Raw genomic sequence first — 144,179 nt, 5'->3', positions numbered from 1 at the left:
GGTTTCCGGGCTTCTGTGTCCCCATTTGCAGCAGGACAAAGCTTGCTGTCCTCTCCTTCTCTGGGAGGGTGGCCATGGCCAGGCCTTCTGCCAGGAAAGCAGGATGCTCTTACCATACAAATTAGATGAGGCAGCATGGCCAAGTGCTGCTCTAAGTCTTCACGACCCCCCCCAAGTGTGATTCCAGCCAGGAAAAGCAGAGTGCTCTGTGAAGTGCCAGAGGTGTGGGAGGAAAGCTGGGGTCGGGTGATGGCAGGTGTCCGTGGTCTCAAAGATTCCTGGTCTGTGCTGGGGCATGGCTCTGTGCACTCTCATTTTTTCTAGTTAATTCATTTTTTAAAATCAGGTAATACGTTTATATGGTTCAAAAATCAAAATGAGAAAAAGCTTGCTTCTAAAAGCTTGCTCTTCCATCCCGGTCTACCCTGCTTTTCTGTGCCCCCTGCAGGCATTTGACGAGTCTCTGTGTATCTAGTTCATGGGTATGTGAAATGCAAGAAAATAGAACATATAGTCTATTCCACACCTTTTCCATTGTTCTTAAAAATAATAATAATAGGACGCCTGGGTGGCTCAGCGGTTGAGCATCTGCCTTTAGCCCCGGGCGTGATCCCAGGATCCAGGATCAAGTTCCACGTCAGGCTTCTGGCAGGGAGCCTGCTTCTCCCTCAGCCTGTGTCTCTGCCTCTCTCTCTCTCTCTCTCTCTCTCTCTCTCTCATGAATAAATAAAATCTTTAAAAAATAATAATAATAACAGCATGTACTAGAGCTCTCTCTCTATGCATGCATAGAGAGCTTCTTTTTTCTTTTTGAGAACTGTGCTGTGCTCTATTGTCTTTTTAACAAGAACTCAGTTGATAGGAAATTGGTGTGCATGTGTGCCATTTTCCATCCATGCAGGCATGTCTATAGGAGTCTTTCTGGTTTCTGCCATCCAGACCTAAGACCCTACTGACCCCTGAGGCCCATGTGGTTGTGTACCAGTCCCAGGTACCCAAGACTGTGAGTCATCTGATCTTGATTCCTAAGCTCCTCTATTGTCTTTGCCTCTACTTTTATAAGACTCCAGTTGAGGGAAGATTTGACATGGCCTGATCCACCTCTATGGACATTCCCTTGCTTGGGATCCAACGTGAGCCCCTGGTTCCCAAGGACCAAGCCAGAGGAGGCTTAGAGCAACTGCTCCAGTCCTATTGATGCCCAGGCACTGTGAGAGCTTTCTGAAAGCCTTGGCAGTGAGCACAATGATGTGATAAGCCCCTTGGCCTGGTGCATTGTCCCTGAGGCCCCACATACTGGGCTCTGATGTGGGAGCTTAGCTATGATCTAGAGGCCCAGGCCAGAATGGAGAGACGGGGGCAAAAGGGGCTCAGAAGGTGGACCTGCCCACAGCACCACAGGCCTTCAGCCTTTTTGGACACAGAGGAGGAGTGAGGCAGGGTACTAGTGAGCTTGGGCAAGGACATGGAGGGGAAACAAAATGACTTCTGGCTGCCAGGCCAGATCTGAGAAAGGAGGTGGGCTTTCTGGGTAGACCCCAGAGCAGGCTCCCAGGGGCAGTCAGGATGGGTGCTTGGCCTTTCCCACTGGCTTCTGGAAGGTCTATGGCTCAAGGAAGAACAGCAGAGAAGCCAAGAGCTTACTCAGGGGTCTTTGTCATGGGACAAGTGATGAGGCTAGAGGGACTGAGCCAACAAGAAGGCTGTAACAGGTGCCAGGAGGACTCATGATTTTAAGTTAATGATGACCATGGAAGAGAGGATGACCACTTCCTACACTGTGCTTTGCCTTAAAGCTGAGACTGAGAATTTTGTCTCAGGCTCATGTCAAGGCCAGGACCCCAGGCCTATGTGAGAAGTTAATATCCTAAGCCGGTAGGTAAGCTCTATGCCTCAAATATGTACCTGCAACCCGTGTGAAGTCCGTTTTCTTAGTTGCATGTGAAATCCAGGTCCTAGATTCATTATGTCCACATTCAATAAATATTTATCAAGTCCTGTGGACTAAAAAAATAAATAAATAAATAAATAAAAATAAATAAAAAGAAAAAAGAAAAAATAAATAAAAAAAAGGACTATGCTTCCCAGCCCTGTTGACTAGTCTTAACCAATGTGTTGTGAGCAATAGCAGAAGCTTTAATGTCATGATGTAGTTTCATTATTGCTTTCTCCTCTGCTATCAGATTGATACGGCCTGGTAGGGGCTGCTGCTTCAAACTTGATGTTGGAATGAAGGTTACATAGAGTCCCAGCTAAGTTGAGAAAGTCATAAATATGCATAAGAAATAAACCCTTGTTGTCCCAAGTCACTAGGATTTGGAGTCATTTGTTACTGTATATAGCATGACAGCTTCAGCTGACCAATACAAGTGTCTACTCTGTGCCAGGCCATGCATTGTGTGTTTTGGGGGGTACAGCTATGAACAGGACCTTGGAAACATGAGAGTCTGAGGATAACTCTGCCCTGACAGCCAAGGTTGGGGAAAAGCAGGTTTATGGCAGAGATCAAGAGTTCTGTTTTCAGTATACATTGAATATCTATAAGATATCCAAGTGTAATTACCAAGCATGTAGCTGGATGTAGGAATCTGCACCTCAGAAAAAAAGTTTGGGATGTAGATTTGGGCCTCATTTGAACCTAGATTACCAGTTAGGAGCCAAGCGCTATCAAGAAAGCAGGTAGTCACACAGGCTTGGGAAATTGAAGCATTTTGGAGAGCAATTAAAGTATTGGTAGGGTAATGGTGAGAGCACAGGAGGAGTTTTGCCTTAATGCATGGAATGGGGATTCAGGCTGGATTTTCTCTCTTTCTCTTTTTCAATTAACAAAAGAGAGACCCTTAATAATTAGAAGACTTCAATCGGAGAAGGACAAACATTATATGTTCTCATTCATTTGGGGAATATAAATAATAGTGAAAGGGAATATAAGGGAAGGGAGAAGAAATGTGTGGGAAATATCAGAAAGGGAGACAGAACATGAAGACTCCTAACTCTGGGAAACGAACTAGGGGTGGTGGAAGGGGAGGAGGGTCGGGGGTGGGGGTGAATGGGTGACGAGCACTGAGGGGGGCACTTGACGGGATGAGCACTGGGTGTTATTCTGTATGTTGGTAAATTGAACACCAATAAAAAATAAATTTATTAAAAAAAATAATTAGAAGACTTGGGCACATCCACACTGGAGACATTTAAGGTCATATCTCACATACCTTAGAGCAGTGTTTCCAAACCCAGGCCTGCATATCACTGGTTCTACACAAGCTGGTGTTAGAGAAGATTACATTATATATTGTATTATATTTGTTATTTTATAGGTACGGGGTTTTTTTCAGGTATGTTCTATTTATAGCATCTAATGCTGGTTTTCCATTTTCAGTGATGGCATACATATATTTTTTGAAAACGGATTTAAACAAAGATATAATTTCATTCAAAGAAAACTTTTAATCATTGTACACATATAGTATACAAATATGTTACAAACACCGAGTAAGTCTGGGTTAGAGGAACACATGACAGATGACAAAGGGAGGTCAGAAAGTAACTCAGTGGATCTCCCAGCTAGGCAGTGGTGCACCTGGGTCTCACGCAAACTCTGGCATGGTGGGCCGCCCCTCTGAGGAGGCCAGGAGGGGAGGGACAGAGGGCCCAGATCCCAGGGCTCCCCCCACTGGCTGGTACTGCTCAACCCTCATGTCTCTGTCAGCCCCACATCTGCTGAGGGGGACATCCTCTAGTCCTGTGCCCTCCTCCTGGTCAGGATAGCCCTTAGAGTCCTCTAGCAGCTCATTTTCCAACATAGCCAACAAGCTCTTTGGCCTCCCTTGGAAATGTCTCTTGCCTACCTGACTTTAATTATCAGCAAAGAGCTGTGTTTGAGTCCTCTAGTTGGGAGGGCGGGGGTGGGAGTAGTGGCTTAAAAGTCAGACTTCCAAGTAGGAAACCATGCCACGGGAATCTGCTTAGGAAAGATAACAATCAGAAAGGAGAGATGTATGAAAATGAAACCATGGCCAAATTGCTTTTTGTCAAAATGCTGAATGATAAAATTATTTCAAGAATAAGACCTGGCCAAGATTTTATGAAAACCAGATGCCCAAGGGCCTTCCAAGCTCTTTCTACAACACAGACCTTGCACCAGTGTGGGGGCAGGGTGGGGCTTGGCAGAGGATGGAGAAAGCCTGAACCAGCAGAGAAAGTCCAGTTGGTGAACAAGCATCTGCCTTCTTCTGGTGGCCTGGAGACCTGGTGATTTGGTGGTTTATGAGCACATGAGGCAGGATCTAGAGAACCTTGACTCAGACCTAGATTACAACTTTCTGTCACTTGCTGTGACATCGATTAATCAGTTTCTTCTCTGAGACTCAGTTTTCTCATCTGCAAAATACGGGCAACAATCCCTGCTTCATAGGGTTGTTGTGTAAAGACAGTGGGATATATCTAGTCTATGGGCCACAGGCCTGGCATATGTTGTTCCCCATCTTTCCAGGACCCTTACCTCTCTGCTAACATTGACAGTTTTTTTGCAAGCAACCAAAACAGTGTTTGGTTGACCAGAACAAGAGTTAAATAGGGACTTGGGTAACTCACAAAATCAAAGAAAAAGTGAAAAATCAATTATTCAGGACCAGAGTGAGGGTTGTTCCCACAGAAGAACTTAAGAATACTTATCTCAGGGAGCAGCAACAGTGACACTGTGGGTCAGTAGTTTTCCATCTTTGCATTACTCTGCTCAAGATTCAGATTCCCAGGTGACTCAGAGTCTTGTTCACTTGTGCTATGGATCTTTGGCCAGGAAATGTCTTGGTTGATTTCTCACCATATGGCATGCAATATGGACTTGTGTTTTCCCAAAGCAAAATCAATAAATGCTATGAGAAGTGAGACTGGGTATCAAGAATGCAGGAGAAAAGGTGTGGAATGGGGAAGGGACACAACCATAATTTCCTTCCACTGAGTGTCATACCTCTCAGCCCCATCTTCTCTTCTGACTGAATCCCTCTCTCCATCCTGTGTCTTTCCATCCCAGGCATTCTTTAAGGCCTGTTAATGATAAGGCACCTACTTGATAGTGTTCACAGTGTCAAAGGCACATTAACTCTCCACCTTTACATTCCCCATATCCTCTCTCTCCCTGGATGTTCACAGCACATTTTTGACAAGGCAGGGGATCCCCCATTTTCAGAAGGCTCTGCAGAGATTCAGAAGGGAGAAGTGAGAGTGGCTGTTCCTAGGCATAAAGCTTATGTCACTTAATAATAGTTTTTCTGTTTATTCTCTTGGTTGTTCTGTGGATCAAAATCACTATATCTGAAAATAGTAATAATTGCTCTCTTCTAATACATACATACTCTATTTTGTTATTTCTTTATACTATGCCAAATTTTACAATAAAAATAACAACTGATACTCCTATTTATTTCCTAAACTTAATGAACATGCTGTTTATCTCCATTAAGCATGATGTTGGTTGACATGTAAAGTGCTTAAAATAGTGTTTGGCATGCAGTAAGTGCTACATAAGTATTATAGAGTAACTATCATTACTCTTTAATAAGATCACTACAAATTCTGTCTCCATCTGCCTCACATGCATAGGCAATATTCCCCTTACCCCATCATGCCTTAGATTTGGGTGTAGCTGAAGAGTGCCTTGGGTTGTGAGGCCATGCTCACATACATAGTGTGGATTCCTTGAATATTTATTGGCTTAAAATGCATATCTAGTGAATCAGTTGTAGGAGTTCTAGTAACTTTTATCTGGGACATGCTGGCCTCATGAGAGAAGGGAGAGAGCATAGTGGAACCACATGATGATCCTTAAAGTTTGAAGTACAAATGGTCACCATCAAATCCTTCCCCCCTGCAGGCATCCAATGCTTCTTACACCATGAGTGGATTATTACCTTATTCCTGGAATCTGGACTAGCCTTAGTGAATGGCTTGACCAATAGATTGTGGTAGAAGTAACCTTCAGAGGACTTCTGAGGCTAGGCCTATCATTGGTTTAGCAGCTTCCACCTGGATCTCTTAATGCACTCACTCTTGGAATATGCATCCTTGGAATGGTCCTTTGTGGAATTGAACTTCTCTTGGTGGCCTGGAGACCTGGTGATCTAGTGACAGTGCCCTGCACTGTCATTCTGTGAGAAGCCCAGGCCTCATGGAGATGCCATATGTGAATGTCCAGTCAAGAGCCCTAGCTGGGGTTCCAGGTGACAGCATTAACTGCCATCTCAGGTGTCCTGCCCACATGATCCCAGACAACAGCTGACCTTGGCCACATAAGAAACACCAAGAAAGAACTGCTGAACACAGGCAATGAACAGGGCATACCCTGATGAAATGGAGCACACACTGCTTCCCTCTCAGTATCCAGCAATGAACCAATTCATTGACCAAGAACTGATGTTCACAGGGTAGAGAAGTATAGTCCTTCCTCAAAAAGGGTAGCAAGTATTCAGGAGCAATAGTAAAAAAACAAAGGAAAGTGGCTGGATATAAGATAAACACAATTATAGGTTGCATTTGTATATACTAGCAAATAACCCTTTACAGTGTAAGCAAGGGCCCCATTCATAGCCACAGTAACAAAAACAAAATATATAGAAACAACAATAATGCCTTGGATACATCTGGTTTCTGGTATAAATCCCCAGGAACACTGTGAGAGGTTTTGTAATGAGCTCATTAGCAGAGATTGCATATTGGAAAATTTCCAGAGAATGTGCAAATAGGCATAATGCCTCTGCCAAATGACTAAAAATGTTCTTCTGAACTGTTAAAATTTTACTGTGTATGTGCTGAGGTTGGGATAAAATGGTAAAGTAGGATAGCTGGTCTGATTGGACTATAATTGAGAAATTCTTTCAAGTATGAGCCAACATAGAAAAGCATGATGTCAGCTGCAAGTGTGGGACTCATTAGGCCTGCATATCAGCTCCCATGAGCACAGTTGACCTGGCTGAGTGAGCCCTCTCCCTCTCTGGGTGCCCAGTTGAGATCTGGGTAGATAACCCTCCAGGAAGTTGCAGGCAGCCCTCAGGGCAGAGTTCCTGACAGACATAAGGTTTGGCAAGTGCTTCTGACCACCCCTTCCTCTAGAAAGGGATATTGTTTAACAAACCATTAGATATTCTTAGATATTCTTTGATAGACCATTGCATACATAAGTAACATGGAGTAAACACCCCAAGATTCTTAACCTTTCAGGGTGAGACTGTAACTAAAACTTCAAATGCTCTCTCTAGAAGAAAATCCCACTGTGCACAGTACACATAAAGTCCTGCATAGTACTCTAATGGTTGCCGCCTATATGAATCTTACCCCACAGCCTCAAGATGAGAAGAGCTTGGACTCTAGTAGTTTGTGTGATAAAGGGAAGAAAGTGATAAGTAAGACAAAGGTAAAAGAGGAATTTTTGTCATAGAGGAAATCTAAACACCTACATGGTGTTGGACAATAATCACTGGAGGATGGTGAAGTGGAAAAAGAGTAAACAATGAAGGAAGGAGGCCCCTGAGGCTTCCAAGAGAATGGGATCCAGAGCCCTGGGAACTGGGGAGCCCCTGAGAGGTGAAGGACACCTCTCCTCCAGAACAAAAGGAGAGAAGGAGGGAGAGAATCAGGGCTTCCTTGGTCTAGCCACAGTCAATCTTGTGTCTACACTAACCCTTACACATATAGGTTCTTAGGAATGAGTATCGGAGTATAAGACATCATTCCTTCCACATGTATTTACTGAACATTTACTGTGTGCCAAGTACTATTCCAGGACATAGTCCTTGATCTCATAGAGCTTGAATGGGACAAATAAGTGAGTAAAATTATGTTAATAAACAGTACAATTTCAGGCACTGCTCAGGGCTGGAAGGAACTGTTTCAGGAATGGGAAAGAAGATGACCGGAAAGCATTTCCAATCAGTACTTGGATGAAGGCGTTGCTGAGGATAAGAGCACCACATGGGGGAGGGGGCAGTGAGTACAAAGGCCCTGCAAGGGGTTGTGCTTCAGGTATCCAGAGACAGGAGCTCTGTGCCTGCCTATGGCTGGACATTAGAGAATAAATGAATGAAAAAGGATAGTGTTCGCTCCGTGGCCCTCCATGAACTGGGCCCTGGGGGCACCATGATTCTCATTTACCCCATGTGCCCCCTTGCTCACTCAGAAGCTAGACAGATGCAAATCCTCCCCAGATCCTATGTTCAGTGTGCCCTTACCATTGGTATACTCTTCCACGAGGTGTGTCTTTCCCCCGGGGTGGGAGGGGGGGGGTGCGAAGGGTGTGCGCAGAACTGCCCATGGCTCCCTCATGGACTTTGGGCCTCTGCTCAGTCATCACTCTATCATGAAGCTCCCCTCAACCCTGACCCTGCTTAAAAGGCAACCTCTCCAACTCTCTTCTTCCTTTACTTAATTTTTCTCCAACTCACATACCCTACAATTCCCATGTTTATTTTGTTTATTGTCTATTCCCAATCACCAGATCTAAGCACCATGATGTCTGGTGTATTTTTAAGAACCGTTCTTTGCTGTATCCCCAGTCTGACTGTCTGATGCATAAATGGTGTTCAGTGTATACGTATCAAGAAAAAGAATGGATTTTAACATATCCATCTCCCTTCCCTGACTTTGAATTCCAGTAGTGAAGGGAGCTTACTTTTTTTTTTCTTTTTTTTAAATCAGGGCCAACAGGGATCCCTGGATGGCTCAGCCTTTTAGCGCCTACCCTTGGCCCAAGGCATGATCCTGGAGTCCCGGGATCGATTCCCGCATCAGGCTCCCTGCCTTGAGCCTGCTTCTCCTCCCTCTGCTTGTGCCTCTGCCTCTCTCTATATCTCTCATGAATAAATAAATAAAATATTTAAAAAATAATAAAAAATCAGGGCCAACACACAGTGAGCACTTGTTTAAATATTGGTTGAAGTCAGTGGCCCATCTGCCACAGTGTGGAGACACCAATAATTTCGTGAAACTTCAGAAAAACTCTTATAGGAAAGCTTCTTGTGCTGATTGTGAAGCCTTATGGCCCACGAGTAAGCATTTCATTAGAAGGTGACCTCACTGGGGCTTACTCAGTCTAATCAAAGAAATTTCATAAGCACACAATGTCACTACCATGGGGAACCTAAGAATACAGAAAATCAGGATCAGCCCTTCTTGTACAAACTCCAGCAACAAGGAACTAACTGCTTTAATCTAACTCACCAGTAACTCTACAAAAGCAGTGATGGCTGTCTGTGAGCTTAATTGGATCTGGTCTGACAAGGCAGCTTCCCAGAGGACTTGGGAGACCAGGGAAACAGTACCCAAGTGCTTATTTGCAGTGGGACTTTGTATGTGCAATAGTAGTTGCTTCAGAAAGGTCACTGGGGCCCCCACCTGGGATTGAAACCAGAGCCTGCATTCCCTGGGTCTCCTTCCTTCCCTTTCCTGAGCCCATGTCCTTGATACCTGAGCTAGCAATGCCTTCTAAGAGTGGCTGGCCTGGCCCTGCCTGACATGGCCCTTCTGTGGTCTGAATGCCCCATTCACCTTCTGGTGTGCATGGCTGTCTTCAGGGCCTGGCAGGGTGGTCCAGCTTGGGTGCAGATGAAGACTGCAGCCAAACCACCTGGGGGTAGGATCTGAGTATACAGATTCCTGTGCGCCTAGGGTCCCAGAGGGATAGCTCAGGGTCTATTAATTAGTTTACTCTAGAACTTATTTGAGTACTTCCTAAGGCAGGCATGTGTTAGGTGCTAGAGATACAACAGTGAGCCAGCTGACATCCATTTCTAGACCTCACATTGGGGAGGGAGACTTGTTAACCAATATGCCTGCAAGTGCATGCTATTGTGCAAGTGGGTCCCTGCTACTGCCTGCATCTCACTTCTAGTTCCTTCTGATCTTCCATGGTCCTCTGTTGCCCTCAAGAAGAGTAGAACTCGGGTTCCCTGGGTGGCGCAGCGGTTTGGCGCCTGCCTTTGGCCCAGGGCGTGATCCTGGAGACCCGGGATCGAATCCCACGTCAGGATCCCAGTGCATGGAGCCTGCTTCTCCCTCTGCCTGTGTCTCTGCCTCTCTCTCTCTGTGTGACTATCATAAATAATTAAAAAAAAAAAAAAAGAAGAAGAGTAGAACTCAGCAAAGCTGTTGGTTTCTTGGCTTTTTAATTCAAAAACCTTATTTCAGATTTTGTCAGTTGGGAAGGGCTAGATTATGCAACACTGACATATTAACCCTCAAATTTCAGTGACTTAGTGCAGCAAAGGTTTATTTCCTCTTATTCTAAACATGCCAATAGCCTATGGCTCTCAGGACAGCCCTCTTGCAAGCAATAGCTCAGGGACCCTATTGCTATGACCTGTGACTCCATCATTGCTCTCCTGGGGGACAAGGAGCTACAGAGTTGTGTATTTAAGAATAAATTCTTCAGTCTCCAAGTGATGTTTCTGTTCACAGTCATAGGCCAGAAGAGTGGGGCATACATGGGAGGTGGGAAGTGCAAATGGGGTGGGGGGGACACACATGGATATTTGGAGAATAGCACATGTCTCAGCCGCCACTTCCTCCTACAAAATAAATATTCCACAGCATGAGGGTGGGTGAGGAAGATGGGTAGAATTACACCGACCAGAGAAGTTCTCAAAGGTGACAATGAGCTGCCCCCAAACAGCACCTGAATCATTAGCCCCAGGATGCCTCTGAGGAAGAGCCCAAGGAGAGAGACTGTTGTTAGCCTCTGCGCTGTCCAGGAGCCATCCCCTGGCATGGCCAGCATGCTGTCCATAGATCTCCTAGCCAAGTAACTTCTTTGTGTGGGATCAGGCCCCCCACCTGACCCCATACAACTGGCCAGTTCCTTTCAGTCTCCCAAGACTCCATGGATGGAAGTGTTGGCGGGTGGTAGGGAGCGCTCAGCACCTGAGTAAGGTGAGTCTGTGCTGAACCAACCTGAGGTGAGTTACTCTGCCTGGAGCAGACAGTGGTGGCAAACAGTTGCTGAGTGGGAATTGGGTGCATCGAGCCCAGCTCTGCAAAGGTAGGGGACATGGTGCTGTGAGAGGGAGAGTTCAAAGAGGGCCGTTGTAACCTGAAGGATGAGTAGGAGTTTAACAGAAAAAGTGGGCGAGGTGGTGGGAGAGTACACTCAAAGTTTGTGAGTGACATTCAAGGGACCAAGAGGAATATAAATTGAGGTTGACCATGCAACCAGAGCAAGTGCATTGTTGCCACACCCTGGACACAGACTCATGCATGAGTCCTTGACTTAGGAATGTGCCACTTGGAGTGGGACTGAAAAACAAGGAGGGAACAAGAAGGAGAGAAAGCATCAGAGCCTGCCCCGCAGAACTGGCTTCTGGCTGCTTGATCCCAGGGAACTTTTGACAATGCATCTCAGATCTGTCTTTCAGAGGAGGAGAAGTCAAGAGTTGTCTCATGGGGCATGGAGATCTTTCACTTTTGGACTCCCCACCAACCCTAAGCCAGGTGTCTGGGAGCCCCCAAGAACGAGGCAGGAGGTGTTGACAGCCTTCCCTGGCTGTACCCCTGCCAGCACTCCACAGAGACAAGTGGAGGCCAAGTTCACACAGGCAAATATTTCCACACTAGCTAAACAAAGCATTTTCTATTTCCTACCCTGACAAATATATTTCCAGAATAACCTGGAGGGCCAGGTTTGAGTGCAAGATCTGAGGCACTTGCTGGGCTAGCTTTGGCTTCCACAGGGACAGGGAGCTCCTGGGAGAAGTGTGGAGGTGATCTGCGTGGAGCTGGGGCATTTCTGTGTGGACCTTTATTTTTACTTTCAAAAGAAGTTGCAGAATACTTTGGTTGAAAGACATCCTTCCAATCCTCCATCCTTACTGGAGACCCTCTTTCACTGTTCTGGACACAGTGTTCTGTGCCAGGCACCCATCTGGTTAAAGCATTCTCTGTTACTGTTACTATTTGGACATAATTTGGCTGTTTACATTTGTCAGTTATGTAAATTTATTCTGACGCATTAATTATTTTTAATCTCTTTCTCTTTATCCAACTTTAATTACTGAACAATACCTTAATTCTCCAATAGTTTCAGAATCCTCCTTGATTACACATTGAATTGGAATGTTCTTGCCACCACGGTCTCCCCCATTGCTCTGCATGGGATTGAATAAATCTGCCAGGATCCCAGCCCACCCTCATGGCACCTGCAGTGCTCCAGTGGGTGATGTGGGGTTCACAGGGTCTGATGGAAGCTTGCTCCCACTAGCCCAGGTAGGGTCTCCTGTGACCAGAAAACACCATCTTTTCCCAACATGTGTCCACTCTGTTCTGCAAATACAAAAACTCATCTTCATGAGTGTGTTACTACAAAGGAAATTTAGTGTAGGGAATGATGCACGTCATATATAGTGTTTGGGGCAAAACTGGAGACCTTAGGGTAGGGAAGGAGAGTGTCTTGGGGATACCTTCTGCTCAAAGGGCTACTTCTACAAGAGCTTCCACCCCTGTGTGGGGGGTAAGGAAACACCAAAAATAGCTCAAATCTGCTTTTGGAGATTTTCCAGGTCCTCAGTAGGGAGCAGATTCAGAACCGTCCCGCCTGCCTCTCTCAGCATTCCTGCTGAGGAACTGGCAACTGGCAAGGCTACGAATAATGCCCTTGGTTGCTGCAGCAACAGAGATTGGCCAGAAACAGAATCCTCAAGAGTCAGCATGGGTTTGCTTTGCTGCCCAAAACGGGTGACCGAACATCCCGCTTCCGCTGTACACCAGGTCACATATAGCTGATGGCTTCATTTCAGCTCCTGCCTGGACCCTGTCCTAGCCTTCCTTGCATCTTCACCTGCATGAGGCTGCAGATAACTTGAAAACATTGCAACTGCTGCTAAACTAAGGGATTTCTCTACCCCAGTCAGGACAAGGCCGGCCAGACAGCCCAGAGCTCACCATCATGGTCAGGAATCCTGCTCTGGCACCCCAAGCAGGCTCTCTGTCCTTCCTGGTGGACAGACAGCAATGGTATCTGCAGGTGTAAGCCAGGGTCTGGGGCAGAATATAGAGGAGCAGCCCTCTCCAAGGACATCTGTCACATCCCACCTGAATGGGCCACCTGAATGGCAAGATAGATGGGAAATCCTGTATTTTACTTTGGTCCCTGTAGAAGAGAAAAGGAAGAAAGAAGTAAGATTGAATGTTAGGTGAGCCGCTTAGAGTTTCTGCCACAATTATTAATGTTAGCTTTTACAAAAACAGTACATGCACAGAATTAAACATTCAAATAGCACTAAAAGCATAAGACAAAAAAGACCAGCTCCTCACACCGCACCTGTCCACTTGCTGACTCTGTGGTCCATAGGCAATCACATCTATTTCTTCAGGTGCCAGTTTTGCTCATCTGCATGTCCCCATTGCCTAGAACAATGCCTGCCATGGTAGGCATTTCACAACTATGAGCTGAATACCAAGTTGATCAATATTTCTAAATAATATGCTTATACTGTTATTGTTCAAGGAGCTATCAAGAGTCTGTTATGACAGATAAGGATTTAATCCTCATCAGTGACCCCCTTTCTCTGTAATGTTTCCTCTCCCGCAACAACCTCCCCTATCTCCCCTTATGGGTATAGAAAAATGTGAGTAAATCAAATAGTCTGTTATAAAATTCATAACCCACTACGGTTATGTAATGCTGTGCACTGCAGAGGCAATGGCAGTATACTATGATGTTTTCCTGGTCCAACTTTTGTTCATCTTAGAGTTGGTTTAAAAATTTTCCCTAATTTTCAGTGTATGGTAGTCCCCGCCTATCTTCGATGATGCTTACCAGGATTTCAGTCACCCATGGTCAATGGAGGTCCAGGAAGTCCCAGTAACCTAGTGTTCCATCACAATGCATTCCCCTCACTTCATCTTATCACATGGATATTTTATCATCTAACATCAACACATAAATATATTTTTTTTGTTTTTAAAGATTTATTTATTTATTTATTCATCCAGAGAGAGCGAGAGAGAGACAGAGACACAGGCAGAGGGAGAAGCAGGCTCCATGCAGGAAGACCCATGTGGGACTCGATCCCGAGTCTCCAGGATCACACCCCGGGCTGCAGACGGCGCTAAACCGCTGCACCACTGGGGCTGCCCGAGCATAGTATATTTTGAGAGAGAAAACATACTCACTTAACTTTTATGATGGTACATTGTTCTATTTGTTCTATTTTATTATTAGTTACTGTTGTCAGTCTGTTAAGGTTTATCAGAGGTATGCATGCATCGGAAAAACAAAGTATATGCAGGGCCCTATAGGGTCCGGTAGTGTCTGCGGTTTCAGGCATCCACTGGGAGACTTGGAACATATCTCGCCCTAGAGGGGAGTATTCTATACCTTATTTTTTGGCTTTTTAAAAATGCCTCATTGGACCTGTCATGTGCATACAGACGTTCTTTCTAAGGTGTGTCATCCCCTTGGAGAGCCCGTCAGTTCCTATCCTGGCGTCCCTAGCTCCCACTCTACGTGTACTCCATGTTGTCCAAGTTGGCCTGCCATCTGAGACCACCTTTAAGGTTAAGGGTGTACTGGGCCTCTGTTTCTGTGATCCAAATCTTACTGTTTCTCGCTTTATTTTGTTTGTTTTCCTGGCTTATGAACATCAATGACTTCTAGGAAAGAACGTGGTATGTTTGTGTGTAAATTTACTGCTTGTTTGTGTTCAAAGTGCTCCTTTCACTCTCTGTGTACTTCACTTGATTTAGGAATAAAATATGTGATTGAAATAAATTTCCCCTCCTAATTTTGAGCACGTTATTCTTGTTTGGGGGAAGATTACTCTATTTGCACCCCCATTTCTTTGTATCTGACCTGTTTGGACTTGGTTTTTAGTATCTCCTCTTTTTCCTGTGCTCAGAGGCTGCATGGACATGTGCTTTCCATCTGGATGTCATCGTCTTTCCATTCCTACATGAAAGCAGGCTGAACTTAACTTCTGAGGGCAAGAGGAGGGGTCATGGTTAAGAAGGCACACAGTTATCTGAGATGGTTTTAAGTTATTTTTCATAGGAATCTTGTTTCAGAACATAAAAGCCTTTCTTATTTCTTGGCTGGTATTAATTTATGAATTGGAACTTTTTTGTCCTCTACCATGTCTCTAACTTCCTTGAGGTGTGTGTGCATGCATTCACCTGTCTCCAAGTAAAAGACACAAAGCAGGGATGCCTGGGTGGCTCAGTGGTTAAGTGCCTGCTTTTGGCCCAGGGCATGATCCTGGAGGCCCTGGGATCAAGTCCCATATCAGGCTCCCTGCATGGAGTTTGCTTCTCTCTCTGCCTCTCTCTGTGTCTCTCATGAATAAATAAATAAAATCCTAAAAAAGTAAAAGACACAAAGCAAGCATAAGGTTCAACTTTTTAAAAAGTATTTATTTATTTATTTGAGAGAGAGAGAAAGAGAGTGTGAGGAGAGGCAGAAGGAAAAGGAGAGACAGAATTTCAAGCAGACTCTCCAACGCAGGGTTCTATCCCAGGACCCTGAGATCATGACCTGAGCAGAAGGCAGATGCTTAACTGACTGAGCCACCCAGGTGCCCAAATGTTATATTTTTAAAAAGCTAATTTGTTAATCTCTATGAAGATCAAAACTATCCATATCTTTTAACTCAGTAATTCAACTTTTGGAAAACTATCCTGCAGAAACATTTTTAGCATATCAGGATATTTACTGCAATGTTATTGGTTGTTAGGAGGGTGGAATACTGCACCAGGGTGATGTGCATTACATTGGCTGACTACATCATTGCATGCCCATATGCATTCCTTGCCAAATGAGCTCAGGTCTCTCAGCTGTGAACTTGTATGTAAGTGATGGTGCACATGCTCAGTGGAGTCTATGCAGATACACAGAATAGTAAAAGAAAGCATTTTAAAGATTTTCAGTCATCAGATCATCAGATGTAGAGTCAGTGCAGTTATTTGTACAGTGTTTTATGGTGTTGTGGGATATAGAAAGTGGTTATGATGATTGGTATCCTCGGGATCAGGGATTTTCAGCACAGGAGGAAAGTGATACAGATATGAGATCAAAAGGGCTAAATAAAATGCTGCAAGCCTAAATTTGAATGGAAAGTTTCAGTATAAAAAAAAAAGAAAGTTTCAGTATGAACTTTTGATAAATTTTATCTTATTGAAAGTATTTCCTGTGAGTGCACAGAGTACATACTAATTTTGTAATTTCAGGGTGCAAGTCTTTGAGAAATAACTAATTCCTGGCCTGTGGTAGGAAATGCACAAAATGAACCTGCCACATCCTCTCAGATCAGAAAGCAAGGAACTTTCACACACCACGGGAGGCATGGCAACAGTACTCAGGAGCCTCTCTGAATTGGTTCCACTGGCTGAAGATAGGACATTTGAACAATAGGAAATAATGAAAAGTAATTGCAAGAATAGGAGTACAGGAAATATACCAAATTCCATGAAGCTGTAATAGTGCCTAAGAAAAATTGTTGGTCATCATTAGAGATACTGCTGAACCTCATAAAATGAAATAGTGGATCCTGGCTATCAACACTGATGACAACTAACATAAAAAAAGAGACACAATTAGCTATCACATGCCTCTTGATGAAAGTAACAATACTACTTAAGAAGTGTTCTCACCAACCAACACAGAAACAAATCAAACCTGAGTTTGACAATGCCTTTACCTCCAGCGGTAGATATACAGCAAAAGGATGCAACTTCAAGATCCAGTAAAAAACTCTACAGGACAATCCACTCTGTTTTTTCAACAATTAAATTGCAAAGAATTGACAGGATGGGGTTGGGGGAGAAACAGAGAGAAGAGGGAGAAAGAGGGAGAGGGGAAGGGAAGAGAGGGGAAGAGGAAAGGAAAAGAGGAAGGAGGGGCACTTGACGGGATGAGCACCAGGTGTTGTTCTGTGTGTTGGCAAATTGAACACCAATAAAAAATTTATTATTAAAAAAAAAAAAAGAGGAAGGAGGAGGGGGAGGGGAACAGGAGGGAGAGTTGAAAGGGACTTAAGAAACATACAAATGACAGTGTGTGTGGACCTGACCCAGACCTACTAAATGTACTGTATTTGATAAGTGGGGGGATTTTTTCACATATTAAATGTTTGATGATATTGAAAAAAATTATTAAATTTTAGATATAATATGATGTGGCTGTTTCTTCAAAATAATTTTATCTTTCAGAGATGCATGTTGAATATGACAAACGGGACGACATGATATTTGGGTTTTGCTTTGAAATAAGCTAATGTTGGGGAAGATAAAATGGGTACAAATACACAAGACTGGCCATGAACTTCTTGTTCCCTCCATGCTGGCTCTGTCCTGCACTCTACGCAATGCTCACTAAGGTCACCAATGACTTTTATGCTGTCAAACTTTATGCGCATGCTTTCTTCCCCACTCTGACCTCTCCATAGCAGTCAATATCCTTGCCCCCCATGTGTCAGCATGTGCCTGGTTGCTCTCAGGTCTGCTGCTTTTCTCTTCCTCCCTGCTCCACAGTGCAAGTGCCCAGCCCCCACAAAAACACATTTCTCAGGCCCTTACCAAGTGAGAGGCTTCCAGGTCATTCAGGCACTGAGAAGCTCTAGTGTGAGATAGGAAGAGAATGAGCTGAAGCCAAGGTATTTCCCCCCTTCTCTCTGCTTCAGGCAGCATCTCCAGGAGTAGTTGTGTCTCCTCCTCGATCCCAGTCCCCTAGGGCAGCCCTACCAGTACCAGTTTCTGAGTGGTCCTCTTTTATGTTTTTTTCTTCTGCTGAGTGACTCCAACCTCAGAAGTCTACCATACAGAGCAGAACAGGTCAAGGATTTGAGTGACCGAGGCCAGGACAGACATGGGCCAGCACTGTTGACTATAGTGAAGGGGTCAAGATGGGGACAAAGTGTGTGCATTAGGTTTGTCAACATAAAAGGCATTGGTGGCCACATCTGCCCTCTGTGGGTCCATCTGGCTTTGGGGTGGTGTCAGCTTCTTGTCTGCTGCTAATCTCTGGATTGCCTCACTATTTCTTGTTGGAACTCTCAGCTCTTCCAATGCTTTTGGTAACCATATATTAAGTTCCTGCCATTGAACTTGAGTAGGCTGTCTCCCAGCTGGACGGTACCAGCTCTTTCTAGGTCTACTCTCTGCCCTTCCTGACTGTTTGCTGCCCAGTGGAATGCATCCACTGGGTTCTTTGTCTTTGACTAAAAATGGATTTAACCATTAGAGGGTCCTGGAAGGAGATGGAGAAGAGAGGGAAGAGATTGAAACAGGTGCTTATTCCCTGGGCTCTGTTGGTGGTTGGCTGTGTCCTTGCCCAAGGTCACTGCTCTCAACAGTCCTCTCTCCACAGCACCCTCCTCTGGATACAGCAAATGCTCCCTGGCCCTCTCTCTTAACCCCTTAGGGCCTAGAGATGGTAACACCTCTGCTGTCACTGGCCCTGGGCACCACCCATGCTCATGCTCCCTGGAACCAGAGTCATGTTATTCTCATTGATATCCTACCTTCTAGTCTCTCTTTCTCATGTTTCTTGAACATGGACACTGCTGCTCCTATAGTCAGAGGCTGCTTCCCAAATGCCAGGCCCAGGACCAGCATGAGCTGGGCAGTTTCCAACAAGGCCCATTATTCCTTTAAGCTTTTTGATCCTGAATGGGCTTTTTAATGAAATTAAGATGAAGGCCCATGGAAATTGACTTTTAAAAAATTAAAAGTTTACCATTTCAAGCATTTTTAAGTGTCATATTCAGTGGCATTAAGTACATTAATGTTGTTGTGCAACCATCCCCACCATCCATCTCCGGAACTCTTCATTTTCCCAAACTGAAATACTATCCGCGTTAAACACTAATTCCCTGCTCTCCTCCCCCAGCCCCTGCAATCACTACCCTATTTTCTTTATCTAGGAATCTGTTGACTCTAGGGACTTCAGATAAGTGGAATCACACAGTATTTGTCCTTTTGGATCTGGCTTAACCAGCTGCATGGTGAGTAATGCTTTCTCATTGTTTCTTAGAAACTACTTACACTCAAACTTCCACTTCCACGATTGCTGCATTCACTCTTACTCTTCTCTCTAGCTGGAATCTTTCTCATTTTTTCCTAATTAAATTCATCCTAGTCTGCCAGTCCATATTGTCACATCATTTCCTCACCTTTGATTTCTGCTGTGTCTGCACATTCATGTCTCTCACTAGGCTACAAGCACCTGCCTGTCCTCCATTCTCATTGTGCCATGAGCTCCTGGGGCTATCTTCAGGGTAGGGACTGTCCTGGGCACTGGGACACAACCACAAACCAACCCCAAGGTTTGATTTAACACAGGGATCCATAGGCTTTGCTGGAGGCTGGCAAGGTCCTCATAGGAGATAGCTATGAACCTCCTGACCATCAGCTTAGCTCTTCAGAAACATTTTTGTTTGTAATTCCGGGTTCTTAGTTTGGTCTGTATTAAAGGCTAAGAAATGTAGTAAAGCTAACTCATATTTTTGCCTCTATATAGTCTATGGTTTGTGTCCCTCCTGCAGATTCATATGTTGAAATTAAACACAAAGATGATAGGACTAGAAGGTAGGGCTTTGGGGGCCATTAGGTAATGAAGGTGGAGCACTCACCAAGGGGATTAGTGCCTTAATGAAAGAGATTCCACAGAACTCTCTGGCCCCTTCCACTATGTGAGGACACAGTGAGAAGTCCCTCAGAGGAAGGCCCTCACCTGATCATGCTGTCATGATCTCGGACTTCCAGCCTCCAGAACTGTGAGAAATATATTTTTTGTTGTTTATAAGCCATCTGGTTTGGCATTGTGTTATAGCAGTTGAAACAGACTAAGACAATATGTAAAATCACAGGTTGGCCATTTTAAGGGGGAATATCGAGGAAAATCCTCTTAAATTCTCAGTTCCCACTGGGGAGAGATTCTAAGAGACAGGATACCACGTGACACCATGAGCTATTCATAAGATGGAGTAGAAGTGTGGGATGGTCTCAGTTTGCATCTAAACAGTATACCTCAGGAGTTCAGCAAAGGGGAGCACTAGCCCCAGATTTGAAAAGACAGTTCAGGCCATGAACCCTGCCAGCTTCAATTTCCAAAAGGCTGCAGACCTTGGCAAGTTAATGTTTCCTTTGCAGTGTACACACAGCACTGAGTTACTGAGTTCCCAGAGGATAAGCTGAATCATCCTTACACAACAGAAAGAGAATCCATCTCATTATCCATCTGGTCACCTGTCCATGTGGCCCAGACTTATCTTCTAAATTGCCCCTGGATTAGAGCAGTAGCTCCCATCCCTTTACCCTCAGTGTAAGGCGTGCAAGCATCTTCTGTGTTCCCTGTCCCTGAGGGAACAACAGAAAGCTCAGGGAGAGAGTGTCTCTGTTGGGACACCCTCCATCCACACTCACACACTGGTGCCTTTTCTGAGTGAGGTCCTGTGCAAGGCTCTGGGGTACACAGATGAAGTACACCCTGCCCCTGCTCTCAGAGGTCTTAAAGTTGAGAGACAGAGACAGAGACAGACAGACAGACAAACATAAGGGAAATTATATTAGAGTGTGACCTGGGCTACGAATGAGGGAATTCCCAAAGGGAAGAGGGCTGGGGAAGCCTTCCCAAAAGAGATAATGCACAGACCAATCCCCACCGGCTAAGAGAGATGAAGTGAAGGGGCATTCCTGGCACAGCAAACAGAACTGGCAGTGGTGGGCTCAGTATGACTCCTTCGGAGAATACCATCATTCTAGGACATAGAAGATCTGGCTCTGCCACTCTGAACTCAGGCCTCACTTCACTCTCTGGGAAAGGATAGATTTACAAGTCACATGCTATCACTTCCACTGTGCATTTTGCTTGTTAGAAGCAAGTCATTGAGTCCAGCCCACATTCCAGGGTTCAAGGAATTGCAGTCCTGTTGAATGCAGGGAGTGTCAAAGAGCTTTTAAACTATCACAGTCCCCCCAGTGGCCACAGATTATTTACAGACCTCCCACATGCAAAACATATGCGCCCTTTGAAACATCCCCCACCAAAAGTCCCATCCTCCTACAGAATCAGCTCAGAGCCCAGACTCTGATGTAAATCAGATCCTGATGTGGAAGAGGCTCCTTGGGTGTATTTCCTTCCATGGAGCTCCTTGAATACAGGACAATCAAAGCACAAGCTGTCTGCACCCTTTCCCCCCTGCCCACACCCAACATATGATGGTGGGACAGGCACAGCATGACCACCATGGACATCCTTGTTCAAAGGGGTTGGGGACAGGAGGCACACAGTTCTGAACCCCTGCTGAGCAGATGCTGGAAGCTCCTTGATTAGCACTCAAGCTGATTTGGCCTGGATGTGATTCTCTGTGCTCTTGCTTCTACCCTGTGGACTCTTCATTCTTCTCTCCGAGTTTCCTTTTGTTTCCATGAAATATATCCTGTGTTTGCATCTGAGTGCTTTCTTCTTGCCAGTAGAATTTGAGAGGAGGGGGATCTAGAAGTTTTTTTTCATGTAGTACTATCTCTGATCCTTTTAGTCCGAGCTGGCACTGTTTTATCAATGTGATTCTTTTGAAAACTTTGTGTCCTCTGTGAATCTTTTTTTTTAATATATTTTTTTAAATTTTTACTTATTTATGATAGTCACAGAGAGAGAGAGAGGCAGAGACACAGGCAGAGGGAGAAGCAGGCTCCATGCACCGGGAGCCCGACGTGGGACTCCATCCCGGGTCTCCAGGATCGCGCCCTGGGCCAAAGGCAGGCGCTAAACCGCTGCGCCACCCAGGGATCCTGTCCTCTGTGAATCTTGTCGAGGTTTATTACTTTCATCGACTGACAGACCCACGCATGTCTTGGAGATAAACCCTGGTCTACCTTGGGCTTCTGCTGAATGGCAACTTCAAATTTCTTGGAAGTCCTACTGTTTCACCAAATACTCTGAAGTACCACTTTTGATCTTTTTAAGGATTTAGCAAAGGATTTTATAGCCCCTGCCTTGCCTTATCTTTTCCTGGCATGGCCTTGCATTACATCTTTGCCTGGAAACTATTTGTTAATTTTAACATTTGACACCTGAAGAGATAGGGAATTTTCAAAATCAGCAAGTTCTGGTTCCTTTTTTAAAAAAACATTTTATTTATTTATTCATGAGAGACACACAGAGAGGCAGAGACACAGGCAGAGGGAGAAGCAGGTTCCATGAGGGGAAGGACTCAATCCCAGGACCCTGGGGTCACGCCCTGAGCCAAAGGGAGATGCTCCACCCCTGAGCCGCCTGGGTACCCCTGGTTCCTTTTTATTTAATATTCTATCTTTTGGCTTATTTCTCTTCTCTCACATTTTAATATGAGCAGCGATAAAAAGCCAGGAAGCACCTTCAACATTCTGCCTGGAAATCCTAGCCAGACCATCCAGTTCATCTGGTACATTTTCTATTTTCCATGTGACTGTGTAAAATTTCTGTGTAAACTTCCCTCCTCTCCAGCTCCATACACTGCTAATGCTATGGGTTCTTCTCTGACTTCCTCACACTCTTGGGGGTGTCCCATCTCCAAGCCATTTTTTTTTCCAGGAGTTCCTGTCACCTATCCTTCTGCATTCTCTATTCTAGCCTCAAAGTTCCGCTCTTGCTAGTTTCCCATCCCAGGCCTCTGACAACAGTGAATACATCATACAAGTTTCCTGCCCTCAGAGAGTTGGAGTAGCAGGATTAATAACAGATTAATAACCAAATAATGAACTAAAAAGATATCAGATATGCAGTAAGAGCTATGAAGGAAATAAAACAGTGAAGTGATGGAACTCCTGCGGCCCGGCACACTTGGGGTGCTGAGGCACTGGGCAGAGGTCCGGTGGCTGGCGCGCAGGTAGAGAGAACCTCAGAGGAAGGGAGTCCAGCAGCAGGGATGGCAGGCGGGCATTTTGGGTGGCTTGTCCAGAAGCCCCCGGACACAGGCTCACAGTCGGGACACAATGTGCAGATTTGTTTTCCTCTGTATTCTCTTTTCTGGACGTTGTCCCAGAGTGGGACAGATACCCCAGCCTGAGACAGAGGAGGCATCCGTGGCACCCAGACTGAGCGGAAAGAAGCAGGGAGAAGAGGACTTGTCTGGAGGGAAGCCTGCGGCTGTGCAAGGTGGGAAGGGCACTGGGCAGGCGGAAACCCCGATATTCACGCGTACACCCAGGTACTGTCTCTGCCAGGTGACTGCAAGTTTACAGGGGGCAGGTCTCGTTTGGCTGTGCCCGGTCCACGGCATAGGGTAGGAACTTGGCACATTTTTCTTGAATGAGTGAGGGAGGGAGGGAGGGAATGGGTGAAGTTACCAGGGATGAGTCTCCTCCCACCAGCAGCCTTGCAGGCACCCCAATCACCCAACACTCGGGCCTCTGCAAAGCCCTGTGAATTACCAAGGGTCCTTGGCAGTCTTCCGGCGTCAGTTGCAGGCCAGCCCTGACAGGGTGAGTGGCGCGCCGGGCCTGCCCGCACAGCCGCAGGGCGCCCCCCCCCGCCCCCCCCCGGCACTCCCCGCCCCCCCGCACCCCGACACTCCCCGCCCCCCCCCCCCCGCCCCCCGCGCCTCGGCTGGCGCCCCTCCCCTCCGCGGCTCCGGCCGCAAACAGGCTGCCCCGCCCCAGGCTCCCGCGGCCTCGCCTGGCCCGCGACTCCTCGCCTCCTCCCGCGCGTGGTGAGTGCCCCGGGCCGCGACCCTCGACGGAGGGAGGCTGTCCCAGCTCTCGCCTCCAGGGTCCAGGGGTTCTGGGCTCGGGTCCCCGACGCGGGCTCCTGGTGGACGCGCGAGTCTCCCCGCGGGGACGCCGGGCCTCGGGTCCGGGGCGGGGATCCTCCGGGGCGGGGGGTCCTCCGTGGGGCGGCCGGCCCTCCAGCCTAGCGGGGGGTCCTCAGGCTCCGCGGGGATCCAGCCGGACCGGCAGGGCGCCTTGCGGAGCCTTGGCAGCCCGTCAGCCGGGCGTTATCGGCCCGGCTTGCAGAAGAGAAAAGCGAGGCGCGGAGACACTGGGACAAAGCGAAGGTGACACCGCGGTCCTCCGCGGCGCCCCCCGCGCCCCCGGCGCCCCCCGCACTAAGCCCCTCACCCCATTTCAGGGAGTGGACGAGGTTCCCCGGGATTGGCCACCTTGGGGCCAGGGCGCGGGCGCCTCTCGTGGTTGGACAGCTGTTCAGGGGCGCGCGCACCCCGGGGCCCCGTGGACCCCAACACGTGGTTCTTGGGGTCGCGCGACCTAGAACCCAGTGTCCCCTCCCCTCCCTGCACCTGCTGTCCCTCCTACGACTGTTAACCTTCAGGACAAAGTTGGGAACAAACCCTGCGACGTGTCTCTTGGAGACCAGCGAACTGAGCCTTAGAAATGAGAGCGATTTACCCAGGTTGAAGACGGGTCTACAGGGCCAGGTGGTCTAGGGGGCCTGCCCCATGTCCTGCGCCCGCGCAGCACAGTGGGACAGACAGCGGGTGACACATGACCCCCCAGGGACCCGGGCGGTGGGAGGGACGCGGTATCCTCCCTGCCAGGTGCCAGACGGAGCAGACCGCTTGCAGGAGACGAGTCTGCTCGGCTTCCCGCCCCCTCGGGCCGGGCCGGGCAGCAGGCGGAACGGGAAGCCTCGTGGCTGTGCCCCCCCCCCCCACAGCTGCATCCTTCCGGGGGTCCCAAGACCTCAGCTTGAGAACGGACGGTCCAGAGCTGCTGCTCCTGCACATTGCAGCCCCCAGCGTGGGCGGGGTCGGAAAACTGAGTCCGGGTGACGCGGGAGTGTGAGGTTCTTGTCTCAGAGCCGACGAAGGAGTCTGGCAGACAAAGGAGAGTGAGTAAAGCAAGAGAGTTTTATTAAGCAGGATACATAAAAAGCTCTCGGAGTTAGAGTGGCTCCCACAGGGTTGCCACTGAAGGCTTTTAGGGTTGGGTTTTTTATTGAAGGCTAACCAGGGAACTTGAATCCTTTTAACATCCCTACTGATAGCACTATTGAGTAAGGACTAGTACCTTTAGTGATAGCACCTTTAGTGGCTTACTGCCTTCTTAGAGACTGGTAATTCTTCTTAGAGACTGGTAATTCTCCTCATTTTGGGGATTTCTGTGAGCTAATGCTGCAGCCCGCTACCTATCTCTCCCTACCTAGCCCCGCCTGGCCCCTATTCAATGAGATCCTTCAGATGTATATTGCTGGGTATACTTGGGGGATGATTGTCAACATGTATCTTGGTGGGGGGTGGTAGAGATAAAGGAAGTTTCCAAAGGAATTTTTATACGTTAAAGTAGACTTTACAGCATCCTGGGGGCCAGGCTAAGATTGCCTTTTGCCCTCAGCAAAGTGTCAGCATCCAGGCAGTTAAGTCCCTAGGGGAAGGTCACTCTGCCTGTCTCAAGGACCTGTCAATGGGCTACAAGTAGTAAGGAGATTTTATCATTTTTCTTTTGCCTTCGTTTCACGTCACTAGGGAGCCAGGTCTGAGCTGGGTGCTTGGGGTAGGAGGCCTGGGAAGCCCTGACAGTCCTGCTGCTGCCAGGGCAGCCCTAGAGTGGACTTATGCACTGCTGGGGGCAAGGACACTGAGCCGATTCAGAAAGGAGGTAGAGGCTTGCCGGCTGCCCAGGCAGCCCGCCCAGCTGCACACACTCTGGCTCTCCTCCCTTCCCTGGCTCCGCCCCCTTGCAGCTCCTGATCTTTTCTTAAGCCAAAGGTCAAGATTGGCTGAGGCCCCTCCCAGTGCACCTGTCCCTGCCACACTCAGTTTCTCTGAACTGTGACCACAGACCTACAGGTGGTTATGCTGACTCTGCTTCCCTGCTTCCAGAAGGATCTTGTTTTGTGCTGCTTTACTTTTCCACAAGTAATATATGCTTAGTATAGAAAAAGCCAGAACATTCTGGTAAAGAAAAGATAATTACTGTCATCAAAAATCCCTCACACCCAAAACACTCTACCCAGTGACTTAATGTCTCTGAATCCTCCCAAGTTTTTATGCTGCAAGTACACAAACATCCACACACATAGCAGCTTTAAAAATAGAGTGATTTATTGTATGTTGGGGGGTTCTGGCCTACATATTCCAGGTGGTGAGACCAACTCTGTAGCCATTTCTGACTGGCTGCATGGTTTACACAGTGGGAATAATAATTTTACAGTACTCATGCTTTTATTTGCTCACCCAAACATAATTTAGAAGAGAAAATGCTGAGTCAGAAGAAAAGAAGCATTTCTAGGATTTTGATCTTCATTGCCAAATTTTCCTCCAGAGAATTTGCACCAGCATTATCCTTTAGTGCCACAGGAGAGTGTCCATTTTTCCATGACCTAGACAGCATCAGATATTTATATCATCTTAAGTGCCTTCCAATTTTATAGGAGAAAAACAGTCTCTTGTTTTAGCAGGCATTTATTCAATTAATTGTAATATGAACATGTTTTTATTCCTCTATTGGCAATAAGCTTTTATTCTTCTGGCAAATTGCTTCAGATACCTTATAAAATCTTCCTGCATGAAAATTTATCATATGCTTTCTTTTACATATCTCCTTTAGTGTTAAATTTCTAAAGCCCAATACTGTTTTTTTTCTCATATTTTGATGTTTTCTTCCTATATTTGATTTTTAAGTATTTATTTTAATCCAATTGAACTGCATTTTGAAGTAAGATGTGAATAGACGTGGATTTATTTGTTGTTTGTTTAACTTAGTTTTTAGAACTTGAGTTTACAGAACAATTGAGCAGAATACCAAGAGTTCCCATTTACTCCCTCAGCCTCCATTCCCCTCTACTGTCCTGAATGTATTAGTAACTCCTTGCATTAGCACCAGTGTGGCACATTTGTTACTCCTGATGAGTGGATATTGATACAATATTCTTAATTAAAGTCCATACTTTAGGTTACTGTTTGTGTTACATATTCAGTGGGTTTTGACAAGTGACCGGCATCTGCCATTACAGTGGATAACTGAAAACAAATCTGTTACACCTATTCGTCCCTCTTTCCTTCTCCAAGCCCCTCTCAAATACTGATTTTGTTCTCTGTCTTTCTAGTTTTGAGATTGTCATTATAGTTAGAATAAAATACTATAGCTTAGCAATATGCATTAAAATTCCTCTGTATCTTTTCATGGCTCGATAGCTCATTTCTTCTTAGCATGGAATAAAATCCTGTTGTCCAGATTGACCGTTTATTTACCTAGTCACCTACTGAAAGATATCTTAGTGACTTCCAAGTTTAGGTAATTATGAATAAAGCTGCTATAAACTTCTGTGTGCAGGTTTTTGCGTGGACCCAAACTGTCAGCTCACTTAGGTAAATACCATGGAGGTGATTACTGAATCGTATGGTAAGAGTGTGGTTAGTTTTATAAGAAACTACTAACCTATTTTCCAAAGTGACTGTACCATTTTGCATTCCCACCAGCAATGAATGAGAGTCCTGATTGCTTCACCTCTTCACCAGCGTTTTGTGTTGTTAGTGTTTTGGACTTTAGTCATTCTAATAGATTTGCAGTGGTATCTCACTGTTGTTTTAATCTGCAATCCCTAGTGACTTGAGATGTTGAGCATCTTTTCATATATTCATTTCCCATTGGTATATCTTCTTTGCTAAGGTGTCTGTTCAGGTCTTTTCCCCCATTTTTAAGTTGAGTTGTTTTCTTACTGTTGAGTTGTAAGAATCCTTTGTATGTTTGGATATTGGTCCTTTATCAGATGTGTGTTTTGCAGATTTCCCCCCTGTTTGTGACTTGTCTTTTGCAGAGCAGAAGTTTTTAATTCTAATAAAATTAAGTTTATCACTTTTTTTTCTTCCATGGTTTTGTTGTTGTATATAGAATGTCAGACCCAAGGTTATCTGGATTTTCTCCTGTGTTCTAGGAGTTTTATAGTTTTATCTAAATGTAGATTATACATAGGTCTGTGATTGATTTTTTGAAGTTTTTTGTTTTGTTTTGTTTTGTTTCAATGTGGATATCCAATTATTCAAGAATCATTTGTTGAAAAGTCTGTCTTTATTGCGTTGCCTTTACTACTTTGTCAAAGATCAGGTCACTGTTCTATGGTGGTCTGAGAGCATATTGTGTATGATATGTATTCTTTCAAGTTTATTATGGTCTATCTTGGTGAATATTCCATGTGAGCTTGAGGTGAATGTATATTTTGTTGCTGTTAGATGAAGTAATTTATGACTGCCAATTAGTTCCAGCTAATTGATGGTGCTATTCAGTTAACTCATGACCTTAGTGATTCCTTGCCTGTTGGATCTCTTGGTCATTAGGAATTGATAAAGGAGTGTCAAAGTTTCCAAGTAAACTAGTAGATTTATCTATTTCTACTTGCAATTCTATCAGTTTTTACTTTGCATGTTTTGATGCTCTGTTATTAGGTAAATACATGTTGAGAATTGTTATATATTCTTGGGGAATTGAGCCCTTTGTCATTATGTTGTGCCCCCCTTTTTTAAATAAATTTATTTCCCCCCTTTTTATTCCTAATAATTTTCCTTTCTCTGAAGTCCGCTTTGTCCCAAGTTAACAGAACTACTTCATATTTATTTTGATTAGTGTTAGGAGGTTATATCTTTCTCTATCCCTTTACTTTTGATCTCCTTGTGTTTTTATATTTAAAGTGGGTGTGTTATAGACATTGTAATTGGGTCATGACTTTTTATCCACTCTGAGAGTCTCTGTGTCTTAATTGGTGTATTTAGAACATGGATGTTTAAAGTGATTATTAATATGTTTTCCTTTGTTTCTTTACTTTTGCTTTATAGTCTTCCACTATTCTGACTTGTTTGAGCTTTTTATATGACTCCATTTCTCTTCTCTCTTAGCATATTAACTGTAGCTTTTTGGGGGGCTTGTTTTTAGTGGTTGCTCTGGAGTTTGCAGTATATGTTTACAACTATAAATATACTGTTTTATGGGTGGTGCAAGTACCTTATAACAAAGTATTCTTGATTCCTCTCTCCCATACCTTATTATTATCACTGCTGTCATTCATTTCACTTATCCACAGGTTATAATCACTGAATACATTGCATATATATATAATATATATATATAGCAATAAACATGGGGGTGCATATATCTTTTTGAGTTGGTGTTTTTGTTTTCTTCAGATAAATACCCCAAAGTGGAATTGTTGGATGATATGCTTATTCTATTTTTAATTTTTTGAGGCACCACTGTTTTCTATAGTGGCTGCACCAATTTTCATTCCTACCAACAGCACAAAATAATTCTCTTTATTTCTACATCCTTGCCAACACTTACTATTTCTTGTTTTTTTTTTTTTTTTTTGATAATAGATGTGAGGTGATATCTCATTGTGGTTTTGATTTATATTTTCTGGATGATTAGTGATGTTGAGCATTTTTTCGTACACCTGTTGACCATCAGTACACCTTCTCTGGAAAGATGTCTATTGAGATCTGCCCATTTTTAAATCAGGTTGTTTGTGACTGAGTTATATAGATTCTTTATATATATTTGATATTAACTTTTTAATAGGTATATGATTTGCAAATATTTTCTCCCATTGAGTAGGTTTCCTTTTCATTTTGTTGATGTTTTCCTTTGCTTGGAGAAGCTTTTTAGTTTAATGTAGTTCCATTTGTTTATTTTTGCCTTTGTTGCCTTTTCTTTTGGTGTCAGATCTGAAATATCATCACCAAGGCCTATGTCAAGGAACTTACGACCTATATGTTCTTCTGGAAGTCTTATGGCTTCAGGTTTTACATTCAAATCTTTAATCCATTTTTAGTTTATTTTTGAGTATGGTGTCAGACAATGGTCTAGCTTCATTCTTTTGCCTGTGGCTGTCCAGTTTTACTGACATTGTTTATTGAAGAAACTGTCCTTTTCCCACTGTATGTTCTTGGCTCTTTTGTTGTAAATTAATTGATCTTATATATGTGGGTTTACTTCTGAGCTGTCCTGTTCTTTTGAACTGTCTACTTTGTGCCAATACCAAACTGCTTTGACTATGATAGCCGTGTAATATAGTTTCATATCAGGGAATGTGATGCCTCTAGTTTTATTCTTCTTTTTCAAGATTGTTTTAACTCTTTATGGTTTCTTATGGTTCCATATAAATTATAAGATTGTTTTATTTCTGTGAAAAAGTGCCGTTGGAATTTTGCTAGGGATTTCATTGAATCTGATAAATTTTGGGGATAGTACGAACATTTTAACAATATTAATTCTTCCAATTCATGAGCATGGAATAGTTCCATTTATTTGTGTCTTCATCAATTTCTTTTATTAATGTCTTATAGTTTTTAGTATACAAGTCTTTCACCTCTGTGGTTAAATTTGTTCCTATTACTTTATTCTTTTTGACATAATCATAAATAGGATTATTTTCTTAGCTTCTCGTTCTGGAAGGTTATTATTAGAAACACAACAGATTTTTAAATTAATTTTGTACCCCGGAGCTTTACTGAATTTATTAGTTCTAATTTTTGCTTTTGGTGAAGTCTTTATATTATATATATATATATATATATATAATACATATCCATACATATATTATACATATACATATATATATAATATGTCATCTGCAAATAGTGACAGTTTTACTCCTTTCTTTTCAATCTGGATGGCCTTTATTTCTTTTTCTTGCCTAACTGCTATGGCTAGGAATTCCAATACTATGTTGAATAAAAGTCACAAAAGTGGACATCCTGTCTTGCTCCTGATTTTAGAGGAAAATCTTTTCAGTTTTTCATTATTGAGTATGGTGTTAGCTTGGGCTTGTCATATATGACCTTCATTATGTTGAAGTATGCTCCCTTTACCCATTTTATTGAGGGTTTTTTATCATAAATGGATGTTGATTTTTTCAAATTATTTTTCTGTATCTGTTGAGATGATCGTATACTTATCCTTCATTTTGTTAACATAGTGTATCATGTTGATTGACTTGAAGATTTTGAACCATTTTTATATCCCTGGAATAAATCCCACTTGATCATGGTATATGACCCTTTTAATATATTGTAGAATTCAGTTTGCTAATATTTTGTTGAGGATTTCTGCATCTATGTTCATCCAGGTTATTTGCTTATTGTTTTATTTTCTTGTATTGTTCTTGTCTGATTTGGTACCAGGGTAATGCTAGCTTGCAAAATGCATTTGGGACTATTCTCACCTCTTCTATTTTTGGAAGATTTTGAGACAGATTGTTCTTAATTTTTCTTTGAATGTTGGGTAGAACTCACCAGTGAAGTCATCTGTTTCTGGACTTTAGCTGTTGGGAGGCTTTTATTACTGATTTAGTCTTCTTACTAGTAATTGGTGTGTTCAGATATTCTATTTCTTCATGATCCAGTATTAGTAGGTTGTATGCTCCTAGGAATTTACCATTTCTTCTAGGTTGTCAAATTCATTGGTGTATAATTGTTCATAGTAGTCTTTTATAATATTTTGTAATTTTGTAGTATCAGTTGTAATGTCTCCTTTCATTTCTGATTTTGTCTACTTGAGCCTTCTTTCCTGTTTTCTTGGTGAGCCTAGCTAAAGGTTTGTCAATTTTTATTTATCTTTTCAAAGAACCAATTCTTAGGTTCATTGATCTTTTCTATTGTCTTTTAAATTTCTATTTAATTTATTTCTGCTCTGATTTGTTATTTCCTTTCCTTCTTTCTACTAATTTTGGTTTGCTCTTTTTCTAGTTGTTTGCTCTTTTTTCTAGTTCCTTGAGGTGTAATGTTACAATGTTTATTTATTTATTTTTAATAATAAATTTATTTTTTATTGGTGTTCAATTTGCCAACATACAGAATAACACCCAGTGCTCATCCCGTCAAGTGCCCCCCTCAGTACCCGTCACCCATTCACCCCCACACCCGGCCCTCCTCCCCTTCCACCACCCCTAGTTCATTTCCCAGAGTTAGGAGTCTTCATGTTCTGTCTCCCTTTCTGATATTTCCTACCCATTTCTTCTCCCTCCCCTTCTATTCCCTTTCACTATTATTTATATTCCCCAAATGAATGAGACCATATAATGTTTGTCCTTCTCCGATTGACTTATTTCACTCAGCATAATACCCTCCAGTTCCATCCACGTTGAAGCAAATGGTGGGTATTTGTCATTTCTAATGGCTGAGTGTTACAATGTTTATTTCAGATTTCTTCTTCTTTTTTTTCCATGTAGGTCTTTATCACCGAATTTCCTTTTTAGAATTGCTTTTGCTGTATCCCATACATTTGTTGTATGTTTTGTTTCCATTTTAATTTATCTCAAGGGTTTTTAACATTTCTGTTTTGATTTCTTCTTTGAGTCATTGGTTATTCAGTAGTATGTGGTTCAATTTCCACATATTTGTGAATTTTCCAGTTTTCTTTTTGCAATTGACTTCTGGTTTTGTACCATTGTGGCCAGAAATAATGAATATGATTTCAGCCTTACCATTATTAAGACTTGTTTTGTGGCCTAACATGTGACCTATCCTGGAGAATGTTCTATGTGCATTCTTCTTCTATGAGAAGAATCTGTATGCTGTTCCTTGGATGGAATGTTCTGTATACGTCTGTTAAGTCTACCTGGTCTAGTGCATTGTTTAATACTAATGTTTCCTTATTGATTTTCTGTCTGGATGATCTGTCCATTGATGAAAATGGGGTATTAAAGTCCTCTACTATTATCTTTTTACTCTCTATTTCTCCCTTTTAGTATGTTAATATTTGCTCTATATATTTTAGGTACTCCTATGTTGAGGGCATAAATATTTCCAAATATTATATCTTCTTGTTGGATTGACCCCTTTATCGTTATGTAATGCTCTTCTTTGTCTCTTGCTACAGTCTTTGTTTTAAAATCTATTTGGTCTGATATAAGTATAGCTCCTCAGTTTTATTTTGGTTTCCATTTGCATTAAATATATTTTCTATCCCTTTACTTATTGAATGTGTCCTTAGACCTGAAGTGACCAAGCTCTATCTTATAACCCTGAGATCATGGCCTGAGCTGAAATCAAGATTCAGATGCTCAACCAACTGAGCCATCAAGGCACTCTTCACATTTTACATTTTTTGTCATGTATCCTTTAACTATGTAGTTATAGTTATTTTTACTGATTTTGTCTTTTAACCTTTATGCTGTCTTTAGAAGTGATTAATCCACTACCTTTACTGTATATTCACCTGTACAAGATTTATACTTTTATATATTTGTTCTTACTTTAGTTTTAGGTTGATGGGATTTTTCTTTTAATAAATATTTCATTTCACTCATTTTGCTTGCATGGTTTCTAAGCAGAAGTTTGTTGTAATTCTTATCCTTGTCTTTCTATAGGTAAGGTTTTTATTCCCTCTGACTTCTTTCAAGATTTTTCTCTTTTATTTTCTGCAGCTTGAAATTGATATGCTAAGTGTAGACTTTTTGCAGGTTTATTATTTATCCTGCTTGGTTTTCTCTTTGTTTCCCAGATGTGTGTTTTGATATTTGTCTTTAATTTTAAGGAATTTTCAGTTATCATTACTTAATATATTTGTTCTATTCATTTCTCTCTTTCTTCTCCTTCTAGTATTTCCAATACAAGTTTGTTAAGTTGTTGTAAAAGTCCTACAGTTCTTTCATATTCTGTTCTTTTTCATTTTTTTTCTCTTTGGATTTTTGTTTGGAAAATTTCTGTTGACCTATCTTCCAGCTCATTGATTGATCAGCCATGTCTAGTCTATTGAACATATTGAAGGTATTGTTCATATTTGTTACAGAGTTTTTTGTTTCTAGAATTTGCTTTTGATTTTTTTCTTAGCGTTTCCATCTCTCTGTTTACATAATCCATTTGTTTTTGTATGTTGTCCACTGTTTTCATTAGCCCTTAGCAATTTGATCACAACTGTTTTAAATTCCTTGTCTGATAGTTCCAATGTTTTTGCCATATCTGGGTCTGGTTGGGATACTTAATTTGTCTCTTCAAACTGTGTTTTTTGCCTTTGAGTATGGCTTGTATTATTTTTGTTGAAAGTTAGACATGATGTGCTGGGTAAAAGAAACTGAAGTAGGTATGTTTTTAGTGTGTAGTTTTATATTTATATGACTAGGGGTTAGGATAAAGGAGTCAGAGTTCACTTGGATTCCCAGTTTTCATTCTTCTGTTGTCTTAGGGTTTTCCCAGAGACTACATAAGTAGTCATAAATAGACTACATAATAGACTACGTAAATAATCTAACTCCTTGTAGTTCTTTTATGTAATCCTCTATTGTTATAAAGGAGTCCCATTGATGTGGTGCTAAGGTATATGGGGAAAGAAAGTCTACTAAAGTACTATGGTTAGGTCTCAGTCTTTTAATAATCTTATATCCCCCAGACTGTGAGCTTTGCATGTGCTCCTCAATTCCTCACTCTCCGCTAGGCATAACAAACATTGACCATTCTATCAAACGATAGCAGAATATACCTTCTCAAGTGCTCATGGGACATTCTCCAGGACATACCAATGGTAAGTAGGCTTCAGGACCTAGTTTTAATAGATCTTTAAAAACTGAAATCATACCGCATAATTTTTCTGACTACAGTGGAATCTAACTAGAAATCAATAATAGAGGAAAACTGGAAAATTCACAAATATGTGGAAATTAAACAACACATCTTAAACAATGACTCAAAGACGAAATTACAAGGGAAATTGGCAACTTAGAGATGAATGAAAATGAAAAGACAACATACCAAAATTCATGGGATGCAGCAAAGGTAGTGCTCAGAGGGAAATTTATAGCCATAACTACCTACGTTAAAAATAGAATTACCACAAATCAATAAACTAAATTTGCACCCTGAGGAACTAGACAAAAAAGAGCAAACTGAGCTAAAAACTATCAAAAGTAAGAAAATAATAAATATTGGAGTGGGTGTACATAAAATAAAGAATAGAAAAGCAGTAGAGAAAATGAAACAACACATTGGTTCTCTGAAAACATCAACGATATTGACAAACCTTTAGCTAGACTGGCAAAGAAAAATAGAAGATGCAAATCACTAAAATGAGAAATTAAAATGGGGATATTAGTACCAGTCTTATAGAAATAAGAATATAAGAGTATACTATAAAAAATTGTATCCGAGATTAAATGAACAGATTCCTACGAACATATAAATTATATAAACTGACTCAAGATGTAGAAAATCCAAACATAACTATAACAAGAAAAGAGATTGAATCAGTAATCAAAAATCTCCCAAGAGAGGTTCTGGACCAGATGGCTTCACTGTTGAATTCTACCAAATATTTAAAAAATTAACAATTATCTTCAAACTTCCAAAAAACAGAAATGGAGGGAAGTCATTCTATGATTCTGTCATTTATCTGATACCAAAGACAGATAAAGACATCATGAGAAAAAAGTTATAGACAAATATCCCCTATGAGTATAGTTGTAAAAGTTCTCAACAAACTCTAGCATACTGAATCTAATAACATAATATAACACTATAATTGAGTGAGATTTTTCTCAGAAATTCAAGAGTGGTTCAACATAAAAAAAATCAATCAGTGTAACATATTGCATTAATAGAATAAAGGAAAAAACCCACATGAATAACTCAATTGATGCAGAAAAGCATGTGACAAAATCCAATACCCATCCTTGATTTTTTAAAAAATGTGAAAACTATAAGAAAAAAACTAAGAAAAATGTAAGAACTTTTTCAATACAATAAAGAAAATTTATGAAATTTTATGAAAATTTATGAAGAACATAGCTAACCCCATACTCAATGTTGAGAGGCTGAACATTCCTTCTAAGATCAGGAATAAGACAATGATGTCCACTTTTATTAATGCTATTCAACATTGTACTGGAAGTCCTAGCCAGACCCAGGAAAAGAAATAAATGGCATCTAAATTGGAAAGGCCATGTAAAACTATTTCTATTCATAGATGACATGACCCTATATATAGATAATCCCAAATAATCCACTAAAAATTTTACTGGAGCTAATAAGTGAATCATCAAAGTTTCTGGGTATGAGATCAACATGAAAAAAAATCAGTTGTATTTCTATATATCAGCAATGAACACTCCAAAAGGGAAATTTAGAAAGCAGTTCTTTTTCCAGTAGTATCTAAAAGTAGAAATATCAATCTACTGAAAATGGCAGAGGAGTAGAAGGACCCTAGGCTTGTTTCATTCCACTAACACAACTAGGTAACTATCAAATCATCCTAAATGCCCCAGAAATTGATCTGAGAACAGATTTGGGGAAGTCAGTGACTCCATGAAATGTAATAACATTTGTACTATAGGAGCTCCAGAAGAAGATAGAGAAAAGGGAACAAATTTACTTGAGAAAATTATAGCTGAAAACTTCCCTAATCTGGGGAAGGAAAAAGACATCCAGATCCAGAAGGCACAGAGAACCCCCATCAAAATCAACAAAAGCAGACCAACACCAAAACATATTATAATTAAATTTGCAAAGTACAGTGATACAGAAAAAAATAACAGCAGTAAGACAAAAAGAAGTCCTTAACTTGTAAGGAAAGACCCATAGGCTAGCTGCAGATTTCTCAGCAGAAACTCAGAAGCCAAAAGAGAATAGTATGATATAGTCAATGTGCTGATTGGGAAAAATCTGCAGCCAAGGATACTCTAACCAGCAAGGCTATCATTCAGAAAGGACAAAGAGTTTCCTAGACAAATAAAAACTAAAGGAGTTCGTGACCACTAAACCAGCCCTACAAGGAATAACAAAGAGGACTTTTTGAGTGTTGAAGAGGCATTCTTTTCCCATTGGATATTCTCTCCTCCTTTGTTGAAGACTAATTGATCATATAGTTATGGGATCATTTCTGCATTTCCTAATCTGTTCCATGGATTTAGGTGTCTAGTTTTGTGTCTCTACCATACTGTCTTGATCAGTACAGCTTTGTAATATAAGTCAAAGCTCAGAAGTGTGATGCCTCCAGGTTTCCTCTCTTCTTCAAGGCTGCTTTGGCTATTCAGGGTCTTTTGTGGTCCATACAAAGTTTAAGATTGTTTGTTCCAGCCCTGTGAAAGATGGTGATATTTTGATAGGATAGATTGCTTTGGGTAGCATGGATATTTTAATAATACTTTTTCTTCCAATCCATGAGCATGGAATATTTTTCCATTTCTTTGTGTCATCTTCAAATTCTTTCATAAGTATTCTATAGTTTTTGGAGTACAAATATTTTACTCATTTGGTTAGAGTTATTCCTAAGTATCTTATTATTTTTGGTGCAATTGTCAATGGGATTCCTGAATTTCTCTTTTTGCTGCTTCATTATTGGTGTAAGAAATGCAATAGATTCCTGTACATTGGTTTTACATCCTGCGACTTTATTGAATTAGTGTATTAGTTCTAGCAATTTTTTGGTGGAATCTTTTGGGTTTTCTACATAGAATATCATGTTGTCTGTAAGTAGTGAAAGTTTGACTTCTTCCTTGCCAATTTGGAGCCTTTTGTCTCTTTTTATTGTTTGATTGCGGAGGCTAGAACTTCCAGTACAATGTTAAATGCCCACCCATGGGCATTAGTGATTAGAGTGGGTATCCTTGTCTTGTTCCTGACTATAGAGGAAAAGCTCTCAGTTATTCCCTGTTGGGGATGATACTAGCTATGGGCCTCTCCTATGTGGCCTTGATGATGTTGAGGTATATTCCCTCTATCCCTGATTGTTCAGAGTTTTTATCAAGAATGGATGTTGAACTTTGTCACATGCTTTTTCTGCCTTTATTGAAATGATTATATGGTTCTTTTTCTTTCTTTCATTAATTTAAAGGGATACATATATCCTGGTGTTTATAGTAGCATTTATCTACAATAGCCAAAATTATGGAAGCAGCCCAAGTATCCATTGATTGATGAATGGATAAAGAAGATGTGGCATATATATTCAATGGAATATTATTCAGCCATAAAAGAGAATGAAATCTTGCCATTTGCAATGGTGTGGATGGAGCTAGAGTGTTATCCTAAGCAAAATAAGTCATTCAGAGAAAGACACATACCATATAAGTTCACTCGTATGTGGAATTTAAGAAACAAAACAAATGACCATGGTAGAGGGAAGGAGAGGAAAACCATGAAACAGAGTCTTAACTATAGAGAACATAGTGAGGATTGCTGGAGAGGAGGTTGGTGGGGGGGATGGGTTAAAAAGGTGATGGGGATTAAGGAAAGCATTTGTTGTAATCAGTACTGGGTGTAGTATATATATAAGCAATGAATCACTAAATTCTACACCTGAAAGTATACACTGTAGGCTAACTAACTAGAATTTAAATAAAAACTTATAAAAATGTAGGAAATATCTAGGAATTAGAGAGACAAGACTTAAATGAATAAAGACATGCTCTGTTCATGGGTAGGAAGCTTTGATACATTGACAATACTACTCAAAGTGATCTACTGATACAACACAATCCTTATCAAAATTTCAAGAGCCTTTTATGCAGAAATAGGAAAGCCAATCCTAAAACTCCTATGTAATTGCAAGAGGCCCTAAGTAGTCAAAACAATCTTGAAAAAGAATACATTTGGAGAACTCTCTTTCTAATTTCAAAACTTATTACAAAGCTATGGTAATCAAAAGGACATGATCCTGATCAATGGGTAGAATTGGGAGTCCAGAAATAAATCTATACTTATCTGGCCAATTGATTCTTAACAAAGTCACTAAATGGGGAAAGATTAGTGTCTTCAATAAATGTTGCTAGGGTAATTGTATTTCCACATGTAAAAGAATGAAGTGGGACCCCTAGAACACAGCATGTAGAAAAAGTAACTTAAAATTGGTCAGTCACTTAAATGTAAGAGCTAAAATCACAAAACCCCTAGAAGAAAGGATAGGGGTAAATTTTCATGATGTTGTATTTGACATTGGAATTCTAGATATATACAAAAAGTGACAAAAGAGAAATAGGTAAATTTGACTTCACCAAAATTAAAAACTTTTGTGCAGCAAAGGACATTATCCAGAAAATGAAAAGACCACTTTCAGAATGGGAGAAAATATTTGCAAATTATATATGTGATAAGGTATTAATATTCAAAATTTATAAAGGGATATAATTCCTACAACTCAAAAGACCATCCAATTATATCATGTACCTAGGAGTGGAATTGCTGAGGATTATGGTAATTTTATGTTTAGATTTTTGAAGATCTCCAAACTGTTTTCCACAATGACCGCACCATTTTACATTCTTACCAGTAATATAATAGTTCTATATTTCATATCTTTGCCATCACTTATTTTCCTTTATTAAAACATTGTAGATGATATTATTCACACCAATAGTAGGTGTGAAGTGTTATTTTTTTTTTCTTTTTTAAAGATTTTTAATTTATTCATTCATGAGAGACACACAGAGAGAGGCAGAGACACAGGCAGAGGGAGAAGCAGGCTCCCTGTGGGAGCCTGATGTGGGACTCAATCCCAGGACCCCAAGATCATGGCCTGAGCCAAAGGCAGGCACTCAACCACTGTGCCACCCAGGCATCCCTGAAGGGATATTTCATTATAGTTTTGGTTTTTGTTTTTTGTAAAGACTTTATTTATCTATTCATGAGAGTCACAGAGAGAGAGGCAGAGACACAGGCAGAGGGAGAAGCAGGCTACATGCAGGGAGCCCAATGTGGGACTCCAGGATCACACCCTGGGCTGAAGGCAGGTGCTAAACTGCTGAGCCACCCAGGGATCCCCTTTTAAAAATTTTTTTATTATTTTTAAATTTTTATTTAAATTCAATTTAATTAATATATACTGTAGTATTAGATTCAGAGGTAGGATTCATTGATTCATCAGTTGCTCACAACACCCAGTGCTCAGTACTTCAAGTGCCCTCCTTAATGCCCATCACCCATTTACCCTATCCCTTCACCCACTTCCCCTTCAGCAACCCTCAGTTTGTTCCCTATAGTTAAGAGTCTTATGGTTTGCCTCCTTCTGTTTTCATCTTATTTTTCCTTCATTTTCCCTATGTTCATCTGTTTTGTTTCTTAAATTCCACATATGAGTGAAATCAATGGTATTTGTCTTTCTTTGACTAACCTATTTCACTTAGCACAATACCCTCTAGTTCTGTCCGCATCCTTGCAGATGGCAAGATTTCATTGTTTTTGATGGCTATATATTCCACTATATATATCCCATGTCTTCTTTATCCATTCATCTGTTGATGGACATCCAGACTCTCCATATTTTGGCAATTGTGAACATTGCTGCTATAAACACTGGAGTGCATGTACCCTTTTGGATCACTATGTTTGCATCTTTCAGATAAATACCCAGAAGTGCAATTGCTGGGCTGTAGAGTAGTTCTATTTTTTTGAGGAACTTTTTGAGGAACATCTGTACTGTTTTCCAGAAAGGCTGCCCCAGTTTGCATTCCTACCAACAGTGTAAGTAAGAGGGTTCCCCTTTCTCCACATCCTTGCCAACATCTGTTGTTTCCTGAGTTCAAACAGAGATTTGTATACCCGTGTTCATTCCAGCATTATTCACAATAGCCAAAAGGTAGATACAGCTCAGTGTGCATCAACAGATGAATGGACACACACACACACACACACACACACACACACACAAAATTCCTTCATAAGAAGGAGTAAAGTTTGGATACATGCTACAACATGTTTAAACCTTGAGGACATTGCACTGAGTGGAATAAGCCAGATACAAAAAGACAAATATTTTTTATTTTTTATTGGTGTTCAATTTGCCAACATATAGAATAACACCCAGTGCTCATCCCATCAAGTGCCCCCCTCAGTGCCCGTCACCCAGTCACCCCCACCCCCTGCCCACCTGCCTTTCCACCACTCTTTCCACCACTCCTTGTTCATTTCCCAGAGTTAGGAGTCTCTCATGTTCTGTCTCCCTTTCTGATATTTCTCACTCATTTTTTCTCCTTTCCACTTTATTTCCTTTCACTATTTTTTACATTCCCCGAATGAATGAGACCATATAATGTTTGTCCTTCTCCGATTGACTTATTTCACTCAGCATAATACCCTCCAGTTCCACAAAAGGACAAATATTGTATGATTCCACTTATATGTGATACCAAGAATAGGCAAATTTATAGAGACAGAAGATAGATTAGAAGTTAACAGGGGCTACTTTGGCTACTTGTAGTGGTTGGGAATGGGAAGTTATTGCTTAATGAACATAGAGTTTGGGGTGATGAGATAGTTGAGATGCTTACACAATACTGTGAATGTAAAAAAATGTTTTTGAACTGCACACTTAGAAATGATTAAAATGGCAAGTTCTATATTACATATCTTTTACCATTATAACAATTTTTTAAAACTATAATAAACACAAAGACAAACTAACAATGAAACAGAACACAGGTCCAGAGACAGATTTACCCATATATGGTACTGGAAAAAATATTTCTGGACTTCTATGTCATAGACAAGTGTCAATTCCAGAAAGATTGCATGCAATGAAATATAAAAAGCAAAACAATAAAGTTTTTTCTAATATCTCTCTTTTTAAAATTAAGACTTTATTTTTTAGAGCAGTTTTAAGTGCATAGTAAAATTAAGGGGCAGGTACAGAGATTTCTTACATACCCAGTGCCTCCTGCCACACACAACATCCCTTTTACCAACTACTCCCACCACAGTGATATATTTGTTACGACTGATGAATGTGCGCCAATACTTTGGTGAATGTATCACTCAGAGTCTATAGTTTACATTAGGGTTTACTCTTGGTGTTGTACCTTATATGGGTTTGGACAAAGCATAATATGTATCCATCATTCTGGTATCACAGAGTGTTTTCATTGCCTAAAAATCCTGTGTTCCATTTATCTGTCTATTTCTCTTCTCCAACGCTTGAGGCCACTGATCTTTTTACTGTCTCCATAGTTTTGCCTTTTCCAGAACATCATATAGTTAGAATTATACATCATATAGCCTTTCAAGATTGGCTTCTTTCACTTAATATGCATTTAAGCATAAGCCATTTTAATGACTTGATAGCTCATTTCTTTTTAGGGCTAGTCTCTGAATGTACCACAGTTTAACAATCCATTCACCTACTGGAAGACGCCCTAGTTGCTTCCAAGTTTTGGTAATTATGAATAAAGGTGCTATAAACAGCCATGTGCAAATTTTTGTGTGCATGTAAGTTTTCAACCCCTTTGAGCAAATACCAAGGAGTATGATTGTTAGATCATATGGTAACCTTATGTTTAGTTTTGTAAGAAGCTGCCAAAATGTCTTCCAAAGTGACTGTCATTTTGCATTCCAATCAGCAATGTTTGAGAGTTCTCTCATTGCTCCACATTCTTAACAGCACTTGATATTGTCAGTGCTCTAGACTTTAGTCATTCTAATAGGTGTGTAGTAGTGATATTCCTCTGTTGTTTTAAGTAGAATTACTTAGTTACCATGATGTGGAGCATCTTTTCATATGCTTATTTGTCATCCGCATATCTTATTTGCTGAGTTGTCCATTCAGAAATTCAGCCTCCTTTTTATTCAGGTTCTTTGTTTTCTAATTGTTGAGTCTGCAGACTTCTTTGCGTGTTTTGGGTAATAGTCCTTTATCAGATGCAAATGTTTTCTCCCAATCTGCAGTTTGTCTCCTCATTCTCTTGACAGTGTCTTTTGCTGAATGGAAGTTTTAAATCTTAATGAAGTCCAGATTATCAATTTTCTTCTTTCATGAATTGTACTTTGATGTTGTATCAAAAGGTCACTGCATACCCACAGTCATTAAATTTTCTCCTGTGTTATCTTCTAGGAGTTATAATTTTGCATTTTACATTTAAATCTGTAAAGTATTCTGAGTAAACTTTTTGTAACGGGTATAAAGTCTGTGACTAGATTCACATTTTTGCATGTGGATGTTCAGTTGTCTCAGCACCATTTGTTGAAAACCTGTCTTTGCTCCATTGTACATTTTGTTCCTCTGTCAAACAATAAAGATTTTAGAAGACAAGGGCATCTTCATGAATTGGCATAGTTAACAATTTCTTAAATAGCTTATGAAAACCACTAACCATAAAGGCAAATTTTGATAAGTATACTATGTTAAGTTTAAGAACTTGCGTTTATTAAAAAAACACCATAAGATAGTGAAAAAGTCAAGCCATGGAGTTTCATAAGCATGTGTGACAAATGATTCATAGTCTAGATCATTAAAAAACAAAACAAAATAAACCAAAACAAACGAACTCCTGCAAATCAGTAAGGAAAAGACCGCCCAATGAAAAAAAATAGACAAAAGGCTTAAAGAGGCAGTTCCCACAAACAGATGGTCAAGTGGCCAAGAAACCTAGGAAAAGATTCTCAATTTCAATAGTCATCAAGGAATTGCAAATTAAACCCCAGTGACGTGGCTAACATTTCATGTTAGCAAAATAGCTGAAAGGAAAAAGTCACAAGGCCTCGTGCTGAATTCATGGGAGTGGAAATTGGTATACCCACGTTGGAAAACTGACAATCTGTTAAAGCTGAACGTTTTCATGCCTCTGACCCTAAAATTCCACTCCTAGATACATGCCCAACAAAAATGTGTACCCATATGCAGTAAGAACCGTGTGCTCAAATCTTGATAGCATCCCTATCACAAAACTGGAAACTACCCAAATGCCCATCGACAGAATGGATGAATAAACGTATTTATTTATATTCATGAAGTGTAATACCATGCAGCAATGAGAATGAGCATAGTACAACTACACGCGACAACGTGGATAATGTTGGTAGAAAAAGTCCACAGAACCTTATGCCATATGATTCTATTTGTATGAATACGAACATACATATACGGGGGCTGCTGGAATATTTCTTTCTCTGAGTCCTGATTACAGGGATGTGCTCAGTTTGTGGAATTCACAGAGCTACATACCTATAATTTTGCACTTATCCATAGGTATGAAGCATGTTAATACTTCAATAGTTTTCCAAAAGACATGTATATTTTTATAAATCGATAATTTAAAGAAATAAATCAAGTGAACAATATATGTTAGAGATGTAAGCATGGTGAATCAATAACCAAACTTTGTAGACATTTGCATGGTGTAACTACTCATTATTTCACATATCTTCCCTCTACTAAGTCAGCCCAATGGCACCATTTCATTCCGCCTGGGTCCCGCCTTCAGTCCTCAGGGCCTGTATACCCAGGCATTTTTTTCTGTGGGGCTGAGATAAGCAGGCCCTCGGGCCCAGACACCCTTGCTGCTTCCTGGCTCAGGGAAATAAGCCTGACGCGCAGGCTGAAAGCTGTTTGAGGAACATAGCATCTGAGGAAACTGAGGCTTGATGTGGGTTGACTGAGGTAACAACTGGTTAGTTACAGAAATATGCTCAGATATATCTCAGAGGACTTGGCTCTCATTGTTCTGTGCCAATCTGGAGGGTTTCAAGGAGGAATCCCTAATTCCATAATCTCCATATGAATCACCCACTGTGGCATCTAAAATCCTCTCTTGCAGAACCTTCTCTAGCCCGTTCATGTTAGTGGCTCTGGGCAGAGGTGTGATGCTCAGGGAACCCCAGGGGTGAACACAAGTGATTGAGGGGGCAGGGTAGGCAAGGTGCTATGCAGCTGGGGGCCGGTGAGCCCTGCCTAACGCTATGGTCTTATTCCATCCCCAGATCCTTCTGACCCATCCCTTCTGCCATGAAGATTGCAGTGATTGGGCAAAGCCTGTTCGGCCAGGAAGTTTACTGCCACCTGAGGAAAGAGGGCCATGAGGTCGTGGGTGTGTTCACTGTTCCAGACAAGGATGGAAAGGCAGATCCCCTGGGTGAGTGGGTGCCTCGGAACAGGAAAGGGGCCCAGGCAGGCAGGTAGCAGTGGGCAGGGGGTGGTCACGGGCATCCCTGGCACCTTGAATCCTCAGGTGCCAATCAACTGCCAGGAGCAAAATAGAGACCCCTTGCCCACGTGATCATGGGATGGGGTTGTGTCCTGGAGAAATGCAGCCTGCCCCCAGGGCCCTGCTATGTGACCATTTCAGGCTTCACTGACCCCAGCATCAGGCTCTGAAAGGGCTGCCAGGTGAGGAACACCACAGGTCAGTGTTCTCAGATGTGGAACGTGCAAGCTATCCCCATCAATGGGAGTGCCTGTAGCACAAGGTGTTGAGCCCTGCCTTAGGAGTTTGTGTTCAAAGGATGGGGTGCTTGACCTATGTCACTTAGCATAATACCCTCCAGGTCCATTCATATGTGGAATTTAAGAAACAAAACAGAGTTCCATAGAGGAAGGGAGGGAAAAATAAAATCAGATGGAATCAGAGAGGGAGACAAACCATAAGAGACTCTTAGCTCTGGGAAACCAGCTGAGTGTTGCTGGAGGGGAGGTGGGGGGGAGATGGGGTAAAGGGGTGATGGGCATTAAGGAGGACATGTGACGTGATGAGTGCTTGATGTTTTAAGCAACTATGGATAACTGAACTCTACACTAATGATATATGTTAATTGAATTTAAATAAAATAAGATGAAAAAAGAATGAAGGGATGGGGTGGAGTCTGAGAGTTTGCATTTCTGATGAGCTCCCAGGTGATGCTGATACTCTGGCTCTAGGAGGAGCACTAGCTCCTCTAGGCTCTAGGAGTTTAAGAATCACTAGCCCCTGGGCAGGGGCCCTCTGCTCAAGTGAACAGACCCTCCAGGGATGTGCAGGTCCTCCTCAGGCCAGATGGAGGCAGAAAATAGAGCAGGGCTTAGAAATGGAAGGCCAGAGTGAGAAAGGAGCCTTGTGGGGCTAGCCAGGTGCCGGGCATAGGTCACAGGAGTAACAATCTCTCTAGACTGGGAAGCACAGCTGACCCCTGGATCCAGTTTCAGCACTGCTGAGATGCTAACCAGGCCTCAGTCTAGACTTGGTCCAGGTGTGACCCGTGACACAGCCTGACCTTTCCACAGCCTGAGCCCTGCCCTCAGCCACTGAGTGACCACTGATGTTAGTCTCTGGGACTAGACCCCAGATGGAGCTTCTGGGCCTTGACCCTGACCTTGGATGTATTGCAGAGACATAATCCTTTGATCACAGTGTGGACAGCATTTGCAGGCACAGTGCAATCTGCTCAGTTTGATCCCATCCTCCCTCAACACCCCCAAACTCAGAGCAGAGGCAGAGGGGGTGAGAGAGCGGGTCGAGGCCACTCAGGGGCCAGCCATCATGCTGACTGTGCTACCAGAATCCCATACAGGCATGTACTTGTTAGGTGCTGAAGATGGCAGGCAGAAGGAACTCCCAACCACGGGGTAGTGGCTGTAGGTGGCAGCTGGGGAAACAGAAGCAGCTGTGACTCCCAACACATGGAATCTTGGGGCTGTGATCCAGACCTGTAGGGACTGAGCATGCTGCTCATCGGGGCTGGAACTGGGCGGAGTAGGGGGTGCCTGCAAGCCGGGCCCCAATCCTGGAGGGCAGACCTGGCAGGGGGAAGGTGAACCCTGGGTCTCCTTCTGCAGATACTGAGAAAACGCTACTCTGGGAAGAGGGAAGACTCTACTGCCACTAGGGGGAGGAAACTGGGGGTGGGAGGGGGTGAGGGGGTGGTTTCAGTGGCTCAGGCCAGGAACCCTACAGAAAGGAGCACATCCCCGCTTTCCCCTTACACTCAGTCTGTCGGTCTCCTCAGGCAGCCCTTACCAGCAGCCCTTGACAGTAACCTGGGGACAGCACCACAAGGCTGCGGAAGGGGGTGGGTGAGGAGCAAAGTCTGGGTGAGGGGTGAGCTCGGACGTTTTGGTGGTCAGCTGTAGCCAGTGCACACAGAGCGGTCCCCTGGGTGCTGTCCCTGGGTGCCGTCCCCTGCCTGCCATCCCCTGGGTGCTCTCCCCTGGGTCCTCTCCCCAGTGTACCGTCCCCTGGGTGCCGTCCCCTGCATGCCGTCCCCTGGGTGCTGTCCCCTGCGTGCCGTCTGCTCTGTGCGGCCGGGGAGAGTCCCGCTGTGCTTGGGGCAGGCCGGGAGGGACAGGCTGTGGGCATGATGCTGGAGCCACTTTCCTGGGAAGGCCGCGGTGGCTGTGGGTGAGTGCCTGCAGGGAAGGCCCGTTTCTCACCTGCTGTCCCACAGGCCTGGAAGCCGAGAAGGATGGAGTGCCGGTGTTCAAGTTCCCCCGCTGGCGGGTGAAAGGACAGGCTCTGCCTGAGGTGGTGGCGAAATACCAGGCTTTGGGTGCAGAGCTCAACGTCCTGCCCTTCTGCAGCCAGTTCATCCCCATGGAGGTCATCAGAGCCCCCAGCCACGGCTCCATCATCTACCACCCAAGTCTGCTCCCCCGGCACCGAGGGGCCTCGGCCATCAACTGGTGAGACAGGGAGAGACACCCCGTCTGCCAGGAAGTCATCCTGCCCTAGCCCAGAGCTTGGGCCTGGGGCGCAGAGTAGGTGTCAGGCAAGGGTCTGTCCGGGGCTCCAGCTGGCATCCACACAGCAGACTGGTGAGGCGTGATCGTAGTCAAGTGTGCCAGAGAGGACTGGGGACAGGCCTTGGCAAGCACTCTGCCTTCCCACCGTAAACTGTGAAGTGGGCAGCAGTCTCACTGGGACACAGAGGGCTAAGATGCTCACCCCAGGGTACGAAGCCAGGCAGAATGGCCAGAGGCCACACCCACTGCCAGGACACAGTGGCATCCCACTCAGAAAGGAGAGACATGAAGTAAAGGGTTACCTGAATGAGATGGTTTGACATGATAAGTGCTCAGACGAAAGGGAAGCTATGACGGATGCGTGGTGCAGTTTGGTTGGGTGGTAGCAAGGAGAAACATCTGAGCTGGGCAGAGTGGGGTTCAGGCTCCCTGACTTCTGGGTACACCTCTTCCCTTCTCTGGGTCTCCGTTTCCTCATCTGTAAAGGGACACCTATTGGGTGTCACATCACATCAGGGTGTCTACCATGACACCTAGCACGTGGTTGGTGTCAGTAAATACCTTCCCCTTCCAGGTCTCACCAGAGCAGGGTGGGGCATGAAGGGGGTTGTCAGAGGCTGACTGGGGGCACAGGAGCTGCCCTCAGTTTGCCCTTGTCCCTGGTCCTTCCTCCTGGACTCAGGCTTTCCCACTTGTGCTTCCCAGGACACTCATTCACGGAGACAAGAAAGGGGGCTTTACCATCTTCTGGGCAGATGATGGTCTGGACACGGGAGACCTCCTGCTCCAGAAGGAGTGTGAGATCCTCCCGGACGACACTGTGAGCACCCTGTACAACCGCTTCCTCTTCCCTGAAGGCATCAAAGGGATGGTAAGGGCTGGGAGCCGGCCATGCCCACGTGGGCCTCCTCGTTCTGGTACCCTCTCTAGGCCTAACTGTTTTCCCCAGGTCCTGGGTTCTGCAGGGAGAGAGAGCTCTAATTTCAGAGTTCCAGAGAGGGAGGACTAGGACATGCAAGGTATTGTGTTAGGCAAGACTCATGTTTACAACGTACAGAACCCAATTCAAAAAGCTTAATTCCAAAAGGGGACATTTTTGGCTCAGAGGAGATAAAAGGCCAGGCTGGTGGCAAGCATGGCTGCGTCTAGAGGCATAAGCTCTATCATAGGACTCTGTCCCCCTGTTGTCCTACTGGTTCTACTCATCTGTTTGATTAGCTTTATCTTCAGGTGGGCTGCCCTTAAATGGGAGGAAAGGCAGTCCCTGGTGGCTCGAGACTTGTACCTCTGGATTATAAGGGAAGAAAAACTCTTCTCACAGAATTCATGAACGAGAAATTAGAGAAGCCCACCTGTGGTCCCACGCACACTAAGTTGTCTGCAGGAGAGTGTTCTGTTATCTGAACAGGCCCGACAGGAGGGAGGTCAGACACCACTGTGCTTGGCACAGCAGGCAGGCTCTGAGGGCATGACCCCCAAGGAGGCCAGCCAGGGTTGGCCAGAAGCAGACACATGTTCCAGACATGTAGACTTCTGTTCCATCCGTGCAGACATGGATTCCAGCAGCAGGAGGAGTCAGAGAGAAGGAAGAGGAGAGCGTTCCCTGTTTGGACTAAGCAACGAGCACAGCAGTGACAGGAGTGTTCACTGCTGCCCTGTCGTCAGCCATCCCCTTCCCTCCTCTCCTGCTTCTTGCCAGCCACCTTTTATTCTTCACATTGTGTCAAACAAGACGCCTCTTATATGCTCTCCCATGGAGTCCCCCTTATCATAAGAGTGCCGAACAGAGTAGGCTTGCTGGAGATGTGATATGAGACAGAGAAAGGGATTATCTGGCACATTCACTAAAAACATCCTTTTAGGGCTGCGCTGTTCAGTATGGCAGCCGTTAGTCACATGCAGCTATTACATTAATTACATTGAATTTTAATTAAAAATGGAGTTCTTCAGTCCCACTAGCTACCTTTCAAGTCCCTAGGACTGGAACTACACATGGTCGATGGCCATCGTATTGGACGTTCTGATGATAGAACATGGCCATCACCACAGAACATTCTGCTGGCCAGTTCTGTTTTAGACATTTCTGACACTCATCACTTCTTGGTTTAGGAGGCTTGGGGCTCTCCCGCAGGACCCCTTCAGGATGGGCCCAGGCTCCTGGGCTCTCCTCCCCACGTTCTTGATTCCTTCTACCACAACCTTCCTCTTTTCCTTAACAGAAACTGCTTCCTGCTTAATCTCAGACCTCCAAACACATCATGGGGCTCAGGAGGCATTGTCCTCAAGAGAAGGAAGGTTTAGATGAAACCATGGGAATCTGTGTTTGTTACATCTATACAGGGCTTTGTAGTTTATATAATCTTCTAAGATCTCAGAAGGTACAAGTTTTTTATTTTCTCATGTGTTTTATTGAGGTTCAATATGCCAACATATAATATAACCCCCCAGTGTTCATCCAATAAAGTGCCCCCCCTCAGGGCCCAACAGCCAGTCACCCCATCCCCCCTGGCCACCTCCCCTTCTGTAACCCTTTGTTCATTTCCCGGAGTTAAGAGGCTTTCATGGTTTGTCACCCTTTCTAATTTTTCCCACTCAGTTTCCCCTCCTTTCCCTTAAAATCCCTTTCACTATTGCTTATATTCCCTGTATGAGTGAAACCATATGATGATTGTCCTTCTCCAATTGACTTACTTCCCTCAGCATAATACCCTCCAGTTCATCCACGTTGAAGCAAATGGTGGGTATTTGTCGTTTCTAATGGCTGAGGAATATTCCATTGTATACCTAGACCACATCTTCTTTATCCATTCATCTTTCGATGGACACCGAGGCTCCTTCCACAGTTTGGCTATTGTGGAATTGCTGTTATAAACATCGGGGTGCAGGTGTCCTGGCGTTTCATTGCATCTGAATCTTTGGGGTAAATCCCTAACAGTGCAATTGCTGGGTCGTAGAGCAGGTCTATTTTTAACTCTTTGAGGAACCTCCACACAATTTTCCGGAGTGGCTGCACCAGTTCACATTCCCACCAACAGTGTAAGAGGGTTCCCTTTTCTCCACATCCTCTCCAACATTTGTGGTTTCCTGCCTTGTTAATTTTCCCCATTCTCACTGCTGTGAGGTGGTATCTCATTGTGGTTTTGATTTGTATTTCCCTGATGGCAAGTGATGCAGAGCATTTTCTCATGTGCATGTTGGCCATGTCTATGTCTTCCTCTGTGAGATTTCTCTTCATGTCTTTTGCCCATTTCATGATTGGATTGTTTGTTTCTTTGCTGTTGAGTTTAATAAGTTCTTTATAGATCTTGGATACTAGCCCTTTATCTGATACGTCATTTGCAAATATCTTCTCCCATTCTGTAGGTTGTCTTTTAGTTTTGTTGACTGTATCCTTTGCTGTGCAAAAGCTTCTTATCTTGATGAAGTCCCAATAGTTAATTTTTGCTTTTGTTTCTTTTGCCTTCGTGGATGTATCTTGCAAGAAATTACTGTGGCCAAGTTCAAAAAGGGTGTTGCCTGTGTTCTCCTCTAGGATTTTGATGGAATCTTGTCTCACATTTAGATCTTTCATCCATTTTGAGTTTATCTTTGTGTATGGTGAAAGAGAGTGGTCTAGTTTCATTCTTCTGCATATGGATGTCCAATTTTCCCAGCACCATTTATTGAAGAGACTTTCTTCCAGGGGAGAGTCTTTCCTGCTTTGTTGAATATTAGTTGACCATAAAGTTCAGGGTCTCCTCTGGGTTCTCTATTCTGTTCCATTGATCTATGTGTCTGTTTTTGTGCCAGTACCACACTGTCTTGATGGCCACAGCTTTGTAGTACAACTTAAAACCCGGCATTGTGATGCCCCCAGCTATGGTTTTCTTTTTTAAAATTCTCCTGGCTATTCGGGGTCTTTTCTGATTCCACACAAATCTTAAAATAATTTGTTCTAACTATCTGAAGAAAGTCCATGGTATTTTGATAGGGATTGCATTGAACGTGTAAATTGCCCTGGGTCACATTGACATTTTCACAATATTAATTCTGCCAATCCATGAGCATGGAATATTTTTCCATCTCTTTGTGTCTTCCTCAATTTCTTCAGAAGTGTTCTATAGTTTTTAGGGTATAGTTCCTTTACCTCTTTGGTTAGGTTTATTCCTAGGTACCTTATGCTTTTGGGTGTAATTGTAAATGGGATTGACTCCTTAATTTCTCTTTCTTCAGTCTCATTGTTAGTGTATAGAAATGCCACTGACTTCTGGGCATTGATTTGTATCCTGCCACACTGCTGAATTGCTGTATGAGTTCTAGCAATCTTGGGGTGGAGTTTTTGGGTTTTCTAGGTAGAGTATCATGTCATCGGCAAAGAGGGAGAGTTTGACTTCTTCTTTGCCAATTTGAATGCCTTTAATGTCTTTTTGTAGTCTGATTGCTGAAGCTAGGACTTCCAGTACTATGTTGAATAGCAGTGGTGAGAGTGGACATCCCTGTCTTGTTCCTGATCTTAGGGGAAAGGCTCCCAGTGCTTCCCCATTGAGAATGATATTTTCTGTGGGCTTTTCGTACATGGCTTTTAAGATGTTGAGGAATGTTCCCTCTATCCCTACGCTCTGAAGAGTTTTGATCAGGAATGGATGCTGTATTTTGTCAAATGCTTTCTCTGCATCTAAAGAGAGGATCATATGGTTCTTGTTTTTTCTCTTGCTCATATGATGAATCACATTGATTGTTTTATGAGTGTTGAACCAGCCTTGTGTCCCGGGGATAAATCCTACTTGGTCATGGTGAATAATTTTCTTAATGTGTTGTTGGATCCTATTGGCTAGTATCTTGTTGAGAATTTTTGCATCCATGTTCATCAGGGATATTGGTCTGTAATTGTCCTTTTTGGTGGGGTCTTTGTCTGGTTTTGTAATTAAGGTGATGCTGGCCTCATAGAACGAATTTGGAAGTACTCCATCTCTTTCTATCTTTCCGAACAGCTTTAGTAGAATAGGTATGGTTTCTTTTTTAAACGTTTGATAGAATTCCCCTGGGAAGCCATCTGGCCCTGGACTCTTGTGTCTTGGGAGGTTTTTGATGACTGCTTCAATTTCCTTCCTGGTTATTGGCCTGTTCAGGTTTTCTATTTCTTCCTGTTCCAGTCTTGGTAGTTTGTGGCTTTCCAGGAATGTGTCCATTTCTTCTAGATTGCCTAATTTATTGGTGTATAGCTTTTCATAATATGTTTTTAAAATCGTTTGTATTTCCTTGGTGTTGGTAGTGATCTCTCCTTTCCTATTCATGATTTTATTAATTTGAGTCTTCTCCCTCTTCTTTTTAATAAGACTGGCTAATGGTTTATCTATCTTATTAATTCTTTTAAAGAACCAACTCCTGGTTTTGTTGATCTGTTCCACAGTTCTTCTGGTCTCGATTTCATTGAGTTCTGCTCGATTCTTAATTAACTCTCTTCTTTTGCTGGGTGTAGGATCCATTTGTTGTTTTTTCTCTAGCTCCTTTATGTGTAAGGTTAGCTTTTGTATTTGAGTTGTTTCCAGTTTTTGAATGGATGCTTGTATTGCGATGTATTTCCCCCTTAGGACTGCTTTTGCTGTATCCCAAAGATTTTGAACGGTTGTATCTTCATTTTCATTAGTTTCCATGAATCCTTTTAATTCTTCCTTAATTTCCTGGTTGACCCTTTCATCTTTTAGCAGGATGGTCCTTAACCTCCACGTGTTTGAATTCCTTCCAAACTTCTTGTTGTGATTGAGTTCTAATTTCAAGGCATTATGGTCTGAGAATATGCAGGGGATGATCCCAATCTTTTGGAATCAGTTCAGACCCGATTTGTGACCCAGTATGTGGTCTATTCTGGAGAAAGTTCCATGTGCACTTGAGAAGAATGTGTATTCAGTTGAGTTTGGATGTAAAGTTCTGTAGATATCTGTGAAATCCATCTGGTCCAGTGTATCATTTAAAGTTCTCGTTTCTTTGTAGATGTTCTGCTTAGAAGACCTATCGAGGGAGAAAGAGGTAGATTGAAGTCACCAAGTATAAGTGTATTATTATCTAAGTATTTCTTCACTTTGGTTATTAATTGACTTAAATATTTGGCAGCTCCCACATTCAGGGCATATATATTGAGGATTGTTAAGTACTCTTGTTGGATAGATCCTTTAAGTATGATATAGTGTCCCTCTTCATCTCTCACTACAGTCTTTGAGGTAAATTTTAGTTTATCTGATAAAAGGATCTACCCCTGCTCTCTTTTGAGGACCATTTGAATGGTAAATGGTTCTCCAACCTTTTATTTTCAGGCTGTAGGTGTCCTTCTGTCTAAAATGAGTCTCTGTAGACAGCAAATAGATGGGTCCTGCCTTTTTATCCAGTCTGAAACCCTGCGCCTTTTGATGGGGTCATTAAGCCCGTTCACGTTCAGAGTTACTATTGAAAGAAATGAGTTTAGTGTCATCATGATATCTATTCAGTCCTTCTTTTTGTGGATTGTTCCACTGAACTTCTTCTTAAAGGGGAATTTTAAGAGCCCCCCTTAAAATATCTTGCAGAGCTGGTTTGCAGGTCACATATTCATTCTTTCAGTTCCTGCCTTCTTGGAAGCTCTTTATCTCTCCTTCCATTTTGAATGAGAGCCTTGCTGGATATAGTATTCTTGGTTGCATGTTCTTCTCATTTAGGACCCTGAATATATTGACCCTGAATATATTCTGCCAGCCCTTTCTGGCCTGCCAGGTCTCTGTGGAAAGGTCTGCTGTTACCCTAATATTCCTCCCCATAAAAGTCAGGGATTTCTTGTCTCTGGCTGCTTTAAGGATCTTCTATTTATCTTTGGAATTTGCAAGCTTCACTATTAAATGTCGATGTATTGAACAGTTTTTATTGATTTTAGGGGGGGATCTCTCTATTTCCTGGATCTGAATGCCTGTTTCCCTTCCCAGATTAGGAAAGTTTTCAGCTATGATTTATTCAAATAATATTCTGGCCCTCTGTCCCTTTCGGCGCCCTCGGGAACCCCAATTAAACGTAGGTTTTTCTTCCTCAGACTGTCGTTTATTTCCCTTAATCTATCTTCATGGTCTTTTAATTGTTTGTCTCTTTTTCCCTCAGTTTCTGTCTTTGCCATCAGCTTGTCTTCTATGTCTTTGCCATCAACTTGTCTTCTATGTCACTTGCTTGTTCTTCCACCTCGTTAACCCTCGTCGTTAGGACTTCTAGTTTGGATTGCATCTCATTCAATTGATTTTTAATTGCTGCCTGACTGGATCTAAATTTTGCAGTCATGAAGTCTCTTGAGTCCTTTATGCTTTTTTCTAGAGCCACCAGTAGCTGTATAATAGTGCTTCTGAATTGGCTTTCTGACATTGAATTGTAATCCGGATTTTGTAACTCTGTGGGAGAGAGGACTGTTTCTGATTCTTTCTTTTGAGGTGAGGTTTTCCTTCTAGTCATTTTGCTCAGTGCAGAGTGGCCAAAAACAAGTTGTATTGGGAAAAGGAGAAAAAGAGAGGAGAGAAAGAAGGAAAGAAAAGAGAAAAAGAAAAAAGGAAGAAAAAGAGAAAGAAAAAGAAAGAAAGGAAAAAAAAGCGTGGGGAAAGCAAAGAGAAATCAAAAAGAAAAAAGAAAAGAAAAGAAAAACCACGGGGGAGTATCTTCTGATTTCTGTATACTTTAAGTCCCTTGACTTCCCCTGGAACTTGCCCGTGTAGCTGGTCTTCTGGGGGAGGGGACTGTTGTGCCGATTTTCAGGTGTTAGCACTTGACAGAGCTGCTCTGCCCCCTGCCTGGTGCAGGGCTCATTGGGGGTTGTTTACCCCGTGAGGCCCCAGGAGGAACAACCCCAGTGGCGGGGCCAGCTCTGAGCCCTGGAGTCAGCTCCCGCAGTAACTACGGGGCTCTCCGTCTGCAGGACCTGGAGGCTCCGGGGCGGGGCCGCTGATCTGCTCAGCTCGGGGCAGGAGCGTCCTTGCTGTCCTGGGCCCTCCCGGCCTCTGCCTGTCCCGGGGGGAGGCCGGATCCTGGGCTGTGTCCCGGCGCCCTGTGCTCCGGGGCCTGCGCTGTTGGATTCGCGCTCCCGCCCCGCAGCCCCCTCCGCGGAGCCGCCGCCCGAGCCCCTCCGAGCTGCTCCGGGTCCCGTGCGCGCTGCAGCCCTTAGGGAGCTCGGCGCACTCTCCCGGGGCGCAGGTGTCTGTTAGTGTCCCCGGGAGCCCGAGGGCATCCCCGCTCTCCTGGGTCCTGCTCCAACTCCCTGCGAGCCCATTTCCACCCGGGAAGGTTGGTGCAGCTCCTGCTTCTCCGGGACGGCGCTCTCCTGTCTTGGGGACACTCGCCCGGGCCTCAGCCCGGCTCCTCGCGGGGCCCCTCCCCCTTGGAGGCCTTTTGTTTCTTTATTTCTTTTTCCCCGTCTTCCTACCTTGATAGAAGCGCGAACTCTTCTCACTGTAGCATTCCAGCTGGTCTCTCTTTAAATCTCAGGCCGAAAACGTAGATTTTCAGGATGATTTGAAGGTTATCTAGGTAATTTGGTGGGGACAAGTGATTTGGGGACCCTACTCTTCCGCCATCTTGCCCCTCCCCCCTGGGTGCAATTGTAGATGGGATTGACTCCTTAATTTCTCTTTCTTCAGTCTCATTGTTAGTGTATAGAAATGTCACTGATTTCTGGGTATTGGTTTTGTATCCTGCCACACTGCCAAATTGCTGTATGAGTTCTAGCAATCTTGGGGTGGAGGTTTTTGGGTTTTCTAGGTAGCGTATCATGTCATCGGCAAAGAGGGAGAGTTTGACTTCTTCTTTGCCAATTTGAATGCCTTTTATGTCTTTTTGTTGCCTTATTGCTGAGGCTAGGACTATGTTGAATAGCAGTGGTGAGAGTGGACATCCCTGTCTTGTTCCTGATCTTAGGGGAAAGGCTCTCAGTGTTTCCCCATTGAGAATGATATTTGCCATGAGCTTTCCGTAGATGGCTTTTAAGATGCTGAGAATGTTCCCTCTATCCCTACACTCTGAAGAGTTTTGATCAGGAATAGATGCTGTATTTTGTCAAATGCTTTGTCTGCATCTACTGAGAGGATCATATGGTTCTTGTTTTTTCTCTTGCTGATATGATGAATCACATTGATTGCTTTACGAGTGTTGAACCAGCCTTGCATCCCGCGGATAAATCCCTCTTGGTCAAGGTGAGTAATCTTCTTAATGTATTGTTGGATCTATTGGCTAGTATCTTGTTGAGAATTTTTGCATCTGTATTCATCAGGGATATTGGTCTATAATTCTCGTTTTTGGAGAATTTTTGCATCTGTATTCATCAGGGATATTGATCTATAATTCTCCTCTTTGTCTGGTTTTGGAATTAAGGTGATGCTGGCCTCATAGAACGAGTTTGGAAGTATTCAATCCCTTTCTATCTGTTGGAACAGCTTTAGTAGAATAGATATTGTTTCTTCTTTAAACGTTTGATAGAATTCCCCTGGGAAACCATCTGGCCCTGGACTTTTGTGTCTTGGGAGGTTTTTGATGACTGCTTCAATTTCCTCTCTGGTTATTGGCCTGTTCAGGTTTTCTATTTCTTCCTGTTCCAGTTTGGTAGTTTGTGGTTTTCCAGAAATGCATCCATTTCTTCTAGCTGCCTAATTTATTGGCGTAGAGCTGCTCATAATATGTTTTTAAAATCGTTTGTATTTCCTTGGTATTGGTTGTGATCTCTCCTTTTTCATTCATGATTTTATTAATTTGAGTCTCTTTTCTTTTTTTTTTTAAATAAGACTTGCTAGGGGTTTATCTATCTTATAATTCTTTCAAAGAAACAACTCCTGGTTTTGTTGACATGTTCTACAGTTCTTCTGGTCTCTATGTCATTGAGTTCTGCTCAAATCTTTATTATCTCCATTCTTCTGCTTGATGTAGGTTTTATTTGCCCTTCTTTCTCCAGTTCCTTTAGGTGCAAGCTTAGCTTGTGCATTTGAGTTTTTTCCAATTTTTTGAGGGGTGCTTGTTTTGGGATGTATTTCCCTCTTAGGACTGCTTTTGCTGTATCCCAAAGATTTTGAACGATTGTATCTTCATTTTCATTAGTTTCCAGGAATCTTTTTAATTTTTCTCTAATTTCCTGGTTGATCCTTTCATCTTTATTTTTATTTATTTTTTTATTTTATTTTTATTTTTTTAAAGATGTTATTTATTTATTCATGAGAGACCAGAGAGAAAGTTCCATGTGCCTTTGAGAAGAATGTGTATTCAGTTGTGTTTGGATACAAAGTTCTGTAGATATCTGTGAAATTCATCTGGTCCAATCTATCATTTAAAGCTCTTGTTTCTTTGCTGATGTTCTGCTTAGAAAATCTGTCATTTGCAAAAAGTGCTGTGTTGAAGTCTCCTACTATTAGTGTGTCATTATCTAAGTATCTCTTTGCTTTGGTTATTAATTGATTGATATACTTGACAGCTCTCTCATTAGGAGTATAAATATTCATGATTGTTAGGTCTTCTTGTTGGATAGATCCTTTATGTATAATATAGTGTCCCTCTTCATCTCTGACTACAGTCTTTGGGATAAACTCTAATTTATCTGATATGAGTTTTGCTATCCCAGCTTTCTTTTGAGGATCATTTGAGTGAAAAATTGTTCTCCACCCTTTCATTTTCAGGCTGGAGGTGTCCTTACATCTCAAACGAGTTTCTTGTAGACAGCAAATAGATGCGTCTTGCTTTTTTATCCAGTCCAATACCCTGTGTCTTTTGATGGGATCATTTAGCCCATTCACGTTCATAGAGTAACTATTAAAATATATGAATTTAGTGTCATCCTATTACTTATTCAGTCCCTGTTTTTATGGATTGTTTCTTTGCACTTCCTTTTTCTTTTACAGGGCCCCCTTTAATATTTACAAGATCTTCTATATAATCATCTAAAGCCATGTTGTGATAGAGGGGCTGGGGTTTTGTACTCATTGTTTAGATCGGAATTAGATTCAGGCCAACTGCACCCATTCCTCTAATGGATATTCCTTGGGAGCCCATTGTGTACAAGGTGTGGGGCCAGGCAAGTCTGGTCAGCATGGGGCTGGCCCCAGGCTCATGGTGAACCCAGGGCCTGGGAGGAGAGGGAGGGTTGTAATGCTGGGGACACCAACTGACCTGGTCTCCTTAGGTGCAGGCCGTGAGACTGATCGCTGAGGGCAAAGCCCCCAGACTCCCTCAGCCTGAGGAAGGAGCCACGTACGAGGGCATTCAGAAGAAAGAAACAGCCAAGGTCAGTGCAGGGCCCTGCCCACCCAAAGCCTGCCTGTGCATGGGCTGTGGTGCAGAGGGTATCCCAGGGAAGCTGGGATTCAGGCTGGATGGCCATGTTGTAATTATTTAAGGCCTGAAGAAAGAGCAGCCCAAGCAGGAGAAGCATGAGCAAAGCTCCTGTGGCACCTGGACAGGCAGCGAGCAAGAGTGTGTTCTGGGTTCTCTGGTCTTCTTGGGGAAGAGTGGGCAGGCAGGGTCCCCATGGAGAAGAGCTGGGGTGGAGCAGTGTGTGAGAAACCAGCCATAAGCTGGAAATCTCTAAGATGGGGTGTGAGAGGTAATTCAGTTTCTTGGAGCTATCACAGCCTTGCGGAGTGGGGGTAGGGGGCTATATGGGCTGTGCCTCTGCTTAAGGCTTATGGGGTACATAGGGATCTGTATGAGCCCTGCAGATGAAGAGAAGCTGAATGGCCCTGCACTCTTCTGGGGAGGCTGTGTGAAGCTTTGGCCGTCTTAACAGAGTGTTCTCTTCTCCAATCATCCTGAAGTTTACACAACCAGTGAAAGACTGGGGTCAGAGAGCATCCAGAACCAGGGTCCCGGGGAGAGCACTATCCCAGCTCAGGGACTCAGACCAGTGTCCAATAGGAAGCCAGAGTTCCCCAGCTCCCTCCTCCACCCAGTCAGGGGTCATCAGGGCACTGGTGGTATGGGGGGGTAATTGGTTGTTGGGGGTTAGGGGAGGCAGGGGAGGGCAGAGGATGTCCAAAGAGTAGGGAAGAGACTGAGTATACACATGTTGCCCCACAGATCAACTGGGATCAGTCAGCAGAGGCCATTCATAACTGGATCCGAGGGAACGACAAGGTGCCAGGTGCCTGGACAGAGGCCTGTGGGCAGGTGTGTTCGTGCATGGCTGAGATTGGGCTAGAAGCACTGGTGTGCCCTGCTGGCTGCCAAACTAGCAAAATATGTTTGATATTTTTGGCTAGCAAATAGCCATTGCCCTGACTCCTAACCCAACCCCACCCAAGTGCCCCCCTTGGCTCCTCCCCCACGACCATGAGACCTGTCCACCATCTGGTGGCTGAAGGATAAAGGTCCAGCACAGCTCAAGGCTTCCAAGCCCCTGCAGCAACTGTGGGTTCAAAGCTGTATTGCTTGTAAAGTATTTTGACTCTCCTCTCTGGGCTCACAGACATCCCGAGTCCAGCTCCAACGTTGACTTGATCTGAGTGGGGACAGGGATTGGGCAGTGGGCATTCTTCACATGCTGAAGATGGTGAGTCCTTGGCTCACAGGCTCTCCAGAGGCACTGGGAGTTGGCAGGGCTGGGAGTGGGAACCTTCATCTGCTCCCCACAGGGGGGAGTCCTGTCCCACCAAGCCTCAGACTGTCCAAACACCTGACTCTGTCCAGGAGTCTCTCTCCTACCCTTATCACCATAAGATCCTTTGCAAAGTGAACAGTGTTTGGTGGCATCCCTAGGGCAGTCTGTGATGCCTTGCGGAGGTTATCTCCCAGTGTCTGTCCCCCTGAGGTCTGAGGCCCAGGGCCCATACATAGGGTCTAAGGGTGTGCAGGGCTTGAGGGTACCATGAGGCCTCCCAGGCTCTTCAGGGAGGCAGAGTTCTTGGGCTGCAGCTGCCCTGGCCCCCTCCTTCCTTTCCCTGGCCCTGCCCAGCCCCCCTTCACCCCCTTTGCCCTGCTCAGTCCTGCCTGGGCTGCCAGCAGTAGAGGCCTCTTTCATCCACCATCTTCTGGTTTTCCTGTCCTCAACAGAAGCTGACTTTCTTCAACTCAACGCTAAACACTGCAGGCTTGCTGCCTGAGGGAGAAGATTTGCCCATCCCAGGAGCCCATCGGCCGGGGGTCGTCACCAAAGTGGGACTCATCCTTTTCGGGAATGATGACAGAATGGTAATGGTCCCTGTCGTTGTGGGCACACACACATCCAGACGCTCAGGCCTGGCATTTAGACCCCGTGCTGCTCTGGAGAAAATGGGGGAAAATTAGACTGCAAAAGTCTGGAAAACCTTATGCTTGTAATTCCCTGTTCTGGGAAGGCTGACTCCTTGCTTTTCATGACCAGGCTTCTCAGCCAGAGCTGGGTGCCCTGTGAGGGTATTGGAATCAGGGAGGGGCTCTGTCCCAGGAGGCCTGAACTGGGAGCTCATTCTACTCCAGCAGAGTGTCCAGGTGCCACTGGGTGTGTTCACTGAATCTCTGTGCCTCAGTTTCCTTCTTTCTGAATAGCGACATCACAGTGAAGGGTCCCTGGAGCCATGCTGGACACCCAACACACCCTGACTCATGTTAGCAGACTCTGCAACTCTGAGTAACAGCTAATATTTATGGAGTGCCTGCTGTGTGCCTGACCACTATTTTAAAACAGTTTATATCTATTAAGTTTGATTTTCCGAACAACTGTAAGAGATACATATTAATATTATACCCATTTTATAGAAGAGAAGACTGAAACAAAGAGGTTTAAGTAACCCTCCCAACATCACTGAGTTAGTTTGTGGCAGAGCTGGGATTGTGGCTCCAAGGCCCACCCCTTGGCCATCAGTACTCACTCCATGCAGTGGCTGGGAGATTGGGGACTTAAGATACTGAGGGCAGAGAAGGAGTACAGGGAGGGATCTCCAAGCACTTTGGGGGTTTCATCAAACCCCGTGGATGTTGAATCATTGGCTGCATCGGTGTGTATAGGCCAGGTGGAGGGTGGAGCAGCTTTTATGGGGATTGGTGTGAGCTCACTCTGGGTGCCCATCCTGCTGTGCCCTGCCACTGGCAGGTCCGAGGCTGGCCTTAGTGTCTGCTACTTACAGTGCTTGCGTGTTTTAGGTATTCGTGATTGATACGTGCAGTTGAAAGATGATACTTCTCTTTGTCAAGTTCCCTGGAAGCAGTATCTGAGATAAGAGTCCTTGTGCATGTGATTTATCGAGGTAGTGCTCTTAGAGAATCCCACACAACACAAGGCTGGGCTGGAGCACAGGACAAGGCTAGGCCTTCTGGAGTCTTCCAGCCTTTATCTGATCCCAGGCTCTGCAGTGTGAATTGCATCTGCTGATTATGTCCCTGCACGCTCCCATCACTAAGCCCTTGGTTTCTGCTGCCCAGGAGGAAGGGGATTGGCAATGAGGCATAGCCCCTGGGCTCTGTGCATGGCTGCGCTTGTACAGCAACAGCTGTGGAGGGGAAGGTGCAGATGTAGGCTGCTAAGGGCCCATGCAGCAGGCGGAGGATGGGGACTGCAGCCACTGCGCCTTTCGTGATGTCCATAGAGCGAAGGAAGCAGCTTCAGCAGAGACCCTTGGTTACAGCATCTTTCAGGAGCTTCTGGCTGGGTTGAGCTAGGCATTAGCTCACAGAAAGCACCAGCGTATCTCCAAAAGGCAAAAGGGTGGAGGTCAGGCAGGGGACCTGGCTCCAGGTGTGACAGGGTGTCTGTAGAGTGTGCCATTCTTATCAACCACTCTCATCAAACCCAGATGTCTTTGTTTGCTCCTCTTCCCACCTCTAGGCCCCACGGGGCATCTGATGACCTTCACCAGATGTTTCCATGGGGTTCCTGGCAGCTGGGCAATCAGTTGTTTTCTTGATTAATTTTCAAAGTCATGCTTGAATCATTTTTTTTGTCTAACATGTAGGCATTTTTATAGAGACAATAAAATCCTTACACTTAAAAAGAAGCGAGAGCGTGGTGGGGTGCGTCTGATGGGGGACTGCTGTGCCATCTCCTCCTTGTCCCTGAAGGAGCTGGCACCCGGCTCTGCTCGTGTTTCCTCCTCATTAATCCTGTGCCCTTCTTGTGGTGAGGGCTGGAGATGGAGTGTGTGGGGTGCCCAGCATGGTGCTCCGTGTGGAGCTGCTCTCCCTGCCATGAGGACAACCTCAGGTGCTGTGAAGCCCTCTTCTTGCAGCTGCTGGTGAAGAACATCCAGCTGGAGGATGGCAAGATGATCCCAGCCTCTCACTTCTTCACGGGAGCAGAGAGCAGTGCCCTTGAGCTGTCAGAGGAAGAACTGGTCATGGCAGAGGCTGTGAGGGTAAGAGACCCTTTCAGGGATTCTGGCCACTTATGCAGGTTGTGTACTGCACATGTGTCTTATGGCTCAGACTCCCTGGAGCTGGGTGTGCACACCCTCTGTGGATGTGGGTACTGACCCCAGGCATAGTATTGGTTCTGTCCTGTCTTCCTGTCCTAACTACTATACCATAGTGTTGGTCTATCTCTTCTGTTGCCCCCTTGCTCTCTCCCTCCATCACTGGGGCACTGGAGTTTGGCTGGCTAGGTCTGACTTTCCTAAGGATTCACTGTCAACAGTGGACACATGAAGCAGAAGCCCCTGGAATACACGGCAAAGGCAGATGCCAAGTCCATGGCCCTTTGAGGAGAATGTGTGCACTGTAACCTTCCAGAAAAACTCCCTGAGAGGGAGTATTGCACTGCGACCAGCATGGGCATCGCAGTCAGGCAGACCTGGACTCCAGTCCAGCTGCCCGGCATGATGCCGGAGAGCACTCCCTTCTTTGAGGGTCAGTTCCTTCCACCACCAGTCCAATCAGTGGTCACCTCCTGGAGTTGTTCCAAGTCCTTCCTTCTCCTCCCACTCAGCTCCCTCTCCTTTGGAGGCATGGCTTTGATGACAGCATTATTGAATGGAAGGCATTGGATGAATTTCCACCCATTCACTCATCCAATCATGTACTCAGTGAGTTATTTAAGAAGGACATATGAGCTCCTATTAAATGCCAGGTGCTAAGCCAGACACTGGAATGTGACAATAAGCAATGTTCCCTGCTGTCATGAAGTGTCCCTTTCCAGGGGGAAGAGAATCAATGAACAGCCCAACATGAATAAGAGAATTTCAGGCAAAGAGAAGTGCCATGAGTGAAATAACAAGGTGATGGGAACAAGGAGGCTAGACAACTTTAGAAGGAATAATCAGGGCAGGCTACTCTGGGCAGGACGGGAGGTTTGCCCTGAGAGCTGAGTGGAGAGAGTTCTGGGATAAGGAGGGCTGTGGTGAGTGAAGGTGGGCCAGTTGGCAGTCACAGTGGTGTTTGTGGGTGTTGATGACAAGGGCAGGGGACAGGATTCAGCAAGGGAAGGACATGAGGAGCTGGTGCTGCTCCAGAAGGCGCAGAGCTCTTCCTTAGTAGAAAGCTGAACATTTTGAATGTCTGTAAAAAAGGAGAGGAAAAAAGCAGCCTATTCATTTAAAAATATTCTTGGAGCCCTAGCTTTGGCCTCAGCCCTGTGCCTGCTGGGGTTAACAGGGACAATTGGACAAACTGGTCTTCTGGAGCTTCCAGCTGAGGTTAACTGGGGGCGGGCTAAGGTTGTATGTTTGTGGAGCTAAGCCGGAGTCAACAGCTGCTACAGCTGTGTCCTTCATCTGTGCACTGGGAAGAGTAAACCCGAAGCCTGTGGGTGCTGTGAGTGGTAGAGGAGAGATCACAGATGGAGAGGGTCAGTTCAGCAGCACCTATGAGCATCTCAGTAAATGCTGGCAGGGAGCCTAACGGTCATGAAAAGAAGCACATACTTGCAGAGTGGATATCTGTGCAGTGTTCTAAACACTTCGGGAATAGTGGTGTGGTTAAATACTCTAACGACTCCAAGAAGTAGATGCTATTATTACCTTCATTTTCCAGCCAAAGAGCCCGAAGCCTGAGGTTGGGTCACAGCAGATGAGCACAGGCCTGGGCTTGGAGCCCCGCTGGTGGAGCTGGAGCCCTGGCCTCCACCGCTGTGATGCTCCGTTGAATGGCCTCTCATCCTTTGCACTGTTATCATGACACCCGTTGGTCACAGCCAGGCTGGCCCTTTCAGAATGCCTCGTCTGGAGGCGACTGGAGTGGAGGGGAGGCAGCTGGGCAGGAGAGGCCAGTGGGGAGCATTGTTGGTGGAGAGAGCCCATACTGGTGGCCAGACCAGGAGTCAGTCGTGTTCTCCGCTCAGCAGAACTCACCAAGTGCACACTGTGGACTGGGGAGGCCATGGGCAACAAGCCTAGTCTCACACCCTCCTGAGCCAAGGCTATGCCACATTTTCTGAGCTCCTTTCTATACAGAACACCCAGTGCTCTGCCTGCCTCACGTGGGAAACCCTCCACAGCCATGTTCAGCCTCTTGCACAGATGAGGACACAGGTGTTGAGGGGCTGTCTGCATCCCCATGGCTTGTCAGGAGCCAAGCTGGGGTCTGAATGAGGCAGTGTGGCTTTGCGGTACACTGCCTCTCAGAGGTTCCACACACATCTGATAAGGGCTGGTGCATCTCTTAGGCACCATGTGGTGGTATGCCCATACCCAGCAGGTGACCCGTGGCCCCAAGCCACTTGAGTCTGAAGACAGTAGCCCTGGCCAGCAGAGCAGTCAGTGAAGACTTCAGGGAAGAAGTAACATAGCAGTTGGCCCTGGAGGATGCCCAGGAGGATGCTCATTTAAACATGAGCTGGAATTCAGCGAAGAACATCATCGGTGGGCAAAGGCCCGAGCAGAGACCTGAGGATAGGCTATAGTCAAGTGGGTATAGGGAATGGCTTGCCATAGCTGCTGATGGTCACGTTGAGGATGGAAAGGGCAAATCCACAACACCTTTCCAAGAATGAAAGAGGGAGCCAGGAAGAGGTTGGGTTAAGGGTGCTGGGGAGCTGGTCCTAGTTGAGCCTATTCCCCTCCATCTGTGGCAGTGACCAGCTGTGGCCTGAGGCCCAGACAGATGTGAGGCATCTTGGGACTCCTGTCCTGAGCAGCCCAAGTGAATGCCGACCCAGAGAACAGCCATCTCGCTGGATAGCCTGCTTAGAATTCTGGATGGCGCTGTGCCTCGCACTGTACCATCCATGCTCATCCATGGGGCTGGCTGGTGGACACTGCTGCCCTCTGCAGGCCCTGAACGGAGGGGCACAGAACCAGCTAGCCTATCAGTGAGGACAAGACCCAGGCCTCCTGAGCCCCATCAGAATGCTTCATTTTTACCTTCCATGATGCAACCTACTCAAACTCCAGTGTCACTCTTGGGACCTCACTTGGATGGGAGCACTCACGTGAGGCTGGGCGTGAAGTGGGCTTGGGAGCAGCTGGTCCCCAGCCACACCTTGAGCTCTGCACGTTGTCTTCCTGCTGCTTCTGCACTGGCGTGGGGATCCCAAAGAAGTTTGGGTCAGGGTGAGGTGGGCAGGAGGACAGTAGCTGAGCTCCTTGGGCTCCTACTTCCCGGGAGCATCAGGCTCTTGGGAGCAGCAGCACCTTGGACAGAGAGCGCAGCCTGGTAGTGGGTGGTCCCAGTGCACATCAGGGGCTGCTCTCGCCAGGGAAGGTGCCCGGAAGGTGGCTGTTCCTAGCCCCCAGGAAGCCCTGTTCTCATTACACCTGTTTTTTAGAGTGCCTGGAAACGGATTCTTCCTAGTGTTCTGGAGGTGGAGGAGTCCACTGATTTCTTCAAGTCAGGGGCTGCATCAGTGGATGTTGTGAGGTAAGGGCCAGGAGTGCATGGGGTCTGGTCCCAGCTGTCTGTAGCTGTGTCACAAACCACACCAACACCTTGTGGCAGGAAACAACCACCATTTGTTATGTTTGTGGATCATTCAGATCAGATCAGAAAGGACTCATGTGTGGCCCTTGGGGGATCACCTTGGATGGTGGTGGGTCTGTAGACCGGCAAGACCTAGAAGAGCCAGGCAGGGGTATCCTCCTCCAAGGTGGCATCTCACTGCTGTGCCTGGCCGTTGAGCCTGGAGGGCTGGCATCTGCTGAGGTGGCACTGCCAACCAGGCACCTATGTGTGCAGCCCCAGAGTGGCTGCTCTGGGATCTGGTGGCATTGTAGGTGGTGGCTAATGGCTCTGAGCATGCTGGTACCAGCAAAGAAGGCAGATGCAGACCCAGCTGGAAGGCCATTGACCTGATTGTTCTCAGTGGTCACAAGCCTGCCCAGATTCAAGGGCAAGGGCTGGGTCACTGAGAGCCAGGCCTCAAATGGGAGCAGGATCAAACCATGTGCAGCTGTTTTAAAACTGCCACCAGCCCTGACATCCCCAGGGAAACCCAAGGTGTGTGGGGAAAGGGAATGGGCAGGTAGGGATCACCATAGACTAGGTTACCTCTTCTTCTACTTCATATGAATGGTCCTGCTTTCCATTTAACTGTGGTAAGTTCTAGTTTGAATAAACGGAAGGAAGTGGGATATAGTAGAACATCTTTGGTTGCAAACAACCATAACTTAGTTCATTCTGGTTTAAACAAAAAAGAACAAAAAAGTCAAAAGGATCATGATCGCCTTCTTCAGGCTAATTACTTCAAAGACTCAAATTATGTCATTAACATAATCACTGTCTATCCATTTTGGGGCAGGATTTCTCTTCATAGTGACGAGGTGGCTGCACAGTAGTTTTGTTCTAATTTCCTATGTTATCAGCATTTCCAGTGGAAAGGTGGTTGGTCTCTGGTGGTCTTCATATAAGTCCTAGACTTGAATCTGACTGCTTCTGGTGAAGTCATGTGCCCCAGTAAGAATCCGTTGCTGACCAGGTGGAGGCATGCTCTGACTGGTCAATACTGGGTCATGTGCCCACCTCTGGAGCCAAGGATTGAGAGGACTGCATTCAACCCACATCTCTGGAAAGAGAGGGAGAAAATTTTTCCCTCAAAAAGTGTCAATTCTGTTCCCAGAAGCAGATGAGGCAGGTGTTGTAAAGGCAGAAGCAAAGATGTGTACCACATGTGGGAAGAGGTTTCCTGTACTTCAGGAAGATGCAAAGGAAAATCTGTGGAGCTCACTTACATAGAGAAAAATTCATGTGTGAAATTAAGGAAGTGTATTATCAATACAGTGTATAGAAGAGTGAGAAACACCTAGCTAGGCTCTGCATTTGGGTTCCTTCAGCAGAGCTGTAGAATGGGCAGTGCCAATCAGAGGCACTGATGAGGGAAAGGGATCCAGGGTGAGCTAGGGTGTGTGAAATCTAGTCCCCCATGATTGAAAGGACAGACTCACATATGTCCAAGATCTTTGGGGGAAAAAACAAGGATGAGCCTAACATTTGTATTCTGGGGTGAGCCAAGAATGCAGCTGCTATCTGACCAAATCGAAAATCCACCTGAGTCTGAATTGAGTAAACACTCAATGACTTGAGTAAACCAAGTCATCCTGATGACAGGTCTCTCTCCTTGAATTTAATGATATTACAATAAAAAAACTTCATATAAATAGTAGTTTGAGGAGGAGTTCCACGCTGTGCACCTGGAGGAGGTTCTGGGGAGGATCTTAATTCAGAGGATCTTGATTCAGAGGAACAATTATGATTATGAGAATTGGGGATATGTAACCAACAGTTAGTTTTTACTGTGTAACAAAACACCCCAGACATAGTGGCTTAAAAAAACCACCATTTTTTAAGCTCATGGTTCTGTGGGTCAACAGTTTGGGCTGAACTCAGTGATCTGGGCCAGATTGATGTCAGCTGGACTCACTTAAGTGTTTGCAGTCAGCTATCAGGCCAGCTGGGGGCTTGTTAGTCTAGGATGACCCCTTCAGAGAGCCAGTGCAGGCTTGTTCATATGCTGGTGAGAGGGTCCTAGGAGCCAGGGGGTCCAAGGGAGCACATCATATCTGCTGAATTTATTGACCAAAGCAAGTCATGGTGTTGGCCCAGCTTCAGAATGAATAAGGAAATGGACACCACTTCCTGATGGCAGGTGCTCTACAGGCTGGGACTACAGAAAAGGTGGAGCACTGTGGCCAGTTTTGCAACCTAATGCACTTATAAAAGGAGGGCTGAATTGGGCTTATGTGCTTGGAAACCTTGGACACTACAGTTCTCTTATATCTCAGTCTGACTTATGTATATGGTCAGTGTGAAGTATAAAATTAAGGTTTTTTTGTTTTTGTTTTTTTTTTTAAATAATGCCCAGAAGAATTTTGGACACTTGAGAAGATGATGTCCTGAGGATGAGCCAGAGCTGCCTACAGCTTCTGAGCTGAGGTTGATGGAGGATGCAGATAAAACTGATTCCTTTTTTTGTTTTTTGAATACTTAAGAGCATGTATCTTTTTGTTTCTATTATGGTAAAAAAATATAGGAGATCTACCTTCTTTAACAGATTTTTAAGTGCACATTCCAGTATTGTTAACTACAAGCACAATAGTGTACGACAGATATCCAGATATCCATGACTAAAATTTTATACCCATTCATTAGCAACTCCCTATTTCTCCCTCCCACCCAGTCCCTGGCAACCACCACTCTACTTTCTGCTTCAATGAGTTTGACTACTTGAGATACCTTATATGAGTGAAATCATTTAGTATTTGTCCTTCTTTGACTGGCTTATTTCATTGGATAATCAGATTTAGTCATGTTGTAGTATGTGGCAGGACTTCCTTCTCTTTTAAGACTGAATAATATTCCAGTGTATGTACACACCACGTTGTATCTACTCATCCGTTGGTGAACATTTAGGTTGTTTCTACCTTTTCACTCTTGTGAATAATGATATGGGAGTGCAGCTATCTCCTTGATCCTGATTTCAAAGTTACTGATTCACAATTCTTCTTTTTTATAAATTTATTTTTTATTGGTGTTTTTTGCAAAAACATATAGAATAACACCCAGTGCTCATCCCATCAAGCGCCCCCCTCAGTGCCTGTCACCCAGTCACCCCCACCCCCTGCCCACCTCCCTTTCTACCACCCCTAGTTCGTTTCCCAGAGTTAGGAGTAGGAGTGTCTCATGTTCTGTCTCCCTTTCTGACATTTCCCACTCATTTTTTCTCCTTTCCCCTTTATTCCCTTTCACTATTTTTTATATTCCCCAAATGAATGAGACCATATAATGTTTGTCCTTCTCCAATTGACTTATTTGACTCAGCATAATACCCTCCAGTTCCATCCACGTTGAAGCAAATGGTGGGTATTTGTCGCCTCTAATGGCTGAGGAATATTCCATTGTATACATAGACCACATCTTCTTTATCCATTCATCTTTTGATGGACACCGAGGCTCCTTCCACAGTTTGGCTATTGTGGACATTGCTGCTAGAAACATCCAGGTGCAGGTGTCCTGACGTTTCACTGCATCTGTATCTTTGGGGTAAATCCCCAGCAGTGCAATTGCTGGGTCATAGGGCAGGTCTATTTTTAACTCTTTGAGGAACCTCCACACAGTTTTCCAGAGTGGCTGCACCAGTTCACATTCCCACCAACAGTGCAAGAGGGTACCCCTTTTCTCCTCATCCTCTCCAACATTTGTTGTTTCCTGCCTTGTTAATTTTCCCCATTCTCACTGGTGTGAGGTGGTATCTCATTGTGGTTTTGATTTGTATTTCCCTGATGGCCAGTGATGCGGAGCATTTTCTCATGTGTTTGTTGGCCACGTGCATGTCTCCTTTGGAGAAATGTCTGTTCATGTCTTCTATCCATTTCTTGACTAGATTGTTTTTTGGGGTTGAGTTTGATAGGTCTTTATATAGATCTTGGATACTAGCCCTTTATCTGGTATGTCATTTGCAAATATCTTCTCTCATTTGGTAGGTGCCTTTTGGTTTTGTTGACTGCTTCCTTTGCTGTGCAGAAGCTTTTATTTTCATGAAGTCCCAATAGTTCATTTTTGCTTTTGTTTCCCTTGCCTTTAGAGATGTGTCTTACAAGAAGTTGCTGCGGCCAAGGTCAAAAAAGTTGCTGCCTGTGTTCTCCTCTAGGATTTTTAAAAAAAGATTTTATTTATTTATTTATGAATGATGCAGAGAGAGATACATGCAGAGGGAGAAGCAGCCTCCCCTTAGGGAGCCTAATGAGGGACTTGATCTCGGACCCTGGGATCACATCCTGAGCTGAAGGCAGATGCTCAAATGCTGAGCCACCCAGGCGTCCTGTCCTCTAGGATTTTGATGAATTCTTGTCTCACATATAGATTTTTCATCCATTTTGAGTTTATCTTTGGATATGGTATAAGAAAATGGTCCAGTTTCATTCTTCTGCATGTGGCTGTCCAATTTTCCTAGCACCATTTATTGAAGAGACTGTCCTTCTCCATTGGATATTCTTTCCTGCTTTGTTGAAAGTTTGTGCCGGTACCATACTGTCTTGATGGTTACAGCTTTGTAATATAGCTTGAAGTCAGGTATTGTGATACCCCTAGCTTCTTTTTCAACATTCCTCTGGGTTTTCTGGGGTCTTTTCTAGTTCCCTAAAAATCTTAGGATTATTTGTTCCAACTCTGTGAAAAAAAGCCCATGGTATTTTGATAGGGATTGCATTGAGTGTGTAAATTGCTCTGGGTAGCATAGACATTTTTCACAATATTAATTCTTCCAATCCATGAGCATGGCATGTTTTTCCATCTCTTTGTGTCTTCCTCAATTTCTTTCAGAAGTGTTCTGTAGTTTTCACAGTACAGATCTTTTACCTCTTTGGTTAGGTTTATTCCTAGGTATCTCATGCTTTTGGGTGCAATTGTAAATGGGATCAATTCCTTGATTTCTCTTTCTTCAGTCTCATTGTTAGTGTATTGACATGCAACTGACTTCTGCACATTGATTTTTATATCCTGCCACTTTGCTGAATTCCTGTATCAGTTCTAGAAATTTTGGAGTAAAGTCTTTTGGATTCTCCATATATAGTGTCATGTCATCTGTGAAGAGTAAGAGTTTGAGTTCTTTGCCAATTTGAATGCCTTTTATTTCTTTTTTTGCCTGATTGCTGAGGCTAGGACATCAAGTACTATGTTGAATAGCAGTGGTGAGAGTGGATATCCCTGTCTTGTTCCTGATCTTAGGGGAAAGGCTCCTAGTGTTTCCCCATTGAGAATGATATTTGCTGTGGGCTTTTCATATATGGTTTTTATAATAATGAGGTATATTCCCTCTATCTCTACCCGGTAGAGAGTTTTCTTTAAATATTTTATTTATTTATTCATTAGAGAGAGACACACACACAGAGGCAGAAACAGGCAGAGGGAGAAGCAGACTCCATGCAGGAAGCCCAATGTGGGACTCGATCCCAGGATCCCAGGATCACATCCTGAGCCAAAGGCAGATACTCAACTGCTGAAGCACCCAGGCATCCCAGGGAAGAGAGTTTTAGTCAAGAAAGGATGCTTTATTTTCTCAAATGCTTTTTCTGCATCTATCAAGAGGATCATATGGTTTTTGTCTTTTCTTTTATTAGTGTGATCTATCACATTGATTGATTTGCAAATGTTGAACCATCCTTGCATCCCAGGAAAAAATCCCATTTGGTCGTGGTGAATAATCTTTTTAATGTACTGTTTGATCCTATTGGCTAGTATCTTGGTGGGTATTTTGACATCCAAGTTCATTAGGGATATCAGTCTGTAATTCTCCTTTTTGGTGGGGTCTTAGGTTTAGAAATCAAAGTAATTCTGGCCTCATTGAATGAGTTTGGAAGTTTTCCTTCCACTCCTATCTTTTGAAACAGCTTCAGTAGAATAGGTATGATTTCTTCTTTAAACGTTTGATAGAATTCCCTTGGGAAGCCATCTGGCCCTGGACTCGTGTCTTGGGAGGTTTTTGATGACTGCTTCAATCTCCTTGCTGGTTATTGATCTGTTCATGTCTTGTGTTTCTTCCTGTTTCAGTTTTGGAACTTTATAAGTTTCCAGGAATGCATCCATTTCTTCCTGATTGCCTAATTTGTTGTCATGGAGTTGCTCTTAATAAATTTCTAAAAATCATTTGTATTTCCTTGGTGTTGGTCATGATTTCTCCTCTTTCATTCATGATTTTAGTAATTTGAGCCTTTTTCTCTTTCTAATAAGTCTGGCTGGGGGTTTACCTATCTTATTAATTCTTTCAAAGAACCAGCTCCTGGTTTTGTTGATCTGTTCTCCTGTTCTTCTGGTTTCTATATCATTGAGTTATGCTCTAATCTTTATTATTTCTCTTCTCCTGTTTGGTTTAGGCTCATTTGCTGTGCTTTCTCCAGTTCCTTTTGGTGTGAGTTTAGCTTGTGTATTTGAGGTTTTTTCCAATTTTTTTTCAGAGAGGCTTCTATTGAAATGTACTTCCCTCTTAGTACTGCCTCTGCTGTAACCCAAAGGTTTTGAATGGCTGTGCTTTCATTTTTGTTCGTTTGCATGAGTCTTTAATTCTTCTCTAATTTCTTGGTTGATGCATTCATTCATTCTATGACCCATTCATAGGCTGCTCTTTAAGCATTGTTTGAGTTTCTTCCAAATTTCTTCTTGTGCTTGAGTTCTAGTTTCAAAGCATTGTGGTCTGAGAATATGCAGGGAATAATCTCAGAATTTTGGTATTGGTTGAGACCTGATTTGTGATCCAGTATGTGGTCTGTTCTGGAGAAAGTTCCACGTGTACTTGAGAGAATGTGTATTCAGTTGCGTTAGGATGTAATGTTCTGTATATATCTGTGAAGTCCATATGGTCCAGTATGTCATTCAAAGCTCTTGTTTCTTTGTTCTGCTTAGATGATCTGTCCTTTGCTGAGAGTGGAGTGTATTATTATCTGTGTGTTTCTTTACTTTGGATATTAATTGGTTAATATAGTTGGCTGCTCCTACATTAGAGGCACAAATATTTAGAATTGTTGCGTCTTCTTGTTGGATAGATCCTTTAAGTATGATATAGTGTCCCCCTTCATCTCTTACTACAGTCTTTGGTTTAAAATCTAATTTATCTGATATGAGAATTGCTACCCAAGCTTTCTTTTGAGGTCCATTTGCATGGTAAATTGTTCTCCATCCCCTCATTTTCAGTCTGAAGGTGTCTTTAGGTCTAAAATGATCCCTTGTAGATAGCATTTGGATGAGTCTTGCTTTTTTATCCAGTCTGATCCCTGTATCTTTACTGGGACATTAACCTACTCACATTCAGAGTGATTATTGAAAGATATGAATTTGGTGTCATTGTATTTCCTGTACAGTCCCTGTTTCTGCAGATTGTCTCAATTTCTTTGGGGCCCCTCTTTGCTTTACAGGGTCCTCCTTAATCTTTCTTGCAGGGCTGCCTTGGTGGTCACATATTTTTTCAGTTTCTGTCTATCCTGGTAGCTCTTTATCTCTCCTTCTATTCTGAATGAGAGCCTTGCGGGATAACATATTCTTGCTGTATGTTTCTCTCATTTAGTACCCTGAATAGATCATGCCAGCCCTTTCTGGCCTGCCAGGTCTCTGTGGAGTGGTCTGCTATTAATCTTTCTCCCACTGTGTGTTAGGAATCTGTTGTCTCGAGTTGCTTTCAGGATTTTCTCTTTATCTCTGAGATTTGCAAGCTTCAGTATTATATGTCAAGGTGTTGATCTGCTTTTGTTGATTTGGAGAGAGGTCCTCTCTAACCCTTGGATATGAATGCCTGTTTCCTTCTCCAGATTAGGGATGTTCTCAGCTATGACTTGCTCAAATATACCTTCTGGTCCTCTCTCTGTCTCTCTCTCTGTGTGTCCTCAGGAATTCCAATAATATGGATGTTATTTTTTTTCAAAGTATCACTTAATTTTTTGAAGTCTCTCCTCATGGGCTATTAGTTGTTTTCCTTTCTTTTCCTCAGTTTCCTTCCTTTCCATCAACTTGTCATCTATGTCACTTATTCTCTCTTCTGCCTCTTTTACCCTAGCTGTTAGAGCATCCAGTTTAGACTGCATCTTAGAGTATTTTTAGTTTTTCCTAATCTCATTTCTGCACTAAGAGATTCTCTAGAGTCTTTTATGCTTTTTTCAAAACCTACTGGTAACCTTATAATTGTAGTCCTGAACTCCATCCCCAACATCTTACATAAATCCATATCGATTAGATCTGTGGCAGAAGGTATTATCTCTGGTTCTTTTGTGGTGAATTCATCCTTCTATTCATTTTGTCTAATGCAGAATGGCTGTCTGAGTGAGCTAAGCCAAAAATATCAACCATGACCCAAGCAAAATACACACTAGACAATTACGAAGAGGTCAGGAACTAGAAAATAGAAGAAAAAAGATAAAGAAAAAGAAAAATAATAAAAAAGAGAAACAAAAAAAGAGGGAGGAAAAGGGTGAGGAGAGAGAATATAATCTCAGAGTGAATAAAACAGGGTTATCCACTTGGTTCTAAGTGTATTTTGGTTAGAAAATAGTAAATTCCAAAGTTATAAAAAAATGCAAAACATATATATATAAATATATATATATATAATTGAGTACAATAGAAAGAAGCCCTAAATGAAGAAAATATCTATAACATGTAGTTGTAAAATATGAAAGTTAAAAAAATAGTTAAAAAGGAAGAGTTGATAAAATAAGAAACTATTTGAGATGGAAAAAAAAAAGGAAAAGTATTGGAAGATTTTAACCTGAAAGATAAGGAGAAAAACCTTGAGTTCTATACACTATTTTGCCCCAGTTCTAGAGCTTTCCAGTCCTGTCTGGTCAGTAAACTTGCTGTTCATCTGTTCTTCCAGCTAGCCTTCTAAGGGAGGGGACTGCTGTGCTGATTTTCAGGTGTCTGCCTGGATGGATTTGCACTGCCCCTTGCCAGGGGGCTGGGCTCAGTGTGTTTGCTGTGTGAGATATTTTTTAACGAAGGCATCCTGAACCTCTTTTGAGGGTGAAAGAAAAAAAATGACTGTACCCCAATCTCCAGCCTTGGAGCTGAGTGATATGTATGAAACTCTGTAGACCGCCAGTTGCCTGCCCACTCAAGTCTTCCCTGGAGGCATGTGGGGGACACTGATTTGTGCAATTTGTAGAATTCTGACAGGGAGAGCTTTTGCCTGCTTGTGTGTGTACCTGCTCTAGCCCTCCCAGAAAAAGCGGAGAGTCACCCTGTTTCTGTCCTTTGCTGGGCCCTGGCATGGAGAGCATTCACCTGGTAGAGTCAGTCTAGAGGAAGGGACCCAACACAGAGAGGGGTCAACACAGAGAGAGGTCCCTGATCTGGCCATGGTTCCTCGTTAATGGCACAAGAATCTGAGCCTTTTCCCAGGCTTATTGACCTAAGCCTGTCTCCCCACTCCAAGACTTGGCTCTACTGGCTCAGGCGCCCCTGTTCTTTCTGTGCCTCTGGCATATTGAGACCCCTATGTCCCACCTGTCATCCTTCCCCTACTTCACCTTGAGTACCTTTCAGGCAGGGATGTCTCTCATAGGAGCAGATTTCTATAGGTACTGATCTCAAGCTCCAGGACTGTATCAATTTTCTGCAGCCAGCTTACAAAGGCTTCCTCCCTCAGTCATTTATCTTCTAACATATTCCCTCCATTTCCCTTTTCCACACTCCTACCTTGAAAAAAGTGGTTACTTTTCTATTTGTACAGTTCCAGCCATTCTTTCTGTACATCTCAGGTTGAATTCATAGGTGTTGAGGTTGGTTTGATAGTTTTCTGGTTAAATTTAGGGGACCAGATGAAATGAGGACCCCTACTCTTCTGCCATCTTACCTCTCTCCCCTAATTTTTTATTTAAATTCAATTAGCCATCATATAGTAAGTACATCATTAGTTTCAGATGCAGTGTTCAATAATTTGTCAGTTGATAACACACCCAGTGCTTATCACACCATGTGCCCTATATTGGCCATTATTTCTTTAAATAAGCTTTCTGGTCCTTTCTCTCCTTTTTCTGAAACTCCCAATAATGTATATATTGGTCCATTGATGATCTCCCATAAATCCCTTAGTCTTTCTTCTTTCTTTTTAGTAATTTTCCTTTTTGCTTCACAGACTTGATCGTTTCAAATGAGCTGTCTACAAGTTAACTGAATCTCTAATTTCCAAGCTAAGAACTTGGAATTTCCTCCCAATCATGTAGTGCTGTGCCAGGGAGCAGACACCATGGCAAGAAGGTGCCACAGATTTTCCTACTGGCTTCAAAGCAACTGGTTTTACACTTGTCAGAGGTGCAAGAGTCTTTTAGCTGGTTTCCGGATTTCTCATAAAGGGAATTGGTCCATGTATGATTGAGTTGGTGTTTCTTTGGGAAGAAGGGGGTCTGAGGCATTGTCTTTTGCCATCTTATTGATGTTACTCTAAGAGCATTAAGAAAACTGATTTCTCCACCTTCTATTCTGCCTCCATCTTTTCCACCACATAAGCATCCAGTTGATGGGGACAGAGACCCAGCTTATGAGCCAGAAGCTCATTCTCCTGAACTAGCAAGTTTGGCCTGTGATTTGGGGCTGGAATATTGGCAGATATCCCAATTCAAAAATAATGAGAAGAAACAGGAGGAGAGAGAGTAGGAGAAAGAAGATAAGGAGGAAAAGAAAAAGAATGAGAAGGAGAAATTAATGTAGATCATTCAGTTTGTAGACCAAGGAGCTTGTGGAGCCCTTTGGCATGCTTCCTAAATACTTTGTTAAGAACATAAGCAACAAAGTTAAGATATGCCTTGTTTCTTCTTTGAGCAGTCTCTAGGCAGGCAGCTTAGGGGATGTCAGAGACCCATTGTGTTAGCCAGGGTCCCCACAGAATAGATGGCACACTCTAGCTGGACAACTGAAGAGAGTTTAATTAGGGGTCTATACATGAAAGGAGGGGCAAGGAAGACCAACAAAGAATGTCAAGGTACCTTGGGACTCACAAGAGCTGGTAGCCTGGCTGTGAAGAGGCAAGAAGAAGGAACTGGAACCTGGGGGCTTGGAGCTGTTAGAGAGGATAGGAGCTGTGACGATTGGAATGCAAACACAACCTTTCCAACCTATGGATCAACAGTGAGGGAACAAGAGGATAAATACCCCAACCTCTTTTCTCTTATCCTCCAGTTTCCTACCATTATCTCCTATTGGCCAAATAAAGCCAGAAGTCCAAAGACTAGTGACTTTATAGTTATGCAACTTTAATATAGCCCACAAAATCCAGCCTCCCAGGATACAAGATAGAGGAGAATGAGAAAGGGACTATGGAGAGATAAAGAGAAAACACACATATCATGAGAGAACTGGACAGCCTATGAAAAAAAAATATACCTTGGCTGTCTTGTACCCAGGATGGAGAATTAAGAATTAAAGATCCACCACTGGTTGAGTAATACTACCAAAGGCATGTGGAGGAATGAATAGATGCCCCCCTCTGTGCAAGGCTTGCTTGTGTCCTCTTGGCTCTGTCCTTGACACTTGGCTGTTCAACATTGCTACATATGAGTGCTATATAGCCAACTAACCACTTTGGGAATGCAGTAAAGCGGAGAGGGATGGGAGCACACTGCATGGGAAAGTCAGGGTGTGAAGCTGGAAATTTGGCCCCTTTAAACCAGATGAAATGTATCAAAACCCAATGTATGATTCCCTTTGGAGCTCAGAAAAACCAAATCCCTGCTACAAGTGGAGGATGTAGGATGTGGCTCGGAATTTGTGTGAATTAGGGGCACAATGTGACGTCATGCATTCACTTGTGTCATCTATGAATATTTGTTGAGCACCTACTATTAGTAAGGCACTGTGCCTGAGTTAGGATTATAGTGGGACAAATAGATATAATTCCTAGACTGTATGTGCTTTGGGGGAAGACAAAGTAAATAGACAAAATTACACTTATCTCCCATCCAAGTACTAACCAGGATCGAACCTGGCTAAGCTAAGTATAGCTTTCAAGATTGGATGAGATCAGGTGCATTCAGGATAGTATGCATTGCCTGGATTCCACTTCTGGTAATAGTTCTACAGAAGTGCTAGTATCCTGGGAAAGCCATCCATCACCATCCTGGTCTTCCCAAGGCTGACCCAGGTCCCTGGTGGGCAAGCTTCTTTTTTGGGGAAGTCCACTATCCCATTCATGGCTAAAGTGTTGGAATCCCCAGAAAGCTTGGACTCTCCCCAAGCCTCCACCTGCGTGGTCACCCATGCCTTGGCTCTGGAAGCTGTGAAGATGCAGGCTAATGCCCAGCCTGGCAAAGCCATCACCAGGCCCCAAACTGAGGTGGCCACCACCAGCCACCAGGCTTCAGGAGGTGCTAGACTCATCAGAGCTCCCTCCCTTCCCTCCTCATAGATTAGGCAGGCTACAGCAAGAAGAAGCAGTTGGGTTCTTTTATATCAAAACAACAAAATACCAAAAAGCAAGATAAGAGAACTCCACTCTTTACTATTCAAGCCATATGCAAGCCTTCCCGATACCCATAACCCTTGCACCAAGTAGAAAATAAACTTCAAGCAGCCAATAAATTAAATAAATAAATAAATAAATAAATAAATAAATAAATAAATAAATAAATAGGATCCTTGGGAGGTTCAGCAATTTAGCACCTGCCTTTGGCCCAGGGCATGATCCTGGAGTCCGGAGATTGAATCCCACACATCGGGCTCCCTGCATGGAGCCTGCTTCTCCCTCTGTCTGCGTCTCTGCCTCTCTCTCTGTATTTCTCTTGAATAAATAAATAAAATCTTTTTAAAAATTAATCAATTAATTAAAAATAAATTACACTTATTATTATATGAATTGTCTAATTTACTCACTACAAAGTAGCAGAAGACTATTGTTATTAATGAACTTTTTATTGTATAATAGTTTTAGATTTCCAAAAACCTTGTGAAGATAGTACAGAGCATTCCCATATACTCCACATCCAGTCACTTCATTATTAACATCCTACATTAGTGTGATACATTTGTCACAGTCAGTGATCCAATATTGCGACATTACTATTAATTAAAATTGATAGACTTTATTCAGATTTGCTCATTTTTCTTTGTAAAGTCCCTTTTCAGTCCCAGTACTCCATTTGGGATACCACATTACACTTAGTCATTAGGTCTCCTCTACATTGTGATAGTTTCTCAGACTTGCTTTGATTTTGATATTAACATTTTTTTAAGGAGTACTGGTCAGAAAAAAAAATAAAATAAAGGAGTACTGGTCAGGTATTTTGTAGTCTGTCTCTCAGTTGGGATTTATCTGATGTTTCCCTCATAGTTAGAATGGGGTTATGGGCTTGAGGAAGTACAGAGATAAAGTGGCATTCTCATCAGCATATCAAGCGAGCATGGTATCAATATGACATCACTGTTGAAGTTGACCTTGATCACCTGGCTGAGGTCATGTTTGTCAGGTTTCTCCACTGTGAAGTGTCTCTTTCCCCTCCATTTCCATACGTATTCTTTGGAAAGAAGTCATCTTGTGCATCGTGAGTTGTGCTCCACCTCTTGAGAATAAAGTATCTACCTACCTAAATGATTTGAAATTCTTCTGCATGGAGACTTATCTTTTTTCTCCCATTTATTTATTTACTCATTTATTTAATCAATATGGAGTCATGGATATTTATCTTATACATTGTGTTAAATCCAATGTAATTTACTGGTTTTGTTGCTCAGATTTTTTAAGCTTAGTCTATTGAAAGCTTTCAGTTGGATCTTGTACACCTTTAACATCCCACGTTCCTTTTATAAGCTCTTCCTTACTTTGTGGCACTACAGGATGTTCTTGTACCTTCCCTGCCATAGCCCTAGAATCAGGCATTTCTCCAAGGATCCTTGCTTGCTTTTATTGGAAGATGTGGGTGCTAGGTGTGCTTATTTCTACTTGTGTGTCATTGCTTCTTGGCCCTCCCAGCTGACAGAGCAGAAAATATATCTATAGCTGTCTCTCTGTATATCTATATACCCATCTGTATATCTATATTAAGAAGAATATATATATATTCTTGAGGAATACAGAGATATTTATATATTATATATATTATTATAATATATGTAATATATATTATTATAATATAATATATATTATATATAATATATATTATATATATATATCTGTGTCTATAAGGATGAAGGTGTCAGGGGTCTCCAAGGCAAAGCAAATGTCAACAAATTTCCTCAATTTTTTGTTTTCTGAGAAACTATTTTTCTTTCACTTTTGAAGAATAATTTTGCTGGATACAGAATTTTATGTTAACTTCTTCTTTTGATACTCTAAATAGTTGACTCCACCTCTTACTTGCATGGTTTCTGAAGAAAAGTCCAATGTAATTATCATACTTGTTTTTATATGAGTAAGGAATTTTTCCCTCTGATTTCTTACAAGATTTTCTCCTTATCTTTTATTTTCTGCAGTTTGAATATGGCATGCTTGTGTAGATATGTGGGTTTTTAAAAAATACTACTTAGTGTTCTTTGAGCCTCTGTTTCTAGGAGTTAGTGTCTTTAGAAAATTCACAGTATTATTACTTCAAATATTTCTTCCATTTCCTTTTTTTAAATAAATTTATTTTTTATTGGTGTTCAATTTACCAACATACAGATTAACACCCAGTGCTCATCCCGTCAAGTGCCCCCCTCAGTGCCCGCCACCCAGTCACCCCCAACACCCACCCTCTCCCCTTACACCACCCCTAGTTCATTTCCCAGAGTTAGGAGTCTTCATGTTCTGTCTCCCTTTCTGATATTTCCCACACATTTCTTCTCCCTTCCCTTATATTCCCTTTCACTATTATTTATATTCCCCAAATGAATGAGAACATACAATGTTTGTCCTTCTCCGATTGACTTACTTCACTCAGCATAATACCCTCTAGTTCCATCCACGTTGAAGCAAATGGTGGGTATTTGTCATTTCTAATGGCTGAGGAATATTCCATTGTACACATAAACCACATCTTCTTTATCCATTCATCTTTCGATGGACACCGAGGCTCCTTCCACAGTTTGGCTATTGTGGACATTGCTGCTAGAAACATCGGGGTGCAGGGGTCCCAGCGTTTCACTGCATCTGCATCTTTGGGGTAAATCCCCAACAGTGCAATTGCTGGGTCGTAGGGCAGGTCTATTTTTAACTCTTTGAGGAACCTCCACACAGTTTTCCAGAGTGGCTGCACCAGTTCACATTCCCACCAACAGTGTAAGAGGGTTCCCTTTTCTCCGCATCCTCTCCAACATTTGTGGTTTCCTGCCTTGTTAATTTTCGCCATTCTCACTGGTCTGAGGTGGTATCTCACTGTGGTTTTGATTTGTATTTCCCTGATGGCAAGTGATGCAGAGCATTTACTCATGTGCGTGTTGGCCATGTCTATGTCTTCCTCTGTGAGATTTCTCTTCATGTCTTTTGCCCATTTCATGATTGGATTGTTTGTTTCTTTGCTGTTGAGTTTAATAAGTTCTTTATAGATCTTGGAGACTAGCCCTTTATCTGATATTTCATTTGCAAATATCTTCTCCCATTCTGTAGGTTGTCTTCTAGTTTTGTTGACTGTATCCTTTGCTGTGCAAAAGCTTCTTATCTTGATGAAGTCCCAATAGTTCATTTTTGCTTTTGTTTCTTTTGCCTTTGTGGATGTATCTTGCAAGAAGTTACTGTGGCCAAGTAAGATACCTAGGAATAAACCTAACCAAAGAGGTAAAGGATCTATACCCTAAAAACTATAGAACACTTCTGAAAGAAATTGAGGAAGACACAAAGAGATGGAAAAATATTCCATGCTCATGGATTGACAGAATTAATATTGTGAAAATGTCTATGCTACCCAGGGCAATTTACACGTTTAATGCAATCTCTATCAAAATATCATGGACTTTCTTCAGAGAGTTAGAACAAATTATTTTAAGATTTGTGTGGAATCAGAAAAGACCCCGAATAGCCAGGGGAATTTTAAAAAAGAAAACCATATCTGGGGGCATCACAATGCCAGATTTCAGGTTGTACTACAAAGCTGTGGTCATCAAGACAGTGTGGTACTGGCACAAAAACAGACACACAGATCAATGGAACAGAATAGAGAACCCAGAAGTGGACCCTGAACTTTATGGTCAACTAATATTCGATAAAGGAGGAAAGACTATCCACTGGAAGAAAGACAGTCTCTTCAATAAATGGTGCTGGGAAAATTGGACATCCACATGCAGAAGAATGAAACTAGACCACTCTCTTGCACCATACACAAAGATAAACTCAAAATGGATGAAAGATCTAAATGTGAGACAAGATTCCATCAAAATCCTAGAAGAGAACACAGGCAACACCCTTTTTGAACTATTTCTTCTATTTCTCTCTCTTTCTTCCTTCCATTGTTACAATTATATTTATGTTATTCCCTTACTAACTGTCCCACATTTCCTGGATATGAGGTTCTTTTTCATTGCTTTTCTTTTTGCATTTGGTTTGGAAGTTCCTATTAGCCTATCTTCAAAGTTACTGATTCTTCCCTGTGTCCAGTCTACTGAGGAACCCCTTAAAGGAATCCCTCATTTGTCACTGTTCTTTTCATTTCTAGCATTTCCTTTTAATTCTTTCTTACAGTTTCTATCTCTCAGCTTATATTACCACTCCTTTCTTACATGTTGTCCACTTTTCCCATCAGAGCCCTTATTTTTTTAATAATAAAAAAAGATTTTGTTTATTCATGAGAGACACAGAGAGAGGCAGAGACACAGGCAGAGGGAGAAGCAGGCTCCCTGTGGGGAGCCCAATGCGGGATTCGATCTCGGGACACTGGGATCATTATCTGAGCCAAAGGCAGACGCTCAACAACTGAGCCACCCAGGTGCCCCACAATCAGTCCTTCACAATGGCTCCTGCTAGAAGCACTAAGGGAGTGCTTTCCCCTGAGAACCTGATGGGGCCCCTAGAGATAAAACTCACAAAAGCCTGGGGTCTCCTCGGTAATTGTGCCTCCAGTAATTGTGCCTCCAGTAATTCTTCAATTGTGCCTCCAGTAATTCTTCAATTCAGGTTAAACTGTTCCTGTCAGCAACTTCTACTGTGTGTTTCTGCTCAAGTGAGCCCTGATTCTCTGTACCTGCCTCTCCAGGTTTGGATGCAGCATTGTGCCCTGTGACCTCTATTTTCATGTGGATCTATGAAGAGTTTGATTTTCACTTTGTTCAGCTTTTTTCTTCTCATGAGAATGGGAGTGATGACCTCCAACTCTTTACATGCTGGACCAAAGATGGAAGGTTACCAGTCAATTGCTTCTAGATCATGCAAACAATGTGGCATATGTTGAGCACTTCCTTTGCTCTGGGGAGTCCTTTAGATAAGTGTGAGGCAAAAGATATCTGACCATATAACCACCCTTAAGGAAAAACCTTAGCAGCTGAGTCTCTGGTAGACACAACATAAAGACTTGTGTTGTCACAGTTCACTGCTGGAAGAAATAAGCATGTCCTGTGTGACTCCACTGGGAGAGAACCTTTGGCAGCTGGTGCCTGGCTTCCTCCTGCCTTTGAACATGTACCTTCTTTTGCTAGTTTTCCCTTCTATCCTTTCTCTGTAATAAATCTTAGCCAAGAGTATGACTACATGATGAGTTCTGTGAGCTCTCATGGTGGTGGACTGGTTACGTTAACAAAACAAAACAATCAAGTTAAAATGTTGGGATTTTAATAGAGGTGTCATTAAAACCAGAGATCACTTTGGGTAGTATTTCATCTGAATGATATTAAATCTTCCAGTTCATGAAAATGAATATTTTTTCATTTTATTCAGGTTTTTAAAAACTTCTTTTAGCAATATTTTATAGTTTTCAGTGTACAATTCTGTTGCCTCCTTGGTTACTTTATTGCCATCTTATTTCTTTTGATGCTATTGCAAATGGGATTGTTTTCTTAGTTTCTGTTTTGTAGTGTTCATTGCTAGTGTGTAGAAATGCAGTGGGTATTCATGTGTTATTTTTGTACCCTGCAACATTGCCGAATTTGTTTATTAACTCCAATAATATGTCATTTAAAAAATTATAATATGTTAGTTTTTTTGGTATAAAATCTTTTTTTATTATTTTTTAATAAATTTATTTTTTATTGGTGTTCAATTTGTCAGCATATAGAATAACACCTAGTGCTCATCCCATCAAGTGCCCCCCCTCAGTGCCCAACACCTACGCCCCACCCACCCCCCACCCACCTCCCCTTCTACCACCCCCAGTTCGTTTCCCAGAGTCTTTCATGTTCTGTCTCCCTTTCTGATATTTCCCACTTATTTATTCTCCTTTCCCCTTTATTCCCTTTCACTATTTTTTATATTCCCCAAATGAATGAGACCATATAATGTTTGTCCTTCTCCGATGACTTATTTCACTCAGTGTAATGCCCTCCAGTTCCATCCACGTTGAAGCAAATGGTGGATATTTGTCGTTTCTAATGGCTGAGGAATATTCCATTGTATACATAGACCACATCTTCTTTATCCATTCATCTTTCGATGGACACCAAGGCTCCTTCCACAGTTTGGCTATTGTGGACATTGCTGCTAGAAACATCGGGGTGCAGGTGTCCCGGCGTTTCACTGCATCTGAATCTTTGGGGTAAATCCCCAGCAGTGCAATTTCTGGGTCGTAGGGCAGGTCTATTTTTAACTCTTTGAGGAACCTCCACACAGTTTTCCAGAGTGGCTGCACCAGTTCACATTCCCACCAACAGTGCAAGAGGGTTCCCTTTTCTCCGCATCCTCTCCAACATTTGTGGTTTCCTGCCTTGTTAATTTTCGCCATTCTCACTGGTCTGAGGTGGTATCTCACTGTGGTTTTGATTTGTATTTCCCTGATGGCAAGTGATGCAGAGCATTTACTCATGTGCGTGTTGGCCATGTCTATGTCTTCCTCTGTGAGATTTCTCTTCATGTCTTTTTCCCATTTCATGATTGGATTGTTTGTTTCTTTGGTGTTGAGTTTAACAAGTTCTTTATAGATCTTGGAAACTAGACCTTTATCTGATATTTCATTTGCAAATCTCTTCTCCCATTCTGTAGGTTGTCTTTTAGTTTTGCTGACTGTATCCTTTACTGTGCAAAAGCTTCTTATCTTGATGAAGTCCCAATAGTTCATTTTTGCTTTTGTTTCTTTTGCCTTTGTGGATGTATCTTGCAAGAAGTTACTGTGGCCGAGTTCAAAAAGGGTGTTGCCTGAGTTCTCCTCTAGGATTTTGATGGAATCTTGTCTCACATTTAGATCTTTCATCCATTTTGAGTTTATCTTTGTGTATGGTGCAAGAGAGTGGTCTAGTTTCATTCTTCTGCATGTGGATGTCCAATTTTCCCAGCACCATTTATTGAAGAGACTGTCTTTCTTCCAGTGGATCGTCTTTCCTCCTTTATCGAGTATTAGTTGACCATAAAGTTCAGGGTCCACTTCTGGGTTCTCTATTCTGTTCCATTGATCTATGTGTCTGTTTTTGTGCCAGTACCACACTGTCTTGATGGCCACAGCTTTGTAGTACAACCTGAAATCTGGCATTGTGATGCCCCCAGCTATGGTTTTCTTTTTTAAAATTCCCCTGGCTATTCGGGGTCTTTTCTGATTCCACACAAATCTTAAAATAATTTGTTCTAACTCTCTGAAGAAACTCCATGGTATTTTGATAGAGATTGCATTAAATGTGTAAATTGCCCTGGGTAGCATAGACATTTTCACAATGTTAATTCTTTCAATCCATGAGCATGGAATATGTTTCCATCTCTTAGAGATCACTACCAACACCAAGGAAATACAAATGATTTAAAAAACATTTTATGAACAGCTATATGCCAATAAATTAGGCAATCTAGAAGAAATGGACGCATTCCTGGAAAGCCACAAACTACCAAACTGGAACAGGAAGAAATAGAAAACCTGAACAGGCCAATAACCAGGGAGGAAATTGAAGCAGTCATCAAAAACCTCCCAAGACACAAAAGTCCAGGGGCAGATGGCTTCCCAGGGGAATTCTATCAAATGTTTAAAGAAGAAACCATACCTATTCTACTAAAGCTGTTTGGAAAGATAGAAAGAGATGGAGTACTTCCAAATTCGTTCTATGAGGCCAGCATCACCTTAATTCCAAAACTAGACAAAGACCCCACCAAAAAGGAGAATTACAGACCAATATCCCTGATGAACATGGATGCAAAAATTCTCAACAAGATACTAGCCAATAGGATCCAACAATACATTAAGAAAATTATTCACCATGACCAAGTAGGATTTATCCCTGGGACACAAGGCTGGTTCAACACTCGTAAAACAATCAATGTGATTCATCATATCAGCCAGAGAAAAACCAATTTCTTTATTAGTTATGAGTCTATTCATATTTCCTATTTCTTCAGGAATAGAAAACTAAACTACTCAGTTAGTTTATGTCAATTGCATAATTCCTTGCAATTTGTTCATTTCATTTAGGTAATCAGATTTGCTGGTGTATAAATTATTAAATATTTTCTTATGATCCTTTTATTTATTTAAAATTGGTATAATTACTTTCATTTCTGATTCTGAGTTTTTGGTTTTTCTTTTTCTTGGTCAGTGAGGTTTGTTTTTTTTGTTGATTCATTTCAAGGAACCAAATTTGGTTTCATTGATTTTCCCATTTGCTCTTTTATTCTCTATTTTCTTTATTTCTGCTCTAATTATTTCCTACCTTCTGCTAGCTTTGGGTTTAGGCTACTCTTTTTAAAAATTCCTTAAGGTGTACAATGAGGGTATTGACTTGAGATCTTTTTTAATGTACACATTTACACTTTTAAATTTCCTTCTCAGCACTACTTTTTTGCAATCTGTAAGTTTGGGTATGTTGTATTTTTGTTTTTTCTTTGACTAAAGGTATTTTGATTTCCCTTGTGATTTCTTTTTTCACCCTTTAGTTGCTTAAGAGTGTTTAACTTCAACATTTTTGTGAATTGTCCAGTTTTTCTGCCACTATTGATTTCTAGTTTCATTCCATTGTGATCAGAAAAAGAAAAAGATGTTTTATAAGATTTCAATCTTTTAAAATCTATTAAGACTTGTTGTGTGGGGATCCCTGGGTGGCGCAGCAGTTTGGCGCTTGCCTTTGGCTCAGGGCACGATCCTGGAGACCCGGGATCGAATCCCACGTCGGGCTCCCGGTACATGGAGCCTGCTTCTCCCTCTGCCTGTGTCTCTGCCTCTCTCTCTCTCTCTCTCTCTCTCTCTGTGACTATCATAAATAAATAAATAAATAAAAAAGATTTAGAAAAAAAAAAGACTTGTTGTGTAGCCTAACAAATGGTTTATCCTGGAGAATATTCCACGTTCACTTGAGAAGAATGTGAATCCTGCTATTCTTGGTTGTTCTGTATATGTCTGTTCTGTATTTACAGTTGTTTTATAATGTTGCTTAATTACTCTGTTTCTTTATCTTCTCTCTGGTTGTTCTATCCATTATTGAAAGTTGGACATTTTGGTCTCGAACTATTATTATAGAGTTTTTGCTCTGTATTTTTGGGATGCCATGTTATTGGTACCTGTATGTTTATAATTGTTATAGCTTCTTGCCATGTTGAACCTTTTATTAATAGTCTTTGTTTTCATAAGCTTGTTTGATTTAAAGTCTGTTTTTTTCTGACAGTATAGCAATCCAGCTCTGTTTTGGTTACCCTCTGTGTGGGATACCTTCTCATATCTTTTTGCTTTCATTTTTTTCTGTGTGTGCACTTACCACATCTGAAGTGAATCTCTTGTAGCATGTGGATGGATGATGTTTTTTTATCCAATGTTCCAATCTGTTTTTAATAGGAGTTTAATCTCTAACCATTACCATTTAACCAGATTATTGATAAAGAAAAGGACTTACTTCTGCTATTTTATCTATTTGTTTTCAGTATTTTGTTTATGCTTTTTGTTCCTCAGTTTCTCTATTATTGCCCCTTTGTGTGTAGAAGGTAGTGTACCATTGTTTCCTCTGCCCATTTTAGTTATTTCTTAATTAACTTAGAGACTACAGTTAACATATTTAACTTGTAACAATGTAGTTTGATAATACTAACTTAGTTTCAATAGTATATACTGTGATCCCATACATTGCTGTTCCTCCCCCAACTATTGTTACAGACTGCATCTTTATACATTGTATAGCCATTAATATTGGTTTAAAATTATTGTTTTCCTCATTAGGCTATTACGTAGGAAAAAGAGAGAAATTACAACCATACTGAGAGTATAGTAACCCTGGCTTTCATATTTACCCGTGTAGTTACCTTTACCAGTGTTCTTCTTTTTATTTTTTTTCTTATGGCTTTGAGTTACTCTTTAGTGTTCTTTCATTTCTTTTTTTTTAATTTTTTTATTTATTTATGATAGTCACACACAGAGAGAGAGAGAGAGAGGCAGAGACATAGGCAGAGGGAGAAGCAGGCTCCATGCACTGGGAGCCCGACGTGGGATTCGATCCCGGGTCTCCACGATCGCACCCTGGGCCAAAGGCAGGCGCCAAACCGCTGCGCCACCCAGGGATCCTGTGTTCTTTCATTTCAACCTGAAAATTTCTCTTTTGTGTTTCTTGTATGGGAAGTCTACCTGGAACGAATTCCCTCAGCTTTTCTGTATCCTGAATGTTTTAATTTCACCTTCATTCTTAAGAGACATTCTTTCAAGACTTTAAATCTGCCATCTCACTGCTTTCTGGCCTTCTTGGTTTTGAAAGGAAATAAGCTTTTAATTTTATGGAGGATCCTTTGTATATGAGGAGTTAGTTCTTCCTGCTTTCCAAATTCCTTCTTGTCTTTGGGTTTCAACAAGTTGACTGTAACATGTCTTGGTATAAATCTCTTTGAGTTTATCCTCCTTGAAATTCATTTAGCTTCTCAGATGTGCTCATTCATGTTTCCTCGGATTTGAGAACTTTGGGGATATTATTTCTTCAAATATTTTTTCTGTCCTTTTCTGTCTCTCTTCCTCTTTGGAACTCCTAAAATAAGAATGTTGGTAAGTTTGATGATGTCCTTCAGACTCTGTTCATTGTTATTCATTCTTTTTTCCCCTCTCTTCTTCATACTGGATAATTTCAAGTTCACCAATGCTTTCTTCTGCTTGTTCAAAGCTGATGTTGAACCTCTCTAGTGAGTCTTTTATTTTAGTTATTGTACTTGTCAGCTTCAGAATTTTTGTTTTTTTTATTAAAATTTCTATCTTTATTGACATTCTCATTTTCTCGTAAATCATTTTCCATATTTCCTTTAGTTCTTTGTTCATGGTTTCCTTTAAATCATTGTATATATTTAAAGACAGTTGACTTAACTAACATCTTTGACTAATAATTCTAATATCTGATATTCCTAGAGAGTGATTTCTTCCAAAGTCTTTTATTTTTCCTGTCCATTAGCGATATTTGCCTATTTCCTTGTATGTTTTACATATTTTTGTTTAAAACTGGAGGGTTATGTTGTGGTAGTTCAGAGAATGTGATTGTCTCATTCTTCAGTGATTGCTAAATCTAGCTTGTGGAGGGTTAGAGCCATCCATTTGTGACTTTCCCAAACCGTTTCCCCCTTTTTTTTGCTAAGTGTATATTCTTTGTTGTATGTAGAAATTAAAGTTTCTGTTCTGTTGTCTCTGTGGTCAGCCAGTAGCCTAACAAGGATTTTCTTAAATATCTGACTCCCAAAAGAGGGGAATGAGTACTGCGTCTTTCGCTGTCCTGCAGGCTGCCTCAGCCTTTGGAGTTAGGATGTAGCTGCCACCTTTGCACTGGCCCCTCGGTGACCAAAAGCAACATCAGCACTCAGAGCACACAGTCTAGATATGCAGGAGACAAGATCCTTATTGCCCACCCTGGCTCCAGAAAGCTGCATCGGGAATGAGGCCAGCTGCCCTCACTGCCTCCTACCACAGGGATGGGGAGTAATATGTCATGAAAGGCTGAAATTTACTGATGTTTACAGTCTCCTCATCATGTCCTTTCCTGGATGCTGCACGTGTCTGACTCCTCTAGAGTTCAGAACATTGGAATCAGATGATTCTGCAAGTTCAGTGGTTGTTTATGTGGAAGGATGGATCTTTGGAACTTCAGTTCCACCATTTTCTGTCTTATATGTAAGGTTTCGTTTTTCTTGAGTAAATACCTAAGAGTGAAATGGGAAGTATATGTTTGATTTTTAAGAAACTGCCAACCACTACCCAAAACAGTTTCCAAAGTACCATTTTAAACAATCCCACCAGCAATGTAGGAGAGTTCAGTCGCTCTACATCTTTTTTTTTATGAAACATATTTTCTTTAATATCATTAAAAATTGCCATTGTCTATGACTTTACAAAGAAAAAATTACTTTTAGAAACCCATAGGCAAGGTCTTGCAGTATTATGAATTGGTAATACAAATTGAGGGGTGGAAACAAGTTATGGGCTTTTCACACAGGGATTCTTTATAAATTTAGAAAAATGTAAAGCATAAAGAACAAATAAAATCACACATAATACCACTGTATCGGAAAGTGCTCACATTCAGTGGTGAGTATCAGAAACCTGAGAAACTGTGGCTTAAATTTGGAGTTTTATATACTTGGTAAAACTTTCACAGATGGGCAGTCCCAAGCTGGCATGACATTCCATGATGCTATTAGACCCAAGATCCTCCTATCATTTTCCTTCATTAGGGCAAGATAACTGCCCCACCTTCAGCCTTGTCTACATATCCCAGGCAGGAAGAAAAGATATGTGCTCACTTTCCAAAATATAGTGGGGATAAATATAAATTATTGTGTATATGTTGCAAGCTAACCTATCCCTCCTGGTTTACAAATGCAGTCGCTCTACATCTTTACCAATAATTGATATTGTCAGATTTTAATTTAATTTGAATTTTGTATTTAAATCCATTTTAGTTAACATATACTATTATTAGCTTCAGGAATAGAATTTAGTTATCATCAGTTGCATAGAACACCCAGTGCTCATTCCATCAAGTGCCCTCCCTAAAGCCTACACCAGTTAGCCCACCCTCCTGCCCACCTTCTCTCCAGCAACTGTCAACTGTTTCCTACAGTTAAGAGTCTCTTATGGTTTGCCTCCCTCTCTGCTTTTATTCTACTTTATTTTTTCTTATCTTCTCCTATGTTCATCTGTTTTGTTTCTTAAATTCCACATTTGAGTGAAATCATATGGTATTTGTGTTTCTCTGACTGACTTATTTCACTTACATAATACCCTATATTTCCATCCACATCACTGCATATGGCAAAATTTCATTCTTTCTTATGGCTGAATAATATTCCATTACACACACACACCACATCTTATTAATCCATTCATCTATCTATGGAGATCTGGACTTGTTCCACATTTTGGCTATTTTGGACATTGCTGCTATAAACATTGGGGTACCTGTGCTGCTTCAAATCACTATCTTTATATCCATTGGATAAACACCTAGTAGTGCAATTTCTGGGTTGTAGAATAGTTCTATTTTTAACTTTTTGAGAAACATCCATATTGCATTCCCACCAACTGTTTGCATTTCCCTTTCTCTGCATATTCCTCAACATCTGTTGTTTCCTGAGTTGTTAATTTTAGCCATTCTAACCAGTGTGAGGTGGTATTTCATTGTGGTTTTGGATTGTATTTTCCTGATGACAAGTGATGTGGAGCATGCTGGTTATGGGTTTGTTCAGGTTTTCTATTTCTTCCTGTTTCAGTTTTAGTAGTTTATATGTTTCTAGGAATGCATCCGTTTCTTCCAGATTGCCTAATTTGTTTGCATATAATTGCTCATGATATTCTCTTATAATTGTTTGTATTTCTTTGATATTGGTTGTGAACACTCCTCTTTCATTCATGATTTCATTTATTTGGGTGCCTTCTTTATTCTTTTTGATAAGTCTGGCTATGGGTTTATCAATCTTCTTAATTCTTTCAATGAACCAGCTCCTAATTTTGTTGATCTGTTCTACCATTCTTTGACTTCTAGGTCATTGATTTCTTCTCTAATCTTTATTATTTCTCTTCTCCTGCTGGATTTAGGTTTTATTTTCTGTTCTTTTTCCAGCTCCTTTAGGTGTAAGGTTATGTTGTATATTTGAGACTTTTCTTGCTATTTGAGAAAGGGTTGTATTGCTATATATTTCCCTCTTAGGATTGCCTTTGCTACATCTCAAAGGTTCTTTGTTTTCATTTTCATTTGCTTCCATGTATTTTTAACAATTTCCTGGTCAACCCATTCATTTTTCAGTAGGATGTTCTTTAACTTCTGTGAATTTGTGGGCCTTCCAAATTTTTTCTTGTGGTTGACTCCATGTTTTATAGAATTATACTCTGAAAATATGCATAGTTTCATTTCAATCCTTTGGTATGGGTTGAGACCTGATTTGTGACCCAATATGTGATCTCTTCTGGAGAATGTTCCATGTGCACTTAAGAAGAATGTGTATTTTGCTGCTTTAAGGTGAAATGCTCTGAATATATTTGTGGAGTCCATCTGATCCAGTTTGTCATTCAAAGCCCTGTTTCTTTGTTGATCTTCTGCTTAGATGATCCGTCCATTGCTGTGAGTGGGGTGTTAAAGTCCCCTATTGTTGTACTATTATCAACGACTTCCTTTAATTTTGTTATTTTTAAATGATTTAAGTTGACAGAGAGAGAGGGTATACAAGCAGGGGGAGCAGCAGAGGGAGTGGGGGAAGTAGGCTCTCTGCTGAGCAAGGAGCCCAATGCGGAGCTCAATCCAAGGACCCTGGGATCATGACCTGAGCCGAAGGCAGATGCTTAATTGAACTACCCAAGCACTCCTTTAATTTTGTTATTAATTGCTTTATGTATTTGGCTGCTCCCAAGTTAGGGGCATAAATATTTAAAATTGTTAGATCTTGTTGGATAGACACTCTTATTATGATGTACTGTCCTTCATCTTTTATTAGTCTTTGATTTAAAATCTAGTTTGTCTGAAAGAACTATTGCTACTCCAGCTTTCTTTTGATGTCCATTAACATGATAAATGGTTCTCCACCTCCTCACTTTCAATCTGGTGGTGTCTTTGGATCTAAAATTAGTCTCTTATAGACAGCATGTCAATGGGTCTAGGGTTTTTTTTTTTTTATCCATTCTGATATCCCATGTTTTTTCATTTGAGCATGAGTCCATTTACATACATAGTATTTATTGAAAGATATGAATATAGTGCCATTTTATTACCTGTAAAGTCTATTACTGTAGATTGTCTCTTTTCCTTTCTGGTCTTCATTACTTTTGGGATCACTCCTTGTTCAAAGGATCCCCTTTAATATTTCTTAATATTAAGAAATATTAAAGGGGATATTCTTGGTTTAGTATTCACAAATTCCTTACTTTCTGTTGGCCCTGGAAACTTTTATCTCTCCTATTCTGAATGACAGCCTTGCTGGATAAAGTGTTCTTGACTGCATATTTTTCCCATTCAGCATCTTGGATATGTCATGTCTGTCCTTTCTGGCCTGCTAGGTCTCTGTTGACAGTTCTGCTGTCTGCCTTATATTTCTACTCTTGTGGGTTAAGGACTCGTTGCCCTGAGCTGCTTTCAGGATTTTCTCTTTATCTCTGAAATTTGTAAGCTTCAGTATTAAATGTTGATGTTTTGACCTATTTTTATTAATTTTTTAGGGGGTTCTCTGTGCCTCCTGGACTTGGGTACCTGTTTCCTTCCCTCGATTAAGGAAATTCTCAGCTATAATTTGTTCAAATAGACCTTCAGCCCCTTTCTCCTACTCCTCATCTTCTGGGACCCTTATTATTCAGATATTATTTTGCTTCATGTTCTCTCAGTCTCCCTTCATGATATAATAGTTTCCTTTCTCTCTTCTTTTCATTTTCCACATTTTCCATTATTTTATCTTCTATATCACTGATCCTCTTTTCTGCTTTGTTCGTCCTCATTTTTATTGCTTCCATTGGGACTGCGTCTTGATAGCATTTTTAATTTTGCCCTGACTAGGTTTTAATTCTTTTATCTCAACAGTAAGGGATTCTCTAGTGTCTTCACTACTTTTTTCAAGCCCAGCTAGTAACTTTATAATCGTCGTTTTAAATTCTAGTTCAGACATCTTACTTATATTCATATTGATTAAGTACTAACTCCTGTTCTTTCTTTTGGGGTGAATAACTCTGCTCATCACTTTTGTCTAGAAAAGAAAAGAGAAAAAGAATCAACAACAACAATGACAAAAGAAAAAAAACAAAAAGAACAAGAAACAAAACAAAAAACTAGTTCCTGGGGTATGTTTTGATGTGCTTATTAAAAGAAACTAGATTCCAAAATAGAAAAGAAAGAAACACACACACACATATGTGTGTGTGTGTGTGTGTATAAAACAATGAAAGGAAACAAAAAAGAAATATATAGAACATATATAAACTAAAATTAAAAATATTTTTAAAAGAATTGAAATATTCCTCAGCCATTAGAAATGACAAATACCCACCATTTGCTTCAACATAGATGGAACTGGAGGGTATTATGCTGAGTGAAATAAGTCAATCGGAGAAGAACAAACATTATATGGTCTCATTCATTTGGGGAATATAAATAATAGTGAAAGGAAATAGAGGGGAAGGGAGAAGAAATGGGTAGGAAATATCAGAAAGGGAGACAGAACATGGAAGACTTCTAACTCTGGGAAACGAACTAGGGGTGGTGGAAAGGGAAAAGGGTGGGGGGTGGGGGGGACTGGGTGGCGGGCACTGAGGTGGGCACTTGACGGGATGAGCACTGGGTGTTATTCTGTATGTTGGCAAATTGAACACCAATAAAAAATAAATTTATTATTAAAAAATAAACAAAATAAAAAATTAAGGCAAGAAAAAAAAGAATTGAAAAAATAAGAAAAGTACTGAAAAAACCACTGAAAGACTAAATAATGAAAACAAAGAGTGTTGTACACTCTTTTCCCCAAGAGCTGAAGCTTTGTAGCCCTCTTTAACCAGTCAACATTGGTGTGAGCCATTTGTTTATGCTGGTCTTCTGGGGGTGGAGCCTATTGTGCTAATTCTCAGGTGCCCTTGCTCTACTGCAGATGTGTCCCAGTTGTGCAGAGGCAAGGCTTAGTGTAAGTGGCTCTGGATTCCACTATGTGGTGCTCTTTTGCACCCCGTAAGGCTTTCAGCACCATGAATGGATGAATATTACTGCATTCTTCTTGCTAGCCCTGGAGCTGAAAGTTCACGTCCCCAAGTCTTCAGTGAGCCCTCACAGAAGAGCAGTCCATCAGTCTTTTCTCCCTGGTTTCAATCCAAACTCTGCGTTCACCAGGTCCATGACTTTTCATCTCAGGCATGCAACTGAATTTCAAAACTCTGAATTTTATGGATTCCTGCAGTGCCAACCCACGCTGTTCCTCCTGAGGGGTGAGGGTGGAGGTCATGCTTCTGCCTTTTGCTGGACCCCTGCCAGAAAAGTGGTCACACAACTGTGCAGTAAGTAGTTCACAGTTTATGGCAACACAGAGCAGAAAGCTGACACCTAGACTCACTGTTTTCAGTCAGCTTCCCCACTCTTGTGCTTGGGAATTCTGCTGTGCTCAGGCACCCACGTTCTTGTGACTCTGGGAATCCTGAGACCATGCTGTCCCACCTGAGCGCGTTTAAGTCAGGGACATATCCCATTGTAGCAGACTTCCAGTTCTGATTTTGCTCTCCATTGCTTGTACTTTGCAGTAGCCTCCTTAAACAGGCTCTGTCCCCTCTACTGTGTCCTCAGATATGTCATCCAGATTCAGGTCTCCACACCTTTTACCCTCCAAAAAGTGGTCACTTTTCTACTTGTAGATTGCAACATTTCTTTTCTCAGATCACCAATCGCTTTCACAGGTGTTCAGAATGAACTGATAACTATCTAGCTGTATTGAAGGGACAAGGTAAGCTTAGAGTCTCCTACTCCTCTGCCACCTTAACTGCTCCCCCTGAGGTCAGACTTTAATATTAGATATTCGGGTACGTGTGTAGGCATATCTCGTTGTTTTAATCTTCATTTCCCTAATGACTAGTGATGTTGAACATATTTTCATATGTTTTTTGGCATCTGTATTTTTTCTTTGGTGAAGCATTTGTTCACTCTTTTGCCTAATTTTTACTTGGATTGTTTTTTCCTAGTATTGAAATTTGAGATTTCTTTATATATTCTGAATACAAGTCCTTTATCAGATATGTTGTTTGGAATTATTTCTCCCAAACTGTGGTTTGTTTTTTCATTCTCTTAACAATGTCTTTCAAAGATGGTTATTAATCTCATTTTGATTATTATTATCAACATACAGGTTGTGTCACTTATCAGAAACTAGTGAAGGAGCTATTACTATTCCAGTTTTGCAAGCAAAGAAATTAAGGCACAGAGGAGCTTTTCACTTGCCCAAGGTCACAAATTAATAAGTAGTGAAGCCAGAACTTGAAACTGGGGGCTTCTGAATCCATGGACTGGGTTCTGAACCCCAGATCTAAATTGACACTCATCCTTTAGGTGTTAAGATGAAGGTTCCTTCTGGGAAAATGGGTTCGACACCATGACCTCTGCCACTACAATGATGCAGTTCTACCAAGCCTCTTCCCATGCTCTCACTTTTCCACTTTCTTTCCTTCAGACTAGTTGAGGAAGTAAAAGAACTGTGTGATGGACTGGAATTAGAAAATGAAGATGTTTACATGGCAACCACCTTTGGGGACTTCATCCAACTACTAGTGAGAAAGCTACGAGGGGGCGACGAAGCCAGCGAGTGCATCATTGACTATGTGAGTCCTAAGTCTTCCATGTGGGCTTGGCCCTGCAGATAGATCCCTCAGACACCCACATCTGTGGATCCACAGTGACACATGGGGGAAACTTGGACACCAGGAAACCAGTGCACCCAAGAGCCCACCTTCAGTCTCCCAAGCTCTCTCTGGTAACCCTGCATACCCTGAGGATGTCAGCACAGTTAGGCAAATGCAACAGAAGTAATTGTTATCTATGGGACAAATTCTGGTCCCAAGACATGAGACTAGGATTTTTTTTTTAATTTTAATTTTCTTTTGAGAGAGAGAATGACAGAGAGAGAGAGAGAGAGAGAGAGAGAAAGACTCAAGCAGGCTCCAAACTCAGCATCAAACCCAGTGTGGGGTTTGGTCTCATGACCCTGAGATCATGACCTGAGCCAAAATCAAGGGTCGGACACTTAACCAAATGAGCCACTCAGAGGCCCTGATACTAGGGTATTAAGAGACTTTTACAGTGTACTTCTCATTCTCCTTCTCATTTGGTGCTTTTTCCCAGTAGTGACCTCATCTCTGCTGTGGTGCCAGCCCCTGCCAGATCACCCTGCCAGGACTCTAGTTCCTCTGGGGGACCCTAGGCCCTAGTTCTGGTACCACCACTTCCTCCACTTGTCCTTCTAGTCTAGTTGTGGCAGGGGCTTCCTGCTGTTGTCAGTCTCTGGTTTGACTCATGGCCTCTCAGTTCTTTCACCACCTGTGCATCAAATTCCTTTTGTTGATGCCAAACAGGGAGACAAAGAGAGAGGGAGAGGGAAGTAGAGGGGAGAAAGAGAGAGAATGGGTAATTGGGAATATTTTCCCAATAAGGAAAACAAATGATTCTATATGTTCAGCTTGTATATATGGAAGTGTGATGATGTAATTACAAATTTATTTTTAAAACAAACTCTTGAAAAATCATCCTGAGATGTCTTGGTAGACTACCAGTTCCCGTAGGAATTAGCATTGGGATAGTTTGTTTGGAACAAAAGATGAAGAAAGTATAGATGGCCAGATGGACACCAGGTTGGCCTTGGGATTGTGGACAGATGACTGACAAAGAGATTTCAGGAGAGGAATGGCACCCCAGAGGAAATTTCAGGTCTGAAGTGTGAAAATTCAGGTCTCTAGGGAAGTGAGCGATGGGGTTGGCCTCATGTCTGGTGACTCACAAGTGTCTCTCTACCAGCTGGCACTTCCTATGTGTGGAGGTCAGGCAACCACCCAAGGCCACACAGCAGGTAAATGGCAGGACTGGGGCTGCAGCCTAAGTAGTCTGGCCTCAGATTCTTTGTTGTTCATCTCTTCTTATCACAAAGCTCACACCACTGTGCACGTAATAGCTCCATGGGCCAAGGCAGGAAGACCAGATTGTGCAAAAGAGACCTGAGAAGGCTGAAGGACCTTGAGCCCTGGCGCCCTTGGAGCGTGTGCGTGCATGCACAAGTGGTTATCTATCTGTTTGTATTTCCTATGTCTCTCTGTGGGTTCATATCCATTACTGATGCATCATGTAAAGAATCAACACTGCAACTGACACCTGCAAAAACTCCCTTCCCAGGTGGAAAAGGCAGTGAACAAGCTGACCCTCCAAATGCCCCACCAGCTCTTCATCGGGGGCATGTTTGTGGACGCCGAGGGTGCCAAGACCTATGAGACCATCAACCCAACAGATGGAAATGTGAGTGCAGGCTTAGCACCCCATCTTCCCTGCTCCCCCTGTGGCCTCTTTACCCACCTACTCCCCTACCTGGCATCTGGGGGTCCTGGCCCAAGGGGCCTCTGCTTGGGTGCAAAAGGTTTGCAGTCAGTTTCCAGTCCTCCCTACAGGAATGGCCCAGAGGGGATGAATGGCAGGGAGTCAGGAGGACTCAAAAAGTCTGGGGTTTGCTTCAGAGAATGGGAAGAGTTAAACCCTCCCCACACCCCACCAAAGAGGAAATGAAGCCATTCCCTCCTCCTCCACACTTCAACAATAACCCTAGCATGGCCTCTACTTTCTTGAATATGTGTACACCCCACTGTTGGAAAATTCTTCCTTAGATCCTGTGTTTGTCAGGTGGTCTTCACTGCGACCCTCTTATGTCATGACCCAGTACGTGCATGTTGTGTTCTCTTACGTGCACACCTACCTGAAAGGACACTTACTGCACAGGTGCATACTGATAGTTTTCCATTCTGCTCCACCCTGTAGCATCCCTCAGGGCCTGCAGAAAATAGCACACTCAAAATGAGTCATTTGAAGAGTTTAAAGAAAGTGGTTGATGAAGGTGTGGACAGGGTGTGAGGACTTACACAAGGAGGTACAGCGCCCTCAGGCAGAAATTGGGAACTTTACAACTTTGAGGCTTCTTCTGAGGATCCCAGAAGGCAGGCTGTGTGGACTGGGCATGCTGGATGCTGGGTCCTTGGACAGGGAGGTGCACTGGGCCTGCAGTGACCAAGTGCTGGCCCCACCCCCACTTCTGTCTCCTCCTGGGTTTGGCTCCGGCCAAGCCCAGGTGGCAGGTATGTGGGAGCCTGCCCTTTAGTGCACGTGGGCACTGTGAGGACACAGAGCAAGGATGGGTGATGGAATGGTTCTGCCATCAATGTCTAGACTATTTCCCTTAAGAAATAAACCTCCCACCCGGGACTCACTAAATTAATGGGCTGCTGCTCTTGGCTTGAAAACAGTAAGCTGATCCTCAGCCTTGTAACTGCAGCCTGAATCTGTTGCTGTGTTGGGGCTCTGTGGGCAAGTGGAAGGATCCTGGTGTGTAGAAACACAAATAGGTCCCTCTGAAGGCCTTGCCTGTCCTCATTGTGCATACCCTTCCAGGGCCCTCCTGTTGGCCGACCATCACCTCTGAGCCCTCCAGGTGGCTAGGGGAGCGGGTGGTGTGGAGCTTCTGTGTATGTGGAGTCCAGGGAGGGCCTCATGGCTCTGCTCCACCACAGGTCATCTGCCAGGTGTCCTTGGCCCAGGTCAGCGATGTTGACAAGGCAGTGGCTGCAGCTAAGGATGCCTTTGAGAACGGATTGTGGGGGAAGATCAGTGCACGGGACCGGGGCCGGCTCCTGTACAGGTGAGAGCCCTGGGACCACCCACCAGCCACCCCACCTTCGGCTTGGGTTGGGGCTGCACTCTTAGGTCCTGCCAGGAGGAGGTGAGGTCCCAAACATGTTTGTGTGACCAAGGCCTGAGGCTCAGAAAATGCCACTCAGAGGAAGTGACTTGAGAGGCAGGAGGAATTTCACCAGACACAGCTAGCTCTGAAGGGAAAGATGTCCTGGGTGGAGGAGACAGTGTGATAGGAGACAAAGAGGTACAAAAGCAAAGGTGCTAGCCAGATTGGAGCAGCCAACTGGTAAAGCCAACAGATGTCCTGGGCAGACTCAAACAGGTACAGCATTTACCTGGAGTGAGTGGGATTGGGGTTACTTTATGCAAAAGCCAGCAACGGAAGTCTGGGGCCTGTTGTGTCTGCTGGTCCTTGCTCAGCTTGGCCCTGACTGCTGGCCTCTCACACTTTTTTGAAACCAGGGCAGAGGGACTCTCTCCCCTTAGTTCCATGAGAAATCTTAGAGAAAGGACTTGGGGTTGCTCCAGCTTGTAAGAACACGGTGGGACTGAGGCCTGCAGGGGAGATACTGCTCCCCTAGAACCAGGTGGTCCTAATGCGGGAGAAGCAGCGAGCCCCAATGGAGTGGGGTGATGTTTCCAAAATGGAGGGTACTGGGCAGACGAACTAAGCAGTGTTGAAAAGACTGGTGAACAAGCTGCTTTCAGGAACCTGGCTTTTATGCCCTGGGTCCTGGGAAAGCTGTCAGGCATAGAGCCCAGTCAGTCATGATGTGGTCCAGATGTACCTGTCATCTGGTGGGAGAGAGGCCCCATCTTGGCCTTGCAGTCAGAATGCCTTCTGTGTGTGTGTGTGTGTGTGTGTGTGTGTGTGTGTGTGTGTGTTCCAGAGGCCAGACATATCAGGACAGCCCCAGCACAGGGAACCAGACAGGGGAGCATGTATGGTTTCAAAATGGAATAGAGGGTGGGGTCTGGGGCAGGCAAGGGTGCACCCAGCCTGCCATAATTCAAGTTACTTCCAAGACCCCTTGAAGAGCCATCAATTTTAGGAAGCCATTGGCTAGTGACCTAGAGCCCCCAGATTAGGCAAAACTGAACCATGCAGACCCAGGCTTGGGTGCAGAAACCTCTAGCCCTGAAGCAGACTCCCGGGGTAGTGTACACTGGCCCAGAAGAGGGCCTTTCCCTAGAGGTGCTCTGCTGCCATCTACTGCCATGTGTCACAATGACAGCACCAGCAAGGCCACCGTCGGGGGTTGGTCCTGCACAGCTGAGGTATTAGAGACCTGCACTGCTTGGGCCAGGCCTGAGAGCCCCTGTAACCTGGCCCCGACCTCATGCAGTGTCCCAGTCCCCGTGGTGGAGGTGTGCCCAGTACTGCCCTAGGAGGGAGCAGCCCTTCGTTCAATGGGGAAAGTAGGAACACCATGGATAGGTATTCTGGAATACAGAATGCATTGTACAGATAAGCTGGGAAGAACGATCTGGAAAGGAGAGTTAGAGAAAGCACTAGACAGCCCCCCAAGGACCCCGAAGGGACAAGATAGAGCCTCTAGGAACCTGGTCACCAACTGCTGGAGCAGGACACCAAGAGCCGGTGGCGGGTCTGTGGGGAAGCCGTCCCTGCGTTCAGACATTTCCTTAGGTCCACAGCCAAGAATATGGTGGTGGCCCTGGCTGCTGTTGGGAAGCCAGGGGAAGCAAGGCTGAGCCTGCCCAGGACCCCACGCTTGCCCCATACCACTGCGATTGATGGTGGTCGCCTCCATGGTCTTCCCCACTGCCACTTCCTCCACAGACAGGACTCTGGGCTGCAGAGCTGCAGCTTAACAAAGTTGACAATCCCACTCGACTCTCTTGAAAAGCCTCCCAAATGATGTGCTCAGGTGATAGTTATTTTTGGGATTTATGACGTGGCCACACGACATGCATGTAACACTGTGGTGGAATTGGAGTGAGTTGGCCAATCAGGGGAGAAGATATGACCATGAGAAGTGGTAACGTGTAACCGGCTTCGTGGCATGGTGCTCCCATGGGGGGCCGTCCACAGATTGTGGTGGGGAGTCCCTACTCAACAGGAGGGGTGCAAGGGAACTCCTGGGGGCTCAGGGGTCAGAGAGAGGGTCTTCTGTCCCGGCAGCCCTGCTCCATAGCAAACAGGCGTCTGGGTCAGAGGGCCGGGAAGGGCAGTGTTACAACTGAGCTTCCTGGAGGATGCAAAGCAACAAGGCTCTAAAAGGCTAAAAGTCTGCTTGTTTGGACAATTTTTAAAACAGTTGGATACGTAAATGTGTATCTAGTGAGCTTCTGAGCTGACAGGTCTCCCCTGCAGTGAGGACACGAACGGCAAGGGGGATACATAGAGGCCATCTCTGGCTTGTTTATAACAGAGATTTGTACTTTGGCACATCTGTTTTTCTAGTTGATGAAACCCTAGCCGTCGAAATGCCACAAGATGGTGTTTTCATTATTTGGTCTAGAATAGTTCTCAAAAAGTGATTTACACCCTTGCTATTCTCCACTAGAGAATTACGTGGGTATGTCAGTGTCTCTGAGGTAACAGTTGGCTCTGGCACTAAGTTGCTTATGTCTGTTGGGTCCAGTTTCAGTCACCAGCCTTCTGCTGCATGCTGACTGTGTGCCCAGTGGGTGTAGGGAGTCCAGTAGGGAGCAGGAGACCAAGACTATCCCAGCCCTCAGGGAGGGCAGACAGTTCTGGAATACTCGTCCAAGTGGGTGTCTGTAATAGGCAAAGTGTGAAGAAAGGTGGAGGGTGCTGTCAGGATGCTGCAGGGAGATGTGACTGACGTGGAGTGGGCAGGAATTAGGGTTGGCTTCCCAGAGAGTGTGAGTGTGTGCTTGGGAGTTTAAGACCTGCCATGGCTGTGTACAGAGGGGCTTATGCTCAGCAGGCTTTGGTCCCGGACTCGTCTCTGCCAGAGCTCCCCCCATACGAGACTGAGAGCTGCTCTTGGCCTCTGGTCTCCACCTTCTCTCGTCCTCCCAGCCCCTTGGGCATCCTGCTCCCTGAGCTCTCACATCAGGGAAGGGAGCTGACTCCCAGGCTGCCCACAGCAGCACACCCACCAGCTCATGGGAGGCAACTGGATGTCAGAGTGCTCACACTTAAGTAGGACTGTGTAGATGCTCCTTCCCTTTAATCTCTCCCGTTGCTCCCCACCCCACAGATGCCATCCCTGGGTGCGCATTCCACTGGGTCGGCTGGTGCTTGAAGCCAGACAGGCCTTCCCCTGTCTGGCTTCACTGGCAGTCTGGACACTGAGAGGGTGGCTGAATGGGGAATGGTGACCTCATTGCTACAGGAGGCAGAGGGCTGCTTTGCAGGATCATTCACGAGCATTATTACAAAGTAGTTAATCCATCAGTATTTTAGGAAGAAAGAAAGGAAAAGAGAGGAGAGGAAAGAGGTACAGAAAGGCAGCATCCTCACATCCATCCAGAGAAGAAACCTTGCTGTGCCATCTCGCAGATGGGGAGGCCGAGGTCAGCACGTCTGAGTGTGGCAGAGCTGGGAGTGCAGGGGAGACCCTGACTCCTTGAGGAAGGGCCTTGGAAGACATGCAAGGCTGCTCCAGGCCCAAGCCCATCTCCCTCCTCGCCCCTCCCCCACCCCTGGCAGGTTGGCGGACCTCATGGAACAGCATCAGGAGGAGCTGGCCACCATCGAAGCTCTAGATGCAGGCGCTGTCTACACGCTGGCCCTGAAGACCCATGTGGGCATGTCCATCCAGACCTTCCGCTACTTTGCTGGCTGGTGCGACAAAATTCAGGTAGGACCAGGGCTCCTGCAAACCAAGTGAGAGCCCACATGGGCAGGCTGACCCAGCAGCAAGCGCCGGGGGCAGTGCATTAGCCTGCGTGCTGCTTAACAAACGACCACAGCTTATGGCTTAAACCCCAGGTATCAGCTCACATTTCTGCAGGTGGGAAGTCCAGGCAGGCTGGGCTGGGTTCCATGCCAAGGACTCACAAGCCCTTGTCAGAGACCTCAGACCTTGACACAAGGTCAGTGTCAAGGTGTGACCAGGCTGGGCTTTATGGGCTTTATCTGGAGGCTCTGGAGAGACCGTGCAGTGGGCCAGTTCAGGTGCTGACAGACTTCAGTTCCTGTTGTTGCCAGAACTGAGGCCCGGGTCCTTGCCGGCTGCTGGCCAGGGCTGCTCTCAGCTACTGCAGGCCTTGCTCTGGCCCTTGCCCCAGCCCGCCATCCCCTGGCCCTTCTCAGCCTTGGCATCTCTCTGACTCTGTTCAGCCATGAACTGGAGACAACTTTGCCTTTACGAGGCTCCTGAGGTTCTGCTGGGGCCACCTGCCTCTTCCCCCTTCCTCAGGTCAACCGTACCAATGCGCATCTTTGCAGAAAGGGGAGCTCACCATCTCTCAGGTCCCAGGGATAAGAATGTGACCTTGGGAGCCATTTTCAGAAGTTTGCCCACGAGAGGCAGTGATGGGACAGGCGCCATCCAGGGGCTCCTGGGGTCTCCGCCACATCTGGGCTCCACACCTTCTGTCCTCTCCACTGACGGGGGTGCAGGTGTGATGGAAGGCTCATCTGCTCCTCCTGTTGCTGCGTTACTGCTGGCTGCAGCTGGCCCTCACCCGGGGTCTCCTGGGCCATCATGCCCTCTAGAGGCAACTCGGCCCCTGACCCCTTCCCTTCCTGGCCCAGGGCAAAGCCGGAGGTCTTACCTCTCCTGGGACCAGCTTCCCACCCCAGGACTCCGCCCCACTTGGTGCAGCAAGCACCTTGCCCCTGTTGGCTCCCCGCTCGACCTGTGTCTGGAGCCTCAGAGCCCCTGTCATACATAATCTGGAAAGTTTGTGTCTCTCACCCATCTGATTCCTGGGGGCTTCAGGACACAGACAAGACCCCGTTCCTTTCTGAGCTCCAGGCACAGTCTGGCTGCCCAGGGGGAGGGGTGAGGAAACAAGGAGCCTCCTCCCAGTGACCACTCACTGCTGTGCTTCTTCCAGGGCTCTACCATCCCCATCAACCACGCCAGACCAAACCGCAACCTGACCTTGACCAAGAAGGAGCCTATCGGGTGAGTCACGGCACAGGGTGAAGATTTGCCACACACTGGGTGCTTTTCATGTGGTATGTCCATGGGCGCTCATCCCCTTTTACATACTTATTGAACATCTATGTATTCACCAATTACTACATGCCAGACATTTCAGGTGCTAGAGATACAACAAGGATCAGAGCTGATGAGAAGCCTGTCTTCAGGGGGCTTACCTTCTAGCAAATAAAATAGCTGTCACTTCCAAAATATCTGCTCTGTGCCAGGCACTGTTTTAATGACTTTGTAAAGTATAATTTTGCTTAATTCCCTCAATAACCCTGTAGCAGTCAGGTTTGTAATGGGAAACAGAGGGTGCACCTGAAAAATTTTATCTGAAAAGAGTGGAATGATGAATGTGCATAAAAACAAAGAACTAGGGATCCCTGGGTGGCGCAGCGGTTTGGCGCCTGCCTTTGGCCCAGGGCGCGATCCTGGAGACCCGGGATTGAATCCCACGTCGGGCTCCCGGTGCATGGAGCCTGCTTCTCCCTCTGCCTGTGTCTCTGCCTCTCTCTCTCTCTCTATCATAAATAAATAAAAATTTTTTTAAAAAAACAAAAAAAACAAAGAACTACACAGCACCAAGGAACAGGGAAAAAACAAGAGCAATACGCAAAGGATAGGAGCAGGTGCTCAACAGGAGAAAGACAGATGTCCAGTCAACACAGAACAGACTAGGGATTGGGGAAGTGATTCACACCCAGCAGTAAGGGGCCTCCCCTCACCATCAGAGGGCCCACCAGGAGGGAGAAAGAAGCCCCCTTGCACTGCCTGGGGTGGTGGATGGGGTCTGCCATTGTGAAAGGCAGACTGGCAGGGATGTGCTCCCAGATGCACCCCTGTACAAGGCACAACTGACACAGACCCACTGGAAGACAAACCCCAGAGCATTCACAGCAGCCGACCTGGGCCCTAACAGCAAAACCGAGCACGGCCCATGCTGAACTCTGCACGTCCTCACCAGGGAGTGATGTGCAGCTGTGTGACAATGTGGAGCAGAGCTACGCGGACCGCACAGAGCAGCTCCAAGAGAAACTCGCGTGAGGCAAGCACACTGAGGAAGGCCCTCTAAAATCATTTAACGTGCATCCGAGGCCCAGTGTGGTCGGCACCCAGCAGGCATTCCCACCTGCTCTGTGCCCCTTACATGTGGGGACACCGTGACCCACCCACAGCGACCTCACGTTCCCATGGATGGTGGTCAAAGGCACTCAGCTGCCTCGGGAACTGGGAGCATTTCAGAAGCAGGATGTGTTCAAATGTGGATCAATAGCAACGAGTACAGTTGGACACACCAGGTCCTGGAGCACAGGCCTGCTGCTGAGGGAGGCTCCCGTCCGGAGTGTGGCCTTGGACACAGGTAAAGAGCCTCTCCTGCAGCCCACGGAGAAGGGTGAGGCTGCGGGGAGATGGCACTGGCTCCAGGGCAGGGGTTCCCACCCAGCCTGACCCACAGAGGATGCGATATGGACGCAGTGCTCCAGGACAGCCCCCACCACAGGCAACTACCTGGCCAAGGTGTCAGAGTGTGGAGCGAGAGCCCTGCAGGGCCCGAGTGCTTGGGGCCCCTTCCTTGGGCACAGGCCATCAGAGTGGCTGGGCAGGGGGACTGAGCCCACCTGGCTGCCAGTCACATGACTCTATAAAGGTCACTGACCTTCCAGATGCCTCTCAGAGAGTCTGTCCCGTCAGATTGAGGAGAACACTGATGCTGAGCCTCCCAGTGAGCTGGGGGAGCAGGGAGGTTTTCCCTACACCAGCAGGTATATGAGTTGGCCAGGGCCGTCATAACAAGTGCCCGACACCAAGAGGCTCAAACAGTACACATTTGGTGTCTCAGCATTCTGGAGCTGGAAGTTCCAGTTTAGATGTCAGATGGTTGGTCTCTCCTGAGGGTGTGAGCGAGAATCTGCTCCAGGCCTCTCCCCTAGCTTCTGCTGATTTAGGCAGTCATTGGTGATACCTGGTCACTGTCCTCACGTTCATGTGGTGTCTTCCTCCTGCATGGCTATCTCTGCACATGGCCCCGTTTTTATAAACACATCAGTTGTGTTGGGTTAGGCACCCATCCTATTCCAATAAGACCTCATCTTCACTAATTCCATCTGGAGTAGCCCTAATTCCAAACCAGGAGGTTCTGGAGTTAGGATTGGGATCTATGGACTTTGGGGAGTACGGTTCAGCCCTGGCAGTGGGAATTCCCTGACATCTTTTTTTGCTTGGAGCCCCCACTACCCTGATGACCTCACCCCCTTCCCTGGGAACACTCAGTGTGCTCCAACTGCTGTCTCATCCCCCTGGGTCTGCTGGGTCAGCTGGGTGTACTGGGGATGGGGGAGTGGAATGCACCCCATTACTCCCAGGTTGGTATGCTAGTCCCCAGTCTGTCCTGCCTTCAGTCTTTATACACGTTCTTCCCCCTGCCTGGGTTTAGCTAGGAAGTCATCTTTTTGGGAAACCTTCTGATGGGGATGATGATCATGAGTATATTGATAGTGAAGAAAACAAGTCTCGTAGCCTCTGTGGAGCTCTTGTGTCGATGGGCTCATTGTCTGACACTGATGAAAATAGTGCCCTGCATTTTGCAGGAATCAGGGCAAAGCAGGGCCACATGCCTGCTAGGACCACAGATGTCATCATTAGGCCCTCCAGGACTGTGGGGGGCCTCCTCCTGTTGGAGACACTGTTCAGCAGAGCCTTTCCCTGGGGCCAAGGGGCACCCTAACACTGGGTGTCATCTCTTAATGCAAAGCAGACAAGCCTCAGGCCTCCCAGGCTGACTGCTTCATTCTCTCCATGCTACTGACCCCTGGCCTTATGCCCAGGAAGACCCTCACCCGCTTCCTTTTGGCCCACCCTTGTGATCCCAACCCTCTCTCATACATACCCTCTCAGTCCACCATGTGATCCTTGGCCTTCTCCCAGGCCCTGCCTGCTGTCACCTCCCTCACTGCCTGGTGTCATGCCATGGCATGTCCCTAGACACGTCTCACAGCTCCTATTGGAAACTGGGTTCCCTGCCTTTATGCCCTTCTGGAAAGAGGGGCTACTGCCAGAATGGACATCTTGCCCCATCAGAGACTGGGAAGGCAAGTATGAGCTATCTCTCAGGGGGAACTTTGGCTCCATATCAGGAAGCCCAGAGTGGAGTGGAGTGGAGTGGAGTGGGTGTCAGACTTGGGAGAGAGGACACAGTTGGCAGGTGCATTCTGGCACCCAGGCTGAATAGAGAGACTAAGTCCCCCTTCTTTTGTATGACAGGGTCTGTGGCATTGTCATCCCCTGGAACTACCCATTGATGATGCTCTCCTGGAAGACAGCTGCCTGCCTGGCTGCTGGGAACACAGTGGTGATCAAGCCTGCCCAGGTGGGTGTGGGTGTGTTCCAGGCCGGGCCTGTGGGCTGCAGAGGGTATTGGTAAGCACCCTGTAAAGGAGGAGACAGGTGGCCTGTTGGCCCCTTTGCCCATGTGGGACTGGTTTCTCCTGAAGGAAGGAAGGGTACTGTTGATGAAGGCTGGCCTTCTGGGGCCCTGCTCAGAGGTGGCATGCATCAGGGGCCAGTGTGGGCTATAGGCAGAGTCAAGTCAGCTGTCCGTGGACCTGCAGCTGCTTTGTGAGCAGTTGGGGATTTTTCCACACATGCCAGCCCTCTGGTTTTGGGGGAGCAGAAACCCTGTTCGGTACCCCTTTTGTTCAAGCCCTATGCTCTGAGACTAAAGCCCAGTCCCTCCTAGAAAGGCTACAGAGGTAGGACGTTGGGCTCACAGGCAGGCTGGAAGGGCCTGAGCAGGGTCCCCTGGGGATGAAGACACCTCTGCATGAGCCTCAGCTTCTTTCTCTGTACAGCAGCAGTAGCAACCCCTACCATGCCGGCCCCTAGAGGTGTGAGGAACTGAAGGCAAGATGCTCCATGTGAAGGCAAGATGCTCCATCACTTGGCTCTGAACAGTGTGCCCAGGAGGTCTCTTGCTCCCCTGGCTGCTTTGGGGCAATTTGGCTCCAGAAGTATTATAATAAAAACCAACAATAATCATAGTTGACATTTACAGTATTCACCCTGAGTCAGGCACTCCTCAAGCATTTTAATAATACAACAAATTACATTAAAATTTGCATATATTTGCTTATTGAGCATCACAACAACCCTCTGAGATGGTCTGTGACCCCCCCCTCCACTATTAGTGTGGAGGTGCTGTGCACAGATCCAGGCACTTGTCCCTGGAAGAGCCCCTGACAGGCCTGCACCCTCCCAGGGCCAGTACCCCACAGATGTGGCACAGCTAGAGGCCTGTGGGGGGTGAGGCACAGTCCACCCTTAATGAGGAAGATTACCTGGTCCAGATAGGAACAGCTGCTTGTAGGTCAAGGGGAGGGGACGGCCTCTGGCAGTGAGGCGGTAATCAGAATCTTGCACAGCCCACTGCCTGGCACCGAGGTGCTTCCAGGCAGTCCTGGGACTCCACACTCTTTGAGTGAAGAAGGTATGAACATTCAGGAAGGGGCCAGGCCTGGCCACACGGCTGGAGCCTGCCAGGAGAAGGCGCTAGAAGGTACATGAGGTTCTCCCAGCTGTCCACTGGAACTGTGGGGGAAGCTGGCTAGGTTGGCAGTACCCGCATGATGGGCTTCCCCTGGAGGGTCTTCCTGCCATGACTGCTTCTTCCTGCTTGCTACCTTGGCTGCTGGGAGAGGAAGGCAGGAACCCTACTTCCCAATCCCTCCAGACCCAGTCTTTTTTCCTGCCTCCACAGGTGACCCCACTCACAGCCTTGAAGTTTGCAGAGTTGACCTTGAAGGCTGGCATTCCCAAGGGGGTGGTCAACATCCTCCCGGGATCTGGTAAGGGATGTGGACATGGGAATCTGGGGGTGCCAGGGCTCTAGGCACCCGGAGATGCACTTGGTCAGAACAGGGTTGCTGCATGATGCACGTTGGGTCTCTCTCATGGTAGGGGAGACCCACACCTGGAAGGGTTCTAGCTTTCAAATGCTTCCCTGAATGTTTTCCATTTTTTTGTATGTGTATATGTGCTCTAAAATAAATTATGTAACTTGGGAATTATCTGCCCTTGGAAGTTTGAGAGAATTTATCTGTAGAACATTCTAGGCTTAGAGCATCTGGGGAGATATTATTACATGAATTGCTTTTGTACTTTCTTCTGTGGTTAGTAGTCTAGTTTATCAGAAAACTTCTTGCACACATTTAAAATGTATTGACATAGAGTTGTATTAATAATTTCTTAAAATTAATTCCTTTTTTTGATTCTCCCTTTGATTGTTAGAATATCAAACTATATTTTTTTCTTTTTTTATAAATTTATTTTTTATTGGTGTTCAATTTGCCAACATACAGAATAACACCCAGTGCTCATCCCGTCAAGTGCCCACCTCAGTGGCCGTCACCCATTCACCCCCACCCCCGCCCTCCTCCCCTTCCACTACCCCTAGTTCGTTTCCCAGAGTTAGGAGTCTTTCATGTTCTGTCTCCCTTTCTGATATTTCCCACTCATTTTTTCACCTTTCCCCTTTATTCCCTTTCACTATTTTTTATATTCCCCAAATGAATAAAACTTTATATTTTAGATTGCGTAATCTCTAACCATCCTCAAATTCTTTCCTTTGCCAGTTTAAATCTACTGTTGAGCCACTCTACTGAATTTTTTATTTCAGTTACTATATTTTTTAGTTCCGGAATTCCACCTAATTCTTAAAGAAAAAATTTTTATTGATATTATCCACTTGGTGAGACATTGCCATCATAGCTTCCTTTATGCATGGTTTCCTTTAGTACTTTGAACATATTCATAATGGCTGCTTTGAAGTCTTTGTCTGTTAAGTATAATATCTGAGCCCTCTCAGCTTATGGTGCCTGTTTCTTTCTTCCTTGTTTTTCCTCCTGATGGGCTACAATTTTCTATTTCTTTGCATGCATCATAGCCTTCTTTGTTAAAAGCTAGATAATTTAGGTATATATGGTACCAACTCTGGATCCTGATCCTCTTCTTCCCTTTCTAAAGCTTGTTTTCATTATTTGCTTGTTCGTGTCTTTAGTGGCTTGGCTAGGCTATTTGACTTAGGTCTGTTTTCCCTGTGGTGTGTAGCCACTGCTGCCACTCCTCAGGGAGCACAGCCTTGAGCACAAGATGACAGGAGTTTTAGCAGGACTCTGACTCTTCTTCCCTGGTCTCCCTGTTAAGCTGCTTGCCTCCTTTGGTATCACGCTCAACAGTTCAGCTCCGTTAACTACAGTTGGCTTGCTCTCCTGTTTTCAGCAATGCCGGAGGGCATAAATTCCTTGACAATCTAATTCAATTAACTTTGGGACCCTTTGCAGGGGTACTTTTAGAGGCCATCCTTTGAGATTTGTTCTTACCCAAGGGGCTCTCTCCCAGTTCTCTCCGCTAAACTAATTGACCTGCGGCTGACCTCATTGCTGTCATAGAGCTGTGCCTTCTCTTAATTGCTCACCCCCAAAATCTCTAATGTTTTTGAGAATGCCCTTAGAATTGAATTTCCCCACACAGCTTCAAATAAAGTCAGTACCTTTGGGAAGCTCTCTGTTCTTATAGAAAGCTCCTCCCTCTGCCCAATATTTCTGAACCACTGCATCAGGTGATGGGCCCTGTGAGGAAGCTAGGGCTAGGTGGATAAGGGCCCAACACCATCAACCTGCCACACCCCAGTTAGTCTTCACTTTATGAGTAGGGACTGTGTGGAAGCCATACTCAACCAGAAAGTTAGCCTCTAAAACTCAGAATTGGAGGAGATGCAAATGGTGATGGACTGCCCCTCCTGGTAAGATGTCATATCCCTGGCCTGGGCACTGGAGTAGAGGAACCCTACCTTCCTGACCACACTCACCTAGGGTGGAGTTTCCATCAGTTGGAGGGAGAGGGGAGATGCAGAGGGAGAGAATTGTTCATGGCTCAGGTACCACACAGACTCTCATTGTTCTTACTGAGATTTAGCAGATTTACTTGCATAAATGTTTCTTCACTTGCTATATGGAAATTTAGGAAAATTTCCAGAAACTTAATTTTTCCTTTTTTTTAGTAATTTTTGCCAGTTAGGGGCACCTGGGTGGCTCAATCAGTTGAGCATCTGCCATCGGCTCAGGTCATGATCTCAGGGTCCTGGGATCAAGTGCTGCATCAGGCTCCCTGCTCAATGGGGAATCGGCTTCTCCCTCTCCCTCTGCAGCTCCCCTGTTCATGCTCTCTCTCTCTCTCTCAAATAAATCTATAAAACATTTTAAATAAAAAAATAAATTTCACCAGTTATATTTCCTTGGGAATCATCAACAGGGCTCCTCATGCTAGGCTTCCGAAGTGACTTCAACCTCATAGCTTTTGAATTTATTGTATTCATATTTTCATTATTCTTAAATAACATGCAACTGTTGTTTTAATATCTTCTCTGACCCAGTAAGTAAAAAGACTTTTTAAAAAATTTCCAAGTGTTTTTTTTTCTAAAATTCTGTTCTTATATTTCTAGTTTTAATATGTCATGATCACAGAATATGGCCTGTGTATTTTTTTGCTAGTGCTGCCATAGTAAAGTACCACAAACTAGATAGCTTACGCAACAGAACCTTACTGATTAAGGAGACTAGAAATAAAGGTGAAGGTGTTGGCAAGGCTGTGGTCCCTCTAGCTTTTGGGAAGATCCTTCCTTGCCTCTTCCTAGCTTTAGAGACATCACTCCCATCTCTGCCTTGACCTTGACATAGCACTTTCCTTCTGTGTGTGTCTGTATTCAAATTTTCCACTTTAAAAGGACACCATTGACCTAATAAATCCATTACTGGATTAAGGCCAACCCTAATGATGTCATTTTAACTGATTATATCTGCAACGACCTATTCCCAAATAAAGTCACATTCTGAGGTACTGGGGTTGGGATAGCAGCATATAAATTGGGGGAAGACACAATCTAACCCACAATAACTTATAAACATTCTGCTTTCTAAAATGGAGAATTTATGGAGCACCTGCCCAACTCAGTCAGTGGGAGCATGCAACGCTTGATCTCAGAGTTGTGAATTCTAGCCCTATGCTGGGTGTAGAGATTACTTAAAAACAAAATCTTTAAAATGGAGAATTTATTTGTGATCTGATATATGACACCTTCTTGTAAGTATTTCTTCAGTAGCCTAAAATAGTGATTTTATTATTATTATTACTATTATTATTAAATACACTTTATTTTTCAGAGCATTAAGGTTCACAGAAAACTGAGTTGAAAGTGTAGAGAGTTCTCATATACTCCATATCCCCTTATGTGCACAGCAGCTTCCCTCACTATGAACATCCTACACCAGAGTGGTTTTACATTTGTTGCAATTGACAAACTTACAATGGCACAACATTATCATCCAAAGTTCATAGACTTCATTAGGATTCACTCTTGGTGTTGTACATAATATGACAAATGTATAATGACATACCTCCACCATTGTGATATGTAGAATAGTGTCACAGCCCTAACTCCTCTGAGCTCCACCTTTTCATCTCTCCCTCCCTCCTTCCCTCCCTCCAATCCTTGGCAACCACGAATCTTTTACTATCTCCATAGTTTTGCCTTTTCCACAATGTCATATAGTGGGGCTCATACAGTATATAGTCTTTTCAGATTGGTTTCTTATATTTAGTAACATGCATTTAAGCTTCACGTCTTTTCATGGCTTGATAGCTCATTTCTTTTTATTTTATTTATTTTTTTATTTATTTATTTTATTTATTTAATAATAAATTTATTTTTTATTGGTCTTCAATTTGCCAACATACAGAATAACACCCAGTGCCCATCCCGTCAAGTGCCCCCCTCAGTGCCCATCACCCACTCACACCCACCCCTTGCCCTACTCCCCTTACACCACCCACAGTCCATTTTGCAGTTAGGAGTCTTTATGTTCTGTCTCCCTTTTTGATATTTCCTACCCATTTCTTCTCCTTTCCCTTCTATTCCCTTTCACTATTATTTATATTCCCCAAATGAATGAAAACATATAATGTTTGTCCTTCTCCGATTGTCTCATATCACTCACCATAATACCCTCCAGTTCCATCCACGTTGAAGCAAATGGTGGGTATTTGTCGTCTCTAATGGCTGAGGAATATTCCATTGGATACATAGACCACATCTTCTTTTTTTTTTTTAATTTTTATTTATTTTATGATAGTCACACACACAGAGAGAGAGAGAGAGGCGGAGACATAGGCAGAGGGAGAAGCAGGCTCCATGCTTCAAGGAGCCACCCAGGAGCCACCCAGGGATCCCCACATCTACTTTATCCATTCATCTTTCAATGGACACCGAGGCTCCTTCCACAGTTTGGCTATTATGGACATTGCTGCTAGAAACATCGGGGTGGGGATCCCTGGGTGGCGCAGCGGTTTGGCGCCTGGCCTTTGGCCCAGGGCGCGATCCCGGGATCGAATCCCACGTCGGGCTCCAGGTGCATGGAGCCTGCTTCTCCCTCTGCCTGTGTCTCTGCCTCTCTCTTTCTCTCTCTCTGTGACTATCATAAATAAATAAAAATTAAAAGAAACAAAACAAAACAAAACATCGAGGTGCAGGTGTCCCGGATTTTCATTGCATATGAATCTTTGGGGTAAATCCCCAACAGTGCAATTGCTGGGTCGTAGGGCAGGTCTATTTTTAACTCTTTGAGGAACCTCCACACAGTTTTCCAGGTGGCTGCACCAGTTCACATTCCCACCAACAGTGCAAGAGGGTTCCCTTTTCTCCGCATCCTCTCCAACATTTGTGGTTTCCTGCCTTGTTAATGTTCCCCATTCTCACTGGTGTGAGGTGGTATCTCATTGTGGTTTTGATTTGTATTTCCCTGATGGCAAGTGATGCAGAGCATTTTCTCATGTGCGTGTTGGCCATGTCTATGTCTTCCTCTGTGAGATTTCTCTTCATGTCTTTTTCCCATTTCATGATTGGATTGTTTGTTTCTTTGGTGTTGATTTTAATAAGTTCTTTATAGATCTTGGATACTAGCCCTTTATCTGATACGTCATTTGCAAATATCTTCACCCATTCTGTAGGTTGTCTTCTAGTTCTGTTGACTGTATCCTTTGCTGTGCAAAAGCTTCTTATCTTGATGAAGTCCCAATAGTTCATTTTTGCTTTGGTTTCTTTTACCTTCGTGGATGTATCTTGCAAGAAGTTACTGTGGCCGAGTTCAAAAAGGGTGTTGTCTGTGTTCTCCTCTAGGATTTTGATGGAATCTTGTCTCACATTTAGATCTTTCATCCATTTTGAGTTTATCTTTGTGTATGGTGCAAGAGAGTGGTCTAGTTTCATTCTTCTGCATGTGGATGTCCAGTTTTCCCAGCACCATTTATTGAAGAGACTGTCTTTCTTCCAGTGGATCGTCTTTCCTCCTTTATCGAATATTAGTTGACCATAAAGTTGAGGGTCCACTTCTGGGTTCTCTATTCTGTTCCATTGATCTATGTGTCTGTTTTTGTGCCAGTACCACACTGTCTTGATGGCCACAGCTTTGTAGTACAACCTGAAATCTGGCATTGTGATGCCCCCAGCTATGGTTTTCTTTTTTAAAATTCCCCTGGCTATTCGGGGTCTTTTCTGATTCCACACAAATCTTAAAATAATTCGTTTTAACTCTCTGAAGAAAGTCCATGGTATTTTGATAGGGATTGCATTAAACGTGTAAATTGCCCTGGATAACATTGACATTTTCACAATATTAATTCTGCCAATCCATGAGCATAGAATATTTTTCCATCTCTTTGTGTCTTCCTCAATTTCTTTCAAAAGTGTTCTATAGTTTTTAGGGTATAGATCCTTTACCTCTTTGGTTAGGTTTATTCCTAGGTATCTTATGCTTTTGGGTGCAATTGTAAATGGGATTGACTCCTAAATTTCTCTTTCTTCAGTCTCATTGTTAGTGTATAGAAATGCCACTGACTTCAGGGCAATGATTTTTGTATCCTGCCACACTGCCAAATTGCTGTATGAGTTCTAGCAATCTTGGGGTGGAGGCTTTTGGGTTTTCTATGTAGAGTATCATGTCATCGGCGAAGAGGGAGAGTTTGACTTCTTCTTTGCCAATTTGAATGCCTTTAATGTCTTTTTGTTGTATGATTGCTGAGGCTAGGACTTCCAGTACTATGTTGAATAGCAGTGGTGAGAGTGGACATCCCTGTCTTGTTCCTGATCTTAGGGGAAAGGCTCCCAGTGCTTCCTCATTGAGAATGATATTTTCTGTGGGCTTTTCGTAGATGGCTTTTAGGATGTTGAGGGATGTTCCCTCTATCCCTACACTCTGAAAAGTTTTGATCAGGAATGGATGCTGTATTTTGTCAAATGCTTTCTCTGCATCTAAAGAGAGGATCATATGGTTCTTGTTTTTTCTCTTGCTGATATGATGAATCACATTGATTGTTTTATGAGTGTTGAACCAGCCTTGTGTCCCGGGGATAAATCCTACTTGGTCATGGTGAATAATTTTCTTAATGTGTTGTTGGATCCTATTGGCTAGTATCTTGTTGAGAATTTTTGCATCCATGTTCATCAGGGATATTGGTCTGTAATTCTCCTTTTTGGTGGCATCTTTGTCTGGTTTTGGAATTAAGGTGATGCTGGCCTCATAGAACGAATTTGGAAGTACTCCATCTCTTTCTATCTTTCCAAACAGCTTTAGTAGGATAGGTATGGTTTCTTCTTTAAACGTTTAATAGAATTTCCCTGGGAAACCATCTGGCCCCGGACTTTTGTGTCTTGGGAGGTTTTTGATGACTGCTTCAATCTCCTTCCTGGTTATCGGCCTGTTCCGGTTTTCTATTTCTTACTGTTCCAGTTTTGGTAATTTGTGGCTTTCCAGGAACGCGTCCATTTCTTCTAGATTGCCTATTTTATTGGCATATAGCTGTTCATAATATGTTTTTAAAATCGTTTGTATTTCCTTGGTGTTGGTGGTCATCTCTCCTTTCTCATTCATGATTTTATTAATTTGAGTCTTCTCTCTCTTCTTTTTAGTAAGACTGGCTAATGGTTTATCTATCTTATTAATTCTTTCAAAGAACCAACTCCTGGTTCTATTGATCTGTTCCACAGTTCTTCTGGTCTCGATTTCGTTGAGTTCTGCTCAAATCTTTATTAACTCTCTTCTTCTGGGGATCCCTGGGTGGTGCAGCGGTTTGGCGCCTGCCTTTGGCCCAGGGCGCGATCCTGGAGACCCACGTCGGGCTCCCGGTGCATGGAGCCTGCTTCTCCCTCTGCCTGTGTCTCTGCCTCTCTCTCTCTCTCTCTCTGTGACTATCATAAATAAATAAAAAATTTTAAAAAAAACTCTCTTCTTCTGCTGGGTGTAGGATCTATTTGCTGTTTTTTCTCTAGCTCCTTTAGGTGTAAGGATAGCTTTTGTATTTGAGTTCTTTCCAGTTTTTGGATGGCTGCTTGTATTGCGATGTATTTCCCCCTTAGGACTGCTTTTGCTGTATCACAAAGATTTTGAATGGTTGTATCATCATTCTCATTAGTTTCCATGAATCCTTTTAATTCTTCCTTAATTTCCTGGTTGACTCTTTCATCTTTTAGCAGGATGGTCCTTAACCTCGACGTGTTTGAAGTCCTTCAGAAATTATTTTTGTGAATTAGTTCTAATTTCAAGGCATTATGGTCTGAGAATAAGCAGGGGACGATCCCAATCTTTTGGTATCGGTTCAGACCTGATTTGTGACCCAGTATGTGATCTATTCTGGAGAAAGTTCCATGTGCATTTGAGAAGAATGTGTATTCAGTTGAGTTCGGATGTAAAGTTCTGTAGATATCTGTGAAATCCATCTGGTCCAGTGTATCATTTAAAGCTCTCGTTTCTTTGGAGATGTTGTGCTTAGAAGACCTATCGAGTGTAGAAAGCGCTAGACTGAAGTCACCTAGTATAAGTGTATTATTATCTAAGTATGTCTTCACTTTGATTATTAATTGATTGATATATTTGGCAGCTCCCACATTCAGGGCATATATAATGAGGATTGTTAAGTCCTCTTGTTGGATAGATCCTTTAAGTATGATATAGTGTCCCTCTTCATCTCTCACTACAGTCTTCGGGGTAAATTTTAGTTTATCTGATATGAGAATGGCTACCCCTGCTTTCTTTTGAGGACCATTTGAATGGTAAATGGTTCTCCAACCTTTTATTTTCAGGTTGTAGGTGTCCTTCTGTCTAAAATGAATCTCTTGTAGACAGCAAATAGATGGGTCCTGCTTTTTTATCCAGTCTGAAACCCTGTGCCTTTTGATGGGGTCATTAAGCCCGTTCACGTTCAGAGTTACTATTGAAAGATATGAGTTTAGGGTCATCATGATATCTATTCAGTCCTTGTTTTTGTGGATTGTTCCACTGGACTTCTTCTTAAAGGGGAATTTTAAGAGTCCTTAAAATTTCTTGCAGAGCTGGTTTGGAGGTCACATATTCATTCTTTCAGTTCCTGCCTTCTTGGAAGCTCTTTATCTGTCCTTCCATTCTGAATGAGAGCCTTGCTGGATAAAGTATTCTTGGTTGCATGTTTTTCTCATTTAGGACCCTGAATATATTCTGCTAGCCCTTTCTGGCCTGCCAGGTCTCTGTGGAGAGGTCTGCTATTACCCTAATACTCCTCCCCATAAAAGTCAGGGATTTTTTTTTTAAATTTATATCCTCCAGATCTTTAGAAATCTAAAATTTTCAAATCATATTTCTTTTTTCCTAAATTAAACTTGTTTTTTTAAGGAAAATTGAAAAATACAGAAAAATATAAAAAAGAAAACATCTACAACACCCATATCATGGTAGGATATATTGTATCATGGCAGCTTTCTCATGTAGTCATGGTAAATATGGTATTTATTTATTTATTTATTCATTTATTTATTAATTAAATGATAAATTTATCTTTTATTGGTGTTCAATTTGCCAACAACAGAATAACACCCAGTGCTCATCCCGTCAAGTGCCCCCCTCAGTGCCCGTCACCCATCATCCCCACCCCCTGCCCTCCTCCCCTTCCACCACCCCTAGTTCGTTTCCCAGTGTTCTGAGTCTTTTTGTTATGTCTCCCTTTCCGATATTTCCTACCCATTTCTTCTCCCTTCCCTTCTATTCCCTTCACTATTATTTATTTTCCCCAAATGATTGATAACATATAATGTTTGTCCTTCTCCGATTGAAATACCTACCATTTGCTAAAATGTTGATGGAACTGGAGGGTATTATGCTGAGTGAAATAACTCAGGGATTTCTTGTCTCTTTGCTGCTTTAAGGATCTTCTATTTATCTTTGGAATTTGCAAGCTTCACTATTAAATGTCGAGGTGTTGAACGGTTTTTATTGATTTTAGGGGGGAATCTCTCTATTTCCTGGATCTGAATGCCTGTTTCCCTTCCCATGTTAGGAAAGTTTTCATCTATGATTTGTTCAAATACATATTCTGGCCCTCTGTCCCTTTCGGCGCCCTCGGGAACCCCAATTAAACATAGGTTTTTCTTCCTCAGGCTGTCGTTTATTTCCCTTAATCTATCTTCATGGTCTTTTAATTCTTTTTCTCTTTTTTCCTCAGTTTCCCTCTCTGCCATCAACTTGTCTTCTATGTCACTCACTCGTTCTTCCACCCCGTTAACTCTCGTCGTTAGGACCTCTAGTTTGGATTGCATCTCATTCAATTGATTTTTAATTTCTGCCTCATTAGATCTAAATTCTGCAGTCATGAAGTCTCTTGAGTCCTTTATGCTTTTTTCTAGAGCCACCAATAGCTTTATAATAGTGCTTCTGAATTGGCTTTCTGACATTGAATTGTAATCCAAACTTTGTACCTCTGTGGGAGAGAGGACTGTTTCTGATTCTTTTGAGGTGAGGTTTTTCTTCTAGTCATTTTGCTCAGTGCAGAGTGGCCGAAAATAAGTTGTATTGGGAAAAGGAGAAAAAGAGAGGAGAGAAAGAAGGAAAGAAAAGAGAAAAAGAAAAAAGAAAAAAGCAAGAAAAAATGAAAAAAAAAGAAAAAGAGAAAGAAAAGGAAAGAAAGGAAAAAAAAGGGTGGGGGAAGCAAACAGAAATCAAAACAAAAACAAAAACAAAAACAAAACACCAGGGAGTGTCTTCTGATTCTGTATACTTTAAGTCCCTTGACTTTCCCTGGAACTAGTCCCTCTAGCTGGTCTTCTGGGGGAAGGGCCTGTTGTGCTGATTTTCAGGTGTTAGCACTTGGGGGAGCTGCTCTGCCCCCTGCCTGGTGCAGGGCTCAGTGAGTAATGTTTATCCTGTTTATCCGGTGAGGCCACTGTGAGGCTCAGTGGGGGTTGTTTACTTCGTGAGGCCCCAGGAGGAACAACCACAGTGGCGGCGGCCAGCTCTGTAGCCCTGGAGTCAGCTCCCGCAGTAACTACGGGGCTCTCCGTCTGCAGGACCTGGAGGCTCCGGGGCGGGGCCGCTGATCTGCAGCTCATTTCTTTTTAATGCTGAATACTATTCCATAGTCTGGATGTACCACAGGTTATTTATCTGTCCACCTACTGAAGGACATCTCAGTTGCTTCCACGTTTTTGCAACTATGAATAAAGCCGCTACAAATATCTATGTGCAGTGTGTCATGTAGACATAAGTTTTCAACTCATTTGGTGAATACCAAGGAGTGTGGTTGATTACGATATGGCTATTTTTACTTTTGTAAGAAGTGGCCAAACTGTCTTCCAAATCAGTCGCATCATTTTGCATTCTTACCAGCCATGAATGAGGATTTCTGTTGTTCTAAACCTCTTCAACATTTGGCATTGTCAACATTTTGAATTTTGGACATTTTGATAAGTATGTAGTGACTGTTTTAATTTGCAATCTCTAGTGATATATGTTAAGCATCTTTACATATACTCATTTTTCATCTGTATATCTTCTATGATGAAGTGTGTGTACAGATCCTTCGCCCATTTTAAAAATTGGGTTGTTGATTTTCTTATTATTGAACTCTGTATATTTTGGATAACAAGCCTTTATCAGATATATCTTCTGCAAATATTTACCTTCCCAGTTATCTTCTTTTTGACAAGGATGGTGGAATGGAATTAGTATCAAAGTCACTTGTAGAGCTGGAGCCTCTGGGGGGCTCAGCCCATTAAGCATCTGACTCTTGGTTTTGGCTCAGGTCATGATTTCATGTGTTGTGGGATTGAGCTCAGGATTGTGCTCCATGCTCAGTGGGAAGTCTGCTTGAAGATTCTCTCCCTGTGCCCCTCTTCCTACTCATGTTCTCGTTTCTCTCTCTCTCTCTCAAATAAATAAATAAAACTTAAAAATAAATCACTTATAGAGCTTTAACTATATATAGAGAATGTAAATGTTGCACTCCAAACCTATTGAACCAGAATCTTCACAAGTGCACCTGGGCATATGCAGTTTTATGAACTTAGAGGCAGGGGAGCAATGGAAATGGAGGGACAGTTCTCCTCCTCCAGGATTGGGCAGTTGATGAAGTGGGGAAGGGAAGTGTCAAGACTGACTCCCAGGTTCTTGGCTTCAACAACTTGATGCAAGGAGAGGTTGTTTACTGAAATGGAGAACTTGCAGGAGGAACACTTCTGGGGAAAGATTAAGAGTTCGGTTTCAAATATATTGAATTTGAGAGGCTGTTAGACATCCAAGTGGAGGTGCCAAGCAGTCAGAGGAATCACAAGTGGATCCAGATCCTAGACAGATTTAGAGGATGATGTATCTGGAGGTGGCATTTGAAGAGGTGAGCCGAGGTGAAATCAGCTGAGGAGACAGCATGTGTTGAAGAAAGAAGATGGTTTTGTCTTAACCACCCCTTTAAAGACCCTCTCTCTAAATACAGTCAGATCTGAGGTGCTGGGGGTAAGGATTTCAAAATAATTAAGTCTGAGGGAACACAGTTCTGCCTGTGGCAGGCAATGAGACCCATCGAGCCCTGGGCACTGAGGGCGCTAAGCAATTGGGGGCACATCCCACAGCTCTGGCTTCAAGATGTAAGTGTGAAGGGTGGTGGAGCTTGTACCTCCTGCTCAGCACCCAGCAGCCACCCTGACCCCCTTGCCCACTCTCATCCGCAGGCTTGCTGGTTGGCCAGAGACTCTCAGACCATCCTGATGTGCGGAAAATTGGGTTTACGGGTTCTACAGAGGTGGGGAAACACATTATGAAGAGGTAGGTGGTTGGGTACCTCTGGTCACAGTGTTGGGTTGTGGGCAGTGCCATATGTGAGCCTGTTGCAGGTTCTGACCTTGTGTCTGGGTTCTGACAAGCCCTTGATGAGGCTGCTATGGCTGCTCTGTGGAGCACACTCAGACCAGCGGGTGCAGAAGCCTCAGTGCGATTTGGAGCCATGAGTACATGTGGCTGCCTGGGATAGAGCTGCTATGAACTGAGATGTGCTCCAAGTGTAAAAGGCCCACCAGATTTTAAAAACTTACTGCACAGAGTAGTAATAACTTCTATTGATTGCAAGTGGCAATAATATTTTTTATTAACTGGGTTAAATAAAATATATTAGAATTAATTTCATTGGTTTCTTTTTAGTTTTCTTTTAAAACTAAAAGAAATTTAATTTATTTTTCTAGTGGCACCAAAAAATTGCCATTACGCATGTGGCTGGTATTTGAGGCTTTTGTTCTATTCTATTGGACTGACCTGTTCTAGAACATCCTCTCATCTCTTATTCCTTGGACTTGCCTCAGCCAGCTAGGGTTTTATTCCTGGGTCTGTCATTAATTTATGATATGACTGTGACCAAGCCCTGACCCTTCCAGACCTCAGTTTCCCCATCAGTTCAGCGAGGGTAGTTTGCATGCTCCATGGTGCTAGTCTATGTAGCTGATGAGCTTGGAGAGGGCTGGACCACAACACAGTACCTTGTAGTCTTGGCTACTCCAAGACAACCACAGGATGCCTGAGCCCCACCCCACTGAAGCTGAACTCTGGGAGTGGGTTTCAGACAACTGTACTTGATTGAAAGGTACAAACAGAAAAAAGCTGGGGCTTCTGTTGGGTATACTGACACCTTTCTCTGAGGCCATGTGACCACCCACCTCTGTCTCTGTTGCAAGGCTCATGTGTGGACCTCCCAGGTAGTCTAGCCATGATGTGACAATTCCACAGGGAGAAAGGCTTCTCTTGTGTTAAAATAACATCTCATCTCAATGCAGAGCAGTGTTTTTTCTTCCTAGACTCTTCTGCAGCCTCTGGCCCTGCTCTCCATGGGCTCTCTGTGCCCCACAAGATGAGATTCTCACCTTTTGGCCCCACATACCCCTTCTGTGAGCCAGGGTGCAGTCTGGACCCTGTTCCTTTCCTTGAGTGATACCATGCTGGATCACAGCAGCTTTACATGACGTCATCTTCTGGGTCAGGAGCCACAGCCAATGTGGCTGTTGGAGTGTGCCTTCAGGGTCAGTAGAGGCTGTTATCATAGCCTGTCAGTGGACCAGGCGGAGCTGCTCTGATGCATTTTGAGGTGCAGGAGGACAAGCCTCAGCACTGAAGAGGGGGAGGCAGGGAGTGATGCAGGACAAATGGACGGATGAGGGAGTGGGCGGGGTAGCTGCAAAAGCTAGCTAGTCTCCCCTGTGCTGTGTAGGCGATAGCCATATGTGAGCCCATGTGTGCTAAGGTCCGAGTCAGGGCTCAGTGAATGTCAGCTCTGAGGACTCCAGGGCAGGAGGGTTTGGGTAGCATCCTGTGGCTCTGGGACTGCCATCTTCTGGGGGCTTTCCAAGACCCCTATGACTGGCACCTGAGATGGAAGCCCTCTTGCTGTGTCAGTCCTGAGTGAGGAGATCCCCCACTCCCACCCTGCGCCATGCCTGTGTTTCACCAGCCCAGTGCTTTGAGTGTCCCTCTGAGGACAGTATCAATAGGTCCACTTTGTGCACACTGAGGCAGTGTGCACAGGATCCCCAGCTTCTCTCTGCACCTGTCACTAAAAATCCAAGGTGTCGAAGCCCCTATGGCATTGCAGCTGTCCCAACTGGGGAATGGTTCTGTGTTTGGTTTATTTGTTGGATATCCAGCAAACACAGCCATATGACCTGACAAATGCCTGTCTGCCCAGTGGGACTTATGCTTTGATGAGCAGGATCAGACACAAATACAACGTGCAGCAAAGCACAGCAGGCACAGACCACAAGGGTGTGCAAATTATAGGGAGCACTTGGGGCAGGCACCCCAACAAGGGGATGGAGCAGAGACCAAAGGAAGTGATGAATGAGCTTTGAGAATATCTGAAGGAGGAGTGAGCCAGAGGGGGCTATGAGAGCAAAGGCCCTGTGGTGGGCATGGGCCTGGGTATGGGAGAGGAAGGCAGCAGAGTGGCAAGGGGAGGGAAAGGGGAGAACTGATGCGCGTGGGGCTGGGGAGAAGCTTGCCCTCTTTGGAGCTTCCCTTGGCCCCTCCACCTGGAGCCCCCATGTCTCAGTATCCCAGGGACCCAGTCTTACCAACCTCTGTCCCTTTCAGCTGCGCCCTGAGTAACGTGAAGAAGGTGTCCCTGGAGCTGGGAGGGAAGTCGCCCCTCATCATCTTTGCTGACTGTGACCTCAGCAAGGCTGTGCAGATGGTGAGGGCCTGCCTGGGGGGGTGGAGGTGGGGCACCCATCTCTGACTCTACAGTCAAACTCACACATTTGGCCTAGACTGAGGAAGGGGCCTAGGGGGCAAGGAATGACATATGCCTCCCAGAAAACAAGCATACTGAGAAGTTTCATAATGGTCAGGATTACTGAGATCAGCTTCACAGAATGGGAAATGTAAGCCATAGTTCCATCTGTCCATCTGTTCTGAAATCAGCAGACGGCTTTTCCTTTTTGCTGTGCCTACTTGCCCATCCCCACCATTGACTCATGGGGCAGCCTCAGGCTAGCTACTTCATGTTTCTGGGCCTCGTGCTTTCACCTGTACCAGGGGGGAGAATACTCCTGTTCCAGGGGTTCAACAAGCTATTAATAAGCCTGAAGGGCACAGAAGATGTGGCAGGTGCTGTGTGTCAGTGGTTCTTATGTTCATATTGTCATTGTCGTTGTTATGCCTTGGTCCCCCTCTCCACACCTCTGTCCCCCACTCCACAACTGAGCAAGCCATTTCAACCAGGTATCCATTCCATCCAGGTATGCCCCATTCCATCCAAGTCTCACTGTGCCTTGGAGGTCAGTGTGATGCCCAGCATGAACATGAAAGGGAGTGGGCCTCGGATAGGGAAACTGAGGGAGGCAAGTCCATCAGCGCAGGCTCTTGGTCCCTGTGCCAAGGCCACTACTGTAGGGCCAGGGGCCTAGGCCATGTCACTGGGCAGTTAAATCCCAGCTGCCAGGAAAGCCAAGCTCTCCCTCCTCCCCTAGACCTCCCACATAGGGCTACCAGGTCTAACATTTATTCTGGACTCCTAGGAGTTCTCTCAGGCCTGGGCTGGCACCCTGTCCTTCCCACAACATGGGGCTGCCTGCCTGCCTTTGCCTGCCAACTGCTGCCCACTCCAAGCGAATAGACTCTCCAGGCTCAGCCCCAAGAGAGTGGGCTCTGACCCCTCCTACATCACCCCAGGGAACACCTTGTATATAGTGTCTCCAGGCACACTCCACTCCACTCCACTCCCTCTCGTCCTCCACTCTCTGCAGTGTGGACACAGGTGTCCCCCAGGGGATGGGACTCATCTGTTCTCTTAAGATGATCAAAGAATGAATAGAATCTGTGTGCCCATTGCTGGCTGGGCCTGGCCCACCATCCCATCGGAGACTGGAACACACACATTCCTCCCCTTCCCTATAAGAAGGAGGTACCTGGGGCTGGTGGGATATAGGGGGCTGGCACCCTGGGAGTGGCTCTAAGCTCGCATTCTTATCCATTCTTCGAAGGGGATGAGCTCTGTCTTCTTCAACAAAGGGGAAAACTGCATTGCAGCGGGCCGGCTTTTTGTAGAGGACTCGATTCATGACCAGTTTGTGCAGAAGGTGGTAAGTTCTCCTGCAGAGTCTTCACTGGGGCAGCCACGTGTGCTGCAGGGGGCTGGGGACAGAGAGGCAGGGCTGGGCCACGTGGCTTCAGGCACTGTCCACTTGAGTGAGGAAACCATTGGGCAAAGCTGTATCCTTTTTCACTTGTTTTTTACTGTTTCAGGAAGAAATAGTAACCCTGCAGCTCAAACTGACATAACCAAAAAGGATCCTTCCTAGGTCAGCTCCCTAGCAGAGAAGCCTAAGCCAGGAATTCAGGTGTATGTGGCTCACTGTGGGCAAGCTGTCAGGTGAAGCCCAGGAGGTGGGAGTGACCAGGAGAGGACAGAGACAAGACACGGTCTCGAGTGACATCCAGCCCTAGACTGACCCACAGATAGGAGCTCTGGAGCATGAATGATCCCCCTGGGGTCAATGGGCCAAGCTTTTGTCCTCTGTCAACAGCTGTTGGCTATGAGTGTCCATGGGCTGGAGGAGGTCTTCCTTGGACCTGCGACCATCAGCAGCCACTTCTCATGGCTGCTGCAGGGTGGGTGCTCACATAATGAGCTACTCCCCAAACTTAGTAGCTCAGGATAACAGATATTTATGCAGGCACAGCCCTGCGGGTTGGCTGTGTGGGCACCAGCCCAGGTTCAACTGAGCATGCTCATGCATCTGCGGTCATGGGGGCACTTGGTGGCTGTGTTGGGATGGTTCATTGTTGTCCCTGTGGACATCCTGCAGCATGTGCTTGGACACATGCAAGGCCAATGGCAGGGCTCCTATGAGAATAGGAATGTAAATGCCTCTTGGGACCTCCAAAGTTTGTTTCTCCCACATTCTACCTGCCAAAGCAAGGCACAGCCCAGCCCAGATTCAGGAGGTGGGAAACGAAGCCTACCCCGATGGGAAATGAGTATAATGCATAACCCACTATAGTTTGGGAGTTGGGCAGCCTGGCAGGACTAGCTGAACCTGGAGCACAGATGGGGAGTCAAGATAAAGGACCCACTAGGGGACGGCTCACTGAGTGGGTGTAGTTGTGGGGAACACAGAGCTAAGCAAGCCCCAGTCCCTTCTAGGAGTCTGCAAGAGAGTCATCAACCCCCACAGGGTGATAGCAAAGGTCACAATCCCAGCAGAACTGTCAGGATAGTCTCAGTTCCCAAATACAGGAAGTGAGCTGCACAACCAGAACACTCAGCATTACTGCTCTTGGCATCCTAGGGACAGATGGGGCTGGGGGTCGTCGGTGGCCAGGTGGGAGCAAGGAAGGGGCGCAACAGCCTACTGTGCTAAGGGGTCCTTGGTGAGAGGGTGTCTTCTGCATCCAATTAGGCCTGGCTGGGAGGTGGGGTGCAGAGCCTGAATGGAGGGGTGAAGTAGCCCTGGCCTCCGAGGAGGAGGTGGCCAGTCAGGCCTGACCTTGACACAGCTATGGGGAGGGCGGCATTGGCTTTGTTTGGTTTTAAGAAACTAGGGAAGAAGCCTGAAGAGATGTGACAAAAATGAGAGGGGCGAGCCCCAGCCTGGAGCCCGGAAGGTCTGATGTCTACCTCTCACTGGTTATGCCCCCTGAGTTCTCTTCTGTAGCACAGCACCCATATTCAAAGGCTTTTCTGACTCTGCACCCAGCCCCAGAATCTGGCAGATGCCGCCTGGCACATCTTGTACGAGACCCAAATCCATGTCTCAGTGGGCAAAGCCTAGACCTACTTGTAGCGTGGCTGAGGCAATAAGGAAGGCTTCCCAGAGGAGGGGTCTTGGGACTGGCCTTGGAGGCAGGCAGAGGTCAGGGCAAGAGTGGTGGCCTCAAAGCTGGCCCTCCACTCCACTTAGATCTGTCACCGTGGCGCTCCTGCAGAACCAGAGCTGCCCTGCCCCACTCCCATCCACATTCTGGAGCTCAGACAAGCATTCTCTCAGCTTCTCAGCGCTTGAAGCTGGGTGCAGGACCACGGTAGTGACACGCTCCTTGCGGGCCCATCTCCAGCACTCCCCTGTGTCCCTGGACACCTCTGTTTTCCCAGCTTGTCTGACACTAAGCTTTCCGCATAGGGTACATTTGGGATTTCACTCTGAAAGGCAGGCTTGGAACCAGAATATGGAACATCGTTAGGGTGTGTGGACTTTCTTCAGCGGCCAGTGGCTGGTCACTAACATGCAGACATGTTAGGCGCATCAGGTTTGGAGCATTGGTGGATGCTGAGCAGGACCTAACTGGAAGGACTTTCCACAGGTAGAAGAGGTGAAGAAGATGAAAATTGGCAACCCTCTAGACCGGGACACCAACCATGGGCCACAGAACCACCAAGCCCACCTACGGAAGCTGGTGGAGTACTGCCAACATGGTGTGGAGGAGGGGGCCACCCTGGTCTGTGGTGGGCATCAGGTCCCTCGGCCAGGTCAGTCAGAGCGCTGGTGAACTGCAGGGCAGGCAGCATGGCCTCTGGCTTCCTGCCCAGCTCTATCTGGAGGCATGTGAAGGCCATGGTTAGGCTCCCAGGCCTCCGGGTTTATCCGGGACATTAGATATGGTGCCCTTGGCTGTTTGCACACCTGCCAGACCAGGTGTGGTCCCAGCAAGGTGAAGACACCAGAGCTGAAATCCAGTCACTGCTGGTTTAATGTGTATCATAGTGGACTTTGATTCGCCATAAACATCTCCGAATCCTTGAAACTCTTTCCTCCTGTGGATTCCATGGCACTGGCTTTCGTGGCTTTCTGGCTTTGGCATTACTTGTCAGTGGTCACTTTTCGCTAAACCTCCTTCTCCACCTGTACCTTGAATGGAAGTATATCCCCAAGTCTTCTCTGCGCTTGGAAAGCTTCCCATGGCAGACCATTTCCCTGGAGGATCTCACCCCTGCAGTGGTTCACACCCTCCCAAATATCTGTCTCCAGGCTCCTCCTCATCCAGAAATCCTGACCACCTAGACACACCCACCTGTAGAACCCCAGGCCCTTCAGACTGAATGGGTACTAAATCCATCGCATTATCTGAGTGTCCTGACCCAGACATACACTTGCCTCTCTGGAATCTTCCATCTGGTCAAGTCACTGGAGCCAAGGGCTTTGGCACAGACTGTTTGAGCTGCTTCCCTGTTAGACTGCCTGCCATATGGGGATAGGTGTGGTGTCTGTCTTCTATACTATTAGGTCCTTCATGCCAGCACGGAGACTCACACCAAACCTGAATTAATTTGATGGAATGAAAGAGGGAAGGAAACGATGAATTCTTGACTCTCTTTTCTTGACCATCTATTATAAATTAATTGCCTGATTCTCTCAAATTAAAAATCTTTCTTGCCTTCCCTGCTACCATACTGCTGACCCTCTGCAGCTTGTTTTACCTGGACCATCACGTCTGCTTCCTGAGGAATGTCTTGTGCCATGCTAACCCTTTGTTTATGGTAGCTGCCAGGAGTCTTATTATGTCTCCCCCAACACTGAAGCAACTTCTACAGTGACCCGTCCCCTGCAGCAGCAAGCTCCAACTCCTCACTTCACACCAGGGTCTTCCATGGTCTGTTGCTAACTGGCTTGCCCATGATCTATGCTCCAGCCACATTTTACTCTCTCTGAATACACCTCACGTTTTCCTGCTCCCTGGGCTTCTGCTGCTCCTCTGATTAGCAAACACCTCTTCATTTCCTCACTTGGTGAATTCATCAATCAGCTCAAATAACATCCAGGCACAGACCATAGGTGCTTCTGTGTCACAGAGCTCCCTGGCCACTGATGACCACTGTCTGCCTAACCCCTTCCCTGACTCAGTAGACTAGAGGTCCATAAGACCAGAGTTCAGGGTGTGATGGGAGAGAGTGAAGCAAAGGCATGGTTTGCAGAACAGTTAGAGGGTGCAGCATGCAGAAACCAGGATATTGGGCAGCTGCCATTAGTACCCACTGGCTTGAGGGCCAAGAGGAGGGAGCAGAATTCTTGGAACCCAATGAGGAGAAGAGTTGCAAGATATAAACCCAACTAGAAATCAGAGGATGAGGGATGCCGGGCATGTAGTCCCCCCTCACAGAGTCCAGAGAGGCAGAGAAGAGTACAGAAAGAACAAGAAAGGGACAGCTCCTGCCCAGCCCAGGGCCTCCAGCGCCTGGCAGCTAGCAGTCTGTAGGCTGAGAGAATACAGGCCATAACACATGAGTCAACACGTGTTCATACCTAACTTAGGTTTCAAAAATTGTGATTAACGTTAAAATATAATTTATAGGGACGTCTGGGTGGCTCAGTGGTTGAGCATCTCCTTCGGCTCAGGGTGTGATCCCTGGGTCCTGGGATCGAGTCCCCCATTGGGGTCCCTGCGGGGAGCCTGCTTCTCCCTCCTCCTGTGTCTCTGCCTCTCTCTGTGTATCTCATGAATGAATAAAAAAATCTTTAAATATATATGTAATTTGTAAATGTATGAAAAATATGGAATATTTTAAGTTGTTTTTAAAGTTAGTTTTTTGTTGTTGTTTTTCTAAAAACTAGAAAGAAAAAAATTCAAATCTGGCAATTTCCCTCAGTCAGGCTAAATTACATCTCAGTCCAGTAGGGTCTCAGGGTCCCAAGACTCTGTGTCTAGAGGAGAAATAGAGGAAGCATTTCTGCTGTCAGAGGTGGCTCCATCTACAACTAGGGTCTGTAGGGGCAGCAGTCTGGATGGGAGTAGGGGGTGGTCATGTGTTGACAGGAGAGCAGGTGGCTGGATCCTGGTGGAGAGCATTTGCCCCTGCACCTAAGGCATCAGCACCTGCACCGAGGGGCTGGGAAGCCGGGAGGCAGTCCTGGGAGGTCCTGTCCATCAGAACCTGTGTGCGAGGCTTCCCCCACTCAACCTACTGCACGGGGACTGATGGCGAGTCATGTGAGGGGCTGCACTAGGTAAAAAATCCCCACTCTATCACAGACCAACACTGAGCTGCCCATTTTCCTCAGCAGCATTTCATTGATCCACCGCAGATCACTGCGAGGATCCTGTGAACTCGTATGTCTGGGCAGGAAAGCCACTCACAGTATGTAGCATCCAGCACACAGTGTCACGAATGGCAGTGCTGGAGTGGGATGTGTGTGTGGTAGCTGGCGGGGCCCGGCCTGGCTGGGGAGAGGACCGCCCACCCGCAGACTCTCTCCGCTGTCTCTCCCCTCAGGTTTCTTCTTCGAGCCGACTGTTTTCACAGACGTGGAGGACCACATGTTCATAGCCAAGGAAGAGTCCTTTGGGCCCATCATGATCATCTCTCGGTTTGCTGACGGGTAGGGAGTCCTGCTTCTGTCTCTTGAGAACCTGACCTTTTCTGTGCCTCACTGCAGTCTTCACTTGAGCTTTGCGGAGGGGAGCTGCAGAAGGGGAACGTAGCTGGATGGAGCCGAGCTTCCTGCCAAGCCTTCCTCAACCACTGAAGTTAGGAGAGCCCCAGGGGACCAGCAGGGCTGGGTCCCACTGAGTGTCCTCTTGGACTCTGGTGCCTCACAGCATGCTGGGTTCTGCTCTTATCCACTGCTGCATAATAACCACCCCAAGCCCCAGTGACTTGGAATAACAAGTTACTTATTTCACTTGTGAGTCTTCAATTTGGTGAGGATTCCATGGAGCTGGCCACCTCTGCTCTGTGGTCTGTCAGGCTGCTGCTGCCCGGCACCCTCCAGAACCATCAGTTGGCCTCAGAGAGCTGAGAACCTCATTTATACCAGTCCTATTGGTCCAGCAAGTCATGGAGGCCAGACTGGTTTAACGGGAGAGGAATCGGCCTGGCTGTAATTGCTCTACCACGGGCTCTTTTCCCATGATCTTTCAGAGTAGCACCTTTGGGATGATTGCAGAGTGACACGTCATCTCCAATACATTATACTTCCAACCGTCAAACAATTATCAAAAATTTCGTCACATGCTGATGGCACTAGAATGAGATTCTTTTCTCCCATCTACTAAGCATACAGTGTGCTAAGTCTTCAAGTCTCTGATGTCTGTGGGTGCCCCCGGTCTAGCTCCCGGAGGAATGCCTGATGTGTGTGGTGGTGCCCAGCCTGCCCCCGTCCCTGGGCTCCCATCCCCCTGTCTGTACAGCGAGGGGCTGGCCCATGATGACAGGACCCTGCTCCGCTCTGTCATCCTCTGCTCTTCGCTTGGCTGCCCTACCCTTCCACACTTGCTGTGGGCCTGGCACCTTAGGCCAGGCCTCCCTTGGAGGCAGGTGCAGGTCTTTCTGCAAGCAGTGCCAGAGGGGCCCTGTGACCCTCCTCACGGAGTTCTTGCTGGGTTTTCCATGCAGCGATGTGGACACTGTGCTGTCTCGGGCCAACGCCACAGAGTTCGGCCTGGCCTCCGGCGTCTTCACCAGAGACCTCAACAGAGCCCTGTACGTCAGCGACAGGCTGGAGGCAGGCACCGTGTTTGTCAACACGTACAACAAGACGGACGTGGCCGCTCCCTTCGGAGGCTTCAAGCAGTCCGGCTTTGGCAAAGACCTCGGTAACCTAATCCTGGACATCTGTTAAGGCCCCTTTATGCCAGGCCCTGTCCTGGAGGCCGGGGCTCGCTTCTTACTGGGGTGGGAGGGGGTGCAGGTGAAAATGAAGACAGAAAACAAGATCCTGCTAGGGAGTTTAGGCAACGGGCAAGTCTGTGCGATCTGGCTAGGAGGACTGGGAGGGTAATTTTAGTGGGGACTAGGGTGGGCCTCTCCAAGGGGGTGGCACCTGCCCTGAGGTGTGAGTGGCTGGAGGAGGCTGTATAAAGACCTGAGGGTGTGTGTTCCTGGCAGAGGAGACAGCAGCTTTGGTCCTGGAGCTTCAGAGAGAGGCCTGAGTGCAGGGATGGGGAGGACTGATGGAGGGAGGAAGCTGGGGAAGCAGACAGGGGGCCACATAGCAGGACCCTGGGGGGGGCCGCAGTCAGAACTTCACTCACAGAAACCGGAGAAGCTGTGGAAGCCAAGTGTGGAGGCCAGTGGGGCAGTGTGAGTCCCCAGCATAGAGACGGTGTCACCCAGGTGGGTGGGTAGCCAAGCACAAGGCCCGCCTGGCCTGCCAGGGGAAGGGGTTCTGGTCTGGCACTCCTCTTTCCATGGCTCTTGCATGATTTAGCATGAGCACTGCTCTCTCAGTCCTGCCACTATGGAATCCAGCCGCTGAGGACCACCTCCAGTTGGGGATCCCAGCACTAATACCCAGGAGTGGGGGCAGGGCAGTGGGGACAGCGTCTGGAGAGCAGCTGTCTCCTAGAGCCTCCATCCTTGAACCCAGCTCAGGATCCTCAGGGAGGTTGGAGGGGAGGCTTGACCATGGAGAGGTTGCTGTTCCACTTTCTCCCCACTCCTTCTTTTACACCCTGCAGAAAACCCCAGGGATGCTTGTGAAAGGAGCCCCATCAACACCCCAAGGCCCAACACTGTGCCCACAGAGGTGGGGTTCACGCACACACGTACAGGCACACACACGCACAGGCACACCCATGCACAGGCACACACACGCGCACACACACACCATGTTGGACAGTACTGCTCCCTTCGTCCCTGCCTGCCACTCTTTCCTGCTTCCCCATCTCGGTTCTTCCACTGGAATCTACAAGGATCACTGTCATCCAGGAGGCTGTGGATGCCGAGTCCTCAGGATCTGATCTCTGTCACTTACAGCTCTGCCCCCGAGCTCTTGCAGTCTGTCCTCTCTGTAGCTACCTCGTCCTGTGTCCTGTGCACATAAACCAGGCATCCCCAGTAACCCACTGGGTTTGGCCCGGGGACCTCCGCAGGCCTGGCTGGTGAAGTATGGCTCCTGGAGCCAACCTTAGTGAGTGGGGGAGATGCCAGGCACTGCAGGCCCCAGGCACTGGTTGTGAGGCCGAGCACACCAGCTGCAGAACACAGCCAAATTCTGGGTGCTTGCAACTCTTGTTCCCCATAGTAGCATGACCTGCGATTAGCTAGGGGGTGGCCATGGGGGCAGGGGATGGGCTGGTACCTCTGGGTAGCAGGAGGGCACCAGAAAGCCCCTTGACTGCCCTCGGGCTGATGGGGCTGCCGAGCCTCACGAGGAGGCAGTCAGGGCAGGGAAGTTTCTGGAATAGTTGCCCAGAGTAGTCTGTATCCCAACACCCACAGTGGGATCCTCAGCTTCCCCACCCCACGACAGCTGCCTCACCTGCTGGGTTTGGGTTTTTCATCTGTAACTGGGGCTGAGCCTCCACTGACCCCACATGGTTGCCGCAGGGATCTGTGAGGTCAGAGGGCTGCAGCACTGGCAACAGGGTGAGGCCCGCCCGAGTTGCTGCTGTGAAGGTGACCTTCCCCGTGGCACCTGCTGTCTTGCAGGAGAGGTGGCCCTGAACGAGTACCTGCGGGTCAAGACGGTTACTTTTGAGTACTGAAGAAAGGTCTCCTGAGAGAAAGCCCCTTCCCCACGATGTGTTCTTGCCCCCCACAACCCAGCCTGCCTGCCCAGGGGAGGCCTGGGCTGCCCCCTGAGTCTCGGCCTCTCACCCCTTCCTGTGCATGTGGCACCTCCATGTGGAAGCCCTCCCACCTGCACCCCCTGTCTGATCACAGTGGCCTCTGGATGAGTGGGAAAGTGGCCCCAGGGTGAATAAAGATTCTGACCAGTGGCTGCAGGATCCCCGTGTCTCTAAGCTTCACCTGTGGGGATCCTGGGCGGCCCTGCAAGTCCTAACACTCGAGTGCATTGCTCAAGGAAGGTGCCCTGGGGAGAGGTGCAGCACTGGCAACTGGGTGTGCATCCACTGCAGCCTGAGGAAGTAGGTGCTGAGATGAAGGGAGGCACGGGAGCCTCTGATGGCACGACTCTTGGGAAGTGCAGAGCAGAGGAAGCAGGACGGACAGCGCTCCCTGCCCAGAAAGGCCCTGTCCTGCCTGCAGCTCCTCAGGCAGGCCTCACACTGTTGCCAGCGCTGCAGCCTGCCAGGAGCTGACCTCAGCTGACCCAAGGGCAGTGGGGGGGGGGGGCTGTGCTGCCCCAGACCGGGGTTTCAGAGCTCACTCTATCATGTGTTCTGTGTATCTCTGTGGATTCTTGTCCCTCCACTTTGTTCTCTCTTTCTTCTCTCATGCTGCAGGACTCTGGGCCTACCCCCTAGGTCCCAAACATCACACCTCCACTTACCTGTTCTTGCCTCAGTTTACCCCACATGGCACTCTCTTCTTGGCATTCCAGCCCCCTACTGCCCCCCAGCTCTGCCCCTCTGGGCTCCGCAGCATCTGAAGTTCTCCTCTTCGCCTTGCAGGCTGTGCTAGGAGTGTTCTGGCCCAGCCTTTGCTCATCTGGGAGCAGCTGCAATCCTCCCCCTGTGGCCGACTCTGCCCCTTGGGGCCTATGACACCGTCCCCAACCCACAAAGGTCCCCATGCCTGGCTTCCTTCCATTAAGCCTTCTCTTCCATTCAAGGTATACTTCTACAGAAGGCCCATCCAGACCCCCCTTGTGAGTGGTAGTAATCATGAGAAGCAGTGGTTCACTGAGCGCCAACTGGAGGTCTGGGGGTTCTAAGGCCATCTCTGTGTATCTACCTCATTTAATCCTTCCATTAGCCCAACTATTTTTGTTCCCGTTTGTAGGCAAGAAAATTGAGGCAGAAACGTTATTAGGCCCTTTGGTACTGAGTCCCCAGCTCCTTCATTGCTGGGGCCAGGCCTTAGCTGTGGTGGTCTGGGGGAGCAAGCCACCTCACTGGGCATTGCTGCCACCTTGGGGCGGGGGGACCTGTACCTCCATGTCTACTCTGCCCCAAGAATGGAGCGATCCCTTCTCTCGACGCCCCATGAACCACTGCCATCAGGCTGCAACTTCTCACAAAACCTTCTTAGAGGGTCAGGAAGAGCAAACAAATCTGACTCAGAGCCCTGAAGCCCTGACCCACTCCAGGCCCCATGGGAAGTGCTCAGGCCGGATTCCGCCTGCCTGCTTGCCTGGTGCCCCAGGGCCATCTCACCCCAGCCCTGGAACTGTGATCTCAATTCTTGTGCCCACAGAAGGGAAGAAATGTGTTTTTCAGCTCAGCCTAAGCCTTTTGGACTCTGTTCCCTACCTGGGAAATGATCGTGATGTTTGATGATGGAGAACCACCTCCCTAAGAGAAGACCTTTCTTGTCCAAAGGCAGACCCGCCTTAACACACATCCAACCAGATGAGTCCCTACGCCTGCCCCTTTCCCAGGCCCCTTTGTTTCACCTCAAACGCCCCAGGGCCAGGGCACCAACAGTGGCGTCCAGCTAATGCAGCTGGAAGTCTGCCCCACATCCAGAGGGGTCAGCCCTGGCTTCCCTGCAAAAAGCCCTTCACAGCGGAGGAGCAGACAACAGGTGGAGCACAGGCTCATCTGAACCGAAATAGAACCAGGACAGCCTTTTCCTCCCTCTTCAGATAACACACACAGAGCTTGGTTTCAGCCAGGTGGCCCCCCTACAGTTCCACTTGACACCTCTGTTTAGATGTGCCTGGCTGGGCTCCTACCTTGCTAGCTTCCCCTCTCTTCAAGAATTCTCCTGAAACTGTAAAGTAAGTATACAAGAGAAACCACCTGCTTTCCCCTCCTATGTATTTTTTTTCCTGTGGTGACTCCTTTACTTTTACATGGAACACTTCACTTTTGACACTTCTGGTCACCAAATGTGAGGGGTGTTTCCCACATCAAGCAATTCTCTGTGACACCAGCTGGGTGTCTTACAATTTAAATCAATGTGACGCTATCCACCCAGTCATAGTGTCAGGTCCCACAGGTTAAGAGCTCAGTCCCACAACTGTTCCTACGCACTTTAGATGCCAGTCACAAAGAGCAGGTCTCCAGGTTACCCCACAACTTCTACCTAATTTGGAGATTCCCATGACTCCCACCTTACATTAATTTTCTGGAGAAGCTCACAGAACTCAGAGAAATACTTATGTTTGCCAGTGTAATAAGGGTATGATAAAGAGCCAGATGAAGAGATGCATTGAGTGACATCTGGGAGAGTCCTGAGCCCAGGACTTTCCGTCCTTGTGAAGTTGGAGTGGATCATCTCTCTAACAAACAGTGTGGATGTCTTTGCCAACCTGGAAGCTCTCCAAACCCCATACTACTGGGATTTTTATGGGCTTTTCCTCACATAGTCATGTTCAATCATTGACTCCGTTTCTAGCCCCTGTCCCCTCTCTGGAGATTGGTTGGAGGTGGGGGGCTGAAGATGCCAAACTTCTAATGATGGCTTGGTCTTTCTGGTGACAGCCACCATCTAGGGGCCTACCCAGTCATCTAGATAGAATAAAGATGCTCCTAGTGCTCTTCTCACCTAGGAATTTACACGGGTTTGGGGAGCCTGTGTCACGGTGGCAGGGAAACCCCCAGCACAATGGAGGTGTGTATCAACCAAGATGACTTGCCAACAGTCACTGGTACACGGGACAAATAAGCGTGTCTTTTCATAATTTTAAATGCATTTATCTTTCTCCACATTAACAGAAGAATTCAAGGCATTTTAGAAACATAATAAAATGTATTTATTTTTTTAATAATAAATTTATATTTTATTGGTGTTCAATTTGCCAACATACAGAATAACACCCGGTGCTCATCCCGTCAAGTGCCCACCTCAGTGTCCACCACCCAGTCACCCCCACCCCCGCCCTCCTCCCCTTCCACCAACCCCTAGTTCATTTCCCAGAGTTAGGAGTCTTCCATGTTCTGTCTCCCTTTCTGATATTTCCCACTTATTTTTTCTCCTTTCCCCTTTATTTCCTTTCACTATTATTTATATTCCCCAAATGAATGAGACCATACAATGTTTGTCCTTCTCCGATTGACTTACTTCACTCAGCATAATACCCTCTAGTTCCATCCACATTGAAGCAAATGGTGGGTATTTGTCGTTTCTAATGGCTGAGGAATATTCCATTGTATACATAGACCACATCTTCTTTATCCATTTATCTTTCGATGGACACCGAGGCTCCTTCCACAGTTTGGCTATTGTGGACATTGCTGCTATAAACATCGGGGTGCAGGTGTCCCGGCGTTTCATTGCATCTGAAATGCATGAGCGAATTGGGGCAAAGAGGAATACAGCAGAAGGATAAAATCAGGAGTGTGGTTGGTATCAAAAGTGTGAACTTTTATACCATTTTAAAGTTGGACCACAGGGATGCCTGGGTGGCTCAGAGGTTCAGCGTTTGCCTTTGGCTCAGGGCATGATCCTGGGGTCCTGGGATCGAGTCCCACATCAGGCTCCCTGCAGGAAGCCTGCTTCTCCCTCTGCCTGTGTCTCTGCCTCTCTCTGTGTGTTTCTCATGAATAAATAAATAAATTCTTGAAAAAAAATTGGACCACAATTTAGCTCAGAGCTTTCTAACTGACAAGAGTGTGAGGGAACCTGACCTGTGACCTAATTCACAGTGTCCATATGTGAGAAGAAGCAAACTAGTTTTTCTGGAGTACAGAAAGAAACCCATCTTGTGAGTCCTCCTTAGGAAAAAAAATTATGATGTGATGACCACTGCCTTCTCTATTTTATAGTAGGGTGTTAAGGTGTAGACTGCTGTTTCTTATGACCTTCCCCAAGGTAGGCTGAGCACATGTAGGCCCACTGGCTGCACAAGGGACCAGCCTGGTAGCATGGTTGGAACACTACACTCTCCAAATACAGTGGGGAGGAGGATGGACTCTGAGGCCCAGCTGTAGCTCTCTGTCGATCTGACTTGATCTAAACATGATGATCCAGAGGAGATAGAATTTACCATAAGCCATTTCAGGCAAAGCTTTGCATTTCTTCAGAAGAAATGTTCTGATGAGGTAAAAAGGGGCTGCTGTGGGATGTTCAGGATCTGAAGATGACCCCGGCTTTCTCTATGTAATACAAGGGAGAGGACTTTGAAAGGTGTACAAGAATGAGGTGGCTAAGGGAAGAGGTGGACATGGCAGGTGCTGCAAGGGCGAAGGTGAGGAAGGTGACCCCTTCATGGCAGAGGGAAATGGTCTTTGGGGGATATGTGGGATTGTATGGTGGAAACTCCTTTCCCTTCTCCCTCTAAGTTCAACAATTCCTCATTGTTCCGTATGCTTTCCTGTGAACTGCTCCTCTTGGGAAAACCCCAAAGAAAAGATGGTTTGTGTATCCAAAGAGACACAGGCAGAGGAAAGCATAGGAGCAAAGAATGTTCCAGAGAATATCTGGTTATGTGAGTGCATACTTAGATGCCTGATTGGGTTGCACATCCATCAGTAATCCTCCAAAAGTGCTGCTTCTCCTATGGGAATGTGTAAGGTACATTGGGTGGCAAGTCTCTGCAGGGTACTCTAACCACAATCCCAGTGTTGTGGGGTCTGCTGAGCAGGGGCCAAGGAGTGAAGTGTCCTTATAAACTGTATTTCAAACAAATGCAGGGGTTTAATAGTAGATACGTTAAAGACATGAGGACATACATCACTCTACAAAGAGCATCAAATTGAAATCCTTCCGTACAGTAAGCAGTCCTACCCAGAACACATGCATGAGACCAATTCACTTAGAAATACAATCTTGGTACATAGTAGAGATTTGATAAAGACCTAGGAATGAATGACATGATAAATGTGTCTCATCCTGGCCTTAGGTGAGTTACTGAACTTTCTCCATGCTTCAATCCATAAAAGGTTTTGAAAATTGCCTAAAAGTGAGGACAAGACAAATGTTAGCTTCCATATGATTCATTGAGTGGGTTAGATTAATTTCAAGGTCTGGTTTATATTAAAGTCATATTTGTTCATCAAACAAATGCTGAGTGTCTACTGAAAAAAAATGAGGGCAGGATGCACAGCTTTTTTACTTCACAATTCCCAGTGCTTAGGACAGGCTTCATGTATAATAGGGGCTCAATAAATATGTATTGACCAAATGGATAAAGTTGTATGCTGATCATTCTAAATTCTCACTGCAATGGGTTATCTTCTAGAAAAAAAACACATTACTACAATTCTTTCAAGAATTAGTAAAGAACCTGACAAGATTTGTTTACTTTTGAAAAAACATGGAAGAGCCACCAAGGAGTTACTTCTGTATCATTCAGGACTGGCTAGCCTAACAACTCAATGAGTTTGCTTCTCACTTATGTTATATGTCCATCACAGATTGTCAGGGGCTGTGTTCCAGTGCTTCTTGTTCCAAGATAATGACCTCTGCCATGACAGAGGGAAAGACACCTTGGAGAGTCTGTGTGAGCACTTAGATGCTCTTCACTGGAAATGACATGTCACTTCTGCTCCTAACCAACTACCCCAGGCTAGCCACCAGAGATCCACTCAACCAAGGGTGCAGGAGGTTCAGTCTCCCATGTGCCTAGAAATGGGGGAACTGAAGACCAGGAGGCAGCATTAGGCTCTCAGCTCAGACCAGGGAAGTTTTTCTTTAACTGTTAAGAAATAGATAATTTTCATACCTATGTTCAGTGCATAGAAAAAGATAAACGTTTTCTAATTCTTTACACAGAGCTATCACATATCTAGTGTTCAAACTTGACAAAGACAGCATAAAACTAAATGAAATGGAATGAACACACAAGTGGCAAGATAGTTAAAATCTGTGGTGACATGCTCATAAATTGAATCAGTCTATATGTGGAGAATAATTCATTATGGCCAAATTGTGTGCATCCTTGGAACACAAGGATGATTTAAAGAAAAACAGAATCACCTCCACTGACCATGAAAGGGCATTTTCATGTACCTGCATTCAAATATTCACTCTGTCACTTAATAACTCTGTGACATTGGATAAGTATATAACTTCCTCCCTGATCCTTAGTTTTTCACATCTATAGAGTGCAATCTTCGTAGTCCTTACTTCCCAGGGTAATTGCAAGAGTTAGAAGACAATGAATAATAATAAAAAAAAAGACAATGAACCTGATGTGTTCAGCATGTTTATCTGTGATGTCAGTGCTCAGTGTCAGCAGATTCTGTTACTATTATTATCATCAGATTGAATCAATAGCTGATTCAGATATCTATCCATTTCTTTATTCCACAATTAGATATTGAGTACCTACTATGTGCCAGATACTTTCCAAGAGGAAGTTTCTGCCCCGGCAAATTCTGGTAGATGAAAAACAGGAAACCAACAGTAAATAAGTCTAGTATATATCCTGTAGTGGTAAGTATTTGGATAAAAATACAGCAGTGAGGGAATTGGGAATGCTGTCTTTGGGCGAGAGTGGAATGGGAGAGGTACTATTTATATAGATATCCAGGAAAGATCCTTCTGATTAGGTGGGATTTGAGTAGAGATCTGAAGGGAATGGAAAGACATAGGACATTGTTAAATATGTGACACTGTTTCCATCAAGAAATGGAGTTTATTTCTCCATCTCTTGAATTTGGTTGGCCTTGTGACTTTCTTTGACCAGTAAGATGTGACAGATGTGACGTTGCACCAGATCCAAGGCTTGGCTTCAAGAAGACATGAAGATGTCACTCCTTCTGCTTGGAAGCACCTCCTACCCTGTAAACAAGCTTGAGCCAGCCTGGTGGAGGTTAAGAGACATGTGGCTCAGCACTGATGGGCCCCAGAGGCATAGCCACCTAGATGGTCAGCAGCTGACTACAGGCATGTGCATAAGCCCCAGAGGAGACCAGCAGATAGGCCACTCAACTGGGCTCAATCCAAATTATTGGCTCACAGAATCATGAGATAAATAAATGAATGTTGTTTCTAGTCATGCAGTTTTGGGGTGGTTTTTTATGCAGCCAAAGCTAACTGATAGAGATGATTTTAAGAAATGTAGTATCTGAATCAATGTTTAAGTGTGGCAATTAGACTCTAAGGGACATATGTAGAAGCAAGAACACCATTAGAAGGCTACTCCTCTAGTTTAGATGACAAGAGAAGGTAGTGGTGGAAGTGAGGGGGATTGACTTTTTTTTGACAATTTTTGAAAGTAGAACTAATAAGATTTGCTGATAGATTGAGTATGGGAGTGTGAAAGAAAGAAGAGTTGAGAATAATGTCAAGATGTTTGGTTTGCACTACTGAAGCCTGTAAGTGCCATTTAGTGAGATGCAAAGGACATAGAAGCAAGTTGGGAAGGAAGGTTTAGTGAGCTGGTTTTGGATGTGTGAAATTTGAAATGCCTATTAAGCATCTGCACTAGAGATGCCAAGGATACAGATTACACAAGTGAAATTAAGGGGAGTGGTCCTGGTTGAAGATGTGGATTAGGGCATCATCGCCATTGAAGGTCCTTAAATAGGACATGACCCTGGATTAGCTCAGCTGGGGCATATGTATAAGTAGAGGAGAAGTGCAGACTAAGGACATGTCCTGGGGGCATTGCCAGTGTTTTGAGACTGAGGAGATGGGGAGGAGCCAGTAAAGGTGAATGAGTAGTGGCCATAAATGTAGGACGAGAATTGAGTGGGTGATATTCTGAACACCAAGCTTGGAAAGGGTCTTTAAGGAGGAGGAGCCATTAATTGATGGTGTCAAATGCTGTGTAGGATGAGAACTGAAGACTGACCCCTGGTTCTGTCAACAAGGAGGTTATTGTTAACCTTGGGGTATACTGTTTTGGAGGAGGACTCAGGGCAAAAGCCCAGGGAGAATGAGAGGAGGTGCTGGGAAAGTAGGTACATATAGCTCTTTCAGAGTGTTTATATGAAAGGGGTGGGAAAAGTGGGGTGTAACATGCTGTGCAACCATGGGAACGTTCCACTGGAGACAGAAAAATGTTATCATGCCTGAGAAAGAAGGGGCGATCATCACATCGATGCCTAAGAGAGGATGAAACTCAGCTCGAAAGAGGAGCCCTTCCCCTGCTCATTGTTAAGGCTGAATCAGTAGATATATTTTTCATTCAGATGAAGAACATCATTGCTTGGTAGCATCACTGCCTCTTACTTGCATAATGAGTTTTGGGCAATGCAGTATAGCAGGGAATAAATACAAATATTGCAAAGGCAAGGAGACTTTTGTTCGAATCAGCAATCACGTTTCTGAAAAGGAATCATAAGGAACTAAGTAATAAGAGTGGCTGGAGGGAGGCATCAGCACTCTTTGCCCATATCAAGTTTTCCTTGCCTTCCAGACACAGGGAGAACTGCACTTCCTGGTCCTCTTCTGAGGAGATGGAACCACGAGACTAATTCTGGCCAATGAAGTGTGAGGGGAAGTATACTGTCACTCTGGGCCAGATCAATTAGTGTCTGGACTGAGACCCTTCTCCAAGCTGAGATGGTGACCAGCAACATAGGAGAGGGTGCTGGTCTGTCTTCTTGCAGCTCCAAGGGACTTCAGTGGATTTATGGCAGAAGCAAGAAAGCGACCTTTCTTGTCATAAACGGTGGGGTTGCTTGTTGACACAGTTTATTCTGAGGGCTACAGTGATACATGGGTGTCCCCCTGGCCCTAATACATAATAAAACTCTATTATATATATTTTAAAGCAACCAAAATATCAAATGGTGGGGGAAGACTTGAATTAATGATCAACCCTGCTTGTTCCACTATCTTTATTTTCTATGACAAATATTTTCTTTTTTTTTTAAATTTTTTTTAATTTTTATTTATTTATGATAGTCACAGAGAGATAGAGAGAGGCAGAGACATAGGCAGAGGGAGAAGCAGGCTCCATGCACCGGGAGCCCGACGTGGGATTCGATCCCAGGTCTCCAGGATCGCGCCCTGGGCCAAAGGCAAGCGCCAAACCGCTGCGCCACCCAGGGATCCCTATGACAAATATTTTCTATCACCTTTTCATATCCCCCAAGATGGACAGATCATATACATGTGACCTCAATAAAATTATTATTTTGCCCTCACTTTACTATAACTGAGAAGTAAAGGAAAGGCATTTTAAAGTAAATCATAAATGCTTCCCTGTATTGGTGTTGGGAGAGCTGGGGTTCCACCCAGGCTCTCGACACCAACCTTAATGCGTATTTTACTCACAGGGATTGCAGATCAGGATCTGACCAAGGAGACCCGTGCCTTTGGCTTTGACCATTCGTGGAAGTCTCCAAGCACTGACTTTTTAATTCTGCCAATCCATGAGCATGGAATATTTTCCCATCTCTTTGTGTCTTCCTCCATTTCTTTCAGAAGTGTTCTATAGTTTTTAGGGTATAGATCCTTTCCCTCTTTGGTTAGGTTTATTCCTAGGTATCTTATGCTTTTGGGTGACATTGTAAATGGGATTGACTCCTTAATTTCTCTTTCTTCAGTCTCATTGTTAGTGTATAGAAATGCCACTGACTTCTGGGCATCGATTTG

The 144,179-nt window shown here is 44.5% G+C and overlaps 1 protein-coding gene across 4 annotated transcripts; it reads left to right on the top strand.

The window, feature by feature from the left end:
* The first annotated feature begins 23,323 nt into the window (after positions 1-23,323).
* On the top strand, positions 23,324-134,566 carry ALDH1L1 (aldehyde dehydrogenase 1 family member L1). Of its 4 annotated transcripts, none has more exons than XM_055344166.1 (23): positions 23,324-23,436; positions 44,577-44,728; positions 47,013-47,247; positions 48,013-48,178; positions 58,445-58,546; positions 59,338-59,427; positions 60,310-60,447; positions 62,460-62,585; positions 65,930-66,021; positions 96,719-96,866; positions 98,428-98,547; positions 99,807-99,934; positions 103,574-103,724; positions 104,929-104,999; positions 108,282-108,387; positions 109,774-109,861; positions 122,092-122,185; positions 124,493-124,592; positions 125,884-125,982; positions 128,204-128,369; positions 131,109-131,214; positions 132,231-132,430; positions 134,268-134,566. In XM_055344166.1, exons 2-23 carry the CDS (start codon positions 44,602-44,604, stop codon positions 134,321-134,323), a joined length of 2,709 nt encoding a protein of 902 aa, XP_055200141.1. In that variant the 5' UTR covers positions 23,324-23,436; positions 44,577-44,601; the 3' UTR covers positions 134,324-134,566. The 4 variants fall into 4 exon arrangements, with proteins under 4 accessions (XP_055200141.1, XP_055200139.1, XP_055200140.1 ...); XM_055344164.1 differs by lacking the exon at positions 23,324-23,436 and adding an exon at positions 23,554-23,663; XM_055344165.1 differs by lacking the exon at positions 23,324-23,436 and adding an exon at positions 23,717-24,008.
* Positions 134,567-144,179: the final 9,613 nt, after the last annotated feature.

Source organism: Nyctereutes procyonoides, unplaced genomic scaffold (genome assembly GCF_905146905.1).
Source record: "Nyctereutes procyonoides isolate TBG_1078 unplaced genomic scaffold, NYPRO_anot_genome, whole genome shotgun sequence".
NCBI lineage: Eukaryota > Metazoa > Chordata > Mammalia > Carnivora > Canidae > Nyctereutes > Nyctereutes procyonoides.
Note: the sequence above shows the minus strand (reverse complement) of the source record. Positions and strands in the feature narration are given on the sequence as shown.

Coding starts and splice junctions, on each gene's coding strand:
- ALDH1L1 (XM_055344166.1), top strand. CDS start 44,602: ATGAAGATTGCAGTGATTGGGCAAAGCCTGTTCGGCCAGGAAGTTTAC. Junction 98,548..99,806: donor TCAACCCAACAGATGGAAAT/GTGAGTGCAGGC, acceptor GCTCCACCACAG/GTCATCTGCCAGGTGTCCTT. Junction 99,935..103,573: donor CGGGGCCGGCTCCTGTACAG/GTGAGAGCCCTG, acceptor CACCCCTGGCAG/GTTGGCGGACCTCATGGAAC.